The 113,027-nt window shown below is 38.2% G+C and overlaps 5 protein-coding genes across 7 annotated transcripts; 3 read left to right on the forward strand and 2 right to left on the reverse strand.

Moving 5' to 3' along the window:
* The first annotated feature begins 1,548 nt into the window (after positions 1-1,548).
* On the forward strand, positions 1,549-47,835 carry slc26a5.L (solute carrier family 26 member 5 L homeolog). 2 transcript variants are annotated; one of them, XM_018252672.2, is made up of 19 exons: positions 1,550-1,706; positions 16,212-16,411; positions 18,651-18,790; positions 20,178-20,288; positions 24,343-24,521; positions 25,873-26,037; positions 26,364-26,516; positions 27,410-27,492; positions 29,994-30,141; positions 30,632-30,745; positions 32,068-32,145; positions 34,607-34,702; positions 36,628-36,734; positions 39,629-39,698; positions 40,500-40,592; positions 41,366-41,476; positions 42,216-42,440; positions 43,054-43,108; positions 43,713-47,835. In XM_018252672.2, exons 2-19 carry the CDS (start codon positions 16,257-16,259, stop codon positions 43,886-43,888), a joined length of 2,259 nt encoding a protein of 752 aa, XP_018108161.1. In that variant the 5' UTR covers positions 1,550-1,706; positions 16,212-16,256; the 3' UTR covers positions 43,889-47,835. The 2 variants fall into 2 exon arrangements, with proteins under 2 accessions (XP_018108162.1, XP_018108161.1); XM_018252673.2 differs by lacking the exon at positions 32,068-32,145 and having other exon boundaries at positions 1,549-1,706.
* Positions 47,836-47,898: 63 nt separating this feature from the next.
* Positions 47,899-56,974, reverse strand: psmc2.L (proteasome 26S subunit, ATPase 2 L homeolog). Its single transcript, NM_001090667.1, is given in 12 exon segments — positions 47,899-48,143; positions 48,257-48,353; positions 49,416-49,618; positions 50,202-50,289; positions 50,532-50,696; positions 51,207-51,302; positions 51,629-51,701; positions 53,402-53,533; positions 54,271-54,370; positions 55,115-55,196; positions 56,175-56,212; positions 56,801-56,974. Coding segments are annotated over 12 exon segments (1,302 nt in total). The 5' UTR covers positions 56,871-56,974; the 3' UTR covers positions 47,899-47,985.
* A 2,080-nt stretch (positions 56,975-59,054) lies between these two features.
* dnajc2.L (DnaJ heat shock protein family (Hsp40) member C2 L homeolog) lies at positions 59,055-79,312 on the forward strand. The gene is made up of 17 exons (XM_018252675.2): positions 59,055-59,261; positions 61,156-61,346; positions 61,821-61,896; positions 62,665-62,763; positions 63,579-63,720; positions 63,863-63,943; positions 64,029-64,094; positions 64,639-64,730; positions 65,286-65,407; positions 66,286-66,435; positions 67,291-67,379; positions 69,392-69,461; positions 69,726-69,910; positions 70,065-70,165; positions 76,508-76,618; positions 78,020-78,174; positions 79,130-79,312. The coding sequence occupies exons 1-17, from the start codon at positions 59,204-59,206 to the stop codon at positions 79,202-79,204; spliced, it is 1,863 nt and encodes a 620-aa protein (XP_018108164.1). The 5' UTR covers positions 59,055-59,203; the 3' UTR covers positions 79,205-79,312.
* pmpcb.L (peptidase (mitochondrial processing) beta L homeolog) lies at positions 79,254-88,742 on the reverse strand. Of its 2 annotated transcripts, none has more exons than XM_018250890.2 (13): positions 88,634-88,742; positions 86,802-86,942; positions 86,387-86,473; positions 85,652-85,781; positions 84,938-85,136; positions 84,739-84,818; positions 82,559-82,665; positions 81,656-81,799; positions 81,022-81,182; positions 80,778-80,863; positions 80,600-80,688; positions 80,400-80,475; positions 79,254-79,628 (listed from the first exon to the last, which is right to left on the reverse strand). In XM_018250890.2, exons 1-13 carry the CDS (start codon positions 88,691-88,693, stop codon positions 79,564-79,566), a joined length of 1,425 nt encoding a protein of 474 aa, XP_018106379.1. In that variant the 5' UTR covers positions 88,694-88,742; the 3' UTR covers positions 79,254-79,563.
* An 8,255-nt stretch (positions 88,743-96,997) lies between these two features.
* napepld.L (N-acyl phosphatidylethanolamine phospholipase D L homeolog) lies at positions 96,998-108,754 on the forward strand. Its single transcript, XM_018252676.2, has 5 exons — positions 96,998-97,370; positions 103,428-103,734; positions 104,402-105,048; positions 105,713-105,827; positions 106,321-108,754. The coding sequence occupies exons 1-5, from the start codon at positions 97,045-97,047 to the stop codon at positions 106,456-106,458; spliced, it is 1,533 nt and encodes a 510-aa protein (XP_018108165.1). The 5' UTR covers positions 96,998-97,044; the 3' UTR covers positions 106,459-108,754.
* Positions 108,755-113,027: the final 4,273 nt, after the last annotated feature.

The raw sequence follows: 113,027 nt of genomic DNA on the forward strand, positions 1-113,027 counted from the left end.
TATTGCCAGTGACAGATTGACACCAGTGTAGCTATTGATTGCCCATGAATCACACTGTCTGTCTTAGCGGTATGGAAAATATGAGCACAGCACTGAAAAAAGTGGAAGCAAAATAGAGGATTCAGAAAAGAGTAAGTGTGAGAAACATGGAGATATAAAGTGAAAAGGGAAGAGGAAACAGATGAGGGGCACAAATGTAGAGAGAAGTAGCAGAAAAGAGATAGTTGGGAGAGCAGGGCCGGAACTAGGGGTAGGCAGAAGAGGCACGTGCCTAGGGCGCATAGGTAAAGGGGCGCCAGGCACATACCTCTCCTAAGGTTTTCCCTAGTTTGGACCATTGCACCTAGAAGCTGTTGCTGCAGTACCTTCTGAATGTGTGTGCACGCGCACTTCCACTGCGTTTGCATCCTTCTGAGCATGCGCACTTGCACTTCCATGACGCTTTTGGTCTTTCGTTGCATGCGCACTTTTGTTTCTTCACCACTTGCACTCTTCTGCGCATTCGCGAACAGTGGTTGGGTGACGTAGTCTGCCAGGTTGCCTAGGGAGCCCGGCTGACTTGGCCCGGCACTGTGGTAGTGGATGAAGGTGGAGATAATGTGTGTGTCAATGCTGGGATCATCCGTATTGTGCTAAAATAATATATATATTATATAATGCTAAAAAAATCAATGTGCCATTTAATGCTGTGGGTCACTGTGCATTCTCTGTAGTGATTTTGCTGCCATATTTTAGTTTTCTCTAGTGACTTTAAAGGAACAGTAACAAATTAAAGTGTAAAGTTTTAAAGTACTGAAAATATAATGTACTGTTGCTCTGCTATGGTCCATCTGATGGCTTTGCTTCAGAAACACAACTATGGTTTATATAAACAAATTGCTGTGTAGCCATTAAGGCAGCCATTCAAGGCTGAAATTAGATAACAGATAAGCTGTACAGTATACAATGGGTTTCTTCAGATCTGTTATCTAATGTGTATTCTGTGCTTGAATAGCTGTCCCCATGGCTACACAGCAGCTTGTTTATATAAACTAGTTGTTTATCTGCAGCAAACACACCAGTTGTACCAGTGAAGGGAAACAGTAAATTATATTGTCATTCCGCCATCATCAAAAACGATACAGGTGTTAATTCATCAAGCCATACAAAAAAATCTATAAACTGTAAAGGTATCTCGTCGATATGACAACCCTAAAGAAGAAAGAGCACTCTAAAATTATCACTAAGGATAAAAAACCTTTCGACCAAAAGTCTGCCATTAACAGTCACATTATCGTTAAAAAATAATGAACCCTTATTGCCCCCAGCAACTTACACTGCCTGCTTGTCAGAATGACACAGCTACACTACAATGACTCGTACTTGTACTGCAGATGCCACACTCAGAGTGGGAGGTCCTCATTTTAACGCCCTCAAGCTAACCTTTAGCTCCGCTGCAATGCATTGTGGGTTTCGTAGTTGTTTTCATCCTTGAGACTTTTTCCGCCAGGCGGCTAAGAACTACATTACCCATAGAATCTAGAAAAGGGGCTGGAAGCTACACAGGCGTACTGGTGCCCTATCTCTAGCTTCTCACATTTCAAGGAGCTGATAGTTCCTTAAGTAAGTGAGAGCTGCTCTTGCTGTTAAATTGTAACCATAGTAAAGCATTACAAGCTCCTGTACGGATATAGTATTGGAAGAGGCGAGCGCAAGGAGTCATAAAGGTAAGTGACCCTGAATGAACCTTATTTCTTGGAGATAATATGCAAATGTTCCAGTCTGGTCGATTCCTGGCAGCCTTGGAATTCACATTAGTCTTGTCATAATGTCACAGAAAACTACAGGGGACTGTATCCCTAATTATACGTTTTATTCATCATTGTCATTACTCAATTATTTCATATTACTGCGGACATTTATTTTTATTTCAGTGCAACAGGGCTTTCTTCTGGGGTGATTTCAACTAGTTAATAGTGTGCAATGCAAGCAGTATCCCTATGTGTGTGTTTCATGTAGTGCTGCTTGTATACACTGTGCTCTATACACACATATATATATATATATATATATATATATACATACATATATATATATATATATATATATATATATATATATATATATATATATATATATATATATCTATCTCTTGGCCACAATTGCTGTGCATCTGTTACAACTAGGGATGCACCTAATCCAACATCATTAATGCGGATATATTCAACACGATTTCAAATTTGTAAAATGTATTACTTTATTAGTTCCATTAAAATTTGTTAGCTTTGGTACAGTGCATGATAATCACCACTGACGCGTTTCATGCCCTACGGCACTTAATCCACTATTTTGGATTCGGCAGACCCCCTAATCCTTTGTGAAAGATTCGGCCGAATACCGAACCGAATCTGAACCCTAATTTGCATATGCAAACAGAGCACAGTGTATACAAGCAGCACTACATGAAACACACACATATAGGGATACTGCTTGCATTGCACACTATTAACTAGTTGAAATCACCCCAGAAGAAAACCCTGTTGATATGCAAATTAGGGATGGGAAGGGGAAAAAAAATTTACTTCCTTGTTTTGTGACAAAAAGTCACACAATTTCCCTCCCCCACCCCTAATTTGCATATGCAAATATTTGATTCGGTTTGGCCAGGCAGAAGGATTCGGCCGAATCTGAATCCTGCTGAAAAAGGCAGAATCCTGGATTTTGTGCATCCCTAGTTACAACATGCTCTTACAGACGAGCGTTTTTACGCATGTAGGTGCCGAACGCACCTGTGTGAGTACAGCCCATTGGAAAAAATGTAATGCGTCTATTCCTGCGCTACCCTGCAGCTGAATGCAGAAAAATGGAACGCAGGGGAGCGCAGGTAAAAACGCTCATGAGTAAGAGCCCTGAAGCTCAAGGGCAGTTGTCACTTCCAGGTGGCCTGGAGATTCTTCATCATATGGGATTTTCCCTGCAGGAATAGCTGCTCCTTTAAAAATCATCTTATACATTACTATTTTCATATAAATAACATGGTTCTTAGTCTTAAGTCCCTTTAGTACGACTCGGTAGCAAAGAATGACTGGGCTTACGGGACTATTTACATGCTGCGATGGTGAGGCCAGGCTTGCACTCAGCAGCTGAACAGAAGGGGATGGGGGGGGGGGTAATAGAATAAAAGGTGCAAAGTTTGCCCAGGGCTAGTTTCCCATGGCAACCAATCAGATGTTTTTATACAGGTGACCTGTAACTGCTACTTGTCGATTGCTATAGGTGACTAGACCAGTAGGACACTTTTTAGCTTTTGTTACAGTACTTTCTAGGACCTATTTATCATTCTGTGTAAAATGATTAATGCCAGAAAAAGTTGTGTAAATTATCAAAGTGTGTGATTTATTGTAGCCGGACGATTGCCGGATTTGTCTCTGTTATTTTACGGCAAGTGCACACGTGTCGTTTTTTATGTCCCATTTTAAAAAGCATTAATTACAAAACAAACTTCAATACTGGCATAATTATGTTCTAAATGTAGCTCTATAAGCTAAAATGGAATACACACTCCAGTAAATCCAGACATCACTGGCATTGGCCATTCTTCACGTTTTCTAACCGAAGTACCAATATGCCTGTAAAATTCCAAACACACTTGGCTGAAATACATTGGGTTTTCCAGTATGGCAGCAAAATGTTGTATTTACTACATGCAGTAATGACGCTGCAAATGGCACAATTAAGTACCTGGAGGGTTCTTCATAGATGGGTATTCTGGGAAAATTGAACTTTTGAAAATTGCATTGTGTGAACACAAATCCACATGGCTGAAAAACACATGAAAATTTTGATTTTGTGTGCATATTTGCGACAGTACAGTATCTCAAAATACGACATAAAAACACTATCTGTGCCCTTATCCTTAAACCACTTTGACCTTGTGTAACCCCTTGGAGTTAATTGGGGAAAAGCAGCAAGTAATTTCCATCGGTAAGTCGCTCAGTAAAATACTTAAAAAAACACTGTATTTTTAACATAGCACTTTTAAGTAACTGCTTCCGTTTACACCAAATTTTTACACAGAAGTGTGCGATCACTGAAAATAAGTACACTGCTTGATAATTACACATTTTATTACTCTGTGATGAGTTCTGTATTTGGTTGCCGTTTTTTTTTTACACAGCACGATAAGCCCCTCTATGGTTTTCTTGTACTTCAGCTATACCTTTTATTTATTTAGCCCATTTCCCTCTGCTAGCTTCTTTTTTCATAGGGGGAATGACCATTCTTCATGGGACAGGATTCTCCAGTGACAACCTGTGAAGTGTTTAAGAGAGTAAACTGTATCCGTTTGCCAACGTGACATGTAAACAGTTTGCAGATGGTGGAAAGATTGTTTTATGTGTTCAGCGCCAAAGAGAAACAGCTTAAAAACTTCATCCCCAAACTACAAAAACGTATTTCAGGCAGGATCCTTCTTGTGTCCCACAATTAAAAGGGCCCTTCACCTATACTCGGTTCTTTGCACAGTTAAAGAAAATGTAATTATAAGCAACTTTCCAATTTACCTTAATGACATACTTTTCACTGCTTTAATTGTGAATGGAATTGACATTAAATGCAATGCATGTCTGTTTACTTTATCTGCTTGCTGGCTCTGACCCCTGAAACAAAGTTGCAAGTCAGCTGCAACATTGTACTGTTACCTTGCACTATTAAAGGTGTTGTGTTGCTTCAGAAACACTATTATATGTAAATAAGCTGCTGTGAAGCCATTGGGTCAGCTAATTGAGATAAATGGGTCAGCTATTCATATTAAAATAGGGAAAAAGGCTTATGCCACATGTTGCATTAGTGGCATACTCCCGGATGGGAGAGTTAAGCTGGCCATAGACGCAAAGATATGATCGTACGAATCAACGTACGATCGGACTTTCCCATCTCCCGACCCTCCAATAACCATTCAGATCAAAGTCTTTACCATTCCGATCAAATAAGAACAGATCACCCAATGTTCTGCCCCTGACAGCAATCGTACGATACTTATGTCTGACAACACTAGTGACAGTCTCCCTCTGAAAATCGTACGATCGGCAATACACGCAGAGATATTATCGGCAGCCGACAGAAATTTTCTAACCTGTCCGATCGACCAAACGACCGATCTCCAACGGAGGAAAAATGTCGGACTCTCCAAACATGGTCCGAAAATCGTACGAATCCACGATTCGTACGATCGGATCTTTGCGTCTATGGCCAGCTTTAAAAGGAAACACTTGGCTAAAAACAGCTTGAATCTGCTCATGTTTGTGCATCGATGTAATTACGCCACTGAGGGGATTTTTAAAAATGCCACATGCTCGGTGGAATACAATGCTTTCAGTTCTTATACAGAAAGATCAACAAGGTTCAAATGTCAGTCAGGGCTCTACAGAGCTAAATACAAAGCCTCAAGTTTCTTTGACAAAATCCGCAGAGTGTGTTTGCGCTGGAGCTCAAACGAGAGATTCTGACCCTAAAGAAACGGATACCGCTTGTGTTATGGGGGAGAGATTTATAGGCTAGGGCCAGAAGGGCCTAAATCAGCCTGCTTAAATCCACAGGCCAATTTCAGCAGGCTGATTTAGGCTTATCTGGCCCTAGCCTATAAATCTCTCTCTACAGTAGAACCCCCATTTTACAGCTGGCCAGGAAAAAATAGTGTACAATCCAGGAAAATGTAAAATGAGGGAAATGTGTTAAAATGTGTTAAAGCAACTTATTCTTTAAGCACTCAAAGGATATATATATATATGCACAGGAGTCAGTTCTACTTTGAAATACAATAATTACTGTGTTAACAACAAGGGTTCAGCGTTGCAGCATTATTGCTTAATGCAGGGGATTTTTAAGACCTCTCTGCCAGTCATACACAACCTTAGCAAGAAGTGATTTGTGCAGGACTGTATGAGATGCAGACTAATTGGCCTTGACTGTTTACAGATAGAGCCATGGCAAAATATGCATCTGGTTAAAATTTAAACCTTCATTAACTAACAGCAACTTTGAGAACATCAGGTGTGAAATCCAAGATAGCTTTATGTAAAATCAGGGAAAAGCACCCATTAAAGTGCATTATAAATTGGTGGCATCACAAAACGGAAAGAAAATAATGTTTAAAATGTGGGGAAACTTAAAATCATGGAATGTAAAATGAAGGTTTACATACAAAAGATACAAACCTTCAATAGTTAAAAAAAAAATAATAAATATAATACTGATCCTTTAGGGTACTGGCACAAATTTGTTGTGACAAATCTCCTGAAAATAGCTTCCCTTTGCCAAACTCTCAGATTGCCACAAGAGAAACGCATTACTTATGGTGAACCAGCTTGATTGGGCAAAAATGCCTTCTTTCACAATTTCCCACAATTAATGAAATGAATGTTACTTGCTGCAATTGCAGTGATTCAAAGGCTAGGCAAGAGGATGGCACGTTCACGAGATTTGACGCCAGTGCTTGGTAAATTTACCACATGTAGCAAATCCCCCTCTTGTGACAGTACTCTTAAAGTGCTCAGTATGCACAAGGAAAGTGATTAAAGTTGGTAAGTATAGTAGCCAATAGCACCAATTGGCAAATAGAATGAACTGGTCAGTAGTATGAAAGCAAATATCTGGTGGTTGGGGTGGTGGTGGAACTGGAATAGGGCTTTGAGATATGCGAGTGGTTTGCAGTGGAATGAGTGTGCTGTAGTGAGAAAATGACCAGAAACCATGTGGGGTTACATAACTTTGGCTGCTTTTGGGATGCTGGGAGCAGCAGTAAAACAACTGAGGGCTGCAGGTTCTTCACCACTTGTATACATATTGAAAATATTGTTACTGAATCAAATATGACCTCTTAAATTTCTCTTTCATTTCCTATATGTTCTGTGGGTGCGCACTTTACCCTACCCTAAAAACAGTCTCTACGTCTCCAAATATAATATTAATTTATGGCATTGCACAAAGCTTCTTTTTCTTTAGTCACTAAATTCCCCATAAGACTGCAATGAGCTTGCATTAGTCTCAGTAAATATACCCAATCATGTGCATTAACAATTATCCAATCATATGCCTTATGCTCCCCATAGACGCAAAGATTTCTCTTGCCGAACGACCGATTTTTGCCAAAGTCCAGCCAATCCGTCAAATTATCGTGCGGTTAGTGGGATTTGAACGATTGTACATCTTACGATTTTTCATCCGACATCTGTCCAAAAATTGATTGGCCAAATCTTTATCGTCCCAGTGCAATCTATCTATGTTTGCAGGGACAAGTAGGCAGCTACCCTTTGTTTTCCTGGCAAATGGTCTTTTTAGTTGATGGATAATTTGTATGATTGTTTTGAGATAATCGTGGTCTCACGATGACGATTGGATCTTTTAAAAATCTTTACATCTATGGCCAGCTTTAGCACCAGTGAAGCTTGCTAATGAGCAATAGCAAGAAAGAACCGTTAGATAAGCGGAAAGGCTCAGGACTTTAACCTCTTACCCTGAACTTGTTACTGAACAAGTTATTTACCTTTTAGAGTGGTGACTAACCTACCATCCTCCAGACTTTGTAGTAGCACGCATTTGTAGAACAACAAGATATTGTTGCAGAGCTAAAAAGCAGAGCAGTTCACCATCGGTGTGATGCCAAATTACAGAAAAAGACTAAATCAAACTGTTAACAACAAACTTCAGCACCCTGTTTTTGTCTCCATAGATTCTGCTGCCTATTGGTTAGTTTCATTACTTAGATGCATTGTGCAGAATCCTGCTTACCTGGCTCTCTTAACATAAGGTGACCAAATCACGACTTTATGTGGGAGCAATAAGTCAAAATGCATCCTACAGGGTACCTGTGATTAGTACACCTTACAGCTAATCTTTTAATTATCTGTTCTTGTTGAAAGTTCCTTATCTTAATGCTATGGAGCAGATCTGCATCCAAAGGGTCACCTACTCATTTCTACAACAACTGAGCTACGTGCTGCCAGCAGATACCCAGCCAATATTTTAGATGTTCGCACTCACAAAATAATTCATGCACATCCCCCATTAATAGCTAGGTTGAGGTAAAACAGTCTGACTGATACCAAATATTTTGGTTAACACATAGCTCCGTCCCTCAGAACCAGTCCTTCTAACTGGTGGAATGGTGTTAGTCCTGTTTGGTACCATTGGAAAGGGGTTGATCTGTAACTGGTAGACAGCAGGGCTAAAGGACAAAGCAACTAGGGATGCACCAAATCCAGTAGTCGGATTCGGCCGAACCAAATCCGAATCCTAATTTGCATATGCAAATTAGGGGTGGGCAGGGGAATTGCGTGACTTTTTGTCACAAAACAAGGAAGAAAAAAATGTTTTCCCCTTCCCACCCCTAATTTGCATATGCAAATTCGGATTCATTTCGGTATTCGGTCACGAAGGATTTGGGGGTTCGGCCGAATCCAAAATAGTGGATTCGGTGCATCCCTAAAAGCAACCTAATAATTAACTTGATCCCATGTAAAATGTCAGGGGTACTTAGGTATATAAAACAGTTTATCTTTGGCACACTACTTACTTGATACTTTTTAGAGTACATTCAATCCCAGGCTGCTTCAAGCCCAACACAGTAATCTTGGAGAAAAAGTAGCACACCATACTTTGGCCTTTAAAAAATTTATTGCAGCAGAATTGTTGTGGCACAAGCTTTTGGGACAACCCCTTCCTCAGGTGCATTCATCTAAGGAAGGGGTTGTCCCCAAAAGCTTGTGCCACAACAGTTTTGCTGCAATAAATGTTTTAAAGGCAAGAAACCGAAGTATGGTGTGCTTCTTTTCTCCAAGAGTACTTCGGTACATAGCAGCTACATTTGTCAGCATAGTACCAATTAGAGCTCTCCATCAGCCTGACTCTGTACTCAAGTCCATGCTGTGCCTATTCAGTCCATCACCTGGGCATGAAGCATGCACAAAGCAGGATTGAATTATGCAGTTTGCAATAATACACTAGTTGGTGGAGTATGCTAAAACTGGGGTTGTAGTGAAGAAAATGCAGCCAGTGGAATGCTATGACACAAATTCCAAAGTGGCCCTCGCAAGCTTGGCTATAGTCACAATATTAAATGCATGCAGTTCTGAATGTCCAAGAGTAGGTCTTCCATAGTGCATGGTTACCTGCTGACCAGGCTGAGCTCTTTGCTTTTAATTAGTTATCTTTACATACTGTGTCATGTAATGTTTGCTTAGTATCAGTGGAACAGATACTGCTGTTTGAAAATATTTTATGAAACATATGGCTAATGGATGACTTATTATGTCTAATTTCCCCTTTTATATGATTATTAGCCTAGATTGGATCTAATTAGGCTTCTAGGCTGCACACATTTCCTTTTGCAAGCAAGAATTGCATGCATTTCCTAGCAACACTAAGTACAAATAGTGGCCAAATCAAATTAGTAATTACATCAGCTTTTCTGATATGGGGTTTATTTCCCCCCCTAGCTAGGTATTAAAGAAATGAGGAAGTGCAGTAATTTCTGTGCAAAGAATGATTTCAATTAAACTGTAATAATACAAATGAAGTGGGTTCAATAAATTACGTTGGTGTTACCCCGTGTGTGTATCTTACAAATACTGGAAAAACTATAGACTTCTGTATACAGATCAGCGCATTTAGTATGTACCACTGGTGATTACTTTTTTCTGGCAATGTGTATCTTTGATTATTCTATATTTACCACTAATAATATGTTTTAACTGCTGTCCAAATCCCATTCCCTGCCTAGAGCCCCTTCCTATTCATTTAAATGGGAGATGCATTGCCTGTGGCAGGACCTGCTGCTGTCAGATAGGGGCTGCTCAAAAACATATGCTTTACCATTCCCAAGTGGTCCCTTTTTGATAGCACCTGTATCAGACAGAAATTTTCCTATTTAGGACAAGAATGGCTTCAGACAGAAAAAGCTTTTTGACTACCTCAGTTCTCCCTAGGGACTTTGGCAAACAGTTGTTATCACTCCCATTGCCCTTAAGTAAAGAACAGTTCAAAATGCCTCTGTCCATCTGTCACAGCTCCTGATCAAAATGAATGAAAAGTGCCATACTTAAGACTCATCAGACAGATCAGTGACAGTGGGACCTCAGAACCTCAGACCTCAGAACCAAAACTCTCAAGCATTCTCCTGCCAAGGTTCACCTGATCTTTGTGCTTTCAGTGCAGCAATTTCTACCAGGGGCGTTTTGTCTGCCACAGTCTGTACACCTCCCACCACAGTACTGTGTGTTACCATTATATTTGTATAATTTTATGAAGATTTAGCGAGTTCTGTGTTTTTACATTGACACCTGTTAACGACAAACCATGACTTATCTTGCTGTCAAAGACTGGTGACTGTTTGGGACTATTTTGGAGTACATATTTACAAGTTTCAGTTCCTTAAAGGAATAGCTCAACGTGAAAATAAAAACTGTGTAAATAGATAGGCTGTGCAAAATAAAAAATGTTTCTTATATAGTTAGTTAGCCAAAAATGTAATGCCAGAACACTACTTCCTGCTTTTCAGCTCTCTAACTCTGAGCTAGTCAGCGACCTGAAGGGGGGCCACATGGTACATTTCTGTTCAGTGAGTTTGTAATTGATCCTCACCATGCAGCTTAGATTCAAAAGCAACAGATATGACCCATGTGGCCCCCTTCAAGTCTCTGATTGGTTACTGCCTTGTAACCAGGGTAACCAGTCAGTGGAAACCAAGAGAGTTGAAAAGCAGGAAGTTGGGCTATGTTCTGTTATGTTAGCTATCCAGTCACTCCAGTGTTTATACATTACATATTTGGCTAACTATATTAGAAACATTTTTTTATTCGCTACAGGTCTCATTATTTCAAATCTCAGCGAGAAAGGCTATGACTAGTGCGTACATTATTATTATTCCTTTTTCACACATGATTTGCAGACATCACTTATGGTTACAAAAGTCCCTGTCCTAGTTGTACGTAATATTTAATGTCTCCATCACATTCATACAACAAACACACATATAATGGTCAATTTCATGAGCCAGTGAACCTGCCTGTATATTTTTTTGGGGTGTGGGAGGAACCAGGAGAAGCAGAGAAAACCCACACAGAAACATGAGTAAACACACAAATCTCTTGCAGGTAGTGACCCCATCAAGATTAAATAATGGACTTTAACACTAGCTCTTATACTTGAGCCACACTGTAGAGCTCATGATTGCAAAATCCTGAGATATTAATTATTTTAATCCTATTGTGTTATACACATTATTTTTCTTAATCAGATATATATTTCTCGAACAGCATATGAAAATGCTACTGCAAGATGTGGCTACACAGTTGTGTAATCTGCTCAAAATCTCTCTTGAGTAACACTGCTTCCTCTGAATCCGTTAATGCTTCCTTAATTACCATGTGGTAACAACAGTTGCACTTTAGTCTGTTTGCACAGATGTTGTTTGTTTTGCATGATGTATTTAACTGTATTTAGCTTTCTTTGTACCTTTTCATTGCCTTGTGTTAACTTATCGCTACATTGATGGGGGGCAGACAATCATATTGTTCCGACAAATTCGTCCCAACAGTCAGTCACATTTTACAAATTATCATCGTGAAACAAAGTGGGTCAGTGGATGGGATAATCATCGTTACATGATCGTTTAGCATGCTTTTTGCAAACATAAACAAAGGAACAGATAGCCACCCGTTAATACATGTTAGATCTTGTAGCCTACACGACAAAGGTCTCCTTACATATCGTTTATCATGGATGGGTGATTCCTTTGTTCAAATGATCTTTTAGCTTAGATTGTTAGCTGAGCAACAACAAAGTCTACGCTTGTATGGTCTGCATAACTTTGTATACACTGAGGGAAAAATTGTGCATAATGCCGAGCTGACTGCCTACATTTGATTTACTTTCAGTGGGCATGCATTGTCATCACCCCTGTCCACTCAGCTGTCAAAAACATACATTTTCCCTTTATCACTTACTTTCAGGCAACATCTAGAAAGGAAGTAGATCACACGAAAGTGCAGTTGGGTACCATATAGGGACCTATTTATCATGCTGTGTGAAAAGTGGAGTGAAGCATTACTGGTGAGCAACCAATCCGCAATTAGATTTCAACAGTTAGAAAACAAAAGGAAGGATCTGAAACAACAGTAATGTTTTGCCTGATAAATAGACCCCTAAGTGTAAATCTGACCCTATGTGAAGTTTCTTTTTCTTGCTTGCTTCATGGGGACAGAGGCACATAGGGTATTTGGATCCCTGCTGTTACCTGCTGCAGAACGCTTCACTTTGACTAAAATTGAAGTGCAGTGAGTTGCACAGCACAGAAAATTATTTGCTAAAAAGGTGCACTGCTGCCATTTCGGGCACTATTTGCCCATGTAGGACATGTAATGCCTTTTCACTATTATGTCAATGTGAAGTAATCCATGGCAGTTGTCCTAAAATGTCAAATAACAGAGAGATGTTTGAATTGTTTGCTTACGCTACCTGCCAAGTGCATAATCCAAATAAATACAACCTTTTTCTATGTTTGCACAGCACAAACTTTTCCTTTCTGTAACATCCCAGAAAAAGACTAATATTTTAGGGTACTTGAAAAAGTAGGAAAATTCTGCTTGATCCCATCTATCATAAAGTAATATATCATACGCGATTTAGCAACACCTCCCATCCACTTTACTAGTCAGCCAGTAGTAGTAAAACTTATACCATATACGGTATTTACATGCATGCAGACTTTATAAAATATGCAGTTTTATTAATTTATGCACTGGTATTTCTGGCAGTCCCACAACTTATGCCTAGAGGTATAGGAGATCTAACCAGAAATTGGTATATTTGAATTTGAATTAATGAACCTTCCTTCTTATGCGCCATTTCTTTATTGGCAATTGAAATAACCACTTCTGCCTTTTGATCACAAAGCTCTTTAAAAGGCACAACTGAAGCGATATTGGGAAATTTGTTATGTCTGATGGTTCCTTTATATCCTCTCTCAGGGCTGGTGTGTTTAAATACAAAGCCCTTGGCAATTGAACAATAGTTGTGGTTAACAGGAACAGCAAAATGTATATTTTAACATGAACATGAAAAAGACAATTTTGTTAATGTTATCAAGCTTTTGACTACCATGATACTCCCCCCCCCCCCCACACACACACGCACACACACACAAACGTGCAGGTAGTTAATTTGTAGTTATTGGAATGTTCTCCAAACTAATTCACAGAAGCTAAAAATGTCAGTTGTCACCATGAGTCAGCACAGAGAGAAACCTGTCTAGGCAGTTTAAACCTGTGGTATGTTCATGGTCTGAATAGTTTACTTGTGTTTCTGTGTGTGCTTTAAATTCAGTTGCATCAATGGTATCAAGAAGGGATTCTGTTTAAATCCTTCTTAAAGAATAAGCATGGCCTCTGTGTCCTCAGGTTGAATAAGAGCTAGCACAGAAGCACACACATGATGGGAATGATGATGGTGCAGTACGTACAATATGCATCTGCTGCATGCACTGACTGCAACGTTTCATTGACATAAATGATCCTCTTTGAATTGACTCACTTTGCAATATGATTTGACCCTGTTGTGCCATAATGTCAAGTCAGTTTGTGACATTGTTTGCAGTTATGTGAGCCACACACATTCCTTATATCTGTTGTTTCTGAGTAAAACCCAGAAATATTTATAAGACCCATGAATTGCAACATGTTACACTATGGGCAGCATGGTGGTGCAGTGATTAGCAGCAGTGTTGAGTCTTGACGAGCACAGTCTGCTGGGGGATTGTATGTTTCCCTCATGTTAAAGTGATTGTTCTCCTGTTAATTTGGTTTCCTTCCACACTGACTACATACATGCAGGTTATTGGGCTCCTGATGAACCAGTAGTATACTGTATGTGAATGTGGTACTAAAAGTAGACTGTAATCTCCCCCTGGGCATGAAAAGATATCTGCTCTAAGCATTACATATCCTACAGCCTGTGTGGCAAGACTTACATTTGAGAATCCTTCATAACATACATGGTGTATAAACTTCTAACATATGACATTTGCATAATTGTGTGAAGAGGCACAGTCTTTAGAACAAAGTGTTTTTTCTCTGTGAAGAGGCACAGTCAGTCATCAGAACAAAACGTTTTTTCTCTGTTTCTCTCAGGAGCTTGGGTTAAAAATAAATAATCCTACATAAAGAATAAAGAAAAAAAATAATGTATCTACCTCAAACTGAAATAAGAACCTTCCTAATATAACCAATTAAACATTCTGTACCTTTTCTGAAATAATCATATTACGCTTCACTCTTTCCCTCTCAGTAACTGTCGGTCTTTATTAGTCATCATGCAGGGGTTTGAGTCTGATTTTGAGTGACTATTAGGTCTAATAGCCTTTGGGGGGGGACCCTTTTTTTTCCTTTGGGGGGACTTTTTTCTAAATGATGTATAGCTCACGCTTTCAAAATTACCAGAATCCCTATCTCTCTTCTTGCAGGACATGTGCCAAAGTATATTATTTTGCTCTAAAACAACTGCTAGGAAAGGATCCCCCCTCCAAAAATATATATTAGTTCTAAATGTCTAATTAAGAGAATGACGAGAGACAGATGCTAAAAGGAAATTGTGAAGCTTAACTTGATTATTTCAGTATGATGAAGCGTATATGAAATTTTCATTTTCCTAATAGTTCCCATTAAGCTGGCCAGAATTACAGATAAAACATGGTGTGTGTACCTATAGAGGCAAATTTATGTATTTATTTATTATTTTTCCTGAAACAGGGAATTTCTATTTATTATAATGAAGGCCCCTGCTTCCAATAGTTTCTATCCTTCATGTACTTTTTTTTATTGTTTTTTTTATAGAGGGAAATAAGTAAAAGCGGGAGTCATTTATCATTGTGGCTTTATTTCCACTTTTCACCTTTAACTGTCCTGCACGTTGGAAAGGATCCATGGTAAAAAGATCTCATTGTACCTTTGGCCCAGTTGAACTTCAAGAGAACATATAATCATAATATTAGTATTGGGATTTGAATAACCCACAAAAGTCTACTTGCTGAACTGGTCACTAGGGATTGTAAGATCTGAACCCCAAAAATGGAGTTGGGTGAATTAGCAGTGTGTGCTTTTAAAGTGGAATAAGTTTAGAGATGCCCATATCAAAAGTGTACATGAGGACTGCCCATAAGGTGCCAGTGCATAATATATAACCTGGTAGAAGGGCAATCTCTTATGAATAGCCTGATATCGCGTCCCATGATAATGTATTGATTACCATGCATATAGATTATGATAGGGAGCAATTTTTGATACTCCGGATATTGTTAAACTGGAGCTCCAACAGTTAAGCAGCAAAGTTAGGATCTGGCCGTGGACTGCATAACAAATGTCCTTCAAATAGTTAGACTTCTTGCATATAGTGTGGATGTGACTCATGTTACAGTACATTAAAAGTGAAGCAATGTCATAGGCATTTTAGGCACTTATAAGGTGCAGAAAAGAAGGAGTAGGTTAAAATTACTTGTACTGTAAACTGCATAGTCATAGTTCAAACACTTTTGAAGGGCCACTCCCCAGTGCTGGAACATCATGACCTTCAACCCTGTGCTAGTTTAGATTGACAGGAGGGGTAAGAAAAGATTGATTACAAGGACAAGACATAGAACAGTGGCACATTAGAGCAAGGAAGATTCAGAAAATATTGAAAAATGTTATGGTAACAGGTTATGGGTTCCAGACCCATGAATGAAAACCATATTTCAGGTGCCTTATTTTGATCTAACGTGAACATGCAACAGTACAAAAAAATCTGTTTGTTTTCCATACACACTTTCAAGGAAGTTTGAATTCTTGTCCAATACCGCCTCCTTGAAGCCATGGCAAAGCAAACAATAAAATTGACCTCTGACCCTACGACTGTTTGGGAGTGGGACGCAAGAGGGGCCCTTTCCAATGTACAATCTGTGAAACACAACCGTTGGCTGAATGTATTCACTTTTCAGCAGTTTGTGTGTACATGCAGCTTTGTGTTTGGAGTTGCTTTGTTTCTGCTGGTGCTATGCAATACACAGAGCACAGAACTGACAGACCCAGGAAGAAGTGTTTTTGTTCCCAGTGTCTTTGTTAATGACATGACTATCTCTAAAGCCATGCAATGGATTGTGCAATGTTATATACTAGACTAAATGCACTGTATTTCTTTTATTCCAGTGTCATTTACAGGCATCAAAGACCAAGAACGGTTTGAAATATGCTATGGAATTAATTTCGGGGGAAGATGATTGTCTTTGCCAGAGACAGACGTACTGCGTGGAGCGGCCAGTATATACCCAGGAATATTTAGAGGACCAGTTAAATTTGCGGAAAGATGAACCAAAATCACTTATCCATAAAATTAAACAATCATGTCGGTGAGTACATTGATACGTGGTGCTTTTAGAAGTATACTGCATTATATTTATCATATTATTAAAATACAAACACTTATGAATATTTAATGCTCGATTCTGTTTAAAAACGAAGTGAGTGAGATTAAAATCCCACACCAGTAAGAACAATGTAACAAAATAACTATGCCAGATTTTGCTTCCATTGCCTGCTCTTTGGGTTGTCACCTTTTTTGGAAAAAATATTTCGATTTCTTTCCCTTTTAATAACATAGGGGTTAAGCATCATTTTTATCGGTCAGGTTGGTAAAATACTGGCCAGGTGGCAACCGTAATTGTTCTGCAGTACGATCAGCACTCAGTTTAAATATATGGTGGTTTTGCTGTGAAGACTGCAATAATGGAATTACATTCTCATCTCACTTTTATTTTAAGGAGCTGCATTGTAGAAAAACTGTTGGGTCACAATGCCCATTGTACTGGTATAAATATAATTACACAATTTAGATTCTTGCTTTTACTTTACCTAATATCCAGAATTATACATTATGTCAATTTGCAGCTGGTTCTAGTAACAATTATTTCCTAGTGCATGCTCACTCTTATTCAATCAAAGCTGTTGTTGTTAATATTATAATTTACTTTTTCTTATGTCCTTTTTTAGACACCAGCAACTTAGATTTGTCAGGTCAAAAAGTAATTTTAATAATGCTTCATATTATTCATGCTAAACCTTCTGTTGGCACACACCTGCTGTCTAACGCCTAGATGTTTTAATCTATGATACATGATACGTTACGCAAGAGGAACAGGATGTATCCGGCATCCCATTCTTAGGTTGAGATAATCTTCTTCAAAACCTCCATAAACACTAATTATTTATGCTATGATTTACTATTCTTGGAAAGCTACTAGCATTAAGCTTTGACAAGAGCAGAGCCATGGAAACAAGAAGGTACTAAAGGTTAATAACATTGTATGTGCTGTATGTTCCTGAAAGGCCTAAAACACTTTATATAGTACAAAAGATCAACGACAAAATGATGGGCTGACAAATATAGGAAACACATATTTTAGTTTTTTTATCTATAATAATGTCTGCTACTGACCACTCTCTTGTTGTCTCTTCTTGTTTCTGTCAATTTTATTAATGTGTTACATGCGCAGTTTTTCTTAAATGGTTTGCCTTTAAATTTGTTAAATGCCTTGCAGTTAAAAGTTTAACATACTGTATGGGGCCCATTTATTAAACCTTTCATTTTTCTGGTCGAGGTTTTTAGGGGTAAAACTCGATAATTCCGTGACCATATGTAACACTTTATTATGTTAAAAAATGTTTAAAAAAATCCCTTGTGCCAAAACCCTTAAATTTTCTGTTTTGCTTATCATAAAAAGTGTGAATAGTGGCATAACTTCAGTTCTGCATGCAGCATGCCATCTTCCATCCATTGTTCCTGGTGGGCTGCGGGGCAGCATGCTCGGTACAATTGTAGCCCCTGCTTCCACTTACCCCTGGCTAGTCATGCAGGGATGTCAGTATTCATTGTATTTTATTAATAATTAGTTATCATTTTACATCATCCTAGTTTAAATTAGAAAAACATTTTACATCATCTAAAGTCTCTTATTTTATTTAAATAAAAAAAAGCAACCAAAAAGAGCTTTGACTTTTAATATCCACAAAGCTCTGTGACCTTCCACATGCATTGCTATGCAGACCGAGTCTGCAGCTTATTGGCCGTGTATGGGGTCATCCGACAGGCTTCCCCGATCAATATCTGGCCGAAAGTCGGACAGATGTCGATCGGACAGGACTAAAAATCCCGTTGGATTGCGGCCTCATCTGTTCGTTGATGCGGTCCCGCAATCCGACCACCTGTTTTACCCTTCCGTATGATCCGATCGTTGGGCATATCGAGGAGAGATCTGCTCGTTTGATACTAAGAACATCGCCAAACGAGCGGATCTCTCTGTGTTTGGCCACCTTTAGGCCTAGAAGCTGAACCAGTTTTCTATGGTAGAGCTGTTTGTATTGTTATCATTTACAGAGGCCTTTACTATTATGCTGAGATCTTTATCACAGCAGCTAAACATTAGAATATTAGTGAATTATATGAAGCACTGAAAAGTGTATAGAATATTTTAAGCAGCGGTGTATATGTTTATCTTTTGCTTGTCAATGTCTTTTGCCTTCAGACAGCAAAGGGGTTGTTATTCAATTCATCCAGATATTTTCTCAATAACATTGTTGTTCATTTTGCAGATGCACTTCCAAAAAGGCAAAATCACAACTTTATAGTTTCCTCCCAATACTAAAATGGTTGCCACGATATCCAGTGAAGGAGTATCTCGTCGGAGATCTGGTATCAGGGTTGAGCACTGGTGTGATGCAACTTCCACAAGGTTGGTATTAAACTGTGTGCAGAGTGCCATGACTACATGTTACTGGCCCTGCAGCAAACCCATCTTAGGGCAACCTAAAATTTTAATAAGATATTTTTCATGTATTAGCATATGCATACAAGCTTTTTGGCCAGTTACTTTTGAAGACAAAAAACCTTATTGAGTTTCCCAAAAGGTAGAGGTATATGCATTTTTTCAGGCAGTAGCATGTATATGGTATTTCTTAAATAATACAACAGTGCTAGCTTAAAAACCATGTTAGTTATCCTGCCAATGCTTCTTATTAGCAGGACTTTGTTTCCATCTGCAAAATGCAGACTATCTGTTTCCAGTAACTTGTGCCCCTGTTTTTTACTAAACGAGTGGATTGTTTATCTATAAACACACAGCACATTACACTGATTGTCTGCAGCATCAAATAAACACAAAACAACACATTACACTGATGTCTGCAGCATCAAATAATGTTTCCTTTTATTATTCTCTAAAGCAGGGGTCCCGTGAGCCACATTTAAATGTAAAGCGATTTGGGTAGAAACACAAGTATGAAGTGGGTGCCTGGGTGTTGCCAAATAATGGCTGTGATTGGCTATTTGACAGCTCCTATGTGGACTGGCAGCCTAGAGAAGTCCCTAATTTGCCAGTATATATAGTTTATATATACTTGCCTCCAAGCCGGAATTTAAAGCCACTATGAGCAACATCCAAGGAGTTGGAGAGCAAGATGTTGCTCATGAGCAAGTTTCTATGAAAAGAAGAAAAGCTGCTTTTGTTTCTGTAGTCTTACATGGATACAGTACATAGTACAGTACCAGATCTGTATCAACAGCTTTTTATGAGACCATAGCTGCATAGCAAATCCTGCATTAAATAATTCTTAGTTTGTCATCTATTGCTTCTAAGGGCACTAGGGCAGTGTCAGACAATGTATTATGGCGTATCCAGATCTGTCTTCTTCTGAAGAGAAAATGTCTAGGCTGACATGGACCAAAAAATCACATGCACACACAATATATGTTGGGAAGTTGTTTTTTTTATTTAGTTCAGACATTTTAGTTGCCATTGCAATCATAACATGCAAAAAGTCAACAGAACTCTCACACTGATACATTATATTGTTGCACTACCTTGTACCAGAATGACCTTGTTTGTGATAATGTGAAAACAAATGACTCATATTGGGTTTTTTGTTCTATTTGTATTTGTTGGGAGAAAAACAACAAAAATAAATATAAAATAATCATATGTGCAATAAAGACGCACCTTAGCATAAAATAATTGCTAACCATAATATTATCTGTCATTGCCTACAGTCTACCCCCCTAAAAACCAATGGCTGGTACTAAGGAATGATACTAAGAACAATGGTTTCTATCTTTCTTTCTAGGTTTGGCTTATGCCTTGCTGGCTGGTGTTCCACCGGTCTATGGACTATATTCTTCATTTTATCCAGTTTTCCTCTACACATTCTTTGGATCTTCACGGCACATTTCAATAGGTACACAAGTTATTTGCGTCAGATGCAATATTATTTTCTGTATCTGTCTTTGTAAGTGACGTAACTTGGATTTCAGAGGCCTTCACAGACACAATTGGAACCCAGCAGAATGCGACTATTTTATATTATAAGCTGTTTGGGTAGCTGCCAAGCATGAAAACATTTTAGTATTGTCCAGAGATTCATTATATTATACCCTATATAAAGACTCAAATATTGATAAAAGACAGAATTATGTAATGCTATATAGTCAAGTTTTAAGGAGTTTAACACAAATAAGAAAAGTATCCTTGTATAAAGCAGTACCTTTTATTAATATGCATAATAACAAGTCTTTTTTCTGATTTCCTTAAATTAAAGCTAATTGTGTTAAACATTACTATAACTAAAGCTTTTGACAGCTCAACCTGAAAGTCCCTATTTTCTCTGCACCGAACAGCTAAAAAAAGATAAAATGTTTCTAACTTAATTGGCTTTTGGCAGAGAGCCCAGGTGCAGATAAGATACTTTTGTAACAATTTTGAGATAAGCAAATAAGTAATTGTAACAATATAAGATAACAGGTCTCTCGGGAGAAGTTAGACTCACAGCTTAAAGGAAAACTATACCCCCAAAATGAATACTTAAGCAACAGATAGTTTATAACAAATTGAATGACATATTAAAGTATCTCACCAAACTGGAATATATATTTACATAAATATTGCCCTTTTACATCTCTTGCCTTGAACCACCATTTCGTGACTCTATCTGTGCTGCCTCAGAGATCACCTGACCAGAAATACTACAACACTAACTGTAACAGGAAGAAGTGAGGAAGCAAAAGGCAGAACTCTGTCTGTTAATTGGCTCATGTGACCTTACATGTGGTTTGTATGTGTGCACAGTGAATCTTACGATCCCAGGGGGCGGCCCTTATTTTTTAAAATGGCAATTTTCTATTTATGATTACCCAATGGCACATACTACTAAAAAAGTATATTATTATTATAATGGTTCATTTACATGAAGCAGGGTTTTACACATGAGCTGTTTTACTCAGTATCTTTTAATAGAGACCTACATTGTTTGGGGGGTATAGTTTTCCTTTAAAGGCCAATTCACCTGTATTGGCAATAACTGAAAAAAACAGAAATATGTTAAAATTTTCATAACCTGACAAATTTTGTAAAATGAACATGGTGATTAGGGGGGTGTGGCCTAAACATTGTATGTAACTTAACTGGAAAATTACTTATGTATTATAAATGTTAACTAAAGGTATGACTGATGTGGTATGACTGATGTCGCTCATGTGACACAAGAATCTCTATTACTAGAGAGGTATGATGGCAGTAACGTAACTTCAGCGTATTTATTCAGTGTAACGGGTGTGAGAAATTAGTATTTTTGGAGACTGAGTGTAATAATTAGCAGATATCAGCAGATAGGTACAATGATTGTCATACAGTAGCTTGTATGTGCAGACATAGGGATACAAAATCTAATCAGCAATTTCAGTTTGGTAACACTAGGTGTGACAGCTGCTCCCATTGTGCCTAACAGGATGTAGAAGATAAGAACAGCGACTTTCAGGGTTGTAAAATGTATGATACACAGAATTGAGGTCATTATTATATTAATATGTTTAGTATCACTCTGGATCTGATTGACACAGAAATAATAAACTGCAGCAGAACAGGGCAGAATCCTCACAGATGTATAAATTGGGTTTGTGAATCAATGTTCAAATTTGGGTTTTTTTTACCTCAAATTGAGGGGGTTTTTTGCACTAAAACTCAAACTATAACTTCAAATCAAGTGTTTATTAAGTAAAAAAACTTGAAAAATCTCAATTTGTAAAATTTAATTGATTGTAGAAGTCAATGGGAGTTGTCTTTGGTATAATTTAAACTAATTTATTGAATTTGAGTTTTTTGAGCTTGTAAACTAATTTTCTTTTAGGTATTTTATTTTTTTTCAATTATTTTATTCTTTCAAGTTTTTTTATATTAGGATTACAATAAATAAGGCAAGATTTTTTTTTTAATTGTACATTTATTCAAAGTAGAAAAAGACATCTAAAATTACATCCGGGCCTCACCCACCCTGGTGCCCAAGCCCCAGACCCTGCCCACTCCACATCACAGTTAAAAGACCACACAGACATCAGTGCTAAAAAAGTAACCCGCCCACACACAAGTTATAAAAAGCTATTGATGTCAGGGCCCCCTTATAAGTTTAAAAAAAAACATTGGCGCCAGGGCCGCCCATAAAACTTTTTTTTAAAAAAGCATTGGTTCTAGGGCCCCCCTTACAAGTAAAGAAACATTGGGGCCCCAAAAATCTTTTTTTTTTTTTTTTTTTAAAAAAACATTGGTGTCAGGGCCCCCCTTACAAGTTAAAAAACATTGGGGCCACAAACATTTTTTTTTTTTTAAAAAAAAAAAACATTGGTGGCAGGGGCCTATAGATTATTAAAATAATAAATTGGTGGCCAGGGGATTAAAAAAAAAAAAAGAAAAACACAAATTGGTGTCCAGTAGAATTGATCTTGTGGCTTCAGGACTTCAACTTCGCCTCCTTTCGTGACTTTGGGTCATTTCGCCGCTTCAGGACTTCAATTTCAGCTATTTTCGTGACTTCGGGTCTTTTCGGTGCTTCGGGGCTTCAACTGTTTTCGTGACTTTGGGTCTTTTCGCCGCTTCGGGAGTTCCGCTTTTCAGCACTTCCCATTTTCGGCTGTTCGGCTGGCCGCAGATCTTCGGCGCTGGCAATGGGGGGCCCGGCTCTTTCTAAACTGCAGCACTGATGGGCCCCCCTTCATGCCCGGGCCTGGGACACTTGTCCCCCCGGTCCCCCCCCATGTTGTACAGCCTGCAAATAAACTGCATTGCCTTAATGACAGTGTGTGCACTGAGTTCAATGTCTTTCTATACATTTAGCTGTGCCTAGTCTTAACTTTTCAGTGGGTATTAATGTTTTGCTCAATGTTTTATTTTTAGGGATGCATCAAATCCACTACTTTGGGATTCGGCCGAATGCCGAATCTTTCATAAAGGATAATGCCGAATCCTGATTGGAATTTAAACGCTAATTTACATGTGCAAATTGGGTTACGGAATGGCTAAAAAGAACACATATTCTTATTTTAAGGATTTGAGTTTGGTTCGAACAGGCGCTGGGATTCAGTCAAATCCAAATTCTGTTGAATAAGGTATAATACAAGCCGAATCCTGGATTCAGTGCATCCCTATTTAGTTTATTGTGTCTTTTTGTTCTGCCCCTCTCCGACTGTTATTTTAACATAATATCTGATTTCTGGAGTCACTCAACCCAGGACCAAAAACTGTGAAGTTTTACTTTACTTATCTTTCTGTTGAGGTTATCTCCTATTGTATTCTGTTATTTAAACCATGGCTTGTTACTAAAGGGGAATTATCAGGGGTCTGCAACCTTTACTAACAAAAGAGACATTTTGCCCCCTCTTCCACTAAAGAAAAATAGTCTGGAGCCGCAAAACATAACACAGCTTATACATTTTCAAATGTTTTAACCTTTTTTTAATTTTAACTGTTACAACAACAAAAGTGCAATGTGTAGGCCTACTTTTAAATAAATTTAACACTGAATAGCCCTATTAAATGCTAGTGTTCTCATCTGTTTAAAGGTGAGGGTTATACATGTCGTTAAAATATGCATCACATCCACGTCTATAGCCCTCGCACCTGCTGCAGTTGGACTCTGGAGGCTTCTCTCTTGCCTTGAGTGTGCGACCGCGGTAGGGACCATGATGAATCATCTTGCTGCAGCTCGGTCTTGCCTGGGATGTCTAAACAACCCTCGCACCTGCTGGCAGCTTCTTGAGCCGCCAGCAGGTGCGAGGGCTGTATAGACGACGTGACAGGCAAAGTCGCAAGACTAAGCCACAGCAAGCAGGATGAAGAGCCGCGGGTTGCTTACCCCCTGTCCTAGATGTTAACTAGAGAAAAATTCAAATAGCCATTGACCAAAAGGCCATTTGTTATGCTTTTGTGGGTCTAGTTATTTATTTATTTAATTGTGCAACTTGCAGGTACCTTTGCAGTGATAAGCTTAATGATTGGAGGTGTCGCTTTAAGAATTGCACCTGATGAAATGTTTGATATAATGCCAACAAATGCTACAAACAACACTTTCAACAACACTGAAGCAAGAGACGCAATGAGGGTGAAAGTAGCCGCTGCTCTTACTTTGCTTTCAGGGATCATTCAGGTAGTTATTCATAACACACAGGTATTTATTTATTACACAAAACTGGTATTTGATAATTAGAATATTTGGGACATTTCAGGACTAAATTATTTTTCTAAGAATAAAGCATGTGGTTCTTGTGTTTTACACATGCCAGTTGCTATTCTTGTCAATAACAGGGGCTTATGTAAAACCACAGATAGTCAAATTCACTGTCATGTATAATGCTTAGAGTTGTAGAGCGACCATGAAATGTGGATGGCCATTTAGCAGGGACAGAGTGTGAATTTATTGTTTGCACAGGCTACTGAAAAAATGTAAGCCTCACAGAGTTGCTTCTGATCAGCTGATCCATGAGAATCAACTCGGCTTTATGAACCTGGAGCTACTGTGTCAGGCCTACACACGTAGCATATTTTAGCACCAAAATACTTGCATGTACAAGTGGCTGCCCCCAGATCAGCTGATTCTCAGCCTTATGCCTTGATACAGAAGGCTGCAAATATGAGAGAGAAACTCGTATATGGCCTTACCCTAAATTTTCGTTATTCTCCACCTGTTCTCTTACCTAGAGTAAGGGTATTCTTCATTATTCTCCACTTTTTCCAGATAGAACTGGTTTACTTGTTTAAATAATGGTCAGAATTTAAAGTAACACCAAAAACTGAAAGTGTTTTAAAGTAATGAAAATATCATGTAGTGTTGCCCTGCACTGGTAAAACTGATCTGTTTGCTTCAGAAACACTACTATAGTTCATATAAACAAGCTGCTGAGTAGCAATGATGGAAATTGAAAAACGGCTATATGGCACAGGATAAGTAATGGATAACAGATAGCATTATGTTCTACAGAGCTTATCTGCTATCTGCTGTGTAACTTGAGCCTTTACTCCTTTGAATGGCTGCCCCCATGGCTACACAGCAGCTTATTTATATAAACAATAGTAGTGTTTCTGAAGCAAACACAGCAGTTTTACTAGTGCAGGGCAACACTGCATTATATTTTTATTACATTAAAACAATAAAAAAAAATTGTTACTGGCCCTTTAAATACACCGAAAAGTAGCTGTCATTACTTCCCCTTCCTCATAACCAGACGGTAGTCTCATGGGATTGCAGGATGATCTGGACAAATTGCCTCCTGAATGGATTATGTATGATGGTTGGACAGTATGGTCTATATCCGTGAACTGCCCAAACATGCTAGCATATATAGTGGCAGCTGTATATTTGATATTAACAATTATATAGGTAATTGTTTAATTCTTAGCTGACCTGCCTTGAAAGAGCCAACACATGATCACTTACAAAAAATGTTTGTTTCATTTAATGGTTAAATGATTGTTGCTAAAATATGTGTGTGTGTTTTAAGCTGTGTCTAGGTATCCTTCGATTTGGCTTTGTTGCCATCTACCTGACTGAGCCTCTGGTACGCGGCTTCACAACTGCTGCTGCGGTACACGTCTTCACATCTCAGCTAAAATATCTCTTAGGGGTCAAAACTAAAAGATACAAAGAGCCTTTGGCAGTAATATATGTAAGTAACCCATACATAAAGCATGTTTAACCATTTTCTTGGTGATCTTTGCTCTAGACTTATTAGCACAATTATCATTTAAATCGGGTGATGGGTAAGCAGCATTGGGAACTGTTTATTTTTAGTGGTAGATGCACAAAGATGTCACTGCTCATCCAATGACATATTCTAACCAATGATATCTGTTTAGTACCATTAGACACAGCTAGCTCTTATAATAATATTATTATTATATTTCATTTGGAACACTCACTGGTAGAAATAATAATATCATTCACAGCATTGCAGTTAAATCAGTTTTTCTCATCTGCTTATTGTCTGACCAGAGCTTTACTGCCGTGCTATCAAATATCACAACAGCGAATGTTGCCTCCTTGATATTGGGTATATGCTGTATCATATTACTGCTGGGAGCAAAAGAAATTAATGATCGCTTCAAGAAGAAACTGCCAGTTCCTATTCCCATGGAGATTATTGTTGTAAGTATTTTGCTGGCCAGGGAATACTATTGCAGCATATCACATATCTGTCTATAGTTGTCAGTTTCCTTGCATAGAACCTTACTTTCTTATTGTATATGACCATTTATGAAATCGAATTTCCGTCTATAAATTTTGTTCTGTGTATCATTCCTGTTGGCTGAGTAGGCTTAGTCCAGTCATGAGTGAGGCAACAGTATGGGGCTCTAACAGACTAGAACTTAAATTTTTTATATTTTGTGGCTTCTCCTTCTCCTAATTTGTAAGAGCAAACTTTAGCCAGGCTGCCTTAGCTCATAACAAGTTTGCATATATGTGAAAACATAGCTGTAACAGTTACACTACTATAAAATTTCCAGGGATATTTATGTAAATAAGCAAGCAACTACAAATCTCACTCTAATTGGACTTGCCTCCCCATCCACTGCTTATAGCTATGGGCACACAGGTTGTGAGAAGCAGCTCTGCTCAGTGTCCCTGCTCTTTTTATTTGAATTTGATCATCTTTTGTGTGGTCAACCCAAATACTGACCTCAGATTCAGCTTCTCTGTGTATGACCGCACATTGCATTATTCACCCCAAAATGCATTAAATATACAGAAAAATGTAATAGACATACTTGTACAATATGTTAGAATAATATGTTTTTGAAAATGTTACCCTTCTAAACAGTACGTATTTCATATAGGCTGCCATAGTAACCCATGGACCACCAAGTACAGCTGACTAGTAAACATTAAATTAAGTTGTTGCTTGTTATGTATAAATGTACTGGCAGATACTGTATGTATTGCAAATTGAATTCCTTCCTCCACCTATTAAAGTTAATTTCAACTATTTAACTTTGTTTTGAACAGTGGGAGAGCAACCTTTTCCTTTTATTTTTTCCTAGGTAATTGTTTCGACTGGGATCTCTGCAGGACTAAACCTTGAAGAATCTCAGAAGGTAGATATTGTTGGAAAGATCCCCACTGGGTAAGAAGAAGTTTATTAATAGTGACCTGCAGCAAGTATTTATGAGTGTGTAAAATTGGTACAGTTATAATATGCATTCCACATCCACCGACAAATAGTATGAACAGCATTATTACTGTAACTATTCCTTATCTTCAAAGGGAAAATATTCTCTGTGGATAGGATTTCTGTTTATATTGCTTTCCTTACTTTAAAAATTAAGTTTTAGGACTTAATGTATTATGTGCACAGAGTATTTTGCAATTTATTTATATTTCTACATATTTAAGAAAACTGCAAAAATGCTGCTCTGGGCTGTCATGCACCATAAATCTCACTTAAACAGGACCTTCTCGGGTCAAAAAGTGATGTTAATACTTTGTCAGTTATCAATAATGTTTCAGTAAATCAGCAGGCCATTAACCCACTCACACCCTAGTATATTGCCGTGCCTGTCACCCAATAACTGGATGACAATTTAAAGGGGATTTCTATATTTTAAAAGGAAACATAACAGATAATTTTTATTCTAATATGTGACCTAGCCAAATCTTATAATTAAGATTATAAGATCTGACATGTCAGTAAATATTTCCATTTCATAAATTTTACCTTGAGCCATCATTTTGTGATGTTCTGTGTAATACATGGCAGAAAGAAATGCAGAGGTTCTAACTGTAACAAAAGAAATGTGGGAGTAAAAAAAGAAGCTCTGCTTGTTTATTGGCTGATGTAACCTAGCATATATGTGTGCATTTTGTGTGTGAGCTCAGCGCTTTATAGGAGCCATCGAGATGGAATTTAGAATTTAAAATGGCAGGGTTTCAATACGGGATTATCCAATGGCACATACTAGCAGAATATATTTTTGATGGAAAGAGTTTCATCTGAGCTGTTTTATGTGATATTTTTATTGAGACCTACACCGTTCAAGGACATCGTTTCCATCTAAGTGAAGGGGAGGAAATGGTACTGAGAGTGAGAGAGATGTTGCTCATGGCTCAAGTGTTATGATTACCATATAATGATAGAACATTGGAGAGGCAGATTTATCAAGGATTGAATTTCAAATTCATGTGAGTTTTTTTTTAAACTCTAATAAATTTTCTTCTAAATTCAATTGGGGGGGTTATTTATTAACAAAATAGAATATATAAAAGTCGGACGAATTTTTACCAACCTGAAAACTTGAATCGAATTGGACCAAACTTGATTCAAGTTTTTTCTCAGAAAAAAACTTGAATATCAGGAAGGCTGTAAACATCTTGAAAATGGTCACTGGACCTCACCAGTTGACTTATACATGAATTAGGCAGGTTTTAGGTGGCAAATAGTCAAATTTGAATTCTTAAAGGAATACCCACCAAACAATGTAGGTCTCTATTAAAAGATACTGAGTAAAGCAGCTCATGTGTAAAACCCTGCTTCATGTAGATGAACCATTATCATAATAATATACTTTTTTAGTAGTATGTGCCATTGGGTAATCACAAATAGAAAATTGCCATTTTAAAAAATAAGGGCCGCCCCCTGAGATCGTAAGATTCACTGTGCACACATACAAACCACATGTAAGGTCACATGAGCCAATTAACAGACAGAGTTGTGTCTTTTGCTTCCTCACTTCTTCCTGTTACAGTTAGTGTTGTAGTATTTCTGGTCAGGTGATCTCTGAGGCAGCACAGATACATTCACGAAATGGTGGTTCAAGGCAAGAGATGTAAAAGGGCAATATTTATGTAAATATATATTCCAGTTTGGTAAGATTCTTTAATATGTCATTCAATTTGATATAAACTATCTGTTGCTTAAGTATTCATTTTGGGGGTATAGTTTTCCTTTAAAGGGCCAGACTTTGATAATCTCAAATCGAAATTCTAATTTTTTGGATAATTCACTATTTGAATTTGACAGTTTAGACCATAAAAAATCAAAAATTTTAATGTATGCATTAATAAATCTGCCCCCTTAATGATAGCATCTGCATATCATCATATTCCACAATGCTGTATGCCCAAAAGCAGTTCTATGGAGAACACTATAAATACATCTTTCATTCTGATGCAAAGCAGCAGTTTCTTTCCCCTTCTATTTCCTCCTTTGTCAGGGATGACCCTAATTAATCTAAAACTATTTGCAATCACTCTTCATTTCTTTTATATTTTTTAAAATGATTTATTCGTTATATAAAGGTTCAGAATCTAAACTGCTCTTTTACAATCAAATGCCGGCGATGCTCATCTATAACTCTCCGCTTGTTGTAGAGTTGGATATAAGCTGCTGGTCCCCCTGCCAGGGACCCACATATAACTCCAAGAAACACATGCTGCAGCAGGGCGTTGGCCTGAAACGTTGCCTAGTTTGATGGCGCAATAAACCACAGAATTCGGAGTGCTGCAGCGAGCGTTTCTTGGAGCTAAACTGCTCTTTTTTTTTTTACCAGGGCTTTATTACCCTTTTCTGATAGCATGGAATTGTGATAACTGTACATTTGTTACTGACGGGTTCCCACTTAAATGCAGGTTCAGCCCACCTGGTCTTCCTGACATCAGCCTGTTCAAAGAAGTGTTTGTGGATGCAGTGGCTATTGCTATTGTTGGATTTTCCATGACCATTTCAATGGCCAAAATCTTTGCTCTTAAACATGGTTATGAGGTCAGCGGCAATCAGGTAAGAAACATAGAAAAAGCTTTCTAGCCTCTACAATACCTTAAATCGTGTTAAGAGTGATTAACAATGAACTCTATATTTTCACAACTTCAGACATTACACTATAAATCAATGCATTTTTGAAATGTACAGATTACCTTGATTATTGCCATTTAACTGTAAATGAAAGTAATCCTAACCAGATTCTATGGTGGTATATCAGATATAATGACAAGCAAAGTGCTTTACTCTGTTTCATTACTTCAGATAATCATACTTGTAATTCAAAATCCAACACTATTTCATTGTAATTATTAGACAAGTCAACATCCCTTAAAGATATAAGGGCACGTGTATGTCTGCAAGTGCAGTGAGCAAAGTGCAATTTAGATTGCAATTACCATGGATTTTTCCGGTGTTTGACGTGCAAGTGGCGTGTGTGCCCTATTCATTTAGAACAACAATGTCTGTGCATATATTTATGTAATGTGTAATTTCTTTGAATTTTCAGGAACTTATTGCTCTGGGAGTTTGCAACTCTGTGGGTTCCTTCTTTCAGACATTCTCTGTGACCTGCTCAATGTCTCGTAGCCTTGTCCAAGAGAGCACTGGAGGAAATACTCAGGTAATTGTCTGTTTTAACAAAATTAGATTTGATGTTTAAATGGAATTCTAGTGTAGCACAGACAGTATAATTTCCTGTTGTAGTGTTACTATCAATTTACATTAGGGCTTTTGAATCATTCCATTAGTTATGATAGGTAAAACTGTAATTTCCAAACATCCAGAATTCAGCAGGGTTTTTTGTTATCAATGCAGAAATGTGTTCAACGGTTAACTCACTTGCCATAGTAAAGTTAAATACCATCCAATTAAATATTTTTAATTGGATAACAAGTGAATCTTTTACCAATATGCCCACCCTAATGGATTACAATGTAGAACAAGCAGGCAGTTGGAGTGAGCACTGCATCAATGAGGTGATGCTTTTCCCAAAGGGATTTTTAAAGCTGCCTGATGGACATCTGCCCAATTTTCGAGCAGATATCATTTAGAGAGGCAACTTGGAGGGCCCCATACATGGGCCGATATGCTGCCGATACTATCTGTTAGCCACCTTAAAGGAATAGTTCAGTGTGAAAAGAAAAACTGGATAAATAGATTAGAATAGAGAATAGGCTGTGTAAAATAAAAAATGTTTCTAATATAGTTAGTTAGCCCAAAATTTAATGTATAAAGGCTGGAGTGAACAGATGTCTAATAAAACAGCCAGAATCCAACTTCCTGCTTTTCAGCTTGGTTTCCACTAACCGGTCAGTGGAAACCAAGAAAGCAGGAAGTAGTGTTCTGACTGACATAATATACTTCAAATCACTCCAGCCTTTATACATTACATTTTTGGCTAACTATATTAGAAACGTTTTTTATTTTGCAAAGCCTATCTATTTACCCAGTTTTGATTTTTACACTGAAAAATTATTTTAAGTTGAAATTCTTATGAGAGGCCTCTTTCTAAACTGTATGTCTTGCTACGGGTCAGCCAATGATGAGAATGTACCATATTGGTATAGGAGATGCAATATACATAATTGTTTTTACCAACTTATTGGGAGATGTAAATCTCACAGCAGCAAGTGACCTGAGGTTTATTATAATCATGTAAAGTTACGGTGCATAACATGATTTGCTTCTTTAAAATTGGTTGGAAAAATATCAGGATATAAGACATTCTTACGTGGTGAAACTTATGTAACAGGATCCTTAAGTCTTAAACTCGGGGTACGGAAACATTTTTGTAAGTGCTATTATTATTATTTAAAATGTATTTCTGTTAGACTGTTTAGTTCTGATGAGCAGAACAGATGGACAGCCTTAGACAAAATCCAGGTTATCTAAATATCATCCCCCTCCTCTGTGCAATGTAGGAACTAATCACAGAATTTTCAGATTGCAGGATTGTTGTCATCGTTAATGGTGCTTTTGGTAATAGTGGTCATTGGGTACCTTTTCCAACCATTACCACAGGTAAGTTAAAAGGATCTATCTCTCTGGCAGTCTTGATCATAGTTTAAACATTTGCATGGGATTTAAGATAACTATAGTTTTGCCCCACAGCTATACTCTTATGTATGCAAATAAAAAACACATTTTTTTCTGCCTTATTTGCTGTTCCAGTCACCCTTAATCTAAATCAAGGTATTGGGTTGGGTTTAACGGACAGAAAAAGAGAAAATGCATTTTTCAGTCCTCACTTTGGCTTTGTTCTCATAAACCTTTTATCACTATAGCCCTCATTAAAGTTACCCCTCAGCTTGGTTCTATTAAAAGCAGCAGTTTCCATCCATTCCTCACACATTTTGATTAACATAAACCTAATAACTTGAGTTACTGTTAGGAAGCATTGTATCGTATTCATTTAAATAATTTTGTCTTTGTGGGATTTAAAGATATTCTTTCATCTCTAGTTCTTGTTTATCTTATGTGTGAAATTTGTGTGCGGAACATATGCTGTAACAGGAAGGGTAATTTCCTAATACCAAGAATAAAAAATGCCCAGGATGCCCTAACCTGTTGTTATTGTGAATGCGGGTCCATTTATGTTAATAAGATGTGAAGTGTAGCATGTAGAAGATGACCAGCACTACTAGCAGTGAGCAATAGACTGCCTGTGAGACCTAAGCCTAAATTAGGATAACATTAAAGCCAGTACCTTATGTACAAGAGAATAAACTAGGAGGAGGTGAAGGCTATTAATTATTGTTTGCACCACAATCCCTCCTCTCAGTAGGAGGAAATGTGCAAAAATAAAAGAAAGAAAAACCCCAGATTCTATGTATTGGGCACATAAACAGCATGGCTGTTTATTTGATCTCAGCATATTTATTCATCTTTCATTTAACATTAGCAGACAACTGCCTTGATGGGTCATGAACTTACTTCCTCAATTTAATATCAACTTTATTTGTAATTAGGCTTTTTTATTCATAGCAATATTTTATTATACAATTCAGAACAGATCCCCTTCTCTCCATCTTACAAAACGCAGGCAGAGAGAACAGGAGGATACATCACGTGTGACTGTGGCCTTAAACTGGTGTGTTTGTTTCAGAAACAATTCTATAGTTTATATCAAGGCTGTCCAACTGGCGGGCTGCATGCGGCCCGTGACCCCCCGTCTTTGGCCCCCAACATGTCTGCTTACCATGTGTAAACTTCCCACACCAGTCAGTTGAACTGAAGAAGCTGCTCGGATGAGTAGTGAAACGTCTTCATTGATTACTCAGCAAGTCCAGTTATTTTAAAATTTACCTATACTAGATATACTATGACCTGGATGAATGAAAATCTTCATAGTCATATTTAAAAGGTATCACTACAGAGATTAACTGGCATTGATCAATTTTTCTTCTTTTTTTCTATGTCTGTAGTTAATTTGGCCAGATCAGTAGCACTTCCAATGTATTTTAGTACATTTTTATTAAACCATGGAGTGCTCTCACAATTTTTCCTTTTTGTTTTTTAGAGATTAACTGGCCCCTGCATTGTTTAAACCTCAAATTCAGACTAATCCCCTCTATTGTTCCCCCTGCATTGTTCACACTTGTGACACCTCTATTGTTCACATCCTAAAGCCCTGTACTGTTCACACTTTAGACCCAGACTGAAACTGCCCACATTATTCACCAGTTCACACTTTATTCAAAATGCTAATGGGGCACCAGCACGGTGTCACTGTATGTAGTACATTTTGAATGATAGCTTTCCCTGTCTCCTGCTCTGTTCTGCCTTCCCTCCATGTTTGTGCCATTCTCTGCTTACTCAGTGCTGCTTGGGTGTGCCATTCTCTGCTTGCCCAGTGCTGCTTGTGTGTGTCATTCTCTGCTTGCCCAGTGCTGCTTGTGTGTGCCATTCTCTGCTTGCCCTACACTACCTGTGGGATGTAAGCCTGTTAGGGGTTTGTTAGCATTTTGAAATTGTTGTTAAGGGCCCCTAAGGTGTTTAATCATGTGTTGGGGGGGTTGTATTAACCACAGGGGAGGATGAGGCATATGGATTTAAGGGTATGTTTTTAGCATGACTTCAATTTTTCACATATGAGTGATGAGGGATTTCCCTGCAGTGAGCACCAACAATTTGGTTTTTTGGTGTGCTACCACCATTAATGCAGATATGATCTTAAAAGTTCTTGTGGTAACATGGGTGTGGTTTAAAAGGGGAGTGGCCAACACTGACTTCTATTATCGGCCCTCCACCACATTGGCCAGTAAAATGTTGGCCCTTGGTACCACAGAAGTTGGACAGCACTGGCAGTTTGGGGAGATTGTCGCCCTGCAGAAGAGATGATTAGTCGCTAGGCGACTAAATCTCCCCAAATCTGCCCATTTGCCCCAACCCTAAAACACTTTTTTAGTTTTTGAGGTTACTGTTGCTTTAAAGAAGCATTCAAAGCTACACAGCCTAAAATAAGCCTTTTTCTTTCTCCTAGACTGTGCTAGCTGCCATTGTGATGGTGAACTTGAAAGGAATGTTTAAGCAGTTTGCAGATATTCCAAATTTATGGCGGACCAGCAGACTAGAACTGGTAAGCAATAGTTTTCTAAAATGTAAGTAGGTTTCTTTATAGTTACATTATCCTTAGACATATTAAGCCTTCTTACAGTAGGTTGAGGATTATGGCACTGTAATTTGCTGTGTTAACGGGTTGGCAATTTCCTGTGGTAGTGAATGTCCTTGTATATTCAAATTCCAATGATGGAATATGTTACCAATGAACTTGCTTTTCCTGGAACCTGCTCCCTAGAGGCATGCTTACTGGGACTAGTGGAGGAAATATTGCCCCTAAATGAAACTAGATCATTAACCTGTGTACTCTTAATCTATGCCAAAAAGCTATTAATGACCAAATGGATGGCAGCTTGGATACCCTTGGTAAACAAAACCCTTTCAATGATCAAACTAGCTTGTGAAGCTTGAGGCTGCCCGGGAAATTCAAAAAAAATATGGACCCCTTGGCTGCAGTTTAACCCCAAAGCCCTCCCTGACTAGTCTACTGGGCACTTGCCTTGGTTCACTCCTTATCTATTCAATGATCTGTATATTCCTATACATGCCTATCTGTGACACCCACTGGCCAAATCAACCTACTGTATACATGTACATAACTCTTTGTCCAAATTTACTATGCAGATGTGAATATGTTATGATGGTCAGTTCTCTCTACCTTACTCTCCCTTTAGTGCTATGTAATGTTAAAAATACATAAATAAAAGCTTTTTTTTTTTTTTTTTTAAAAAAAGTATCTGGGCACATTTTAGCAAAATGATCCTGTACACTGAAATAATACAAGGTAAAAGGTACATAAAACATATTCAGTAATCACACATACAATAATATTGCAAACAGCAAAAATAATTGTTTAAAAAAAGTATAGTTAGAAAAAAGCATACAACTCGGCATAAACACCAAAAAAGCAAGAAATTGCATAATAGGACAAAGTACAGAATGGGTTTGCTGTAATAGGAGTGAAAGAAATTGACTTGACTGACCTCGACCCAGGTAAACAACCTGTGGGATGAACTAGAACACAGAACCCCCAGCTAAATGACCAACCTCATTAATGCTCTTGTAGCTGAATGCAAAGAAATCCCACCAAAAATGTTTCAAAATCTGGTGGAAAGCCTTCCCAGAAGAGCAGAGGCTGTTGTAGCAGCAAAGGGAGGACCAACCTCATCTTTAAACCCTTGGTTTAGGAATAGGATTTTGAAGAGACAGGTGTCTAGATACTTCAGGCCATATAGTGTAAAGGATGGTTAAAACACTTAAATGTTGCTGCAGTGTAAAATACTCAAAAAGAACATAAGAAAGAAACAGTACTGAAGGTTAAACAATTTTAAATGACTTTAGAGGGACTCGTCAGTAATAAAAAATCATCGTTTGTATAGCACATTAAGGGGAAGTTTTACTGTAGCTGTTGGGATGCACCAAATCCAGCAGGATTCAGATCCAGCCAAATTCAATTAGCTGGTCAAACCACATCCAAATAAAATCAAATGGCTTTTTTTCACACAAACAAGGAACGGAACATTTGTAACCCTTCATAGAATTAGTTTGCATATGCAAATTAGGATTCAGACAAATCAAAAAGGAGGATTTGGGATTTGTCTAAATCCCAAAATAGTGGATTCAGTGCATCACCAATAGCTGTGCAGCTGCAGAAACGGACACCTCTATCAAAGCAGATTAGTGTAACATTGTGTAAGTATGACTGCTTTGAGCACTGAATACCATATTGTTACAGGTTGTTAGATAAGCCTGAGTCTTTTATTATATAACCCTATAAGTGAGCCACAACTTTAAGGTTAAAGCCACAGAATGCAATTCTGTCCTGGCAATTTTATTTAGTAGGCAGTTGCCATGGGGCAACAGTAGTTCTAAAAAAGTCTGTAAATCAAACCTGGTTCACTTTTTCATTCTATTTCTGTTTTAATGACATTTTATTTATTTCAGAGTATCTGGGTGGTATCGTTTCTGGCTTCTGTTTCATTAGGGCTAGACTATGGTTTACTAGTTGCAGTGACATTTGCTATTTTAACAGTGATCTACCGCACTCAAAGGTATGAACTAAATTATTTTTCTTCTGTCAGACATTAAGGTTTATTTTGAACTAATATAACACATTGATACACATAGATTTGCCATTGCGGTGCTTAAAAGAATGTTGCTAGAATTGTTTCTTTTAAAGGACCAGTAACATAAAAAAAAATGTAAAAAAATTCGTTAGTACACATCAAAAAATAAACACCAACACAAATTATACTTTAAAATCACAAAGCCTTTATTAAGAAATAACTTACAGAAACTGCACTTCCTGTGCAGAGAGAAACCCATTCATGAAATTAGCAATGAGCAGCTGTAGGTACAACGGCAGGATCATCTGACCCCTCCTGAGCGCCCCTCCTGAGCGCATATCGAAGGAAACTGTATGAACTTTACAGCCGGTGTCTAGTGGCAGCGCTGCTCCAAGTGCAACTCCCACAGTCAGGCTCCGTATGGCTCCGGCGATCGTTCTAGTGGGTCAAGGAGGGATCATCTGACCCCTCCTGAGCGCATATCGAAGGAAACTGTATGAACTTTACAGCCGGTGTCTAGTGACAGCGCTGCTCCAAGCGCAGGTCCCACAGTCAGGCTCCGTATGGCTCCGGCGATAGTCCTCGCCGTGACTGAAAACACCTAATTTCATGAATGGGTTTCTCTCCCCCCTGCGCTGGCTGCCGCTTCTCTTCATCAGCGACATCATCCATCATATAGGAGGAGGAAGGGGGCCCGGGCAGTCACTGCATCACATCCATGAGTAGCCAGGAGGAGAAATCAAGCTCAGCAGGATCGATGGTCACCTTTTCGCCGTTTCTGTACAGGACAGGAAGTGCAGTTTCTGAAAGTTATTTCTTAATAAAGGCTTTGTGATTTTAAAGTATAATTTGTGTTGGTGTTTATTTTTTGATGTGTACTAACGAATTATTTTACTTTTTTTTTGATGTTACTGGTCCTTTAAACATGTCTTGCATTTGAGTTGCTATATGTTGTATAACCCATAAGCATTTGACAGCAGTGTTACTGTATATTCCAGTAGGCACATTGCCAATCATTTTACCAGCAAAGGGCTGGAACACAAAGTTTCAATAACAAATCTGAAATTAGACGGTTTATAGAACTCCTTGGCAACACTACTTTAATTCATAACAACTTGAGACATGAATAGTGCATACATACATGGACTGGAATATTAAGCTGTTATTATGATAAGTAAGCTTGTGATGATGGCTGTATTGTACATTTACATGCATTAGTGCAGAAGTACAGTACATTAAAAAGTGATTAATGAGTGAGATACATCAAGAAATCTATAACCACAGCTCTGCAGCGCCCTTTCTCAACAGAGTGTCTTGCCTCATGGAATGCTTCCATTTAGTGCCATGTTTACTTTTACTGACCATTAGGTTCAGCTGCAATTAGGGTTGCCACCTTTTCTGGAAAAAAATACCAGCCTTCCTATATATTTATCTTTTTATCCCTATTAATAACATTGGGATGAACCAGCATTTTTACTGGCCAGGCCGGTAAAATACTGGCCAGGTGGCAACCCTAGTTGCAATTCTTAAACTTTACCTAGTCTCTCCATAAAGTTAGAGAACATAAGACCTACATTATCTTACCTTATCTTAAAATATGCTCCATTGTATATTTTTTAAAACATTTCCTAACAGGCGGGCACTTGAAAATGAGTATGGTGTTGCTGAATATATATTTATATGATAAATTATAATGACAATGAGGTTTCATTACTTTTGGGTTCGATGTTGCTGCATACGAGACTGCTTTAATAAGAGCCTTTTCACTTTACAGGGCTTTTACGTCTTTCTTAGTTTGGGAAACACTTGTTGTATAACCCAACACTTGTGCTGTATAACCCAGTACATATAGTAACCCTTTGTTACATAGTTCATGTGGGTTAAAATAAGACAAACAGCCATCATGTTCAACTCCTCCATATTTATTACCCCCAGTAGATAGATAGATAGATAGCCATGCACACCTATACACTCACATATAGTAAATGCAGTATATACACATGCCTATACTAAAGGCATTAACAGAATCTGCTATTTTTAGATTATTGAATCAAGCTCAGTCTAGAAATCTTGTTTGTACCGTGTTGTACAATGTAACTATGCTGAAAAGATTTTTGATTTTCTAATTAGTTTGTTTTGTCCCTGCATATGCTCCCCACTCACGATAAGACACAGGTCCATTTGTTTCCCTCCTGATTCAAAAAAACAACTATAATAAAAACAGTCTCCCTTCCCCCACTCGAGTCCTGTCAATCTTCTGCTTGCTTTCTGTACAAGTTTTGGACAGATATCCGTTGTATAGGCCCATCACAGGCAGATAAGCTGCTGACTGAAGGAGCCAAATCTGCAGCTAAAATATGCCTTACAACTAACCTGAGCTCTGGATTCTTCTGGTAGAGCTCACATATTATTGGTGAATGAGGCAAGATGGAAATGCCATATCGCCTTGTATCCTACCTATCTGCCAGCTTTGGCCTACAGCCTATGCCATATACATGGGGACACTTAAATCTTTTTGCAGTGCTACTTATTGTTAGATGGAACACACAAGCAGCAATTATATAGCAGCTTCTGCTGTCATCATCATCATCAACCACCATGTCATGTCAGTGTTTTTAGCAAAGTTAATCAGATGTCCCTTTAAAATAAAATGCTTGCCATAGGCAGCCAGAGCCCCTTGTGGAAAGTGAGTGTCAGGTTGTTGGTGGAATAGGGTGGAGAAGACATGTCTCACCTGCAACCTGACACTCATGTGATAGCTAACTACTGCAAAGGTTTCTTTGTTTTTTTTTTACACTGCTCTGATTATCAAAAGTGTTTTTTTTTTTTTTTTTATTTATGACCAGGTCATGTGTAATCATATTTTCATTTTTTTTCAGTCCACAGTATAGAATCCTTGGACAGATTCCAAACACAGACATTTACTGCGATGTGGAACAATATGAAGAGGTAAGAATGACATAGAAATAGCTGTTTACCATAAGATCATCAGCAGACCATTTTAGTAGTTAAAGGGCAATTGTATAAGGACCTTATGAGCTTCCTAAAGGTTCTTGCAAAATATTAATGCAAATAGGTACTGAATATTTTAATAATAGCTTCGCTGACCTATAACACACACAGTTGAAAAGAAAGTCCGCTTCATACTAAAATCATTTCTGTTTTCAAACAAAAAAGCTCCACAACTATTTGCAAATTCCGGGTTGACCAGTTTGATAGCCTTCCTATATCTAAGAATGGCATAAGCATGGACAAATGATATCCATTATTACAGGCAGATTCCATCTTGCTAATCCATTGTATCAGGTATAGCACACCATTATCTTGGTTACTGCACTGTCCCATTAAAAGGTCATGGGCCTGCAGCACTCTCTCATTGCTCTGACATGTAGAAAGACCTGGTCACATGTTTGCCATGTCTGGGAATTTGGCTGTTGCAACCAACGTTTTAGTCTAATCTACCAAGTATTTATTTTGGGATGGGCACATGTTGAGTAAGTTGGTAGAATTGGTATACTACCTATTCACCCAAGCACTTGAAAGCAATACCTGTGAGGTTTATAAAAAATGCAGTGGTAATGTGCTCCCCTGCGGGCACCCTGAGCCAGTGCATTTTGCATAGAGGAGTCACACTGGCCTGGGCCAGAAGGTAAATATTGTGTATTATTCCTTCAAACATTATAGGACAATTCAAATCTTGATTGGGTTGGAGGAATAATGAAATTAATTTCTGGTTCTCTTTCCTTCAAGGTGAAAGAATTTACTGGAATTAAAATATTTCAGGCCAATACCTCTCTTTATTTTGCCAACAGTGAGTTGTATGTCAGTGCACTGAGAAAAAAGGTAAGTTAATTGTTTAGTTCTCATTTGTTGTATAGGGATCATTGCCCTATTTCTGCCATAACCCATTCAATTTTAGTCATGCCAATCAGCAATGTTCTAGAAAAAAAACAGGACAGTTAGTAGTTGTTAGTAGATTTTAGGCATAATAACGCAGACATCATATAAAAGTTTGCACAACTACAATGTCTTCTGCCTCCCTGCTGCATGTTGGTTTATCCAGAGAGTGTGGGCAGAAAGGGCTAGCATTTTTTTGCAGTCTGATGGTTGCATACAGAAAGTTTTGAGAGCAGCCTGTTGCCTGTCTAGCACCACTTCAGCTATGGGGTGTATCTGACAAATGTGGGCAATACAGTAAAACTATAAAAAGAAAGTGAAAAACGGAAAAACGTTGAACAGGAGAAACAAGAAGGTTAGAGCATAGAAGCATATATGAGGATAAAAGGGCTGAACGAAGGAGAAACAGACCTAGAATAAGAAGAACATTGGCAAAGAGAAGGCTGTTAAGTTTGGAGGGGCGTAGGGCTATGGTTACTTACATTTTTGGGTGGACTCCAAAAAAGTATGTATGGCAATATATGATCATGTATGTAAAAAGTTGGACATCACTAAAGTGCACTGTGATAAAACTGCTTGATAGTAAAGGATCACACTGCCCTCTGTGTAAAATCAGCCACTTGTGCTTGTTTGCCAGTGGACACTACAGAGCACACAATGAGAAAAAATGGTGTTATCTATTCAACATGTGACCTTGTCATTATTCTTTTCCTATCAAGACTGGAGTAGATCCAGCTGCCATATTGATTGCAAAGAGAAAAGCCCAGAAGAGACATGCCAGAGAAATGAAGAAAGCAAACAAAACAGAAAAAAGAGCTGTCTTGAAACTTGTAAGTTATTGATAATGTGTACTGTATGCAAAATAGACATGTTCTCCCTCTTCATCCCCCCCGGTAATTCATTGTACTGAACAATCAAAAAGAAATTGAACAGTAATTCAAAAACCAACATGTGGAAGCATCCATATTATTTTTGTAAGCCATGAGGCTCATGGGGTGATCCTGGGCATTTTGTTGCAGAGTTTTAAACCAGAAGAAAATGTGTCAGGCAAAACACCCGGGATCATCACCTTTAGTCTTGATTCAATCAGGAATGACCATTGTTCTTATTTTGTTGACCACTGGGAGTTTATTACTTAATGCATTGTAACTTTGTATTTGAATTTAAATGCAATTCATTTTTATTCTTCCCATTTGTATTTGTCCATTACAAATATTGAGGGAGAATCTATAGTACTTTTCCATTGTTACTATGAGAGTTGTGCTGGTTTGGCTTTTACACTTGCCAGTGCCACCATTGTCTCAAGTAGGGTACTTTAAATTCCTTGTTACCTACCATTGACTTGTAGGGGTTGTAGCCAAGCAATCTGGAGCTGCTGTTATTAGATCATGGCCAGTTGAAGGGGAAAGGTTGCACTTTGCCACCTCTTAGTAAATAATTTCTTTTGTTTTGTACACAGTAATCTTCTTCATGGAATATTTTTAATAATAATAAATGTTTTGCTGTATGTACCCTTTGCATTTAGTATTTGGTTATCTACTAACATTTGACTTTGTCTTTCTCTTCCAGACTAATGATGTGGAGATGGCTGTTAAACATGAATTAATGAGTGATGACCCAATCATTGATATAGCAGCAAATGGAAGGAATGGAATATCTGAAAGAAACATGCATGAGATGCCCTCTGATGAACTAGAATATTTTATGACTCCAGTCATCGGTGTTCATTATATCATTCTGGACTTCACACCAGTTAATTTTATTGACTCTGTCGGAGTAAAAACTCTGAAATCTGTAAGTATGTTAGGCAACATATTTAAAGGAACAGTAACACCAACAAATGAAAGTTTATTTAATGAACTAAAATATAATGCACTATTGGCCTGCACTGGTTAAACTAGTTTGTTTGCTTCAGCAGCTTTACTATAGTTTATATAAACGAGCTGATGTGTAGCCATGGGGGCAGCCATTCAAAGCTGAAAAAGAAAAAAGGGCGCAGGATACACCTCTGATAACAGATAAGCCCTGTAGTATACAGTGGGATTCTACATAGCTTATCTGTTATTTATTATTTGTCTTGTGCTTGAATGGCTGCCCCCATGGCTACACAGCAGCTTGTTTATATCAACTATAGTAGTAGTGTTTCTGAAGCAAACACACCAGTTTTACCAGTGCAGGGCAACACTATATTATTCATTACTTAAAAACACTTTCATTTTTTGATGTTACTGTTCCCTTTGTATGTCACCTCCTCATTAAGGAGGAGAAATAGTGATGTATGGAGATAGGGGAAATAGGAAGGAAGTTCCTGCATCACTAGAAAGCTGCAGCTCAGTATGGCATTCATTCCAACATTACACATTTTTCTCTAAAACCAAAATGATGCCTTTTTAATTGTATTTTGCAGATTATTAAGGATTATAAAGAAATTGGTGTTACTATCCTTGTGTCAGGCTGCAGTGGTAAGTCCTTCAAATTATTCTCATTTTTAACATAACAGTCCAGACTGTGACTGATCTGGATATCCCCAGAACTAGTGCCTGTTGACTGTGTTTGTTTTATATATGGTCCAGTAACCCTTTGTGCCACACGTTTGCTTTCTTTAAGGGGCAATTCAAATGATGGGATGTAAATAAAGGTAATACAAATGGACAGAATTAAGAGAAACTAAGAAAACTAACCGTATTTGCCTGGTTGTGCTATTATGTTGCTATTTGAGCTTTTGCTTTGATAAAGTTGCTTTTGTTTAGGGGCTAGACTGTACCTGTCTACAATGGCACACTTAACATTTCTTTGCAGCAGGGTCAGAAACAATTTGTGCCATATATACAACTAGAATGGAAACTAGCTTGTTACCCTCATCAGCAGTTATACCTCATGTGCCAGCCCATAGGCCTTACAACGGAGTAGTATTTTTTCTATGGGGTGTAGGCTCTTGCTGCATACTAGTTCAACCACTTCTTGCTAAAAACAGTTTCCACATATATATCAAACTTAGAAAGTCTGATAATTTTGCCTCATTATTTGTTTTATTTTCTGTAATATTTTGTGGGTTTTTTTTTACAGCACTGGTTGTTAAAGACCTGACAAGGTTACATTTCTTCGATGCATCAAACAAGAGAGACATCTTGTTCCATAGTATTCACGATGCTGTGATTAACTGTAAACTGAAAGCTTCCTCGTCTGCTCTGACCTCCTCAGAAGAACAGGTTCTCAGCTCAGATACACAAAGTCAGATCTGAGCTCCATCTACAGACAACTGTGCAATAACCAAAACATTGCCTCAGCCCTTTCCTTACTTTCCAAATGTTTCCGTACTCCCCACATTTAAGGAAGTTGCTTTTCTTTTCCAGTATAAAAAAGTAGGCAACTAACCAGTTGAAACGATGAGACATTTTTTGCTGGAGAAGGGATGCAAGCAATGCATTCTGGGAATTCAGCTTCTTTATTCATTCAGATGGTGCAAATAGAAAACATTAACCAGGTTTGCACTACTTTTGTTTGGGTACTTAGGACCCCTTCTTTGCTACTGGTAGCAGAGGAGATAAGGGCTTTTGGGGAAGAGGGTTGTCCAGTGTTTTTCATTTATTATGTATGTTAATCACAATGTGATTGTCACTATTCCATGGAAAACACACCAGCTCTTTCCAGCCTAGGGCACTTCTGTGATACTGTTTCACCCCTTGTCATGTCAGCAGTGATGCAAATTTTATTGTTACTGTATCCCAATAGATACTGAATTATTCCTACGCTTACGGAACCCATCACTACATGCTGACGAGTATTTTTCTGTACTACATGTACAGGCCAGTCAGTAATTAATCTCTAGCAGAGCTTCTGGCAAGTCTCACTAAATAAAAAAAAAAAAAAGGCTTGCCTCCAGTGTAGAGGTAACATTTTTCTACACATTTGTTAAATGTAATAATAATATTTGAAATATTTATTTCAAAGGGTTGTCCCTTTTTTATAATCACAGTTTATTTAAAATTGGAAGCTGAAATGCCTACCCTATAGCTACATTTTAAACTCCACACTAAAAGACAACTAAATTCCTCTCACTCACCTACACTCTGCCATGGTTAAGATTCAAACATGCCGTACATCCCAGAATAAACAGCAGTCTGTCTCCTGGGCAGGTGGCAAAGTGAATATGTACAGGGCAGGCCAACTGCACAGATGCTTTTTCACTTATTTTAAAGGTCTAATAGGGGATGCCCATTTTAGTTGCCTTAAAAGAAAAAAAAAAAAAATTATATATATCATATCTTCACATACCAAGTGCTGTAACCTAAATGGGCCAATAGTTAATGAGAAGTGCTGCAAGGACAAGACATACATCTTAACTGAAAAAATGCCTTAATGCCGTTTAACTGTGACTTTTCCCACCCAGTCCCCAATTTACTTTATTCTGTAGAAAATAATGACTATATTTATATATCTGTTAAATGAATGTGATTGTGTGAAAATTCACAGATTTTTTAGAAAATCCTAAACTGTGTGTAAGTGTTAATGACTGTCTGTTACACTTGCTAAAGGTTTATATTTATAGATGCTTTTGGGAAGTATTCGCTATTGCTTGTAGTTGGCTCAGAAAAGTTTTGATTGACGTGAAATCATATGTATATTGTGTGAAACCAACAGAATAATCATGGTACCATGTGTTTTTATTGTAGAAACAAAGCACAAATGGATGACCTGGAATCTACATTTAGGTCTTTTCATTTTTGGCTTGGATATATGATATACCTCTCAGATGATTTTATACCACTGATAAGGGTAGTATAGTACACTGTTATGATAGGAAAACATATATGACCTTTTATTTGTGACTTGAAATCTTGCCCAGTTAACTATAGTCATTTTTTTGTTTGCGTAAAGGCACACCCCTTTTCAGCATGACCCAAATTAATAGGGCTTGTACTGAACATATTTTGCTCATTGTTTTAATGTAAGGTTTAGAAATACTTCTGCCACCTAATAGGAATATAAAGCCACTTTAGACCTTCCTGACAATTCTGCTCTGAAAGAACTTCAAAGTAGCTGTAAAAGCCACAAAGAAGTCCCTGATAATGAGCTGCTCAAAGGCTGCTGCTTAGAGAAGGGGATGGGTTTGCTTGTTCAAAAGTAGAACAAATTCTACTGAACAAAGGGGGGAGTTAAGTTCAATGAAAATAGCCCAACTTTCAAATTCGTGCTTTTAAAATAATAAATACAGTAGGCAGAATTTTAGTCCCAGTGTGGTCATTTTTAGCAACGGTGTTTTAAAGTGTATACTGTCCCTTTCAGGGACATATTTTAGTAAATTGAACTGAAATTTTCTATGATCCAAAAGATCTGTTTCATTAATGAATATTTGCTTAACTAGGCAAAAGAGTAGTAGTGCTGTTGTGCAGGCATGCAACCTTAAAAGGAAAACATACCACTCTTTATGATATTAGCTCATTTAGTTGGGCTTGAACTTCCAAAAAATATATATTATATATATATAAATATATATTATATATATATATATATATATATATATATTTTTTTTTTTTTTTTTTTTTACATAGCATATATGATTTCTCAGATTGTGTAAATCTTCTGCTGACCTAGAGGGATCGGTTGAATGACCACCCACGTGAGAGGTGGCTTCATTGTATACACGCACGCATCCGTTTAGATTAGAAAGTGCAACTTTTTATATAAACCCAACTGAATAAGTTCATGTCAAAAAGAGGGTATTTCTCCCTACTGAGTTCAACGTATTTTCGAGGGGTGTCTTTTCACTTGGGAACAGAATGTCTGTTACATTTATAAACCCCAGGACTGTCTGGTTAAAACCCCTAATTTATCTGGCCATAGGTAACTTCCACAGTATTTCGAGGGGAGCATATGGCTTTGATAGCTGACAAATCTTAATGCCCTTGATATGGTATTTTGCTGTTAATTGTCCTTGAGTGTCAGTACAGCTTCTAGGAAATAAAAGTATTACTGCCAAGATTATCACAGAAAGAGATTCAGTACTTCACGGCTTCAGGTGTATTAGAAAGGTACGAATACATCACATACTTTCTTTCCTGTGAAAAAAGATTGGATTTTCCATAATCCCATGGTCAGTGCCTGAATGATGTCATTTCCTGACATAGTTACAATAAGAGCTACAGAATCAGACCCTAGCTTAGACTAGAACAACTTTAAACCAACTGCTGAAACAGAGGGCCTGGAACAAGTGGTTTCCATTTATAAGAGAGTCTGGGACAGTGTAATGTTCCTGCTCCATGGAACTTCCAGTCTATACGTGTCACCAACAATCATGTAGTTAACCCAGGTTTACAAGTAGCTGAGTCCAGTATCCTTAGTATCATTATGTTCTGTAAATATTTGTGGCCTATCCTTAAGGCTGCCAACATACAGTGCCCATAAAATGCATGTTTGGCCAAAAGAGGAATCTATTTGTTTTAACAAACCATCTTTGAATTATAAATCTAGGAAACCAGAGTTTTTAATACAGCGAGTTGTGTATTTCATCACAGTGTTAACTGGATTAACGCAAGTGCAATATTTCTATATCAGGTATGTTTAGTACCACCTATTTTTGTAAGAATTGAGTCTGTGGAAGCACATTATATATATCCATCTGGAAACCATTTTGGCTGCCTCAGAAAATAAAAACAGAAACCAAGCTTACAGTTCAGTCAGATACATGTAATGGTTTAGGAAAGTTTCATATACTACATGCCAATGAGGCAATATCTGTATGGGCCCGGTGTGGCACTTTCAAGATAGGTGACCATTACTACTAAACATACACACACACACAAATATATATGGCACAATCATGAATAGGGTTATTAGCATGCAATGGTGCTGACCTGCCACTACTGAAATACCTTGCCCTGTAACACGTGGAGATGTTCTGCCAATAATTCTCCGTCACTCATGAAAGGTATTACTGAGAGTAAATTGTTCATCTCAGAATTTAATTTTTTTTTTTTTTTTTTTTTAAATAAAGTGCTAAAACACGTTCTGTTTACTTATTATTTAAATAGTGTACTTTATTTGCAGATAGTATATTTTTATAGATGTATATTTTTATGTTCTTTATTGAAAGTAAATGTCTTGCTATGGGAGATGTTAAGATTTGTTGTTATAAAAAATATGGAGCTAGGGTTTCTTCAATCAAATAAAATCATTCATTGCAAATTCATTGCATCGTCTGTGTCACTAATTAAGTTAAAAACTTAAATGAAAAGCACAGGAGTAAATGTAATTCGTTTTATTCATTTATTTATAATCCCACACACTACAGATTATGGTGCCAAAAACAGGAGCATTTGCTGCATCTGTAATGTTACAATTAGTTGTAAGTCATGTATCTTGGGGTAGCGCTGAATTTTGCATACGATTTTATGACCTTGTTTACGGCTTCTAAGAAATCTTTCTCCGTTGCAACTTTGCGGCGGGCTCGAATAGCAAACATTCCAGCCTCCGTGCACACGCTACGAATTTCTGCTCCTGTATAGAAAAGGCCAAACAACAGCAAGTAAACAGACTTGTACTACAAGAGCATTTGTGGGGGATGGTTGTGATTACATAACCACTAGAATAAGAAAGAAGGCAAGTCATACCTGTACTGTTAGGACATAGCCGAGCCAGAAGTTCAAATCTTATATCCCTCTCGACACTCATAGAACGTGCGTGAATCTTAAATATGTGTGTACGGCCCTGGATTACACAAAAAAAGTTATTGTTGTGTAAAGTAAGAACAAAAAACTGCAACCACAAATGGACAACTCCCCCCCCACCCCAAGATTTTCAACCAATAAGTGACAAAATCTCATGTTTCACCAGCTGTGACTTATACTGAAACAGATCTCTCATAATGCAAGCACATTCACTGAGCTAAATTATAGGAGTTGTGCCACTTTGAAATTCCTTTTTATTAAATGTGTCCAACATTTCTAAGAATAAATAATTCTAAGCAAATTTCCAATATACATAGTAATACAGTTGCTACTGAAAGCAGTATCATTCTGTATATTATTTGCTGCTGCCCTCAAGAGGTAAAAGTGTAAAATTAATGTTATACTCGTTCATAGTTCTGTCAGCATGTCTGCAAAAGCACAGCTATAATTATTATAGCAGTTCTCTCTCTAGAACCCTTCTGGAATTAGAATTTTAGCATGTTGGTCATGGCTGAAAGTAATGTTGATATTTAGGAAGCAGTTGAAAGTCAATAGAAAGATGCAGATGGCCACACATTCTCACTGCAGGAGCACAGATGTTTATTGGTTGTTCCCTAGGTTATTTAATCCTTTACTTCAAGTGGCATCTATTGTAATCTGCACTGCCATCTAGTGGCTGATACTAGAGACCTCGGTCTTTAGTATGAAATCACAAAATGTATTGACCCGGCCGGTGTTCAGAAATGAGCACCACTAAGCCTAGTGAGAAATAAGCAGTTTGCCTTTTTCTTCTGACTCTTTCCAGTTTTCAAATGGGGTATTTTCAGACCTTCTCATTCAAATTCCAGTCTCTTAGTCACATCAGTGCATGGTTGCTAGGGTAGTTTGGACCCTAGGAACTAGATTGCTGAAATTGGAGAGCTGCTGAAAAAAAGCTAAATAACTCAAAAACTATAAAAACTTAAAACTATTGCAAATTATCTTAGAATATCACTCATCACTTAAAGTTAACTCAAAGGTAAATAACCCCATTAAAGATGCACACTGGTCTATAAAATATTTATATATAGAATGTGTATGTTGATAAAGTTGTTATTTTTACCTCTAGATCTGGCAAACTAAATTCAATTTTTCTGTCCAGTCTTCCAGGCCTCATAAGAGCAGGATCCAAAGTGTCGGGTCTGTTAGTGGCCATTAACACTTTAATGTTTCCTCTGGGATCAAAGCCATCCAACTGGTTGATTAGTTCTAGCATAGTGCGCTGAACTTCATTATCACCCCCAGCTCCATCATCAAAACGAGCCCCTTTAAAAAGTAAACATTTTGCACTTAGCTTCCATGAATGACACTATTTACATGTTATGTGATACCTTGCATGCCTTGTTCAACACCACAATTGTTTGGCAGCTCTAACATTTCAATTAAGTACTATTAAAGAAATGTTTGTTCTAGTGAAATTCAATTTAAAAGGAGAGACAATTAAATGGTTCAGGATGTACATTTCCTGAAAAGCAATGTCACTTGCAAGATAAGCCAATCAACTGACATGTAGGGGAGTAGAAATGGCTCAGTAGTACTGGACTCTTGCTTTAACTCCTTTAAAAACTTAGGCAAGACAGTAGTCTTTAGAGAAGCCCACAAACAACCAATTCACAGCTGTGTTTACAAAGGCATATACATTAACACAATAGGTTGGCTGCACTAATAGGATGTTGTGTTCAATAAAACAAAGCAACACCCTAACTACTGAGTTCTTTGGAAGCATCAGTCCTGGCAGTGAATCGTGAGGCTCTCCTGATATATGACAGTACTTGGCAGCAGACACAGGTGGCGAGTGCCCCTGAGCCACCACAGCAGATACAAAAACAAGAAAAAATTCTTAACATACCACCAATGGCGTCAATTTCATCAAAGAAAATAAGACATGCTTTTTTTGTTCTGGCCATCTCAAAGAGTTCACGCACCATACGGGCCCCCTGCAGGGATAAAATATATATTTTCCTCTTTGATTGTCATCTCTTTACAATAAATAGATAAGTATTTAGTCTGTCACCTCCATTCAACAATTTTGTGGTTATTAATGGAAAGGGATGGGATGAAGACAAATGAAGGATGAAAATTATAACAAAAGGTATTTTACATCAATACTGCCACATTAATATATCCAGTATGAAGTCAAGGTGTGCCAATAAAAATAAATGTTCATTTCAGAATTTACCTCTCCCACATATTTCTGCACAAGTTCAGATCCAATGACACGGATGAAGCAGGCATCTGTTCTGTTGGCTACAGCACGTGCACACAGAGTTTTGCCAGTCCCAGGAGGTCCAAACAGCAGTACTCCCTTGGGAGGCTCAATACCAAGGTTAACAAACCTCTCCGGCTAAAAGAAGGAACAAAACAAAAGGCAAGAACTAAATATTCACTTTCAAAAAATTTATAGACACATTTGGATTTTTCCATTCAATTTTGGAATGTTAACATAATCCTGCTGAGCCTACAATCAACTCCCTAGTGAAGCAAACTGCTAATCTTGTCACTCACTACATATGACATAAAAACTGGACAACCCTGGGGTACTTTCTTCTATGTGCCACCGTGTTTCCATTAATTTCCCACATATATCCAGCACCAGTCTAGGCAGGAGCATGTGCAGTATAGTAACCCAAAGATACAGGACCCATTAACAATATACACACTACCAGGCCCGGACTGGCAATCTGTGGGTTCTGACAAATGCCAGAGGGGCTACCATAACATGCCATAGAAAGTCACTAGTTAGTGGGCTGGTGGGATGCTGATTGGGCCTCTCTGTACTTGCCAGGGCACATTTTGACTCCAGACCTGCACACTACTGAACAATGTTCCACAAACTGGACAGCTAAGCACTTACATGAAGCAGTGGTGTTTCCACAACTTCCCGCAGTTTTTCTATTTGTTCCTTGCAACCTCCAACATCGCTATATGTCACATCAGGTTTCTCCTCTACCTATGGAGATGAAAAAAAAAAAATCAGTCTGTGGTTTTCAATACCCGCATTTACCCATCAAGTGATTATTGGGATGCCAAGCTGATATAAAAGTATAATAAGATATAAATGGAGCTGAAAGCACAACTATAGCAGGCAATCATGGAGTGGTTCTCTGATACAACTACAGCTTACTCTCATCAGGTTATGCCGTTAAAAACCTAAAACCTGATATGTTGCTCTTGCAGAAGCTACAAATGTTTTAAAAATGTTACCAATGTTCATTTAGTGGTATTCCATCAAAACAACAGATACAGTGATTTGTATTGACTGCTGATAAACATTACCTGCATCATTGTTACTGTGGGGTCAATCTTTGGAGGGAGAGGGATGTGAATCTGGTATTTGTTCCTGTCAACACTGTAGGAATCAGAGAAATATAGCATCATTATGTAAACTGCAGTTATGTGCCAAAAGAAACAGAAAGTAGTGTCAGACTGAACAGGGGAAGCCTAAATGTGACAAGCAGATTCGTATAGAACATTACTCACAGTGCTTATAAACAACATGCTTGTCTTGAGTTTACAATAAGCAGGACAACACACATAGGCAGAGGAGATGTTCATTCACTGCATTTTATGTTACACAATCTAAGGTGGCATGGTACTGCCTCTGTTAAAAAAAGTACTATGAAAAAACTATTGCCCTAAACATTGTGGGATTCTATGTAGCTATGCAACATAAAACATAGCCCATATGTATAACTATCATATAAAGCCTGTTTATAAAACTATACTTTCTTAGTAGTGTGTGCTATTGGACAATCCCATATATAAAAACTGCTGTTTTAGGCACTAAGGGCCACCCTCTGGCTCACATGAGGCACCTAGCTCAAACACAAACCAAGGACATGCTAGGTTACATACTGCATTTCTTCCTGCCACATGATATCTGAGAGAGCACACAGGCAATATTTACCCATATGTTCATGATAGTTAAGTAGAATCCTATGCTAGGTTACTTATTATAATATAAATTATCTGTGGGCTAACTTTTTGTTCTGAAGTTTTCTCTTAAGGAAACAAACATATATATTCCACCCCACAATAATATTTTTAGAGACAGCTTTCTTAATTTTCAGTGTCACTGATTTTAATTGTATTGAGATCAGAGCTTTGACTGGGTCATTGTAAGACCTTTTGGTTCTTAAACCACCCCAATGAGGGGCCTTGTGTTGGGGTGACTGTCCTGCTAAAAGAGCAGCTCCAAAACATTTGCTTTAAAAGATTCAAACAGGATAGCTTGCAGCAAATTCGCTGTGTTTTGCAATAGTTTTACAGCATGCTCAGTCCCTGATGATGCAAACCAACCCTTCAGCATGATGCTAGTGCAACCATACTTAACTGTAACAACCATATCATGTTCTCTGGACTATATGGGAGGGTGGCACATATAAGCCATTTTTCACAGTGAATCGTGTGGTAAAAGGTTTTGTGGTCAGATTAACCCAGATAGAAATTGTTGGCTAAACATTCCTAGATACAATACTAGTCACATCTCAAAAATCACATACACCATGGAAAAGAGCAACATACTTACCCCTCAAGAACTACAGATTTTTTTGTAAGTTTGGCAATTCTCATGCTCTGTTTATGTGGTTTCACGTTAAACACACACTATAATAATTACCAGATAGAATCCTACATTTAGGGAGTCATTTACTAAAACTCAAAATGTTCTCATTTTTTAATTTAAACAAAGTCAACCTAACTCTCATCCACAAACTTAACTAATTTTTTAGTAATTCTTCTCGAAAAAGTCGGTGCGAAAAAATGTTGCATCAAATTTGTGCGTCAATGTGAATTGTACGACTTTTTCAAATTGATGCTCTGAAAACTTTATCAAACGAAAACCAGTGCAGAAAGATCTTCAAGAACATCTGAAATTGACTTCTACATGACCTCGACAGGTTTGAGATGTATTTTCGGATTTAGATTTTTAGCAACAAAAAAATTGAGGGTTTTTCCTCTAAAAATTAAAGTTTACTCCTTTAAAAACTACTAGACCATAAAAATTTGAGGTTTAATAAAAAGGTCTTTAGTGTATAGCGTGTTACTTACCCAACTCTCATACCCTCTTCAATATCAGTAGGAGCAACTTGGTCACTGAGGTCTACTACAAACTTAGCAAATTGTTTTACATTAATAATGTATTTTGGGTCCTCTGAGTCTGCATTGATTATTTTTGTACATCTAGAAAAAGACAGAAAGACCAATTTTCAAGAGTTAAACATGATATTTCAGACAGCTGTTGCAAATTAAAGGTAAATTGTATGATTATTAGAGGGAAAATTCCACATCTTATATCCAGCCATCAGCGTTTACTAGTTAGCAGGAACGTCAAAAACAAAGAGTGTTATCAAGGAGAAAGTGGTATAAGAGTACTCAGGGAAAAGAAGGTTGAAGCAGAAAGATATAAGGACAAGATAAACAGATTATAAGAAAACATAGCAGAAAAGAAACCAAAAAAATGGTAGTAAAAAGAAAAATGCAGCGCAATCAAAAAATGGTGTGTATCGCTACCAGTTAAACACTTCAGTCTCGCAACAGGCGGAAACTGCAGATGGTAACATTGACACTTACATCAAGGGAAAGGTATTTTTGGACATTCTGTCCCCTAAAACCGGAATACATAGCTGACGTTCATGTATGTATGTATGTATGTATTACTAATAGAGAGCTGCATGAATATGCAGCGCAGTGCAATTATACTGAGTAGAAAAGTACACACATGGAAGACAAGCATAAGTAAAAAGAAGAAGTATAGTAATATATAAGGATACAGAGATTAAATGTTCTAAACAAGTCACAGTAGGACCTCCCTGTCCCATAGAACTTACAATCTAAGCGGGCAGATAACAGACACAAATCGAAAGGAAAAAGTCATTAACAGAGGTCAGTATCTCAGTATACATTCTTAGTATCAGTACCTTGCTACTTGAAGTGGTTGTTCACTCTGCAGTGTCTGTTTATCTGCAGCCAAATCCCAAAGTGCTGGAGGAGCAAGTCCTGTATCAGACTCCTTAATACCTGAAAAGGAGATGATCACTATGCAGTTAAACAAAGAAGACCTATCATCGAAGTGCACAGGAGAAAGGACAGGTTGGTTGCAAGGACTAAAAAATAAACTGTTCTCTGCCTTGTTTCTATTTTTTATAACACATTATTTACAGTAATTATTAAAAACAAAAGAAAATGTCTTATTGTGGAGTGGTAAGTCCCACAGATAATATAAAATACCTAAAGAACTCCACGAGTACGTATTACTGCATCATACAATTAGTAAACAAAATAAACTGAATTTAAATGAAACCATTGAAGGGAAATAAAAAAGGAAAACAAAAGAAAAATGACATAATAGTGTAAAGTATGCAAAGGCATGTATAGATCACAATCTTATTATGGGCATTTCAGCGGTTATAGTTTATTGGAAAGAAAAGTATCCCATGGTGAACATAAGGTTAAATGAAGGTCAAGTTTATCTTCAAGGAGGGCTGAAAGGTAATGCATAGACTGAATAAATTTAAGTCTAATTTAATTCTATCAATGACTTAAGTGACAGAAAGGGAGGGGGCTATCCAATGTAAAGCAATGACCCAGTGCGTTGCTGCTAGGATTTGAGAAACAAGTTTGAGTGGCTGTAGCACAAGTTTAAGATAATGAATGTTAATCAAAGTTTCATATGCAGTTTCTTTAAAATAAGGATGTGGCTTATTATAGCTACGCTGAGATAAACAAGCATTTTTTAAATTGTGTAAATGAATTAAAACATACCTGTAAGCTCATTGATTTTCTTAAGCAGTTGCTGTATGTCATCCTCTACCTGCTTGATCTGCCTTGAATAAGTGCTTTGTCCCTGTAATGGCAGTTCTCATATTTAGGCCTTAATAAACACACACAAACAAATCTGTTCATCATTTAAAGGCCAGATGCCTACGCCATTCCTGGGATCTGCTTTCCTGCAGATCACTTTTTTCTTGTTCCACACAATTTTTCAGCAGTACATTTGCCCACATCTCAGTTCACTGATTCACTTAAGATGCTTAGGATATTATCTGCCCACTTGCAGTCTGCAATTAATGTCTAGTGTGCCAGACCTGAAAGTTCAGGTAGCAGTTTACCAAAGCCAACAAAAAATTACCCCCAGGAAATCAGATACTGGACAATATATAGTTGTATTTTTTCAGTTAAATGTTACAACCAGATAAAAGAATATTGTTTTATTTATGTAAATGGCTACAATTACATCAATACAACCAGTATCCTTTCACAGGCACAAGTCAGTATACAATTCCAGTGGCATAACGCTTGGGGCCCAGGCCCCCATTCAATTATTTGCCTGGTTTCATGGCCAGGCTGAAATCAAGGTTCACCCACGATGTGCAAAAAAATCAGGGGTTACCCATGATAGTCTATATCCGGGACTTAAAGTTCCCTGAAAAGCACAAGCTATTTTATTGCATGTCTGAGTAAAACTAAAATTAATAATGTAATGTAGATTCTATAACAATTCAGATTTTGGGCTAATCCTATGTGCTACAGGAAAATTAGTAAGGTTGGAAACTCATGTTGAGCTATTAAGCCTGGCTCATAGTTGAACAATTAATAATATATTCAACTGCATGGAGTTGAGTGCTCTGATCATGTTGCCAAGTTGATACACTCCAATCTCAGCAAATTAGTTCTGCATGAACCTCATACAATGGGGTATATTTACCATATAGTCAAACTGGAGCTTGCCACAGGTAAATACTGACACTCTCTATTCATCTATGTAAATATTTGGAGGCATAGTTATCAAATGGTAAACTCCAAGAGGAGCTGTTTAACTTACATAGGTTTTCAGCAATGCAATATCTCCTTCATCAAGAGCTGCAATGAAAAAAACAAAAGAAGATATGTTGATTAATATCAATGTTAATAGGTCACGCATCTCGAGATCTTAATTGCTTTGTGATCATTGCCACTTTTTATTATAAACGAAGAACTGGAAAGAACCTATGCATGCTTATTACTGCAGTATGTCCAGGAAGAGACAGATAAGCAATTATGATGATGGTTGCATTTTCAGAGACAGGTGTCTCAGCTTTGCTTTTGTCAACACTTCCCTGGGAAAAGTAACAAAGACAATCCCGCAACCCAAACCTTACATGAGCCACAAGTCTAATTGTACATGATCAGAAAATCTGCTTGTTCAACAGAGATGTAAGGAACAAGAACATTTCTGTTGATAATGTCTTAAAATAGGCCTGACTGTGACTACTAAAGAAATAACAACAGTCCAATCTGCTCCATAACCGGATATGCAGAGGAATAAATGTTGTAACTATGTGAAGCTGAGCAACACTACAGTTTTTTTACCAATACTCAATCCAAGTGCAGTAACCCATAGCAACTTGTGTTAAACAGCCCAATACAAAATGAGTAATACAAGTAGATCTGTAATAAGCTTGCACTAACATCGGATAGGTTTGTCCTCCTTTTCTTCTTCTTTGGTCTTCCGCTGGTCCGCTCCCAGATAGTCAGGCATGGTGTCTATCCACAAACAACAAGAGCTGTCACACCGAAACAATTCCGAACCTGCCGGTAATTACACAGCAAGAAACTAGTACTTCCGGCGAGAACCGGAACCGGAGTTGCGTCATTAACGATGCGCGAGTGCCTCCGGAAGTGCTTTTCATTCCAAACTTTGCAGCGGTAGCCATAAATAATAGGTAGGGCATAAAGTCGCCTGCACATGATGGATCGGCCATTTTTTTGATGACTGAATGCTTTCCTCAACTTTAAATGAGCATTTATTCCACAGTACGTCTTTGCACTGGCATGGCATATGTTCCTGTTGAGCAGCAGTACTAGTTGTTAACGTGAACGCATCTCATCTATAGTTCATTTAGACCAAACCATTATTATTTTTAAAGGGGTAGGTCACCTTAAAATGAGCTACTATAGTGGTGGTTTATTTTCTTATTACTTTTCACTTCTCTGCTTTAAATGGACCTGCCACCCAGACATAAAAATCTGTGTAATAAAAGTCCTTTTCATATTGAACATGAAACCCAAATTCTTTTTTTTATTAATTAAAGCATCCATACCTGTTATAAACTTGTTTAAAATTCTCACCTATCAATCATATATTGCTTTCCCCTCCTCTATGCCTTAGGCATAGCCTAGGGGTGGGGCAGACAATTACTTAACACTTTCCATTCAGCACTTCCTAGATGTCTGGACTCTTCCTTACATCCCCCCATCCTCCTCATCATCTAATTGCATGGGCAGGAGTATCAGGTCCCCTATTCTGGCACATAAACAATATTTTGGCATGATGCAAAGCTTGCCTTAATAACAGTTTCTACAAAATGGCCCCTGGCTTCTTGCTGTGAATTACAAGACTAAATAAAACAAGATTTAAATAATTTTATAGTGTAAGTGAAGTTTATTTTGCTTGACTAACCTCATAAAATAGGATTTGGAATGATTTCTTAAGATGACAGGTCCCCTTTAAAGGGGTTGTTCATCTTTAAATTTACTTAGTATTCTGCAGAATGTCAAATTCATAGGAACTTTTTGATTTCTCTTAATTTTTTTCTAGCTTCTTTATAACATTTTTCCTTAAATACAGTGAAAGACATAATTGCCCCACATTATTTATAGTGAGAGGAAGCACTGGTGGTGCTCACTGGTATAAAAGGGGCTCACTGGTATAACCCTGGGCCGGTGCAGTTTTCTGCTGATAGGAGCACCGGCCCGGGGTTTCAGGTAAGTCAATACAATCACTTGGAGTGCCTAACATTTGGCACCCCCAAGTTACCTGAGAACTAAAGAAGGTTTCAGCATTGTGTAGGGTTCTAGAGTTTATGATCTGATAGCGCAAATAGACAGATTATTCGGAGGGGTTGGTGAAGCAGTTTTGGTACATACTGGCACCAATGACAAACTTATAGGAGTGGGGTCCTCAAGAGTGTTTAGTAATTCTGCTCCTAAAAGTGAGAGATAAGGAAGCCAAACTGAGGATATGTTAACACATACATCATACCTCCCAACATTTTGGAAGTAAAAAGAGGGACAACATTTTTTTCCGCACGTAGCGCAGCGAAATTTTTGGGCCATGCCCCTTTCTGTGGCCACACCCCCTAATTACCATGTTAATTTTACAACATTTGGCAGGTTGTGAAAGTTTGAAAATAATTCTCCTTATCTAAACTGTTTTCTTGTGTCTTAAAATTGTTACAAAGTATCTTATTTGCACCTGTTAGCTATAGATGTTCTGCGCTCTCTGCTAAAGCCAATTAAGTTAGAAACTTTGTTTCTTTTTCTGGTTGTTCAGTGAAGAGAAAATTGGGACTTTCCAGTACAAATGAGGGACTGCAGGTTGAGCTGTGAAAAGAGGGACTGTCCCTGCAAAAAAGGGACAGTTGGGAGGTATGTTAAAAAACCGAACGAATTTAAGAGACTGGTTTCTAATGTAACCAAAGCAAAATAATAAAACAATTTTTTTAAATTCCAGTTTACGTAAACGTTTATTGTAATAAATGATGTGACAACGATATTTTGTTTTCAATAATACAGATGGCACAATCACTTATTCTATCCAAGTAAACGCCGGTTTCATTGACAAAATATTAGTCCGTTGTTTTCCCCCCCCCCAAATCCTTTCAGGTTCCTTTCAGACGTGTCGCGTAGAAGCGCAATGCAAGTGTCAGCACACGAATCAAAGTCAGGCAATCACACGGGGCGGGATTGGATGGAGCACACTGCATTGACCCGGAAGTGATTCTGTTGTCTCCATGCGGCTTCGTCAGTCAGTGCCGGGAGCAGCTACAGAGGATCTGCGCGCAGTTGCTTGGTGCTTGCTGAGCCAGTACTATGCTAATAGAAGCGCAGGCAGAGCAATGCACCTTTGTCACCAGAGGCCTGTGTGCAGGTATTATACGCTAGCAGCCATTCTGACATTTCTTTATACTTGGTGCTATGCTTAGAGCTTCCCAGGGAAAAGGACTTTTTAGTTATAGGCAGCTGCACAGTGCAGAATGTTATGGATTTCACTTTGGCACTGAACCAAAGGCTCTTCATCCTGCAACTGAGCCAAAAGCGTGTGCACTAATGGAGTATATGTGGTATGTGCAGAGCATTCTTGTCTGTAAATGGCTATACATTTAGCCAATAACGAGCAATTGTAAATGGCACAATAAACACGTTAAGCTTTTGCCTTGAAATAAGTTGACTGTGGACTTGATGGCATGTGTGCTATGTTCAATTGATACCCCTGCAAATACTCTTGGTTATATACTTTGTGGTGCACGTTAGCCCTAACAAGCTGTTCTTTCTGTAGTCACCCAGTGTACCTGTAACCTGAATAAGTCGTTACTAAAACCTGGCTGTCTTCTACTAACTAAACCTACTTTTGAAAAGTAGTACTAATATGTGAATGGGGAAGTCCACCCAAACACACATTTTACCATTTATTATTTATAAAAAAATAAATAAATTCTAAGCAAGTTCCAATAATCATGAATGTAAGAAAACGGTTAAAGTTATTTGTTGTTGAAAGCTGTTTACGTTCTCTGCATTGCTTCTTCAATGATTGACCGGCTTCTGCTATGTTGTTTCAAGAGTCAGAGCCAGAGAACAGAAAAAGTTTTCCTAGTGTAGGCCTTTGGGAAATTGTTTTTCCAGGTTATATTTGTGTCCCAGAGATTCTAACTTTTTTTTTCTGAGCAGGTAAATATTATGTTTCTGACTATGTAAAGTCTTTGTTAAAGGGGTTGTTTACCTTCCAAAGTGTTTCAGATAGTTCACCAGAAATAAAGACTTTTTTCAATCAGTTTCTATTTCCTGTTTTGCTAACATTTAAATTAAAAGTTTCCTTTTTTCATCTTCTTATGTTTTTATGAGCAGTTCTGGGAGTGGTCACCTACTCTTTAAACTGTTCTAAATGGTACATTAGTTGATACATTTGTTATCTTTGGTCCCACTGAGCAGTGTCCCTGAGTTAACTTAAAGGCAGCTGTTTGTAACTAATTTCCAACATTCCACAGATGCTGCTGAGAAATGTATCAAATAATGTAGCAAATTGTAACAGTTCAGAATCTGCACCTGGATTACTGAGCTGACAGACTGAAACACCAGAGACAGGAACATTAAACTAAACATAAATTTTGGAAAAATGTTCAAAAATGGAAAGCAACTGAAAAAAGTGTTTATTTCTGGTGAAAACAATGGAACTAAAAAATGGTTTGAAAGGTAAACAATCCCTTTAACTAAATTATTTGATATAAGAAGGTGTTGCACCAGATCAGCATTAGCAAAAAAGCGAGTTTCTTTGGAACAGTTATGATGTTTCAATGAAAATAGCAGTGTGTCAGATCAACACTCTTTGTTTGAGCCAGGATTTGTGCTAGATAGAAATTTTGATTTTGGGCCGTAGAAGCATCTATTTAAATTTTTATGATTATTTTTTTTAGACTTATTCTTATGTAATCACACAGGTTAATTTGTTAATTAGCTTTTAGTATGTTGCAGAATGATCAAAAAGTTTGTTGTTACTCTCACTATATATTGGTAACCCTTGCTCAGGTGCTGCATTTTGTACACCTTTCTTAGGGTAGACCATTCTAATGTGGTAGTTTGGTGCCAAGTAGCAACATTGTTTTGTGATCTAGTCTTATTTTATATAATTTGACAAGGACTGAGTTTAGGCATAAAACAAACCATTTCACAGGGATTAATCAAAAGACAGTGTATGCATGCAATGGAGAAAATTTAGCATAATTGTTTATATCTTTAGCTGAGTGTTTTTAATTGTTGTTTTCTGACAGCTTCAGTATTGTGCCAGGTTGAGCCTGTAGGAAGATGGTTTGAAGCTTTCATCAAGCGCAGGAACAGGAATGTATCAGCTTCATTCCAGGAGTTGGAGGATGAAAAGGAATCATCAGAGGAATCAGAAGATGAAGAATACCAGCTGGAAGAATTCCCCCTTTTAAAGACTCTTGATCCCAAGGACTGGAAGGTTCATATATATAAATACTCGTTCATGAAAGGATATTACACATTGCAAATTCTTATCTGTCAATTTGTAGCAGTGCTGCCCCATAAAGACAGTGATTATCCAACACAGTGGAACATGTTATATTGATATTATGTTAGAGAACTCTTTGGTGTCCTTGGGCAGGTTGAGTGCCATTAAAACAAATACCTGAGTGCATATACCAATAATACCGTTGTCCCTGCTTATGCAGTAGGTAGAAATGTATTGTGGGATTTCTGCCATTTTGATCATGGTTCAGATGCCTTCTCCAGATATGGATAATTATTTTATATTTGTCTTTTAAAGGGAGAAAGTGTTACTCTACCTATTTATGTAGTGCCTAAAGTTCTCATTAGAGTAAGCAACTTACAGTATGTTTAGATAGGGGTTGGTAATTAGTGAGTATTCTCATAATACAACCACTTTGTAGTTTATATTTCACTATGAATTTTGCAGAACCAAGATCATTATGCAGTTCTTGGATTGAAGAATTTAAGGTACAAGGCAACACAGAAACAGATCAAAGCTGCTCGTAAGTCATAATCCCACACAAGTTAAACTCTCTATAATTTATCATTTTGTTTTTAACTTTATTTAAATGGTTAGTAAAGCATGTGCTTAGAGACTATTGTACTCTACATTTTATTGGTATTTACATGAGGGACATTCCAAATTGCGTCCCTTGCCAAGGTAAAATACAACTATGAGAAAGTTTCACTTAAAGGCAGGTTTATCAAAAATGTGAATTAAGATCTTAATAAATAACTTACCCAGATTCTGGTCATTCCTATAGGATTTTTAGAATTGTATTTGTTCATGCGTGAAAGCTAGAACTCACCATTTGATAAATACAGTTCTAAAAATCCCATAGGAACAAATATAATGTGGGTGAGTTTTTATTAATTAAGCTCTTAACTCACATTTTCCTAAATCTGTCCCTTAGTGTTGAAATTACCATGGAAAAATATTATATTTTTGGCTTTACTGAGCAATAACATTTAAACTTTTTGTTTTTATTCATACATGCCACCAGATAATCTCTTAAATACATCTGGGTTTTTAACATAAAGGTCTCTGATGTTATAATACCCAAATAAATAACAAATTTCCTATGTATATTTTCTGAATCTGTCAAGGATAAACTTTCTTGTCCCTATTATTCTGTTCGACTTCATTCTTTATTTGATCTTTACTGTACACCAGTTTTTATTGTTATCCAACACCTCAGAACTTTATGGAGCTTTAAAATAGAGACAATAACAGGGTTGTAATTATGATACCATTTCTTTTTTTAACCAAGATAAAGCAATGGTTCTGAAGCATCATCCAGACAAGAGAAAGGCAGCTGGTGAACAGATAATTGAAGGAGACAATGACTACTTTACTTGCATAACTAAAGGTGAGGTTAAAAGCACAAAGGTTTTTACTGCTATTATTGATAATCTTTAGATGTATTGCAGGATTACTCCTGAAACTTTGGGAGGCCCATTTATCAAAGGTCAAATTTCGAATTCATGTGATTTTTTTTTTTTATTCAAATATACTCACAATTCGACTGGGAGGATATTTAAGAAAAAATTTGAATGTCTAATGTTCGATCAAATGGTTCCGACCCGAAAATTTGAATCCTATTTGATTCATATGAATTGAGTTTTTCTCGCTTGAATTTTAGAAAGGATTTTAACGTCTCCAAATGGCTCAACGGACCTCTGTCATTGACTAATACATGAACTCGTCAGGTTTTAGGTGGCGAATATTCGGATAGGGGGATTAAAATTCAAATGTGTGAATTTTAACACTCAAATTCATATTTGAATTCAAATTTACTATTCGACCCTTGATAAATCTGCCCTTTACTGTGCCCAAGGATAGTATGAGGCATGGATGAAGAATCATTTGGTTGGAAAAATACCTTCTGTTATCTTTGGCCCACACTTGATGCCTGTATAGGGCACACTGGAAATTCATGGACTGCAGGCTATCCTTGGGAGTGATTTCTTTGAACTTGGGTAACCTGACTCTCAGGAACATTTTCCTAACAGGAAGTTCTCTGCAATATTTCTGCAATATTTTGAGCAGTAACTTATAAGCAACTCAGTGAAAATTACTTCAGATCAGTGAATTGACTCCTTACTGTATATTTGATTTGATACTGAAATTATTCATATTTATTTTTAGTTGCTTTTTCTCATTTCTTTTCTCTTTCATTACCAGCTTATGAAATCTTGTCAGATCCAATAAAAAGGAGAGCATTCAATAGTATAGATCCTACATTTGATAATTCCACTCCATCTAAGAGTGAAGGAAAAGACAACTTCTTTGAAGTATTTTCTCCTGTATTTGAGAGAAATAACAGGTAAAATTTGAAAGCTGGTGCATACTTAAATACAAATGGTAATTGTCCTCTGTCTACCATTCCTTTCTTTATTGCTAGTATATCTAGTCCATGTTGTTTTAACATGTAGTTACAGACCATAAATTATGATTGCATATTGCAGGTGGTCAAACAAGAAGAATATACCAAAACTTGGAGACATAAACTCCTGTATTGAAGACGTTGATGGATTCTACTCTTTCTGGTATGTTTTTATTGTTCCTCTGTGTCTCAGTGTCTTATCTTTAAGGTATAATCCAGAATTTAACTACGTGTTTTTTTAATTCAAGGTATAATTTTGACTCATGGAGAGAATTTTCATATTTGGATGAAGAAGAGAAAGAAAAGGCTGAGTGGTAAATTAAAGGGTTTAAAATACTGCTAATGAAATGTGTAGCCACAAGGAAGAGACATTAGTGGTGGGGTGTAAAAAATGATTTCTCCTGTAAAGTATTGCCTTAGCAAAATATTATGATATACAGCATATAAATTCACAGAACATATTTATATGTTGTTAAAGCCCATATAGTGGTCCTAACTTAACCTCTGGTCATAATTTTCATAATTTCCCTGCTTAGTTGCATTCTCTGGGGAAAGTGTTTCCTGACCAAAGTATTGTTATCCCAGGCTGATTCATCCCCTTTTTTTAACTATCATATGAGTGCAAATCCCCTATGTCTGACATTAGCTGTAAGTCAGCTTGTGTATGGCTTTAGCCTCCCCAAATAAAAATAAAAAATCACCCTCCACCTATTGGAGCATATGTCACTAACATACATTAAGAAGGCTTTTATGTTAGGACTTAATGTTTGTAGCCTTTACACTTTAAGAAACTTGTGCGCTCTGTATATGTTTGAACTAAATGCACTGACGGTTTTTTTCCCCCGTTGATATTTGTAGTCGTGATGAGAGAAGGTGGATTGAAAAGCAAAACAGAGCTGCAAGAGCACAGAGAAAAAAAGAAGAAATGAATAGGATACGGACATTAGTTGGTACATGCCAAATGTTTTATTCTTTGTTGGGCTTTTGGCAATAGAGAGAGAGAATTTGACATTCTTCTTGTGGGTCAGTACAATGATGTATTATGGATAAGCATAACGCAAATGTAAATGCATGCATATGTAGATATGTCTGTAGCCAAACCTTATTGTTATGGTTGTGGACTGTTTTTCATTGACTTTCATTGACTAAATTGTAGAACTTTGCTTCTTATGGACATCAGAACGAGTATTATTAAAGAGTGTTTATATATTTGTTCTGAAGCTGCAAAAAGTAGCATGTTTCCTTTAGAGAAGCATGTGAAGTGGCTGTCACCAGTTCCAAGTGTTTTGAGTGCTTTGTTTTTTTCCTGAGAAATAGTGAACAAAGTCCCTTGTGATGGAATACTATTCTTCGAAACCTTGTGTTTTGTTTGCAGGAATACAAGAATATTTAAGGCTGTCACTGTCTATAATGTCTTTAAAGTCTTTCAGACATTTCTTCTAAGGAACTGAAGAAAGAATATTGAATAATATAGTTATAGTTGTAAAATATATATTGATTTTTAGACAATGCATACAGTAGTGACCCAAGAATTAAGAAATTTAAAGAGGAAGAAAAAGCACGGAAAGAAGCTGAAAAGAAAGCAAAAGCTGATGCTCGAAGAAAAGAACAAGAAGAAAAAGAAAGGGTGAGAAATTAAAATTGCTTTGCATGCTTAAAACTCAATGTTTTCAATTTAAATGAGGACTGTCTGCAATTTCTATGAAAGTGGAACTGAAGATCCATAGGAAGTTTAGGTAGATCTTGTTACAGGATATAGTGTTGTAGGACTTCCCAGGTACACACGTGGGTATGAGACACAAGGTGTTTTTATATTCATTTCAATAAAATGCTTTATAAAATACAATAGTTTAAGTTCTTACACAGGAAGATTAACAGGGATCATATTTTTTCTAGAAAAATTCAAATCATTTAGTGAAACTAGACTCGAAAAACTTAAATGTTTCAAGAAAACACAGCTGAACCTTTAATAAATAACCCCCTATGTGTTGTTCAGCACTTGTAACTTCAAGTGGCTATATTGCCAGAAATGTCTATCACTAAATTGCTTATCTTCGGTATTAATTACTCCCTGCAATATTTTGTAGTCGTTGAGGGCACATTTTTTGAGAGCATGTGCTCTGCAAGGTGTGTGAGACCAAGAGAACTAAACTATGAAATTACAACTTTTTTTTGCATACACTAGTATCTGGTACAACTTGTGTGTGCATGTGTTAGTGCATAGTTTGGTGGCAACATTGATCATTAATCCTGGAGATACAGGTGCTCCAATATTGTCACTTTAAGGACACTGTGGGAAAATCACTGGCATCAAATTATATGGCCATGGGAACAGGAAACCCCAAAAGAAGCTTGACAGCTGAAAATTGTTGACTCAAATAATTTTAATGAATGATGTTTAATGATCATATTATGTATTTCACATTTGTGTTACTTTATTGCATATGCCTGTTTAGGTAACCTAAATGTTGAGGAAAATTGTGTTTTGTTTTTTTAATCTGCCAGGTAAAACAAGCCGAATTAGAAGCTGTTCGTCTTGCAAAAGAAAAGGAAGAAGAGGAAGCTCGTCAGCAATCACTTCTTATAAAAAAAGAAAAAGAAATACAAAAGAAGGCAATTAAAAAGGAACGGCAAAGGCTCCGGACATCATGCAAGGTTTGTGTGTTTGTATGCCTCCCAAATAAATGCATATTCAAGATCATATAATCATATAAAATCATATCAAAATCATCAAACCATATTAAATAAGGAGAAAAAAAAAGTTTAACTATTTTTTTTTCTTATTTCAAGTCCTGTGAGTCCCTTGTTCTACCCAATAATTTATCTATCAGTGAATCATGTCCTTTGTGCTAATTTATGCAGGAGTGTACAAAACTGAGCCTTGGCCAAAAAAAGTGTCCTTGCATTCTAATACAGTTGTAATACATTTTCTGACCTTACAGGCAATGTTAAGGACCACCAACAACCTAGAACCATAAAACAAGTACTGTACACACTTGTAGTAGCAATCCAAACACATTGGTTGCTCATTTACTAACACTAGTCAAATTTGCACCTGGACATTAAACCATGGCAAACAAGCAGTAAAGCAAACATGTATTGGTTGCCATAGGTTACTGCCTAGGTTGAGATTTGCTCAAAGTGAATGTGCCCCATAATTATGTCATAGCTTGGAGATCTAAACACAAAAAAAATTAATTGATGTAAACCAGGGTGCTTATCTGAACATGTAATATACATTCATTTTCTATTTTAGTGCTTTCTGAGATACCAGCAGTACTGCTAGGCAGGTTGCAGTTCAACAGCTCTCTTTGAAGGCCAAGTATGTCTGCAACATAACTGCTTATACAGTTTCTGAATTCAGTTAACCCTAGGAATGCTAACTCTAAGTTGAGCCAACAGCCTGGTATTAAAATTCAGAAATGCAAAAATCACACGTACACCCATTTATATTTATAGACTATGATGCTTTTTAAAATACTTCTGCTTAACTTTTTTTTTCATCTAAAGAACTGGAATTACTTTTCTGATAATGAAGCAGAGAGTGTAAAAATGATGGAGGAGATTGAAAAACTCTGTGATCGTCTTGAACTTGCAAGGTAAGCGGTTGGAAGGTGTGGGGTAAATGACATTAACATATACTGTATCATAGGATTATCTGTAACAGGCTGAAAGAACTGCACAGGATTGAAACTGCTCATTACAGTTAAGTCATTATTTGTATTGCATATGAATACATAAAAGCAGTAGGGCAATGCTTTTTCTGCACTTGGCATTTAAGCCTGGAGATTTTATATACAGAGAGATTTTGTTTATGGCAAATAAGTTTGCACAGTTAGTATATTTGCTTCGTTATGCTGATGAATTTGCTGCCTTAGGCTATTGCTCCCAACTGCAGCAAAATGAAAGTTTGTCTTTAAACTGGCCACACACACACACACAGTGTGTGGAGAGATCGGTCGTTTGGTCGATCAGACAGGTTAAAAGATTTCTGTCGGCTGCCGATAATTTCTCTGCATGTATTGCCGATTGTACGATTTTCAGTGGGAGACTGTCACTAGCTTTGTCGGACATAACTTTCATACGATTGCTGTCAGGGGCAGAACATCGGCTGATCTGTTCTTTTCTACTTTATTTGATCGGAATTGTTAGTGGCAGGTCGGGAGATGAGAAAGTCCGATCGTACGATGATTCATACAATCGGATCTTTGCATCTATGGCCAGCTTTACACCAAAACCAGTGTCCTTTTACCCCTTCTACATCCTTTGTTTACCTATCACCTTTCCCCCACACACACATTCTGTGCCCCTTTGTCTTACATCTTTTACCTTATTATTTCTCCCACACTCTGCTCTATGCACGCCAGTGCTAGACATGACATAAGGGATGTTCACCTTGCTTTCTGCAGGCTTCTGTATTATATGCATTACCTCTTCTTTAGTAGCAGATAATGCCACAATTGTAGCTCAGCTGCAGGTTGAACGTTCCTATTTTATATCATTGAACAGTTTGGCCACAGGTGCATTATTAATATAATACATAAGCATGTATGTTGAAATCAAAGAGTTTTGGCAAATTTGTTGTTAACGAATAGTTGCTAGACTATAAAATATTGGTTTCTATTATATCCATATAGCTATTATCTGAATATATAGCATCCAAATATATATGATGTCACTAGTGTAAAAGACATTTTTCAATAATAAACAAACACTTCTTAGAGGAAGACGGTGAGAAATTGACAAGTTGAAGACGGGTTGTAATTTAACTTCTAAATCACATGAATGGAAAACATTTTTGAATATTTTGCATCATTACAGTCATAATCATAATACATATAGAGAAATGTTATAGAATTTAAACCAGCAAACTGTTCTTTAATATGTTATCATTCTTTCTTTGGTAGGATTAAAACATCCTTGTGTTTCATTGCATGTCCTATTGTCATTTCACTTCTCTATAGAAATAAACTATAAACACTTCTCTAGCAGTGGGGGACAGAGGACATTTCCCCCTAGTCAGGAGCATGGACACTAAGTAGTGAACTGAGCACTTTTTGTGATAATTGTGCTTAGTCTCCTGCCTGACTCTTCCTTCCACTAGTTTGTTGATTATATTTCTTAACAGTACACTTATACAAGGAGAACTATTACATTGTGCCATCTGATTTCTTATAACCATCAATTCTTTAAAGTTGCCCATGTTTTCCCTAGTTTTCTTATGTGCAGTATAGGAACAATTTCTAGTATCACTATATTGTGCACGCACAAGTATTAGATGGAAGGGATCCCTGGGAAATACTGGTAACGTAGTTGTTATAAAGATCCCTGTAGATTTTTCCCCCAATAAATTACTTTCCATGTTCTTTAAATATACATTAATTAAGCTACTGTTAATAGTGTGACTGTTCTGGTAAAACAAGCACTTATTGTATAAGGAAACAAAGGGGCAAGACTAGTGATACTGCACCCACTATTATCTCTTTCCAGATCTGTGTTCCCTTCTGTAACAACTAATGGGCACACGCGCACTTGCGGAAAACAACAGAAAATACTATGATGAAATGTGGGGCATAATACAATCTAGGCTTATTTTGATTTATGTTTTCAGTTTACAGTCCCTAAATGAGAACCTTGCTGTAAGCACAAAGGAAGAAGGGAAATCTGCAGTGGAAAAACAGGTATTTTGTTTGATATAGTTTCTGTAATTGGCATTGATTGCTTTATAATCTGGTAGTAAAGATGGTTATCTTGCACTTATAGGGACATAAACTAACACTTAAGTGCAAGGGGTACAATGAGTGGGATATGATAATAGAGAAGTGGAAATCAAGATACAAAAGGGTAGCATAAGGGAAAGGGACAATATGATGCATCTGTACTTCTCTTCTTCACTATTGGCAAGATTGAGCTGTATTTCGTTAAACACTGCATGTGTCTTTCAGATTATTGAAGTGAATGCACAGCTCAAAAAAGAAAAAGAACAGGAGGAGGCTCGTATGAAACAATCCACAAGGGGAGCAGACAATTCTGCTATGGGAGGAGGGAGTGGCAGCAAATCTTGGTCAGAAGATGACTTGCAGCTATTGATTAAAGCTGTTAACCTGTTTCCTGCTGGAACCAATGCAAGGTAAAGCTAGAAATTTGGAGGGTGGCTTGTTGGAAAGAGAATAAACCGTTAAGAAGAAAGGATTACTTTATATCCATGTGTTATGTGAAAATATTGTCACTGCTTGTTTTGCAAATATAGCTTTATATATGTGTGTTTTCTGGTTACTTTACAGGTGGGAAGTTATTGCTAATTACATGAATTTGCACTCTGTTTCCGGGATAAAAAGGACTTCAAAAGATGTTATCAATAAAGCAAAGTCTCTCCAGAAACTAGGTACATTTACGTCATGCACAGTTTATTCTTCAAAGATAAAGTGCCCTTTAACAGTATTCTGGTTATGTGTTTATACTTGGGAACACAAAATGTGCTGAACCTCGCAGAACACATGTGCACCCAGAAAACGAGCTGCTTTAACATTAAAGTATAGATAAAATTTCTCTTGCCTAGATTGGGGGACACAGGCACCATGGGATGAAGATCCTGTTGCTTGGAGAAAGGACACTAAAAGGTTAAAGTGGCTCCTCCTGCTCTGGGCTTCATCCCCGCCTACCTCCTCAATCCTCAGTTTTCTTTTAGTGTCCTCAGAAGGAAGGATGGACACTTCGTGGCTGGGAGCAATGGTACAGATTTATTCAGTATCATGCCACTACTAGGGGTCAGTGTTTCTCTTCCAGAACCCCTCCAGCCAAGGACTTCTGATCTGAAGATGCTCTATAGCCTTCCCACTCTACGGAGGCTGCAGGCTGGGGAGCTCCCCCCCACACTACCCTGGGCACTGGTTCCCGCTCTCCGGAGGCTGCACCAGTAGCCACGACGGAGGGTATATCTTTTATTGAGCATTCCTGGCTGGCACAAGGAGGTAAGTCAATTCCCTCCTCCCTCCCCCCATTACATGCTGCCTGTCAGCTCTGCAGAAAGGCATTTAGTTTCACTTTCACTGCTATTCTCTCACACAGATTTTCCTAGGCATTTAGTTTCACTTTCACTGCTATTCTCTGACAAAGATTTTCCTAGGCCAGGGATGTCAAAAAGGTAGATTGGAATCTACCAGTAGACCTTTAGCTGGTCATCAGTAGATATAAAGACACTGTCAACACACAGTTTGTCTAAATCACCCTTCTGTTTCATGCTTTTTATTTGATATTTATGTTAAGGTTACAATATACATTTTCTCATGAATCAATATTAAGTAATATTTTCCATGGAACAGAATTCTAACAATGCTTTTATATATGTAGATCATAATGGGACAACAGCACTAAAAGTCCCCGCATTGGTAACTCAGTGCCATTCCCAGCGATCTTTCGCGCCACCATCTGGCGATGCGTCTATTTCATTGTGCACGAGTCGCTGCACACGCGCCTCACGGGCGCCATCTTACTAAGGTACTATACCAAAGCCCGGGAAACCTCTCTGGCGGCCATTTTGGATCCGCATCTCTCTCTCCAGTACTGAGCGTTTCCAGCCTCACTGTCTCTCACAGAGAAGAACAAGGCACCATTCCTTCCTACCTTGGTGAATAGGTAGTTACACTTCCCTTACTCTTTCTCTAGGGGATTAACACTTCCCTCTCTCTATGGGATACTGTGGGGTTTTTCACTACTTCCATCTGTCTCCACAGATCGCACCCTAAGGGAGCAGTGGTTCACTCCTCTGGACTCTCCTAATATTCCCCAATATCTTACTTACTGGGTTGCACTACATAGTATAGCCATGACGGGCAGGGCAGATGACCAGTCCCTTCCCAAGCAGGCAACTGCATGTACCACCAATGCAATTTAGTATTTGGCATGGGCTACTTGCAGAACTAAATTTGCTAGTGTTTTGGCTGAGTCAATATGTGAAGCCTGTAAGACTGCAGCAGTCACTGCACAATTACAATCCCACACAGCCCTACCAGCCAGCTCTGCGACAGCTACGGCTAATCAAACGAGCTTGGATTCTGAATTGGTGTGCGCTCTATCTCTAGCGGGTCTACAAAACCTAGCCAGAGTTCCAGAGACTCTAGATAAGGTCCTACAGCACCTATCTACAGAGCCTCACAGACTGGTCACTCAGCAGTCGGCCACAAAGCGACCTCCCCTTTCCCCACCTGTTTTGCCTGATGAACAGGAAGAGGCATTGGGAAGAGGGACAGATCCTATCCGCAGATGAATAGGATCAGGATACCCCTAGATCACAATGAGAGGTCGAGAGCCTGATTCAGGCACACCCCACCTTTAGCAGAGCGAACCAATAACATTTTCAAGAGGCAAAAGAAGTCTTCTTGTGTCTTTCCAGCCTATGAACAGCTGGGTGACATCGTTAAAGCACAATGGAAAATGCCAGACCATAGAGTCCAATTTTCCATCGCTTTACTCAAACTTATCCTTTTACTTTACAGACCTTGGTCTTCACCCCCAGCAGTGGACCCACCGGTCTCTAAATTGTCAAAGACCACCACCATTCCAGTAGTCGATGCGGCTTCCTTTAACGATCCTATCGACAAACGTCTTGAGGGTTTCTGCAAGTCGATTTTTACAGCAGCAGGCAGAACTCTACGAACTATTATTGCCACCCCATGGGTATCCAGGTCAATGGAAGTTTGGGGGGAACAGGTGGCCCAACTCATGGCTCAGAAGACCCCTCCACATACCTCTTTCTAGCTCCGATAGCGGACACAAATACATAAATTTGCGTAGCTGTCCTGGACGCGGCTAAGCTCGTCACAAGGGCTTCGGCATAATCCATTGCAGCCAGACGTTTCCTTTGGCTAAAAAACTGGTCAACAGATCTTACCTTGAAGTGGTCTCTGCTTGGTCTCCCATTCTCGGAAAAAAAAAAAAAAAAAACTTTTTGGTGCTGAACAGAGAAGGAAAATTCTCAAGCTACAGAGCCAGAGGTCCCAACATGAAAAGCAACAAGCTCCGACCCGCCCCAGATTCCAGTCAAGGCAGAGCACTTCTTGGTCAGGAAGCAGAGCAGCACCTAAGCCCGCACGGGACAAACAGCCTCCGCATGAGGAGGTGCCCACCCCTGAAAGCTAAACCCTTTGGCGGACGCTTAAGCCACTTTCGGGAGGTGTGACGGCATAGATTACTGGAACCCTGGGTCCTACAGATCATTTCTATCTCATAGAATTCGCTCAGCTACCTCCGAGGTGATTTTCCATCTCAAGGCTCCCTACCACAGAACCCAGGCACTCAGCTTTCCATGGGGTTCCACATGCCCTGACTGCCTCCGCGGTAGTAATGGCGGTCCCTCAAGGGTAAAAGGGGCTTCGGTTTCTACTTAAACCTGTTTATAGTACCCAAAAAGGATGGATCTTTTCACCTGGTGCTAGACCTGAAGGCACTAAACGACCATGTAAAGAAGCACCACTTCAAGATGGAATCCATCCAGTCAGTCCTAATGTCCCTGGACATAGAGGATTTCAGGGCGGTGATCGACATCAAAGATGCGTACCTGCATGTCCCCATACATCCCAACCACCACTGGGTCCTTCACTTTTCAGTGGCAGGAGAACATTGGCAATCCCTGGCACTCCCCTTCAGACTATCCTCCGCGCAAAGGCTATTCACAAAGGTCATGGCTGCGGCTCTAGAGGACCTGCGACTGCAGGGATTGAGTGTCATACAATACCTGGATGACCAACTGGTAAAGGCCAGTTCCATGGCACTGACCACAACTCATCTCCAGACACTAATGCTGTTAGGTTGGCAGATAAACTTCCAAAAATCTCGATTCATACCTTCCCAGAGTACAGAATATTTAGGGCTTGATCTAAATTCTTCATTGGGAAGAGCCTTCCTTCCCCAATCAAAGATCACCTCCATGCAGGGGCTCCTGTCATCTCTGCAGAAAATGGATCAGGTACCTTTAAGGTTGCCATGAGAGTGCTAGGGACTATAGTGTCATCCTGCGATTCCATATGCGCAGCTCCACACCAGAGCCATGCAGAGCCTTACTCCAACACCAGAGGAGGAACTGAGCGAACCTAAACTGCAGGATTCCCCTATCAAATCTAGTTTGAACCTCTATCAGTTGGTGGCTTTGACCAACAACACTTCCGTCAGGAAAACCCTTCCCCAATCACCAGTGGATAGTCATCACAACAGTTGCCAGTCTACAAGGTTGGGGAGAAGTATTGGGAGACCTAACCGTACAGGGACGTTGGTCACAGAAAGAACTACTCCCCATCAACATCCTGGAATTAAGAGCAATCTACCTGTCATTGCTCCAATGGTCAGGCAGACTTCAAGATCTACCTGTAAGAATACAGTCAGGCAATGTGACAGCGTTGGCTTACATCAACCACCAAGGAGGCACAAGGAGTCAAGCTGCCCTCGCAGAGGCACAGCAAATTCTTCTGTGGGTGTAAAACACGGTACCAGCTATCTCCGCAGTATCCCTGGAGTGGACAACTGGATAGCAGATTTTCTCAGCCGAGAGACCTTAGATCAGGGAGAGTGGAGCCTACACCCAGAGGTTTTTTCAACTGATTCTGGCAAGGCGGGGCACTCCGGAAGTAGACTTAATGGCATCCAGGTACAACAACAAGCTTACGAGGTTCTTCACAAGAAGCAATGACCCTCTGGCCCTAGCATGGACACACTGGTGGTTCCGTGGCAGTTTCACCTAGCATATGTCTTCCCACCACTGGCACTTCTGCCAAGGGTAATCAAGAAGGGTAGAAACAGTTGTAGTGGCACCCTACTGGCCACACCGCACTTGGTTCGAAGAGCTCATAAGTTCATCAGTGGACGCACCATTCCACCTTCCAGACAGAATGGATCTGTTATCTCAGGGACTGATCCTCCACCTGAGTTCACCATGGCTGGATTTAACGGCATGACACTTGCAGCCATAATCCTAGCCAGATCAGGAGTTCCAAAAAAGGCCATACCGACCTTACTAAGGGCCAGAAAGCCCGTCTTCGCACGCATCTACCACAGGGTATGGAGGACATTCATATCCTGGCGTAAATCTAAAGCCGAAGACCCACAGTCCTGGGACGAAAGTAGCCTATTGTTATTCCTTCAGGAGGGTTTAGAAATAAGGGCTGGCACTCAGCTCACTGAATGTTCAGGTATCAGCCTTATCTATCCTTTTTCAGCAGCAGCAGCTTGCAATGCTGCCCAACATCAAGACCTTCCTACAGGGAGCATTGAGGATGATACCTCCATACCGTCATACAATCCCTCCCTGGGATCTCAATATGGTACCTTCTGTATTGCAGGAGCAACCGTTCGAGCCATTGGCTCAATTCCATTAACTCTGCTGACTCTTCAGGTAGTTTTCTATTAGCCATCACTTTGGCTAGACTAGTTTCAAAACTAGCAGCTCTATCTTGTCGTCCACCCTTTTTGATTTTTTACAAGGACAAGGCGGTGTTGAAACCTACCTTGGATTTCTTCCTAAGGAGTTCCATCTTAACCAGGACCTGCTGGTTCCTTCTTTTTGTCCTGAACAAAAGACAAATTTGGAACATTTACATACGTAGATGTGGTTCGTTCTCTCAGAACATACACCAGGGCTACCAAGAGTAGAAGGAAGCTAGACAACCTCTTTGTCTTACCAGAAGGACCACGGAAAAGCCTTAAGGCATCTAAGGCCACCAATGCAAAATGGATTAGGTCAACAATCTTGAAGGCCTATGAGCACTTCTTGGGTGGTTCCTCTCCAGGCTTCAGCAGAACAAGTCTGTAGGGCTGCAGTGTGGTCATCCACACACACCTTTTCCAAATTCTACAAGGTGCATACATTCGCCTCAACCGAAGCGAGCTTCGGCAGGAAAGTGTTGCAGGTGGTTATTCCCTGAACACTAGGGGTAAAAAGTCCCGCCCTCATGGGTAGCTTTGGGACGTCCCCATGGTGCCTGTGTCCCCCAATCTAGGCAAGAGAAAAATAGATTTTTGTACTTACCGTTAAATCCTTTTCTCTTGTCCTACATTGGGGGACACAGGCCTTCCCTCCCTGTATTAGTTCAAGATAACGTTGATCAGGTAATATCTTATATAATTTTTGTTGTTCAAATACCAACAATTTCAAACAGCAGGTGGTTCATACTGTGCTTAGCTTGCATTGGGGAGGTGCTCCTTCTCTTCACATGGGCAATTGGTAGGGCTCGTCATCTCTTCTTCGGTCAGAAAACTGAGGATTGAGGAGGTAGGCGGGGATGAAGCCCAGAGCAGGAGGAGGAGGAGCCACTTTAACCTTTTAGTGTCCTTTCTCCAAGCAACAGGATCTTCATCCCATGGTGCCTGTGTCCCCCAATGTAGGACAAGAGAAAAGGATTTAACGGTAAGTACAAAAATCTATTTATACCTCAGAAACACTTATGTAAAAGCTTAATCATTTTCCAGAATATTAATCTTTGTTTATATAAAAAGGTGATATTTTCCCACATAACATTAAAATAGAAATTATTTTTGTATGTGCGAGGGGGGGGCAAGTTGAAGCTATGGTCTATTTTAATTGTTACCAGATGATGTAAATCTGATGGACAAACATCACATATACAATCATTTATTATTACTGGTATTGATTTATATCCTAAATTTCAGAATAAAAATAAAAGAAAATTTACAAATATATAAATAAAAGGGAGATACAAACCATATCTGTTTATCTCAGATCCTCAGCAGAAGGATGACATAAATAAGAAAGCATTTGACAAATTCAAGAAGGAACACAAAGTGGTACCACCGTCTGTGGATAATGCTGTACCTTCAGAACGCTTTGAGGGTAAGTTTATTATTTATTACTTTGTTGCTCAATGGCTCCTGTCATTAGTCATCAGTGCACAAAATGTGAATAAAAACATATTGCCCTTACAGCTCTAAACATTGAACTACAGTTACAAAAACAGTTTATAATCTTGAAGTTTTAACAGAAACCCCTAAATATTGGAATAGATTTATATTTGTTCCATGGTAATGCAATTCAATACTTGGGGACCCCGAGCTGGTTTTACTTGTGACTCACCCCCAGTGTTTATCTGTACTATACCAATCATTCATGAGGAAATAAAATGCGGTAAACTGCCGTATTTCACTCTGATATTTTAATAAGCCTGTAGTGTGCTCCTGCTCTTTTACTGCTTGAGGCAGTACAAAAAGAGCAAAAAAGAAAGTATTGATGAACAGTCTTGCAGCAAAATTATGGCTCAATGACTACATCTAAGGATGTTACATCATGTTATTAAATGCACATTTATAATCTTTTATGGGACCAATTATGTGTGTTTGCAATATGTTGAATGCCAGATCTACTTCAGCTTCTTTCATTCTCATTTTTGCCAGATGACTTGCCATGGTCCAGATTACTGCTTTTTCAGTTTGTTTCAGGCTCCAGTAGTTGGCACACTATTAGCAGCATTTACAAATTTAGCTACAGAATCATCTCCTTTATCTTGCAACTGTAATTAGCGCATGTTTCCTTCAGTAATGAGCAATGAGGAGATACAATTTTCAGGACAAATAATCCAAGAAGTCTGGTCTAAATCATATGGATATGGTCTTTTTTTATGGTCTTGGAATTATAAAGAAATCATGGCATTATCTGAGAGCTATTGGGTTAACATGGGCCGGACCCAGATGTTAAAATTTGCAGAACCTTGTGCTCTTCTTCCAGGCCCCCTTATCAGCCTTTAATGTCATGTACAGATGAATACCTGCATTTGGCTTGTGGTGAATTCCAGTCACATCCATTGCCTCTCAGGAGGGCAATGAATGCTAAGAGTAGACTATTGCCTGTGACAGTTAAATTATGGTCTATTTTTAAGTATTTCACACAAGTACAGTTCATATTAACAGCAGGTCACCATTTAAACCTCAGTGTAGGCCAGCTGTGAACCCTACTGGCAATCATTGCATGCCAACTGTGGCTATGAATCCCCATCTGCACATGTACTTAAGCTCTTTATCTCTTGTATTGATCAGTATTTGTACATTTGAGATAAAGCTCTTCATCTGACTGGATTTTGATCTTTTGGGGCTATACCAATCAATAGTTGGAAAGGCTGCTCAAAGATTATCAATTTATGCTTGATCTTTTATGAGTGGATGGCCCACCTGGGTCCCTTCTACCAGCAATACACATCTTCTGAGTAAATAACCTTAAAAATGATGTATTTTTTGATGAAAGGTCCTGGTGTGGAGATGTCTCCATGGACAACCGAAGAGCAAAAACTGTTAGAGCAAGCTTTGAAGACATATCCTGTGAATACTCCAGAGCGATGGGAGAAGATAGCAGAAGCTGTTCCTGGCAGATCCAAGAAAGACTGCATGAAAAGATACAAGGTTTGCATCCCTGTTTTCTCTATTTAGTGCGTGTGTTACCTTGCCAAGTGTTTGGAATTCTCGCAAAACAAGCATAATGCTAATCTGCATGACTGCTGCTAAAATGCCAATTTAATATGACCCTGACAGCAGGAATGATCATGCACAATTTAAAAGAACACAACACTGTCTATTTCATATTAACCATTTCATTGATAATGACTTCTAAGAGCAGTTACCAATGAAATTGAAGTGACATGGCAGACAGGAAGTAGAACCTCCTATTTTCAGCCAAGCATTCCTAATCAAATATCAATCAAATATTGAGCATGTCCTACACGGTACTAATGGAACAAACTGTTTACACAGACTGTAATAGAAATGTTTTGCTAAGCGTTGGGTGTCATTTATAACAGTATTAGTTTACAGCCATAGATCTGACATTCAAGGTTGCTCTTAGAAGCAATTACCAGGGACCACACACAGCACTGGAGTAGAACATATAAACAGTGTGTGTACTTTTAAATGTTGCATACTTGCATATTAATAAGCCATTCAGTTATGTAATACTTAATGTAGCAAAAACATGGATTATTCCTGGCCACTTAATAAGAGGAGCTAGATTTTGCCTGCCACAGGCAAATGTATTCTTCAAAAAGCAAGTTAATTCCAGTGCTACAATAATTTTACTTGCTCCAAGTCCATCCTTCAGTGTTAAGCTGTAGAGTCCTCTGCTGTTTGTATAGGCCACAAAGGTAAGATATCACTTAGGTTAGACCCTTGCCTTCTCTGATTTAAATATAGACTATTAAATGCCTTCCACAGTATCACCAGTTATTAAAATATTCTCCATACCAGATACGCTCCACACATTTTCTGGGAGAATGAAAGCTATTGTCTCAGGGTCAACATGCCCTGGCAGTAGTGTAACTAGCAATTACTGCCTTCTCCCAAATGATGTCTCTTCTCTCTCTAGGAATTGGTAGAAATGGTGAAAGCAAAAAAAGCTGCTCAAGAACAAGTGCTGAATGCCACCAAGACTAAGAAATGAACATGTTCTAAATGTTTATATGTTTTATAATAAAAGTGCAGACACAGTATTTGACGTGATAAATTATATTAACAGTAGAGATGTTATTAAAATACTCAGTTTTAATAATCCTCATTGCAGAGTTCACTTGCTGCCGTAGTATGGTGCTTTGTGTCCATGTTTTTCTAAACAAATACACTAAACACCGGTTCCTGTGATTAAAGCCTTTCTCCTTCTCGGGACAGAGATCTCCAGGGCAAGCATATTCTCTAGGTTCTTTCATAGAGCACAGTCTACACAGTCTACAAACAAGTCAGAACCTTTTGGCAATAACATCTATGTGCAACAAAAGTCTGCCTAGTGCTGGGATACCCTTTTATTTAATCTCTTAGCCAGTACATTCCGCTTCGTATTCTGTCATAATCAGGAAGTTGTCCAATGGGGCCTAGTTTAAACAACAAGAATAACAAAGATGATATTTATTCACAACAAAGAACATGGTAACCAACGCCTAAGTGCATCAAATATACTCTTGCTGTGTAGTGTAATGAATGGATTCCATGTCACAGCACTGTGTGAGTTTATTGAGCTCATACTGCCCTGTATGTCTGACATACATCAGTGAATACAAACTCTGAACTTGGCAAAAAAGTTTTTCCCTTCTTTGTTTTTTTTTTTTTTTTTTTCCCGGAGAATCTCATTACATTTTAGGACAATGACACACAGTGCAATTCTGGGTGTTTTGCTGCTCAAGCATTATTAGTTCACAGCCAGATAACAAAATGTCTAGAATAACTAGGGATGCACCGAATCCAGTTTTTTTGAATTAGACGAACCCCCGAATCTTTCGCCAAAGATTTGGCTGAATTCTGAATTTGCATATGCAAATTAGGGGTGGGAAATGTACTTCGTTGTTTTGTTACAAAGTCTCACGCTTTCCCTCCCCGTCCCTAATTTGCATATGCAAATTCAGATTAGGTTCTTTCGAATCCTGGATTCGGTGCATCCCTAAGAATAACCAATTTAAACAACAATTGCTTATATATGTGTGTGCACTCACAGGTCAAGCCATTGACACTTGATTAATGAACATGTTTCATGTCAGTGACCTGACCTTAAATGCACTCATGGGTCCAGGCAATTGCTACTGAAATCAATGAAGAATGATTCTGCCCCCAGAGCCATTAAACTTTTATACAATATAGTAAATGCTTACCAACAGCAGCAACTGCAGGGCTCTTGTTATAAATATATTTGGTGCATACTTCACGTATTGTTTCAGCACTGATCAACTACATAAAAAAGAAAAACAAAAGAAAGCTTAAATTGGCATCTGCAGTAGAGTAAGGTTTCTCTGAACATTGCCAATTGGGGAGAACATGTTGATTTAAATTCCTCTTAGAAAGTCACACTTACATCAATTCTTGCTTCGAGTTCAGGCAGTGGAATTCTGCGGTTGTAACACAACATCTGTCTACCAATATCTTCACAGATAGGTGTTGACCCTTTAAAAGAATAAAAACGGTAACGATTAGTCTATGCAATAATGATGCAGTCATTATTTTATAAATTCAATGCAATTGCTTTAACTTACCGTCCAGTTGAAGCAACATGTTTGTTTTTAGGAGATTCTTAGCACGGGCAACCTCATTTTCAGTCACATTAGTACAGAGTCTGATCCTTTTGAGAAAACAGAAAAAAACTATTAACTGGAAGCAAACTCAGGTTTGCAGAATTAGGATTTTATTCAGGATAGGCAAATACAAATGTTCTACGACTGGATACTCAACACCATGCAATTTGAGGGAACAAGACATAATTGGCTCAAGAATCCTTACCATTCTCTCTGAACAAAATGCATCATATCCTCCACTGTGTTGGGCTCACACACCATATAGAGCCCCCAGAGTCCAGTGTCTGTGTAACATGTGTTGAATGACTGAAAGCTGTGACAGAGGTTTCCATGACATGTGAGCTGGGCAAGTTTACTTGATAAATTCTGTATATTGGGGGGAAAAAAGCAAGCTTAAGAGGCATCCCATATTCTGAGTATTAACAAAGATTCACTCTAGAATGAACCATTTTAGTGGCACAAGTAAGTGACAGAGCCACACATTTTGCATTCTCAGGTTTCTGTTTTATGGAAATTTCAATCCTGGCATAGAAAAGGTTACGTCTGTATTGGGATTTTCAGACAGCTGCTTGAAGCGCATTTCCGTAATATAAGCAGTTCCAGCAGTGTAGATAAAGGTTAAGTAAAGACAGATACTTCTTAAAACAGCAATTATATAAACATAAAACTTTAAAATCATTGACAATTTTCTAAGACCTACATATTGAAAAGTTTAAAAGGTTTAAAACACTTTAAAATATTGGATAGATTAATGGGAATATGAAGCATGTTAAAAAAGAAATATTTAAAAAGCTACACAAAACGGTACATTAAAAAGTTTTAAGAATAGTTGACTGTACCACACCACCGCCAAATGATCTGTCCCAGTTTCCAATAAGTGTATTGGCAACCATAAGTGGAATTGTGTCGGGGTGGGACCAACCCACTGCTTCTACGGCAACTGCAATGTGAGCAAGTGGCATTTTATCATCTCGAACACGGATCTGTAAGTAAAAGGAAACAGAAAAAGGGTTACTTGTATGCATTACTATGCAGGCTCATAACACAGAATTAGTAGAATATAATCTGAAACAGCTTTTAAGTAATGTAATAAAAGCTGCAAAGTTTGCATTAGCTTTTAGCTGGTAGACTTTGCTATTCGCTTTCATAATTCCTATGCGTTATTAGACTTGGTGCAAACTTTTATTACATTACGCTATAACTTATGTTTAGACATCCTACTGCAAAATATACAAACATTCATTAAGGGGCAGATTTAACAAAGGTCAAATTTCGAAGTGAAAAAAACTTCGAAATTCGACCATCGAATAGGATAGTCCGACATTCAAAGTCGAATTCCAAGGATTTTTAAGATCGTACTAGTTTACAAAAAAAAATCCTTTGATTTCTCAAAACTTACTGGCTATATCTTAGGAGTTCCCCATGGGCTAACATAGCAATTCGGCAGGTTTAAGGTGGCGAAGTTGAAGTTTTTTTAAAGAGACAGTACTTCGATTATCGAATAGTCGAAGAATTTTTCAAGAATTTTCACTTCGAAACAAGGTCGAATTCGATGGTCAAAGTACCTAAAAATTACTTCGAAATTCAAAGATTTTGAATTCGAATATTCACTTCGACCCCTAGTTAATGTTCCCCCAGTTGTAACTTTCAATAACTACAATTTACATTTTATTCCCATTGAACACTGCTATAGCCATTTAAAAGTGTTTATATTGAATCTGCAAATGATGAAGACTTCATACCTCACTACCTGTGAAGGAGCAGGGAGGAAGGGTTTCCCCGTCATATATGGATGGTAAATTACCAAAATGAAACTTTGCCAAATGCAGCAATTCATCATGTGATACACCTTAAACAAACAAAAAAAAGTTTATTTTGGAATTTCTAAAGTGTAAAAATATGTAATCCAGCATATTTTATTTCAACAATGGACTATATATACACCTTATTCAAGGCCCCATCACCTTCCGCAACGTCACAGTGGGACAGGATGGGGACATAAGTATAAAAACGGGAGCGCACCTGGTTAGAGCTGGATGCAGGTGTTGCCAGACCAGGTTAGGGTCGGGTTTCATTTAGGGGCTAAAGAAATTTTAGCTGCCATGATCACCTGGCTCACAAACTGCTTTAAAAATTGTTGAAGGGTTTGCCCAGTAAAAGGGAAAGTATATATTTATCTACAGTATGGTGTATAATTGAATTTATTAACAATAATATTCCATCCCAAAATGGTTGTATGTTGTTCAAACTTTAAGTTTCATTAAAGTTGGCCTGACATATACATGCGTAAAACAAAGTGGACAATTTACTTTCATGAGGGATCTATAATGAATAGGAAAGAAAAAAATTTGCCACTTTGTTATATAATTTCCATATTTCTGATCTACCTGCCTTGAAAATAGAACAGTTCCTTCTCTTCTACATGTCACAACATAGAAGGGGCTCTGATCTTCTTGTAAGAGAGCCAGCAGCATTCCTGTTTACTGAACAAAACAGCAGCCCGCAGGCAATGAGCAAGTGCTACTGACAGAAGAGTGATGCCGGTCCTCTAACAAGAGAATCAGGACCTTAAATGTTATTTGATGACCAGAGGAGCTTGGAAAAAAGAAAGTGAATGGAAGAGGAAAACTATTTTTGTGGATCAAGTTGGTCCTTGTGGATTTCTGTTGGGCTCTGTCCACTGCAATCCAATGCTATTTATGTGAAATTCAGCACAAAAACTAATACTAATTATACAACACATGCGTATGTATACTTTTTATAAATATTGAGCCAATTATGTATGCAGCACTGTACAGCAGAACATAAATGAATAGAACAAGCAGGGGTCAATAGAATAATATCTACAAAGTATAATTACATTAAAAATTAAGAGTCAAAAAAGAGCTATGAGTCAAAAAGAAAAAAAAAGAAGAAGAATGAGGTCCCTGTCCAGAACAGCTTGCAATCTAAGATTGTGGGTAACTTACAGACAAGCAAAATGAACTTTAATTACACTATATAAATTATTTGAATCTTGTTTCCTTCAGTCTGGGAACTCATAATTATAACAAGCAGGCAGGAGCCATTTTGTGGACACTGTTATTAAGGCAAGTCTTGCATCATCTCAGAATCTTGTTTGTGCACCAGAATGTGGGACCAAATGTCCATCCCCATGTCCTGGCTACACAATTAAATGGTGATGAGAACAGGGGAATGTGGGGAGAGCAGTGACATCTAGGAAGGGCTGAATGGAAAGTGAAAGTAAGTGTCTGCCCTGCCTCTATGCCTAAGGCATAGAGAAGGGGCAGACAATATTTGATTGACATCTGAGATTCATGTTTCATTTGAAAAGGACTTTTATTATACAGCTTTGTGTCTGGATGACAGGTCCACTTTAAGAAAAAGTGACAGGTTTTGACAATTGTGTTAATATGGTCAGTGGAGAGAGGGGAGTCAAAGATTACCCCCAGACAACGATTGAGTTGATAGGATTAATGAGCATGCCATCAATATAGATAGTAGGGGGGAATAGGGCAAGATTAAGCTGGAAAGATGATTAGTTCAGTTTGAGGTGGTGTTGATTCATCCAGTTGGAGATTGCTAGGAGACAGAAATCTGAGTCTCGTTTCAGGTGTTAATGAAGAGGTTGATAGATATATTTGAATATCATCAGTATATAGATAATCGTTAGACAAATTAGTGTGTACAGGGAAAATAACGAAGGACCAAGTACACAGTCTTGCAGCACCCCTACACGATGTGGAACTGATGAAGAGATTTTTTTAGCATACAAGACATAGAAGGTTTGGCTAAGATATTAAGAAGAGAACCGGGATGTAGCCTGATTAAACATACCAAGAAATTCCCAGTTTGCATAAGAAGGGAACCATATAAATGCAGATGATATAATAATAATAATATGCATAGTAATTATACTTGCCTCCTGCAGCTGACAGAACTATTCTTGGCCCTTTGTAATGTGTTGTTATATACTCCACCAAATCATTGCGATTTATTGATCTGTATATGAAAATAAAAGAACATCACTATTCGCTATACAAATAACAACCCGGCTATGGTAAAATCTACAAATAGCATCATTGCTAGTAAAGTAATGCCATCTGTGTTACTGGACCTACTTGATATTTTCTGTGGGTCCAAGTATTGTCCTTCCCAGAGCAGTGTTGTGATACGCTGTTGCATGCAGATAATCAAAAACCACTTCTTGTAGATTGGTCTCCACTTCCTGCATCTCCCGTAAGATGACTCCTCTTTCCCTTTCAATCTCAGCCTCACCTAGGGTGCTGTTCTGAATAATGTCTGCAAGGATTTCCACTGCTGTATAAACAAAGGAGGTCATATTGTTTGAAAGTTAAATATACTAATTTTGTGCATTATTCACAGTCAGTACAGGGCTCTTTTAAACACCCATACAGAATACTTCAAGCTTACGATAGGAAAGTGGTATCCACTTGTGTGAAATATACACCACTTTTTTCCATATATTATAGGTTTCCTCTGGACTATCCTGATATTTCACAACAGGAGGTACATTATTTTTTGTAATACACAAGTTTCAGTGAGTCATGCAATGCAAATTACATCACTGATGACATCACTAAGCATTCATAATATAATTTACATGTATATGGTGTGTGGGGAATGGATGGCAAACAAATACATTATGAAAAAAGAACCGTATATTTATCTAAACTGATCGCTCTGGTTCCTTTACAGAATAGGTAAAACACCACTGGCATCTTATCAACATAAATAAACAAAATAAATTTTTATGCAAATGTTGCTTTGCTAGAAAATAATCAGTAAGAGAAGTTCACAAATACAAGACTCACCTCTTGGTAGATCTTTGGAGAAAGCTTTTGCATAGTACACAGTCTGCTCTCGAGAAGTGTATGCATTAAGATGAGCACCCATGTTTTCAATCTCCAGCTCCAAGTCAAGTTGGGAACGGTTTTTAGTTCCCTAAAGAAAAAGAAAAAAGATCTCTAATTCTTACTTCCATCTGTATTAAGGTAATGGCACATGGGGCACTTTTTGTGTGATTATGAGATTGAAGACTAAAGCGATTTCAAGTCTTTTAAATATAAATGTATTTGCAGGGGTTATGTTGACCACACAATAGGTGATTTCACGTGAGTAACAAAAAACTTGTGTTCTATTACCCTTATGCAGATTAATTGTATTTATGCAGATTATTGCAGATTATTTGTGCCAAATTTCTGAAATTACCTGCCATTCCATACAAGAGCACAACTGAACAGCTCACTAGTTCAACAGTATCCAGATTCTTAGTAGACTTCTGGCCACTGTGTTGAGTTGAGAAGATGTCTCAACTAAGTCTGTAAATCCCCAGGTAGATAAATAAAAAATACCACCATAATTTAATATTCTCTTACAAAGTTGGATCTCAAATTGTGGGGCTGGCCCCATGTCTAGGGGGGGAGGGATCTAGCCTAAAGCACAGTTAGGGTGAGATTTGGGAAGAATAGCATGCATAGGTAGTCCAGTTATTGCATTTGTTTACATCCCTTTGATAATCCTTTGTAGTAGGAAAACTTCCAATTTACCTTAAATGCCATGTGCTCCAGAAAATGTGCAGTTCCATTATTCATCTGGTTCTCATACCTGCTTCCAGCATCAATCCAGAGCCCAACCTAAAACACACAGGAGTTCACGTTCATACTATAATTAAAAAGATGGCTGAATGTTAACCATTCCTGGCTCTTCAGGAGTTAATCATTTTTTTTATTTAGATTCCCCAGTTCTGCAAGTAGTGTGAAATATATTTAAAACCTGAATTTAAAAAAAAGTCTGTGCATAGCTGTAAAAAAAAAAAGTATCACAGTTTATGTTGTCATTTGCACTACTCAGCTAGCGTAGGAAAGCTTTTCTTTACGGTGTATTGAAAATATAATAATATAAAATATAATAATAAACAAAGACAACAAAGAGTTCATTCCAAAAAAAAAAATGTTTTTCTACCGTGCAAGTTAAAAGTCCAGAATCCTCTGAAGCAACTCTTAGTCCATTTTCCAAAGCGGTCACCTTAGTCTCTGGTACATTTAGAACTGCTTGGGTGAATGCTTGTGTGGACCTATTTCTGCTTATTCCAAATCCTATGGGCTATACAGAAGGGTTAAAAAAGAACTGTAAATAAAGCTGACAAACAATTATATTATATCCCCATACTACTTTAAACTTTTATTCTGTACATAAGACATTTTGGTCTCTTCCTGTATTGCCAGCAGTTCATGTTTTGCAATAAAAAATCTGTAGGGAAAAATAAATTATTGATGACAACTAAAAACATGTGCATATCTAATACAACTACATCCAATCTTAACAAAACTGTAAAGGCAATTCTAACAATAGTACAGGAATATTAAATTACCAAAACCTCAATTTAAAGGATTACCAGATTGTCTGACTACATGTGGACACAAAAAAATTGCAGATAACTATTTCTATTTCAAATCTGCACTGTAACTAGGGAGGGGATTATAAGTGACTGGCTCTTTCTGAAAGCACATGGCCAGGCAAAATGACCTGAGATGGCTGCCTACACAACAATATTACAACAAAAAAATTTGGTTCAGAAATAACATGTTATATGGTAGGGTGAATTACTTGTAAGGGAGAGACACAAGAGGGCAAACAATCATGTGGAAAAGGGCGCAGCCACACAGCTCTTACAGTAACACTGGGTGAATACAGAAAGGGGTAATTCTCATTCTCTGGCATGGGTATCCGCTTCTTTGTACTGCTTGTGTATTCTGGTTATAATTTGGTGGTATGGATTTAAATATTATTATTGATTTGTCTTTGATGTACACTAATTGTATGGAGCAGGTTTGTTGTACAATTAATGAATTATCTATAAAGAGCCTTCTTTTGCAATACCACCATTGACTGTATATGATTGTTTAAAGGAGTGGTTCACCTTCAAACAACGAGTTGTTTCCAGATAGATCTCCAGAAATAATGAATTTTTCCAATGACTTTCTATTTTCTATGTGCGACCGTTTTTCTAATATTGAAGTGTCAAGTGTCTTTTTTCACCTTCTGAAGCAGCTCTGGGAAGGGGGGTCGCCGACCCTGTAAGCTGTTCTAAATGGATACATTTAGTTAATACATTTCTTATCTTTGTCCCTGTTGAGCAGAATCTCTGGGTTTTGCTGAGAAATGTATCAACTCAATGTTGCAAAATTGTAACAGTTTAGAGTCTGCACCTGAATTACTGAGCTGCCAGACTCAAACACCAGAGACAGGAACATTACACTTAGATTTTGTAAAAAATGTAAAAAAATGTAAAGTAATTGGAAAAAGTCTTTATTTCTGGGGAACAATCTGAAACCAACTGAACTGAAAAAAGTGTTGGAAGGTGAACAAGACCTTTAAGTGTGCAAACCCATAATAGTAAAACGATTATACAAACTGGCTGTTTAGGTAAATGTTGTTATCATTCAAGAAGAGGTATATGTAATATACTGCCATACTTAACATTACTGCAACTTTTGTGTAACTTCTTACAATAAGTACTGGCAGCAGGCAGGCTGACACAAATAGACACACTTATTATTTAAGTCTTTCACACTTGAATGCCATGCTTCCATCGCATCTCTATATGAGATAAAGTGCAAGACTAACTTGCATTGGGTTACTTAACAGCCTCATGGAGGTAACTTTGCTTGAGCTCTGTAGCGATAGATGGAATACCACATATACATCTGACATAAGCGCCAGTTGCCTACGGTATCTATGCATGGCTTTGGCACAACCGCCAGACTTGCCCATTGTACCTGTGATTTGCTCACCAAACCCCTGATCGCAGCCTTGCCGATATATCCACTCAGTCTCCTTAAGGACGCCGCCATCTTGCATAAGACAGCTACTCAACGTCATTTCCGCTAAAAACGCGTTGTCACGATGTGAAGGTTGTTTAGCCGCTGCACGTGACTAGAACTCTTGCAGTAGGGCCGTTGTTCGTGCGTAATAGATAAGCAGTAATGTTACAGTCCTTGCTTTTTTAATACGACCTGGTTGGTTACAATGCAATACTATACAATAATTAATTGTATAGTATTGCATAGTAACCAGGTCGTATTTAAAATAATTGAGAGACTTCTAAAAGTGTCAATACCCCATACCTGCTTTAAGTCATACAACATATGAGCGGTTGTTCCTTTCGTGAATTCCACGGATTCTATATTCAATGTATTGCCATCGCCCATCTTAATAAAAGGGCAAGTCAACCCCAAAATAAAAATTTATTGTTAAAAGCAATTGCTAGTATTACTTTTTAAACAATGTTGCAAAAGCCTTAGTTCCCCAGCAATCAGCTGCCTTGTCCTACATTGTATCAACAGTCTGAGCCACTGAGGCAGAGAATAGAAAGGGACAGACACTGCTTATCCGTGTTTATTCCGCCGAAAACTTGATTGATTCTAATTTTCACGTTGTTAATCCCGAACTCGCTGATTTGAGGTTTTCCAATTCACATTGATTCTAATTTTCACGTTGTTAATCCCGAACTCGCTGATTTGAGGTTTTCCAATTCAAGTTTTTTCTTAAATTAGAAACCATTTGAGTAATATATTCATTCGAGTTCATTCACAATTTAAAAATTAGACCTTTGATAAATAACCGTCTAAATTTGCCCAGGAGCAGTACGCCATAGCAACCAATAAGATGTTTGCTTTTAAACAGGTGAATTCAACCTGCTGATTGATATGGGTTACTACGCTTGGGCAAACTTAGTGCCTTTTATTACATAACCCCTTAAAAGTGCTATGTTTTGTGATAGGCAAATACTGCAATCCAACATAACAATCCTTAAAGCACAAGTCAATTTACAAAATAATTTTTTATATAGAAGAATATTAGGGTATGACTACATGGACATTTTCCACACGTTCCGACGCGCTGCAACAAAACGCCAGCGCAAATCGCATGCGACGGAAATAAGGTAAATAATGGAAATGCCTGATGAAGTCCCAGCATTGATCCGACACGATGCAGATGCTGCATTTGCATCCGTCATGTTGCTTCGGATCAATGCTGCACCACCATGCGACAATGCATTCACTTACCTTATTTCCGTCTTTTGTTGCAGCGTATTGGATACACCACCATGCGACAATGCATTCACTTACCTTATTTCCTTCGCATGCGATTTGACGCTGGCGTTTTGTTGCAGCGTATTGGATAGCGACAAAAACGTCCATGTAGTCCTACCCTTAATGTTTAGGAATGGCCAAGTCCTGATCTTAATCCTATAAAAATGTTGTAGAAAGGCCTGAAAGAGGCAGCTCATGTGAGATAGCCCACTATGCCTGAGATGAAGCTATTCTGGGCTAAATTCCTCAAAGCCAAGGTGCAGGACTGATCGACATACGAGAAATATTTAATTGCCATTATTGCTGCCCATGGGTGGAACACCATTTACTGAAAGCAAAGGTTCACATACTTTTGTTACACACAAATATGTAACTTTGGATCATTTTCCTCGATAAATAAATGAACAAACTGTTCCACATATAGTTGAGAGTTGCTACAAACCAGTTGTTCTCCGAATGCACTCTGAATTTTTAAATAATTAGGCTATGGGGTGTATTTTATTAACACATGAAACGAACATCACTGGTGATGTTGCCCATAGCAACCAATCAGATGTTTGCTTTTGTTTTCTAACTTGTAGCTGACTGTTGAAATCTAACTGCTTTTTGGTTGCTATGAGCAACATCATCTGTGATTTATGTCTCCATTGTTAATAAATACGCCCCTTAAAGGTTGTCCACGTTTGAGTTGACTTTTAGTATGATGTAGAGAGGGATATTCTGAGACAATTTTCAATTGGTTTTAATTTATTATTATTTGTGGTTTTTGAGTTATTTAGCTTTTAATTCAGCAGCTCTCCAGTTTGCAATTTCAGCAATCTGGTTGCTAGGGTCCAAATGACCTTGGCAACCATGCATTGATTTGAATAAGAGACTGGAATATGAATAGGAGAGGGCCTAAATAGAAAGAGGATTTATAAAAAGTAGAAATAACAATATGTTTGCAGCCTCACAGAACATTTGTTTTTTGGATGGGGTCAGTGACCCCCATTTGAAAACTGGAAAGAGTCAGAAGAAAAAGGCAAATAATTAAAAAACTATAAAAAATAAATAATGAAGACCAACAGGAAAGTTGCTTAGAATTAACCAATTCTATAACGTACTAAAAGTTAACTTAAGGTGAACCACCCTTTTAATGTAAGGATATTGCACTATAAGACGTATGGCTATGAGAATATTTGTGACATACAATATACTGCTATCCAGTGTAGGCCCAGCTAACTTATTTCGAATAAAGTTTGAATACTAGGTGAGTATTTTGATAAACAGCAGCAAGATAAAGCAGCAGAGGTTTCAAACTATGGGCTTAACCCTCACAGAGTGCACTGCTTTGTTCTGCATATCCTGGAATTCCAAAAACTGAGAAATATCCAAGGAGAATAGAAGAGTTAGGGCTATTCCACACGGGGAGATAGCGACGCGTTTGCGGTCGCTGCGACAAAGCGCCGCGACAGTCGCCGCGACCGGCGCAGGCGACAGTTTTGTATGGGCGCCTATGTAAAAACGCCTGTGCTAACCACACGAGGCGATGCGCTTTTCAACAGTCGCCTGAAAATGCCTCGCCAGGCTTTTTCAGGCGACTGTTGAAAAGCGCATCGCCTCGTGTGGTTAGCACAGGCGTTTTTACATAGGCGCCCATACAAAACTGTCGCCTGCGCCGGTCGCGGCGACTGTCGCGGCGCTTTGTCGCCGCGACCGCAAACGCGCCGCTATCTCCCCGTGTGGACTAGCCCTTATATGAAGGAAATCATGTTTCCAGTGTTGACCTATGTAGTATTTCAGAATTAATTTCACTATTTTTATAGCATTTACATATATTAAAGTATAAGGGGCAAATTTACATAGGGTCAAATATTGAGTCGATATTCGACTGCCGGATGTAAATCCTTCGACTTCGAATATCGAAGTCGAAAGATTTACTGCAATTACTACTATCGAAGGAAAAATCGTTCGAACGATTCCAAGGATTTTAATCCATCGATCGAAGGATTTTAATCCATCGATCAAAGGATTTTCCTTCGATCAGAAAATTGTTAGGAAGCCTATGGGGACCTTCCCCATAGGCTAACATTGGCCTCGGTAGGTTTTACTTGCCGAAGTAGGGGTTCGAAGTATTTTTAAAAGAGACAGTACTTCGACTATCGAATGGTCGAATAGTAGAACGATTTTTAGTTCGAATAGAAGTTTTTTTTCTTCTATTCCTTCACTCAAGCTAAGTAAATGGGCCCCTAAGTGTTGAAAACTGCATGATAAAGAACATTCAGGTAGCCTTGAAATATACATATTAATTTTCTTAGGGCCGGATTTACATAGCAGGTGCCCCAAGGCCCGCTGCCATTCATCACCCCAGTCTCCTCCCCTTCCTCACATGCACACATTTTCTGCACCAGGTCCAGAATATAGGGGATTGGTGACCAGGAAATTTTAGAAACTATTGTATCTCCTGCGAATTCCCAGTGATTCCGAACAAATGCGGGTGTGGTTGGGCAGCACGCTGCCCCCCTAAAATTCCCCCTTTGTGGCCTTTCCACAAATCGGGGCCTGGCTTTTCTGTTTCCTTAAACAAATTCTGCAGCATTTGACTCAAATACTGTAGGAAGTTTGTAGAGCTGCTGGAGTGACAATCCCAATTTCCCTTTAAGGGGTCATGTACAAGGAAGCATGCAAAAAACAGACACAAACCACCTTGCTCTGTTCCAGGGGATCTACATTACCCCATGAACACAGCTCTGGTGTATGACAGCTTGGGGAGGCACATATGTAATATTGCAGCCCTTAGCGCTTTAGCATGTGCACCTGGGCCTTTGTATATGACCCCTATTGTGATTTGGTCTCACATGTGAATCACACTACGACAATCATTTATGAAGCATATCTAAAAGTTCTAAAGATAGTCCTTACTCTTGTTATGCCTTCAGTGTCAGACTGGCCAACCAGGATACCAGGAAAACTCCCGGTGGGCCCAGGTGTCAGTGGGCCTCTTGCTTCTAACCATTTGGCCTATTTCATGGTCATTCCCTATTTCTGCATGGGAACAAAAAGGCTCACATAATAGATTATAGAAAATATAGAAAAGAGACTTGGAGAATAAAGAGGTTGAGTGAGTAGAGGAAAATAAGAATTTTGAGAGTGGGCCCACAGTCTAAGGTTTTCTGGTGGGTCCCTGGCATCCCAGTCCAACACTGTTATGCCTTATTTGTGCTGCTGAGCTTAATCTAGGTCCTACTCACACTTTCAATTCTTCTCTGGTTTCTGGAACTTTCCCTACCTGTTCAAACAGGCCCGTGACCTATTATTAAAAGGGCCATGCTTGGCCCATCCTGTCTCTCTTCTGCCACTTGCCACTAAAATCCTAGAATGTATTATGTTCTCTTTTATGACTAACATTTTACACACCCATTATCTGTTGGACATACTGCAATCGGGTTTCCAGCCTGCACACGCTACTGAGACTGATTTGTGCTGAGTTATAAATGAACTTCAGTTGCCAAAGTAAAAGGTTACTTCTTTATCCTAATACTCCATGACCTATCACCTGCATTTGATGGCTTACCACTCCATTCTGATGCAAATTCTGTATTCACCTGGTATTCATAATCAGGCTGCATCCTGGCTCTCTTCTTACCTCTCTAACCAATGCTTCACTGTTTCTGATGCTAACAGAACCTCATATCCAGTTCCACTTAATGTAGGGGTGCCACAAGGCTCTGTACTTGGTCCATTTGTATTTTCCCTGTATACTCTCTGTCTTTGGGAGATCGTATCCACTCATTTGACTTTAAATATCATCTGTATGCTAACTCCTCTCTCTTCTTCTTTAACCATATTAATAAATAGAGAATATTTAGAACAAAAACTATTTGGAACATACCAGGTTGTGGCCTGGGCTTTCTGAGCAAGAGCGGAGAGTGCTAGCACTTCTGCTTCTGCTGAACTCCACTGTGAAGACAAAATAACAGGAGTGATATGAATATGACATGGCATGAGTATGGCAGCACAACACTGAGTAGATAAGGGGTCAGAACATTTTGTTAAAGGACCAGTAACACAAAGAATGTAAGTAAAAAAAAAAACATTGTAACCCCCTTTAGTAACACCTCCATCCTGCACAAAATTAAATATTTGAATGCTTTATTCAAAAATACCTTGTTAACATTCTGCTTCTGGTTGTGCAGTGACTTCATAAATAGGGTGATATGGCGACATGCCCTCTGCTACAGCCTACATGCGTGCTACTGCTACACATCTGTTACTGTTACTGCCACACTTGAAAAGGGTTTTTTAGCATGCCTGTATTATTGCCTGTATTATTATGTATTTTATTACATATGGATGCAGCAATATGCACTAACTATGCAGTATTCACATATTTTTAGCCTGACATGGTGAAAATACATACAGTACAGGGCAGATTTATCAAAGGTCAAGGTGAATTTTGAGCTATTTTTTGTGTACTTTGACTAGGGACAAATTCAATTGGAATTTGAAAAAAAAAACCTAATTAGCCCTTGATTAATCCGCCCCTTAATCAGCAGAATATTGAAGGTTAACCTATAAAGATGACAAAAACTACATTGCATTTGCATTCTGTAATTACAGGTATCAGTGTGGTAGCATTGCAGTTATCTTTATAATTATAGCCCTAGCATCCACCAATATTCTGCTGGCCTGGCAATCTGTGGTTTCTGGCAAATGCCAGATGGGCTGCTGTAAGATGCCTTAGACAGTATTAATTTAATGTGTTGGAGGGGCTGTTCGTGCCTCTATGCACTTGAAATGAGAAAATCTTGTCATGCAACAGCCAGAGCCATATTTATATAGGCACCCAAGGGCCTGCTTTAAAGGGGTGGCCCTTGGTTGCCTATATATGGTTGCCTATATAACATTTTTTAAGGGGGGAATAAAAAAATCCCCCCAGCTACTGCTGGAGACTTGTGTGGGGGGGGGGGCTGAGGCCACCATGGGATGCAAGGATGCATTAAACAGTCACTAATTATTAGGCCAGTGGGCGCTGTTTAGTTCTCTGTGTAACTGAAATGTTAAGACCTATTTTGAATTCACGTCATCATGCAGGTAGCAACATGATGACATGATGGTTTAATACATATTTTTGATGCAATTTGGAGGATTTCAGACTGGTTTTCAAAAGAACAGACAGCAGAGGCTCCCGCCCATGAAATCTGGCCCTGCAGACTGGCAATCTGTGAGTTCTGGCATATGCCAGAGGGGCTGCTGTAAGATTCCATAGAAAGTGACTATTAAGTTGGCTGGTGGGGGCTGTTTGGGCCTCGGTGTACGTGGAATGTCAGGGTCTACTTTGAATCCCAGTCCAGACCCGTTTGAACACATTTTTGGGAGTTTTGGTGCAATGTTTTATGTTCTATCAGTGTTGGACTGGAATGCCAGGGGCCCACCAGAAAACTTTTAGTCCATGGGCCCACTTTCCAAACTATTATTCCTCCTCTCCTCACTCAAACTTTTTATTCTCCTAGTCTTTTACATCTGCTTACTATATTCTTGCATTATTAAGCATTTCCCCCCATAAAGAAATAGAGAATGACCATGAAATAGGCCAAATGATTAGAAGCAAGAGGGCCCACTGACACCTGGGCCCACTGGGAGTTTTCCTGGTATCCCGGTGGGCCAGTCCGACACTGTGTTCTATAATGAAAGTGAATTTCCCTTTAAGCTTCTAGTTCTCCCAAGAGACTTGCTTATCTTCAATACTCGCAATTGTATCTTTGCATATCTTAAATTGTTACAAAAATATCTAAGTGCAGGTGCTAAGTGCTCTGGGATATCTGCCACAAAGCCTCTTATTTGAATTAAGTTTAAGGAACTTTGTGTCTTTTTCTGGTGTCAGTGCAGGAGTTCAAAGAGAAAGTCGAGACATTTCAGTAAGAATCTAAGGACTGCTGGCTGAGCTGTCAAAATCGGCACTGTCCCACACAAAGTTGGGAGGTACTTGTCAGTGCTTTTTCTATCACATGACAAAAGTTTCAACCCTAATTGTCAAGTTAGCGGAACTACAAAGATTTCTCCGTTGTAACTAATTGTGCTTATGGTTTGCTGTGAGACATGTACACACACTTCTCTCATTCATTAAAGGGATACTGTCATGGGAAAACATGTTTTTTTTCAAAATACATCAGTTAATAGTGCTGCCCCAGCAGAATTCTGCACTGAAATCCAATTCTCAAAAGAGCAAACAGATTTTTTTTATATTCAATTTTGAAATCTGACATGGGGCTAGACATATTGTCAGTTTTCCAGCTGCCCTTAGTCATGTGACTTGTGCCTGCACTTTAGGATGGAACTACTTTCTGGCAGGCTGTTATTTCTCCTACTTAATGTAACTGAATCAGTCTCAGTGGGACTTGGCCTTTACTATTGAGTGTTGTTCTTATGTCTCCCAGGCAGCTGTTATCTAGTGTTAGGAAGCTGCTATCTGGTTACCTTCTCATTGTTCTGTTGTTAGGCTGCTGGGGGGGAGATATCACTTCAACTTGCAGTATAGCAGTAAACATAACTCAAAACATTTTGGAAGTAAAAAAAGGGACAACATTTTTTTTTCGCACACAGCACAGGGATTTTTTTGACCATGTCCCTTTCTGTGGCCACACCCCCTAATTACCATGTTCATTTTACAAAATTTGGCAGGTTATGAAAGTTTGAAAAAATTTCTCCTTATCTAAACTGTTGTTTTGTGTCTTAAAATTGTTTCAAAGTATCTTATTTGCACCTTTTAGCTGTTCTGTGCTCTCTGCTAAAAATTAAGTTAGAAAAACGGACAGTTGGGAGGTATTGGAGTGATTGAAGTTTATCAGAGCACAATTCACATGACTGGGGCAGCTGGGGAATTGACAATATGTCTAGCCCCATGTCAGCCTTCAAAATTGAATAAAAAAAAAAAATCAGTTTGTTCTTTTGAAAAATGGGTTTCAGTGCAGAATTCTGCTGGAGCAGCACTATTAACTGATCCTTTTGAAAAAAAATAAAAACATGTTCCCATGACAGTATCCCTTTAAGCATATAAATACACGCAAATACAGCGGGTCGGAATTTGCTAATTCTGGACACTGGTCAGAGTCCTCCCTTCCCGGAGCAATATGGCCGCTTGGCCCCTCCCACCGTCACTTCTGTACACACTGGATCCGGCCATGGTCCAACCCCTCCTAGCAGGCGGGTGGGCTCCAATGACATGCTGCTTGGTGCTGGTGAGGAGGAGCTGCAAGGTGTTCGGGAGCTCTGTGCGGTTACTGGCTTTGCCTCCTGCCGCAGTTAGTGTTGGTGCGAGTAGGTACTCTGACTGCAGCAGATCCGAAAGAAGTCGTGAGCGCCCGGGAGAGCCGCAAGGTGCTAAGCGGAGACGTGGGAGCCAGTGCGTAGCCATTTCAATGGACGTTCTGGATGAAGCGCAAGGGACAGAGGACAGGTAAGCACTAGCAGTTGGCAAAGTAATTGGTTATTCAAGGTGCAGCAGACACGTTGGCGTGCAGGAATGCAGTAAGGGAAGTATGTGGTATAGCCAGTAAACTAAGCGGCCCTGCAGCTATTCCCGGCATCCCACCTGCAGCTGTAAAACGGTAAGTTGTGGATCCCTGAACTACAGCCAGGAATGTGTGCATGTGACTATTGAAGAGATACACACGTTTACAGCACACAAACACCCCATCCCATTTCCCAGCATCTATCATCTGCTTGTGGGGAAAGATACTCCTATGCAGGAAAGCTAAATTGGATGCAACGACAACAGAAATGTGCCCAATATTCATAGTGTGGAAATAAAGCTCACCAGAAAGATACTTCTAGTTCCCCTGGACCCTTTGCATTGGATTCATAAGGAAATGTTTATCAAAAGGGGAAATAAATGCTGTCGTTTTAACAATAGGAACTTATTTAGCTTGGCTAACTTTTGTCCAGTCCAATAGATTGGTCCAATAGACTAGTTTCAAGTATGTCAGCTTCCAATGAGATCAGACAGAATGCTCTTGCTCAGTGTACATACTTGTAGTTGGCAACTATTGAACATTTTGCTCAGTCATAGGGCAAATAAATGGTCACAGAGTTCTCTAACAAAAGTGTGTGTTGTGCATTTCAGAGACATATAGGATAAACAAAGAAACCCTAATTTTGTAGACAATTATAAGTAATATATGGTGTTTCTTTTACATGGTGCTAAAATTCATATAATACACAAAAGCCATGAATATCCTGTAAATTATATCCTTATAAATGGTGAGTTCTGATGTCATCAGTTATAAACGGTGAGTTCTGATGTCATTTCTGTCACATGACTCACTTAAATTTGTGTATTATAATAAATAAAGTACCCCCCAGTTGCAAAATATGAGGATATTATAAGTTACCTCGGAGTTCCATGACCTGTATAAAAACACTCGGCCTTCGGCCTCGTGTTTTTATATGGTCATGAAACTCCTCGGTAACTTATAATATCCTTATATTTTACAAGAGGGGGTACTTTATTCACTATATTATCTTTAAAAATAGCCCCTTTGTTGGAGCTCCATATAGATGTTCACTGGTCCCTGTCTCTGTCTCAAATGAGTGGTGGGCGTGTCCTAACGGTAGGAGGGGGGTCAGCCAATTACAGCCTTGCAATCACACAAGCACAGACAGGCTTCAGTTCCCTATCAGGTCCTGCTAGCTGCTGATTGGTTCCTGTCCTACCGTACAGTGTGCTCAGAGCCGCCGGCTCCCCTGCAAAGCGTGGGAATTCAGGAAGCAGGAAGTGGAAGGGAAGGGAGGGATTATTATAGTTTTTGCAGAAATATTCAATAAATCAGCCTGAAACACTACTTTTAAAGCACAATTCTTCTATATCTGAATGAGTATAATGCACTGGTACACAAAATGTCTCCTTTAAGTTAACTTTTAGTATGTTATGGAATAGTTCTAAGCAACTTTTTAACTGGTCTACATTATTTATTGTTTATAGTTTTTGAATTATTTGCCTTATTCTTCGGACTCTTTTCAGATTTCAAATGGGGGTTCCCTATCCCAACTAAAAAACAAATGCGCTGAAAGGCTACAACTTTATTGTCAATTCTACATTATAGTATATTATATTCCAGAATTAATGCATGGTTGACAGGGTAATTTGATCCGTAGTATCCAAATTGCTGATATTGCAAACTGGAAACCAAAAACGAAAACCAATTGTCTCAGAATATCACTCTCGACATCATATTAAAAGTTAATTTAAACCCCTTTAACACATCAGTGCACATGACAACCCCTTTGGGAATGAGAATCAGTGTGTGCTAGAGCCTATGGCAGGGATGTCTGAACTGGAATACCAAAGGCAAAGTATCTCTAGTCTGCAGCCTGGCAAGGGTAGATTATATATGAAGTCAAATATAATATTATATATTAGAATCAAAAGAAGGTTAGAAAAGAGATTCCTTTTAAAATGTTTGCAGAGTGTGATATTAATGGGGAAAAAGGCAGATCAATAAGAGTACAGGGAGAAGTTTTTGTGTAGGTTCCAAGTACAGATAATGGCTGCAGACTGGTGCAAGAAACATAAAACATTGGGAGTTGTGTGAGTAAGTTAGGGGAGCGGTGCGAAGGTATAGCAAACAGGAATTATGCTTATGTTGAAGGTACAGATAATTGCTGTACATTAGGACAGACTACTTAGGATACAGGAAGACCTCTAGGAAAGGGAGTGGTTCCAATGATACTTAATAATACATAATGTAAGTAAGTGGACATACAAGGTCTCAAGCTATCAAACCATGCTCCTCTCACTGGAGGAAAAGGGAAAAAAGATGCATCCAATTTACATTTTGCAGAGTAATTAAAACCCTGTAGTCACACCTGCACATGGACTAGTAACCACATAGTAACAAACTGGATGTTTTATTTTCAAACCGTAACCTGTAAATGAAACCACCTTGTTGGATGCTATGGACTTTCTAGACCTGGCAACATTTTTTAAATTTTCCTAATTGTCTCTGAACTGTATTTTTCCTTAACTTGGTAATATGAATGCATAGCATTAAATATGCCATTAATGGGGCGATGTAGAGAGTGATATTCTGAGACAGTTTGCAATTGGTTTTAATTTATTATTATTATTTGTGGTTTTTGAGTTATTTAGCTCAGCAGCTCTCCAGTTTGCAATTTCGGAAAAATGGTTGCTAGGGTCCAAATTACCATAGCAACCATGCATTCGACTAAGAAACTGAAATATAATTAGGGGAGGGTCTGAATAGCAATATGAGTAATAAAAAGTTGCAATAACAATATTGTAACTTTACAGAGAATTTGTTTTTTTAGATTAAAAGCTGGAAAGAGTCAGAAGAAGGTGAATAACAAAAAAACTATAAAAAAATGCAGACAAATTGGAAAGTTGCTTAGAATTGGCCATTCTACAATGTACCAAATTTAACTTAAAGGTGAACCATCCCTTTAAAGTAACTGATAAAACTTTCCAACTCTGCCTAAACGTGCTCTCAGTTTATAATTTTTGAGGGTTCTCTCTGCGTCCAGGACCTAAGCAGGCCATACTTATATCCTGGGGCTGCATAATGTTTCACAAGGAGTATTCGTGGATTTTGATTGGAAATTTCCATCTGCTGATGCACCACATCTACCATATACATGGTGCCTTGGCAGTTGAGGCTCTTATTTAGGCTCTCAGCCTGGACGAACTTGTATGCATACATCTGCTCATGCATATATTAATTTTCCATATGGGGTTCTTGTTTGCTTTGTACATTATCAGTGTAGTGGCTTTGCAGAAAGCAGCTAAATACCCAGGTATATTCATAATAAGCACTTCTGTCATTCTCCACCAGCAAGTGGGTCAGAAATGTAGTTCCAAAATAGCTGGAGGACTAAAACTGCTGGTGCAAAGGCCCAAAACTCAAAGCCACATGAGGAGAGCTTCAGTAATTGTTTTTGCCTTCACATTGTGTCGTGCATGAATGAAGACAACGCTTAAGAACAGATTAGTGATGATGTGTGACAGGCACAGAAAGGAATTCACTGATGCCTAGATAGCTGAGTAGCATTTGTCAGCATGATGGGAACATGGGCTGGTTCTGTGAGGGCTTTATCAATCTGCAGCACTAGTGTAGCTTTTTTTTTTTTTTTTTAAATTATACTCCTAAAAGGGGCATTTTACCAAACATAAAAGTAGGGCATATAATTTGTATAATACGTATTGCGTTTAGCTTGTTTTGATACAAATCAAGTCTTGTGTGTATTTTTATTTTTTATTCTTATTATCAGAGGCTATCATATTCCTTTTCTTTATTCAATACATCATCAACAGACAACCCCAAACTACATCCCCCAAAATGGTACAATTTCGATTTAATAACACATTGTTTTACCTGCACCATCCTTGCCCACAGTGACGTTTCACATGCTGGTACTGCACACTTCTTCAAATACAGCCTTCAGAAGTGCACAGTCCTTTCATGACTGTAAAAGGATTCAATTAAAACAGATGAGGTAGGAGCAGGTTTTAAAGAACTGTGCCGCTTTGGAGGTTGAGTGCCCAGTAAAAATGGCCTGGAGGGAAGGCTGCTTACATCTTAAGTGAAGCAAGGATTACATTAACTTGCAGTGCCTATTACCTGTTGCATTTGGCAATTAATAACAAACACAAGGGAATCACAGTGTGTGACAAAAGTATGACTGTGTGATTCCTATATTTGATAGAATCTCCAAAAAGGGTAGTTCGCCGAATTCACTTCTATGGCTCTAATACACAAGCTTTCTTACCTGCATCCTTTGCAGTTGATATTTCATGTGTTCCACCACAAGAGAACACTGGAAAACACTGCACCTTCTTTCCAGTTATTTAGTAATTAGGAGCTTGCTGAGCGTTGGTGAGTACAAAGTGACTGGAAAGAAGGGCTGGTTTTCTTCCTGATTTAAGGTGCATATAAGTGCCTCTGCAGTGGAAAGTAGTTAAAAATGGTTGTGTGCAATAGTCCTTATTATGGACCTATTTAAAGCACATTTCCATTTAGAAATCCTAAGAAATGTAAAAAAAATGGAAAGGTGCTTACATTTCTTATACTATTAAATTATTTGCCTTCCAATTACGCCTCTGCCTGACCCTCAACTGAAAATGCCTTCTGGTTGTCAGGGGCACTGACCTGGCAACTAAAACAAACAAGGGATATGTGAGTAAAATCAAATCATATTATGTAGGAACTGGTTCCTCTTGTCCACTTAAATGTTACATAGTGACACATAATACCTGAAGGTTGAAGACAATACCAGTGGTCTGACTAGTGGATATGCGATAATATGTCTTTCTCTTGTGAACTGTACACACTTATCCAGTGTGAAAGATCCTGTTGTATTTATTCTCCTTCCAATGACTGAAGACACATTATTTTCTTAAGGAAAGATTTCCTCAGCTAAACAAACAGTTTAGCTTAACATACCTAAGAGATATTATTAAAACACAGCACCTTCACAGTGGAAAAACAAACGTTTTGTTGATTTGATAATTTATTGGGGGTTACTGTTTAAGCTTATTTTAAAATTGTCACGTTAAAAAAACACTACTGTAAAAGGTTTTCTGAAAAAGAAAAGCTATAGAAAAGGGTTTCTTAAATGTCATATGATGATCCATGAGTGCAAGGCTTGTTTTGTCTTGCCCCTTTGGATCTAATGCTGCACAAAAGCTCTTTCTGAATCAACTCCAAAATGTGTTACATGATGTGTTGCCATTGTACATTGTATAAACTCCAAGCTTTCGTGAGAGGTTTGATATAGATTTAATTAGGCAGCATTTTACTTATAACTACACATCATTACTGCATTCTAGAGGTACAGCAGTAAAAAAAATTCTTTTAGGGGGTTGTTCATGTTCCAACACTTTTTTCAGTTCACTTGTTTTCAGATTGTTCAACAGAAATGTTTTTTTTTCAGTTACTTTATATTTGTGACCAGTTTTATAATATATTGAAGTTTAAAGTTTTAGTTTGTTTATGGCTTATGGGGAGGGGGTCACAATGTTCTAAACTAAGTTTCACTAAAGGCAGTTGATATGATTCATATGATTGCTAATATTCCACTGATGCTGCTGAGAAATGTATCTACTAATGCAGCAAATTGTAACAGTTCAATATCTGATTATTAAGTGGCCAGACTGGAACAACAGAGACTGGAATATTAAACTTTAATTTTGGAAAAACATTAAAAAAATAAAAAATGGAAAGCAATTGAAAGATTTCTTTATTTCTGGTGAACAGTCATGAGAACAACTGAACTGAGAAAAGTGTTTGGATGGTGAACAATCCCTTTAAAAAAACACTTGCTTTGCTAACTAAGATTAATAGCTGAACTCCAGGTATGCAGCACACTACCCAGAAGGCAGCTGTCTGGTGTACTAAAGAAAAGAAAATAATTTTATTATATATAAATACAATATACTGAATTTAAGGTCAAACAGATTATTTGATAACTGGTGTACAAATGTAATTTCTCCCAATTATAGGTTAACCGATACAGATGACAGTGAAAAGAATGAGTTGTGTGCTACATCCAGTAGTCTGTATCCTAAAGAGACAGTCAGAAAACGACAGAATTCTCTGCGGAGCTCCAGGAGTAGTGACTCTTGCAGATCATCAAGGAAAAGTTTTAAGTTAGATGTCAGAATGGAAGAGGATGTTACTAAGTCAAGAAGACTCAAGAATGGTAGATTTGTGAACCCATGGCCTACATGGAAGGCACCCACCTTCTGGAATGCTCTAAAATGGGCAATAACAGAAAAAGATAATAGCAATGTTCCCAGCTCAAAGGAGGTGAGTGCATTACGATTATCTTTATTATCTGAATATAAGGGAATGTGAGATTTGCAAACAAAACATTACTATGTATAATTTTACAGCAGTTGAATCAAAATATTTTAATTGTGGCTTTTATTGTTATATTTAAGTATTGCCGCTGTTCTATACCAGCAGAAGGTACCATTAGGCATTCCACATGTTGCTGAATGCTAGCCGTTTCAAGCTGAACCCATGTCCATTTTAATATTATATCTGAAGACTGGCCTAAATATGAACAAACCTGTTCTGGGTTGTGCACTACTAGCATTTTTGTATCCAGACATGTGAATAGTGATTACACATGGTGGTGTTCTTCTTCTCAGCTGAGTAGTTTTCTATCAAAGGGACTAACCACTGCTTTGTATGTTACAATCAGCAATATTACTGTAATTTCATTGCTTGCAGAACTGTATGATCATCAGTCCAGGCAAGGCCCCTGTTAGTGAGTGATTTGATTAAACTGGGGCAGCTGCACCACAGTTGATCAGGAGAGCATACCTAGGATTGCTGATGACTGATTTTTCCACTTACTTTCCCATGGAAGTGGGCCTATGTGTAGCAGTCATTACTTTGACAGAAATATCTAGTTTGCTATATAATTTTGTTAAACCCTTTTTTTGTATTTTAAACTTTCTGTCCATAGGAGCTTGACAAGGTTCTTCCAGTTGTTAAACCCTACTTTGTTCAATACCCTGATCTTGCTGGCAAGACCAAAAATGGAATAAGGATCACATGGTTGGGACATGCTTCTGTCATGGTAGAAATGGATGATGTGATATTTCTTACTGATCCTATCTTCAGTCAACATGCTTCCCCAATAAGCTTCACAGGGCCAAAGCGTTTCCGCGGGCCTCCATGTTCCGTAGAGCAACTTCCAAAAATTGATGCCGTTGTAATCAGCCATAACCATTATGACCACTTGGATTATGACACAGTCGTAGGTCTTAATGAGCGATTTGGTACTGAGCTGAGATGGTTTGTACCTTTGGGTCTTTTAAACTGGATGCAGAAATGTGGCTGTGAGAATGTAATTGAATTGGATTGGTGGGAGCAAAACTGTGTACCTGGACATGATGAAGTAACATTTGTGTTTACCCCATGCCAGCACTGGTGCAAAAGGACACCTATAGATGACAACAAAGTTCTTTGGGGTAGTTGGTCTATCCTTGGACCATCAAACAGATTCTTTTTTGCAGGAGATACTGGGTATTGTGCTGCTTTTGAAGAGATAGGGAAGAGATTTGGTCCGTTTGACATTGCTGCTATTCCAATTGGAGCCTATGAACCTAGGTAATATTTATTTATCAGTAAGCTTTCTAATTACAGACTATCATGGTTCATGAAAATTTATCATACCGTTACTTTAATGGTTATAGAAGCAGTTTATTTGCCCTTTTAAACTAAGTACCAGTAAAGCAAGAAATGAAAATTACTAATTTGTCCTGACATTTTCTGTATTTCTATACTGTACATTTAAAATATTTTGTTTGTAGAACAAGTTTTTATTTTTCTTTGCAATGTGTTTGCTATCTGCTTTTCTTTGTTCAGCTAAATTTTATATGTACATGAATATCCAAGTCAAAAGCTAAAGCAAAATTATATAAAAAATGTTTCACTGCACTGCACTTTTCAGGGCTCCAAGAAAAAAATATTGGCATTTTCTGCCACCGGTAAAAATGCCACTTCTAACTTGTGTATGTGTGAAGTATTTTATTAAATATATTTACCCATAGACACCAAAGTATTAGAGAACATGAAATTAAAAAATACAGGATTTAGTGACACAAATATATTCCACATGTCATTATACTGTAAAGGAAAAAAGATAACCAATGCAAATATTTTTTTTATTTTAAATCCATCTAAAGGGGTAATATAATATATTTTTCACTTGCCTTTTTGTATATTGTAGAATCACTGTTAACAATAAATGTTACTGTGTGTTTGTTAATAGATGGTTTATGAGAAATCAACATGTGGACCCAGAAGAGGCAGTTAGAATTCACGCTGATGTCCGTGCAAAGAAATCTGTGGGTGTTCACTGGGGAACATTTGCATTAGCTAATGAGGTTTGTTCCAAGCAAAATATCTTTAGAAATGAAGGCAGATTACTGTGATAAGTATACATTTTGGAAACTGTAAAGAAAAAAATGTGCTTTTGTTTTTTTTTGTAAAAGATGTGATTCTACCATTTTATATTGCTAGAATTCTGAAGATTGCGGTTTCAATGGAGTCTATGAATAACATTAACTGTTGCTTTTGATGAGAAACAATATGGTAGCTCTAGCTTATTTAAATAAATATAAGCCGATAAATAAGGCTCTACAGGCAGAAAAAAAACAATATCAATAATAATAATGTCTATATAGTTATAGAACATTCACATGAAGTACTGGTTATGTTCAATAAATATTCATAAACTCCTGACCCAAACTAATATATAAGCACCAAAGTCTTGCTGTACAGACTTTATGCTTATCTGGCTTTCATAAAGATGAATGTACTGAACTGAAGTTATGTACAGTACAGTGACATTAAATGTCCTATTGTCTATTCTTACAGCATTATTTGGATCCACCAAGAAAACTCACTGAAGCCCTTGAAAGATATGGACTGAATTCAGATGACTTTTTTGTGTTAAACCATGGAGAATCTATACATCTTAATATGGACATCGATGAACTATCTGATGATTCATAAATATGTATTATTTTAATTCAATCAAATACTTTTACTAGAAGATTTTATATCTTAAAGCAAGTGACATACATTTCAGTGATGTAAATTCTATATAAAATCTACATTTACAGGTTAAAGTTTGTCCTGCAGGAAACCTGTGTTGCCTAACAATGCTTTAGTATTTTAGCACACACAAAAATCAAGAAAAGAAAATGAAAGGGCCTTATCCCCACACTACAAAAGCCTGAAAATTATGAAAATTGTATGAAAACAAATAAGTAACCAAAAATAAATAAAAAGCAATTTTTATTCACCACCATGCCATATTGAGAACAGTGAAGTTAAAACCATTTAAAATAATAAGCAGTGCTGCATATGGAAATGAAGGGATCCCTTCTATCAGGACAAAAAACCCAAAGCTGGTTATGTTAACCAACAAAGGGGAAAAAAAGGGGTTAGCATGCTATCAAAAATTGTTTAGTAACAAAATTATGAAGAAATTCAGAGCAAGATGGTACATGTACGTTTTGCAATGCAATGGTTCAGTGAAATTCAATTAAATCAGTCCATCTTGATCCTAAAAAGAAAAAATTCCAATGTTCTGAGAGTACAGCATGTGAATATTCCCCTACTTGATTTATTCAAACGGATTGGCAAGAAAGCAGGGGTTAAGACCCCTAAGTCTCTGATGTTGGAGGGTCAACAATTGAAGGGCTCCAATCCTAGGGTTAATGCTTAATGGACGTGCTGGGGCTTCAATAGGCCAGGGTAAAGGGTTGGCTCGCCTCCGGAAAGTAATGGCGATTATCCGTCAGAGTAAAATTTCACCACATATATTGCCCAAATATTTCCCAATGTTCGCAAGGTCCACCGCCTCTTGTGACGGTTCTGTAGCCCTCATAAATAATCAAAATATACAGACCGTCTGGCGGGTTGTGCTCACGAATGTGGCCGTATTTCCTTGGGGCGTCTGTGTGTGGATAAAGTCCTTAGCCTCTCCCAGTCACGCCAAAATGCAGTCCAAGAAGGGACCCCCTGCGTCCAGTGCAGCGCCGAACCTCGACAGCTGTTTCGCCACAACGCGTGGCTTTCCCTTCATTTCCATATGCAGCGCTGCTTATTATTTTAAATGGTTTTAACTTCACTGTTCTCAATATGGCATGGTGGTGAATAAAAATTGCTTTTTATTTATTTTTGGTTACTTATTTGTTTTCATACAATTTTCATAATTTTCAGGCTTTTGTAGTGTGGGGATAAGTCCCTTTCATTTTCTTTTCTTGATTTATATGCTGTTTATTTAGTGGACACCCCAACACTACAAGCCTGTTATTATCTGACTAAGCCTTACCTGAGTTGTTTTTCATATGTTAGCACACACAAACTTGGTCAAATGCAACTAAAGGGTTAAGGAACACAAACATAATTTTTTTTCAGAAATTTCAATTTGCTTCTGAAATTATTTAAATTTTAGTTAACAGCTGTGAACTGCTCTTAATGTGTGATCAACATTGCAAGATTTTTAGCTGTCCAGCGGACATGATCCTTCACGTAACAACACAAGTCTCTTGCTGCTGTGGCATCACACTGCAGCTTAAATTAATGATTGCAGAGAATAAGGATAAGAAAATTACTTTAACACCCCACCTTTCTGTGTATATATGGCAAGGATATGTATGCAGATTATCAATGTAGCAAATAGGGAACGTATAGCTGCTAGGACCTGTAAGAAGGCAGCTTAAAGCTTACACAATCTACAGGGTCACTACTGCAGTACTGCCCTATTATATAGTACAAGGTTAAATTAGAATATCCCTAATATTACATTTATTAGAAAAAAAAAATGTGTCCAAAAAGAAAAAACACTAGGCAGACCATAACAACAAAATAATGTAACAATAATGTAACAATACTCCAACAAAAAATATGAAGCATGAAGTTGGTTGCCGCACATAAAAAAAACAAAAACAGATATGACACAAAAATCGGTACTTAGCTGTACCGACTGACTATACTGCCAGTACAGCTGTATAGTGCTTTACTTTCTGCACACAGGGCATTTTTGGCTGTATAAGCGTTTCCTTTGTTGGCAGGGTAAATGCATTATGTGCCATTAAATTAAGAAAAGAAAATGTCATGGAACATTTTCTTTGTTTCCTTTTATGCATTTGTACTGTATATCAGTAATACATTTCTGAGTCACTTTGAGGAACATCTTGCATTTGGTAAGTGCCTGAATTATTTAAGCAAATTAAATGCTTTAACAGAAATCATGTAGTGTAAAAGTTTTTTAATGGTTATTAAAAATATATATATGAAAGGTGACTGTGCTCTTAAATTTACCTTTTTGTAAATTTTGATTTTCTGACATTTTTTTTAATTGGCTTTTTTTTCCCTTGAATAATTTTTTTGGATCATTCCTAGTTGGCACAAGGATGAATGGATTCATGCACCCTTCCCTTCAGGAGGCAGGATAGTAAAGAAAAAATTGCTAGGAGGGGGACTACCCACATTGGCCCTCCTGCCCTATCATGCATGGGAATCAAGGCATGTGTAGGCGCTGCTTTCCCAGAAGCTTGACCGTAGGCATTCTGCAGTACTGCCTTCCCAGAGCCTGGACTCATGGACATTTCAGCACTGCTGAGTCCCCTTCTCCCTCCTGATTAGATACTAAGCCAGACCATGGCATGCTACAACACTGTCTTAGGGTTGCATTCTTGGTCCAAGGTTTGCGCTTTCAAGGGAATCTATGTGTGATCACGATATGCCTCAGCACTCCTGCAACCAGCTTGACTACTGGACACATTCTTTTTTTAAAGTTCAACCCGAATCCTCTTTGAGAGCCCAAGTGACTGACAGCCGGGAAACACCTGTGTGCACATCCTCCCCAAGCAGCCATGTTATTTTTGGCCAAGGAAAACTACCATGGAGCACAAACAGGAAGTTTTTCCGACTCGTCCACTTTCCGTTATGGATCCTCCGCGCTCTCCTGTACACACTACACGTATCTCTCCTCCATATCACCTGTGCACCCAGACAGGCCCTGAGCAAGTCTAACAGATTCCCCCTTCTATTACATACTGTCCTGATTGGATAAGAGTAACACTATGGGTATTTTCCCCAGAGGCACGTTCAGCTTGACATTAGCACAGATACTGCACCTTCCTTTTCCTTATTTTACTTTTATTTCACTTATATTCCACACTATTTCCAACCACTAACTTGGCACCTAAAACACCCACTTTGCCAGACACCGGTGAAGCTGAAAAAGGTACAGCTTTTTCCATCATCGCCAATGTAGATCAGGGGACTTTTCACTTTCATTTATTTAAGGGATGGCTACCTCCACATCCCCACACACAGCAGCGATCAGCATCCTACCAATTTTATTCCCTACCCTTTGTTTGGACACAGCGCCTCACGTTTTCAAAAAGGCCATGGCACCCCTAATAGGCTACAAGAGACAACAGAACCTCTTTCACCTTCCCTACCTAGACAACCTCTATCTGAAAGCACTTTCCTCTCCCGTTACCAACACAAACAAGTGCATCCAAATCTTGACGGATCATGGGTGGCAAATCAACCATGCCAAGAGCACACTTACTCCAGACCATAATATTTATCGGAGTCCTGCTTGATTCCTCAACCAAAAAGGTCTTCCTCACACAAGAAAAATGTGCCAAACTAAAAGCAGCAGCAAGAGAGGCCATCTCTCAACCTGTCATGGATGCAAAAAAAGACAGAGTAATGCAAACGCTGTTATGAGCCTAAAAAACTACCACCACCAAATGTTATGGCACATGCTTACCTCATGGTGCAACAGTAAGTCCCTTGACCACCTTACTCGAGTGACCTAGGAGTGAACTCACTCAAAGTGCAGGTTTTGGCACTATCGATCCTCTTCCAAAATCAATTTGCGCTCCACCATGATGTCAGGATCTTTTTACAGGCTATGACCAGTATTAAAGCCATGTTTTGGCACCCCGTCCCTCCCTGAGGCCTAAACTTTGTTTTATGCACGCTCCTGCACCTGCCCTTTGAATCTCTTGAGCCTGTTGACCTCAAACTCCTGACTAGGAAAGTGGCTCTACTCAGCCAAAATGGTATACAAAATCATGCGCTGGGGTACAAGCTGCCTTTCTGTATCTGACATAAGGATAAGGTAGTCTTATGAACATTACCTATGTTCCTACTGAAAGTCACCTCCCCTTATTGATCAAGAAATTGTCCTGCTGTCATTTTGACAGCAGCCACCCACATAGAATGCTTACGTTAATCTCAAAGGGGTCCAGGCTGTCAAGTTCCACATCCACAGAACCGCAGACATCAGACAGTCCCTCTTCATCCTCTATGGACAGACTCGGAAGGGGGGACGAAGGCATCAAATTTTTCCATTGCCAAATGGATCAAACTGCTCAACAAGGCTAATCAGCTCAGCAACCTTCCGAACCCCATCTGGATCACAGCCCACTCCACACAAGCTCTCACAGGCTCATGCCAACAAAGCTTTGGTAGAACACAGCAAAGAAGCCATGTGGTCCTCATTCTGAACCTTCTCCAAGTTCTACAAAATCAATGTATTCATATCTTCCTAGGCTTCCTTTGGAAGGAAAGTTCTTTAGTCTGTTGTATCAAAATAAGCCTTCAGCTGATGTGATTGTGCAGCTACAGTTCGGTTTTCTCATCCATTTCTGATTATTGGTTTCCTCCCACCCATTCAGCCAGCCTTTGGGACTAATACATTCATCCTTGTACTGCCTAGGGATCCAAGAAAAAGGAATTTTTAATACTCACAGATAAATCCCATCATGGCAGCACAGGGAACCGCATCCTTTACAAGGCTGTACTAGTGGAGGGGGGGTCAATGCAGGGAAGAGGAGGGCCAAGGGGTATAGTCCCCCTCATTAGCAATTTTCTCGTTGCCATTCTCTCTCCTGAAGGGATGGGTGCATTAACCCATATGTTCCTGTGCTGCTGTGACGAGACTCCAAGAAAAGGATTTATCGGTATTACAATTCACCTTTTACTTTCCATTTTGGCTGTCTCTAATCCAGCACCCGTTTGGTTCAGTATTTGGACCTTCACTGACTAAAGTCTTCTTACTATGGTTCCAGGAGTATAATAATTAACAGGAATTGCATTGTTGTTGTTGTTAATTAGGCCAGCCCCATAATCTGGTAACCTTTTATTCAAAAATGGAAAGCACTTTTTACTGCTGCAAATTAGTGAGACCGAGCAAAGAGAAAACTATATAGATTTGAGACTATAATTATTTTTACTCCTTGTGTCTCCATTTGAATCCTTTGATGTTGTGTACTGAACAGCCAAAATAAAAGTTCAGCCACATGGACTTCCAACTTCTGACCAATTAAGCAGCATATGGCCCATGTATGCTATTGCTAAATGCTATTCCCACTGATATTGGATCAAGGCTTGGCCAGATAAATGAAGTGGGTTGAAAATGCTGTTGAGCTGTGGAGATAGAGGGGTCTGTATGGGGTCCCAGTTATCAGATGTTGGGTCCAAACGACCAGATTTGCTTAATTTGACCCACCCGATGTGGCCCAATAAATCTTATATAAGATGTTTTTGTTGGCAATCCTGCTAAATGAGCAGTTTAAAGGTCAACTTTAAACTTACATGCAGCAATGTCATTTAAATGACTGGGGTTGATTGCATCAGTGGTGATCAGTTGCTTGATTGATCTGTCAGGTTTGAACATGTCTGTCTATAAGGTCTCATTTATTCATAAACTGACATTCAAATAATAAATACAAAATAATTGTGCTGGAACTTTCAACAAGCTAACTCTGCCCATTGCAGTTTTTTTGTATATCGGCGGTCAAACATCAAAGGTTTGATTGTATTATTTCTTTGCTGGTATTGTTACTCAAATAATAGTTCACATTTTTAACCTTAGTTCATTTTTAAAACAAACATTTTCTTGGCATGTTGCTACATTTACTTGTCAGTGCAACACTAATCTTAGCAGTTATTTGCTACTACATAAAGAAGGCAGAAGATCTATGTATATATGGCAGTTGAACTTTTAAACTGAAAAAAAAATGCCCTTTGCAGTTTTTAGTATGTCCAGATGAGATGGTCCATTGTTTTGCCTATAGCACGGGAAGCTTATTTTTCATCAACATTTTTTCAGCTTAAAGAGAGCCACCCAGTCGTGGCTGTTCAGACTTGTTTACTTCAATGCTGATGGAGAATATGGCCTTTATATCGATGGACCCTATTTAAGCATATGACACTCAGGCTACATTTTTGGTTAACTAACTGGTTTCTATGAATGTCTTTAAGCAATAGCTGTGGATGGATAATCAAATATTTTGAAACACAAAATGTGAATATAGACTACAGACTATATGAAACGTCCATTAAAGGGGTTGTTCACCTTTGAGTTGACTTTTAGTATGATGTAGAGAGTGATATTCTGAGACAATTTGCAACTGGTTTTCATTTTTTTTATTTGTGGTTTTTGAGTGATTTAGCTTTTTATTTAGCAGCTCTGCAAAAAGTTTGCAAGTTCGGCAATCTGGTTTCTAGGGTCCAAATTGCCCTAGCAACTATGCACTAATTTGAAT

The sequence above is a fragment of the Xenopus laevis genome, chromosome 3L (genome assembly GCF_017654675.1).
Source record: "Xenopus laevis strain J_2021 chromosome 3L, Xenopus_laevis_v10.1, whole genome shotgun sequence".
NCBI classification, from domain to species: Eukaryota; Metazoa; Chordata; class Amphibia; order Anura; family Pipidae; genus Xenopus; species Xenopus laevis.

Coding starts and splice junctions, on each gene's coding strand:
- slc26a5.L (XM_018252672.2), top strand. CDS start 16,257: ATGGAATTAATTTCGGGGGAAGATGATTGTCTTTGCCAGAGACAGACG. Junction 27,493..29,993: donor GTTGGAAAGATCCCCACTGG/GTAAGAAGAAGT, acceptor ACTTAAATGCAG/GTTCAGCCCACCTGGTCTTC. Junction 42,441..43,053: donor GAGTAAAAACTCTGAAATCT/GTAAGTATGTTA, acceptor TGTATTTTGCAG/ATTATTAAGGATTATAAAGA.
- dnajc2.L (XM_018252675.2), top strand. CDS start 59,204: ATGCTAATAGAAGCGCAGGCAGAGCAATGCACCTTTGTCACCAGAGGC. Junction 66,436..67,290: donor GGCTCCGGACATCATGCAAG/GTTTGTGTGTTT, acceptor TTTCATCTAAAG/AACTGGAATTACTTTTCTGA. Junction 69,911..70,064: donor CCTGCTGGAACCAATGCAAG/GTAAAGCTAGAA, acceptor GTTACTTTACAG/GTGGGAAGTTATTGCTAATT.
- pmpcb.L (XM_018250890.2), bottom strand. CDS start 88,693: ATGGCGGCGTCCTTAAGGAGACTGAGTGGATATATCGGCAAGGCTGCG. Junction 85,137..85,651: donor CTCCAAAGATCTACCAAGAG/GTGAGTCTTGTA, acceptor TTGTTTATACAG/CAGTGGAAATCCTTGCAGAC. Junction 84,819..84,937: donor GGACCCACAGAAAATATCAA/GTAGGTCCAGTA, acceptor TTTCATATACAG/ATCAATAAATCGCAATGATT.
- napepld.L (XM_018252676.2), top strand. CDS start 97,045: ATGGCCGCTTGGCCCCTCCCACCGTCACTTCTGTACACACTGGATCCG. Junction 103,735..104,401: donor ATGTTCCCAGCTCAAAGGAG/GTGAGTGCATTA, acceptor TTCTGTCCATAG/GAGCTTGACAAGGTTCTTCC. Junction 105,828..106,320: donor CATTTGCATTAGCTAATGAG/GTTTGTTCCAAG, acceptor CTATTCTTACAG/CATTATTTGGATCCACCAAG.